This window comes from Carcharodon carcharias, chromosome 5 (assembly GCF_017639515.1).
Source record: "Carcharodon carcharias isolate sCarCar2 chromosome 5, sCarCar2.pri, whole genome shotgun sequence".
In the NCBI taxonomy this organism is placed as follows: Eukaryota; Metazoa; Chordata; class Chondrichthyes; order Lamniformes; family Lamnidae; genus Carcharodon; species Carcharodon carcharias.
Genome location: NC_054471.1, coordinates 168,171,292 through 168,315,470, shown reverse-complemented (window position 1 = coordinate 168,315,470; position 144,179 = coordinate 168,171,292). Strand labels below are relative to the sequence as shown.

The window sequence follows — 144,179 nt, the reverse complement described above, 5'->3', positions numbered from 1 at the left end:
ATTACATTGTGAGAGGATGCCAAGCCCGTGTGTCTGTTCATAACAAGGAAAATACCACATCCGCTTATGAGGCGGATGCAGCAACAATTGGGCAAGATGACCAAAGTGGGGGTCATCTCCCTGTCACTCGGCCAACGGAATGGTGTTCAGGGAGGGTCCGAGTTCCAAAGCCAAATGGGTTCATTCGCATCTGTGTCGGCCTGAGGTAACTCAACAAGGCAGTGGCGAGAGAATTCCACATGATTTCCTTGGTGGACAATAGCCTGACCAAGCTCTCCAAAAGCAAAATGTTTTCGAAGCTCGATGGTAGCAGCAGCTTCTGCAACCTCCACGAGATGAGAAGTCCAGATTGCTGACTACGTTTATCAGCGCATTTGGCAGATTCCATCTCAGCCGCTTTCCCTGTGGTATTACCTCAGCACCCGAGACTTTTCAACACACAATGTTGGCCATCTTAAAAGGCCTGGAGGGTGTATCTGCCATATGGATGATATTTTGGTCTATGGTACAACCATTGAGGAACATGACAGGAGGCTCACAGCTCTCTTAGAACACTTGCAGGAATCAAGGCTGCGCTGAACGAGAAATGCAAATTCTTTAAGACCTCTATTCGGTTCTTAGGACATATTGTGAGCAGCAGAGGCATCATTGCAGATCCACACAAAATGAAGGTAATCAGCGAGTTCCCAATCCATCATCTATTCCAGATCTCCGAGGATTCCTGGGCATGGTGAACCAGTTGGCAAAATTTCTGCCAACCTGGCACAGGACACAGAGCCCCTGTGGCACCTTCTCAAAAAGGGCCAGGTGTGGTGCTGGGTAATTCATATCAGTAATTACATTGATTTTTTTTCTGAAGAGACTACCAAAAATTGCTATTAGTGACCATAGTTTGCCATTGTGAGATTTAAACTCTTGATAATCTTTTAAATGAAAACCAAATCAACAAAATTGGGATAAATCAGGCACAGCCCCTAATTCAGGTCAGCTGTATAGTTTTTTTGCCATTGTGAGATTTGAACTCTTGATACTCTTTTGAGTAAACCTGTTTCCATCTGTTTCAGATGAAGTTACATTTTTTTTTTCATAGTTTGCCATTGTGAGATTTGAACTCTTGATCAGTATCAGCAGTAGCTCAATGTAACTCTTTCAAGTACAAACCCATTTCCATCTGTTTCAGATGTAGTTTCATAGTTTGCCATTGTGAGATTTGAACTCTTGATCTTGGGGTTCCAAACCCAGTACCATAACCACTTGGCTATTTAGGCCAAGCAAATGTTAGTGGTCCCTGCTGAGATTGTAACTCTTTTGAGTACAAGCATGTTTCCATATGTTCAGATGAAGTTACATTGTTTGCCATTGTGAGATTTGAACTTTTGATCTTGGGATTACAAACCCAGTACCATAACCACTTGGCTATTTAGGCCAAGCAATATTTTAGTCTCCGAAAAGACTATCAAAAATTGCTAATAGCAACTTTGTTGTAAGTCACCATAGCGGGATATTGGGAAAAGTTTTCAATAAGCAATAATCTCTTGATGAAGTTACATTGTTTCATAGTTTGCCATTGTGAGATTTGAACTCTTACTCTTGGGGTTACAAACCCAGTACCATAACCACTTGGCTATTTAGGCCAAGCTCTTTAGTGACCATAGTGGGGTATTGGGAAAAGTTTTCAATAAGCAATAATCACACCTCAGTTAAATCTCATTGGCTATTGGACCTTGATAATCTTCTTGTTGAATGGCAATTACCTTGTATAGCAATAACATTGTTAAGACAACTGCTTATTAAAACAGGTGATAGACATTGGTTCATCTATCAAAATAATAAAAATCAAAGAAAAATAAAAAATAAAAAAATCAAAATAAAAAATAAAAACAGCTGCAACACCCCAGGGTGCAAAGAACTGGGAGAGTCTGATACATGGGAGGGCAGGGCGGGGCAGGGCAGGGTAGCCCTGCCTCACCATCGAGGTGCAGGCATCACTGTGTCCAGTGAGTAAGAAGCTGGACCATCACTTTACTGTGAAGGTTACACACTGCACAGGGAAGAGGCCCTGGACTGAGATACTTGCCTTTATCACAAAACGAGCATTATTGACAAGGTGACATTCTTGGGAGTTTATTTAGAACAATGAACGTTATGTACAAGTGATCAACACCTGTGCCCATGTGGTGCAACTATGTCTCCTTAACGTTCCTAATCCTGCTGTTATGTCTTGATGCTCCCCCGACATCCAAAGTGGAGGCGGAGGCAGCCTGCTGACAGCTACGCCCTGTCTGTGATGACCTTGGCGGGTGTCTTCTGGGGGGCCGAGATCTGGAGGGCCCCGGCCTGCTTTGGGTATCCTGCTGTGGGCCAGCTGTGCGGGGGTCACAGGAAGAGGGGATTTGGATTGGCCGGACATTCCTGGAGTTACCTGGGTGGATGGCCCGGGATGTCGAGCTGCTGGTCCTCCTCCCTATGGTTGCTTGATGGCTCCTGGCTGACTCCTTGAGGAGACGTGGAAACTGGAGTGAGATTAAGCTGCCCCACACCCCTCTTGCACTGACACTGTTGGAGGCCAAAATGGCACCAGTGATGGATTTCAGCCCGCGCAGCAGTGCAGGACCAATGTCCTGGACCAAGGTCTCCATGACTGTGCGAACGTCTTAGACTGAAGGCGAATGGACTTCTCCGTCGTCCCCTGCAATCTGAGAAGTGCACCAGACATTGCTTCCTGATGTTCCTGTGGTTGTCTTCCTAACATCTGATTGAGGAACGAGTCCACAGGCTCATCACTTGACTTGGACTTGGTAGATTCCTTGCCTCCAGCAGTCCTCCAAGTGCTGGTGACCTCAGATGTCCCTGCCGCTGCCTGTTGTGGAACAGATTGTTTGCTGTGCTCACCAGGTTGTGATCCTGAGGCTGTTCTACATCAAGGTCCCACCGAGGTGTGTGTGTCACTGCGCTGGTGGAGGATGTGGGTGAGCCCCATGATGGGTCTACATGGTGCTGCCCTCAGGATCCTCATCCAAGGCGCTCTTGGCACTGGAGCCGGGGTCGAGGTTGCCTGAGGGCGACATGGAAGATGTGTCGAGGCGAGAAAGTAGAGATTATTAGCTGCATTACACATTCAACAGTAGGGTTGACAGAGGGATGATATTGTGCAGGATTCTCACGTGGATGGTTGTCACTGTCACCATCACTGCAGAAATGGTCCACATCCTCTCCAGCCAGATCCAAAGCACAATTCTCGGACTAAGTGAGGACCTTGATGTCCGGAACTACACCCCCAGTCTGGGACCTCTCCCTTTTAATGTGCGTTATCTTGTCCTGGATAAAGACAGATGGAGAGAGCATGAACAAGGTTCATGCCAGGCCAAATGAGAAAGATGCCAGGCATGTGTGTGTGTGCACTGAGTAGAGCCATGGGCAGATTGAGGAGGCATCTCCCAGAGGAGATGAGGCCAGATGGAGATGTGAGGGTGTGTTTGAGAGAGTGAGTGATGTCTCTTGAGCTGGCAGTGAGTGAGACGTCAGTGAATGTGTGTTGGGCTTGTGAGTGTGTGAGCTGAGATTGATGTGATGGTTGACTTACCCTGGCGGCACAGATGAGATCATTCATCCGTTTTCTGCACTGGATGGCAGACCTCTCATGTGCAGCATTGACACTGACCACCTCTGCCACCGCCTCCCAAGCCGGGGTGGTGAGACTGATGAGCTTCCTGTGGCTAGAGCTGGGTTGGAGGACATTGCTGAAGGTCTCCATGGCATCCAAAAGGTGTTCCAGCGATGCGTGACTGAATCGGTGCCGGGGGTGGGTGGGGGGTGGTTGCACTCGTTGCAGCTTTTGGGGCCATGTCTTCACTGGAGCAGTCCTGGGCTGCAAGCATTGAGAACTGTATGTGCAACTGTAGTATTAATATGGCACCCAGAGTGAGGAAGCAATGAGGTAACAGCATAACAGGCAAATCGGAGGCCACCCACCAGCAGGATGGTGTGTTTCCCATGACTACATGATTTATGAGTTGGGAAGGGAATGATATGGAGCGAGAACCCACCACTTCAGGAGGTGGGTAAAATGTCCACTTAGTGCAATTATGGGATGATTCCGTCCTAAGACTTGCCTACAGCGCTTTTAGCATATAGATTGTTGCAATGTGGATAGGCCCCATCAGAGCTCCTGATTGGCAAAACTTTGCACTCAACTCCTAATGCTGTCAAAGAAATTTAATCCCTGGGTTGGCAGTCAAGGATTACTGGAAGGTTTGGGACCAAGAACGGCCCTACAGACAGAGACAGGTTTTCACCTACAATAGGAGGTACCATACTAGAAACCTGGCCCAGTAGCACAAAGATGACAAGGTTTGGATCCAGGACCTTGAAAGAGGTGTCATTGTCTTGAGAGACTATATGCTTGATACATACCCCAGAAAGCATGATCAGGTCGAACAGGAGGAGTCTCCTCCTCATCCCTTGAGACGAACCTCCTACTGTACATTTAAGTGAATCAAATGGACACAGCCAAGTGCCAGAAATGCAGAATGCTATAATTTCAACCCTGAATCAACAAGGTCTGCCCAAAGCAACTGAACCCACCACTCCTCCAAATAATGGTGCTATACCTTGAAAATATGTATATAGTTGTGTTAACAAACAGTTCATGTTCAACCACATAAGCCTCCAGACCTCTTTTTGAGACACCAAACAACCATACAACACTAGGAACTGAACCTCTGTATACCTGCAGTCCAAAAAACAACCATTCACCACAAATCTCTTTTCTACCTTAGCCAATGTTGCTAACAAACAAATATGTAGTACTTTGGACATGGATTTTCAAAGGCATTTGACAATGTCAACTGCACTTCCCTCATCTACCCTCTCTGTTACCTCATCAAAATACTTACGTTTGTTATAACGTGACGATGATAGTCAAACATGATTTGCCCTGAAAAAAATCCATGCTGCCTCTCTATTTGTCCAAACTTGTCAAAGTGGATGTGAACTGTCTCCCAGATTATAATTTTTAAAAACTTCCCTAATGCCAATATTAAACTGACTGACCTGTAATTTCCAAGCTTATCCTAATCCCTTTTTTTGATCAAAGGTATAACATTTACAGTCTTCCTAGTCCTGTCTCCACCCCTGTATCCAAGGAGATTGGAAGATTGGGACAAGCACCTCTACAGTTTCTACCCTTACCCTTCAGCAACCTAGGATGCATCCTATTCAGACCTGCTGGCTTATCCACTTTGAGCACTACTGGCTTTTCTAGTTCCTCCTGCTTACTTTTATCTCATCCAGACAAGTTCTTCATTTCCCATAACTTTAGGAAATTCCTCTTACTTAGTAAACAGTCATTCAGTGCCTCAGCCATACCTTTTGCCTTGACCGATAGATTGTCATTCTGATCACTAATTGGCCTTACTGCTTTCCTGACAACCCTTTTCCTGTTTGAATGTCTACAGAAAACCTTTTGATTCCCTTTAATGTTAGCCATTCTATTCTTGTACTCCTTACCCTATTATTTTCTTATTAACTTTTCCTCTGTACTTTTTATATAAACCTCATTCTCCCTTGCATGACACCTGTCATCTACCTCTTTTTTTTTCTTCTGCTGCTCCCTACTTTCTAACTCTTCTGCAGTCTGGAGAGTTCTGGCTTTCATCATTTCCCCTTGTGGGAATGTACCTAGACTCTATCCAATCTATATCATCTTTAAAGATCATCCATTGCTCCATTGTATTTCTGCCCACCAGTCTTTGACTACAAGTTACCAAAGCCAAGTCCCTCCTCAATTCCTCGAGGTTAGCCCTCCTCCAGTTAAGTATTTGTATTTGAGATTGCTCATTGCTCTTCTCCATAGCAAATCTAAACCTTATGTTACTGTGAACACTATATCCTTCAGGTGTTCCCCATTGTGGCATTCTCCATTTAATCCATTTCATTTCCTAGGACTAGATCCAGCACTGCCTCCTTCCTCATTGACTGTAAACACATTGATGAAGAAATTTCTCCTGAACACACTTCAGAAATTCTTCTCCTCTCTGCCCTTAACACAATCAATATCTCATTCAATGTTGGAGTAGTTAAAGTCTCCCAATATCCCCATTCAATAGCTCTTGAACCTTAATAATTTCCCTGCAAATCTGATCCTCCATCTCCTTTCAACTGTTTGATGGCTGAAAGTATCCACCAAGTAGCCTAATAGCTCTGTTGTTTCTTAATTCCAATTAAATAGATTCTGTCTTTGATCCCTCATGGACGTTGTGCCTGGTGCTGGAATATTTTCCTTAATTAAAACCGCTAACTTCTTTTTCCCTTCTCTAACCTTTCCCGAATACCTTGTAGGCAGAAATAGCAAGCAGCAAATCCTCCACTTTTGTAAGCCAGGTCTCCGTTATTGTCAATACATCATATTCCTTTGTGGATATGTATGCCTGCAGATCACCAACCTTAATAAACATATTTGTGCATTTACACACCTGCATCCAGACCTAATTTAGATATTCATTCAGTGAATACTGAATAATACTTGCAAAGTATGCCACACATCTGCAGCTAAACCATTACTGCAAGAATTGTTCCCCACTTTGATTAATATGGATATGTGAATTTAAAGAACAGATGTAAACAAACTAGTTTCAGAATCCTGGGATTTAACAATGCCAGCAATTAGCATGTGGCAGAAACTTTGCACATTACCACATTGCCTGTAGCCAGTGATTTCTATATAAATTGGGACTGAAACAGTGACAATCACAACTCATCCCTTTATCTGACCTGAAATGATGAGTGTTGTTAATACAAACCCCAAGAAATACCCTGTACAGGTCTCCAAACAATCTCAAATAATGGCAATCAAGGACATTCATTATGAATTCATTTCCCAATCTCCCTTTGCCAATCTGATTAATCCAATCTACATGTAGATTAAAGTCACCTGTGATTATTGCAATACCTTTCTTACACATACCCATTTATTTCTTCCTGTATACTCTGTCCTACAGTATAAAGGGGCTATAAACTACTCCCACAAGTGACCTCTTTCCTTTCCTATTTCTTCTTTCTACCCAAACTGACTCTTGATCTTGCTCTTTCAAGCTAAGGTCATCTCTCACTAAAGTACTAATGCTGTCCTGTGTATTTGGGACAACTTCTTAGAGCAGTATTTTCTAGGACTAACCAGGGAGCAGGCTATTCTAGACTTGCTAATGTGCAATGAGACAGGATTAATCAATATCTCATAGGTGATCATAACATGGTAGAATTTTATGGTCAGTTTGAATGTGAGAAGTGTGGGTCCAAGACTAGTCTTTTAAACCTAAATAAAGGTAATTATAAGGGTATGAGGGCAGAGTTGGCTAAAGTGAGCTGGGAAACTAGGTTAAAAGGGAAGTCAGTAGAGATGCAGTTGTAGACTTTTAAAGAGATATTTAAGAACTCTCAGAAAAGATTTATCCCAGTGAGAAAGAAAGACTTTAAGAAGAATGCATCATCTGTGCCTGAAGAAGGAAATGAAGGATAGTAACAAATTGAAAGAAACACTGTACAAATCTGCAAAGATTAGTGGTAAGACCATAAAGCATAGGAGCAGAAGTAAGCCATTCAGCCCATTGAGTCTGCTCTGCCATTTAATGAGATCATGGCTGATCTGATAATCCTCAATTCCACTTTCTTGCTTTTTCTCCATAACTCTTGACTCCCTTACTGATTAAAAATCTGTCTATCTCATCCTTCAATATACTTAACGACCCAGCCTCTACAGCCCTCAGCGGTAAAGAATTCCACAGATTGACTACCCCCTGAAAGAAGAAATCCCCCTCATCTCTATCTTAAATGCGCGACCCCTTACTCTGAGATAATGCCCTCTGGTCCTAAACTCTCCCACAAGGGGAAACAACCTCTCAGCATCTACACTGTCAAGCCCTCAAAGAATCTTATATTTCAATAAGATCACCTCCCATTCTTCTAAATTCCTACGAGTACAGATTCAACCTACTCAACCTCTCCTCATAAGAAAATCCCTCCTTACCTGGGATCAACCTAGTGAACCTTCTCTGGGCTGCCTCCAATGCCAGTATATCTTTCCTTAGATAAGGGGACCAAAACTGTTCACAGGATTCTAGTTAGTGCCTTGTATAGTTTTAGCAAGACTTCCCTATTTTTATACTCCATTCCCTTAGAAATAAAGGCGAACATTCCATTTGCCTTCCCTATTACCTGCACAAGTTGTATGCTAGCTTTTTGTGATTCATGCACGATGACCCCCAAATCCCCGTGCTGCAACTTTCTGCAGTCTTTCTCAATTTAAATAATATTCAGCTCCTCTATTCTTCCTGCCAAAGTGCATAATCTCACATTTTCCCACATTATATTCCATCTGCCAAGTTTTTGCCCACTCACTTAACCTGTCTATATCCCTCTGTAGAGAGTTTGTGTCATCCTCACCAATTGCTTTCCCACCTATTTTTGTGTCATCCGCAAACTTGGCAATAATGCATTCACTTTCCTCATCCAAGTCATTAATATATATTGTAAATAATTGTGGCCCCAGCACTGATCCCTGTGGCACTCCACTAGTTACAGGTTGCCATCCTGAAAATGCCCTTTATCCCAACTCTGACTTCTATTAGTTAGCCAATCCTCTAACCATGCTAATATACAACCCCCAACACCATGAGCTAAGTAGCGTCATGTGTTATGCCTTATCAAAAGCCTTTTAGAAATCCAAATATATGACATAGACTGGTTCCCCTTTATCTATCCTGCTTGTTACCTCCTCAATGAATTTTAATAAAGTACATCCTTTGTAATAGACTCTAACATTTTCCCATTGACAGATGTTAAGCTAACTGGCCTATATTACCTGTTTTTGTCTCCCTCCCTTTTTGAATAAGGGTGTTACATCAGCAGTTTTCCAATCTTCTGGGACTTTTCCAGAATCTAAGGATTCTTGGAAGATTACTGCCAGTGCATCCACTATCTCTGTAGCTACTTCCCTTAATATCCTAGGATGCAGCCCATCAGGTGGAGGGGACTTATCGGCCTTTAGCCCCATTAGTTTCCCTAGTACTTTTCCTCTAGTGATAGTTATTGTATTTATTTCCTTTCCCCCTTTTACCCCCTCAATTATTTAGTATTTTTGGAATGCTATTAGTGTCTTCTACCGTAAAGATTGATGCAAAGTATTTATTCAACTCCTCTGCCAATTCCTGGTTCCCCATTATTATTTCCCCAGCCTCGTTCTCTAAGGGGCCTATGTTCACTTTGGCCTCTCTTCCTTTTTATATATTTAAAGAAGCTCTTACTTTCCATTTTTATATCACTTGCTAGTTTACCTTCAAAGTTTATTTTCCTCCTTTTTTTTGGTCATCTTTTGTTGGTTTTTAAAACTTTCCCAATCCTCTGGCTTACCACTGATCTTTGCCACATTGTATGTTTTTTCTTTCAATTTGATACAATCCTTAACTTCCTTGGTTAACCATGGTTGGTTTAATCACCTTCCTAGAATCCTCTTCCTCCCTGGGGTTTATCTTTGTTGTGAGTCATGAACTATTTTCTTAAATGTTTGCCATCGTTCATCAACCATCTTTTCTGCTAAACTCCTTTCCCAGTCCACTCCAGCCAACTCTGCCCTCATTCCTTTGTAATTACCCTTATTTAAGTTTAGCACAGTTGGTTCCGACCCAAGCTTTTCACTCTCAAAATGAATGCTAAATTTTACTAATTTATGGTCACTGTTTCCTAGGCTACCTTTTACTCTGAGATCATTTATTAAACCTGCCTCATTACAATTACCAGACCCAAACTAGCCTGATTCCTGGTTGAGTCCACAACATATTGTTCTAGGAAACTGCCCCAAATACACTTTATGAATTCTTGCTCATGGCTACCTCTGCCAATTTGATTTTTCCAATCTACATGAAGATTAAAGTCACATGATTAATGTACTGCCTTTTTTACATGCCCTCATTATCTCCTGATTTATTAGTAACAAGGTGGAAAAAGGGGAATCTGTAGATATGGTGTACTTGGCTTTCCAAAATGCATTTGATGAGGTGCCACATCGAAAGTTACTACACAAAATAAAATCTCATGGTGTAGGGGGTAGCATATTAGCATGGATATAGGATTGGTTAGGTAACAGGCGGAGAGTAGGGAAAAATGGGTCATTTTCAAGCTATCAAGCTGTAACCAACGGAGTGCTACTGGGATCAGTGCTGGGGCCTCAATTATTTACACTTAATATCAATGACCTGGATGAAGGGATCGCATATATGGTAGCTAAATTTGCCGACGTCACCAAGATAGATAGGAAAGTAAGTTATCAAGAGGAGGAAAAGAGTCTATAAAGAGATATAGATAAGTTAAGTGACTGGGAAAAAGTTTGGTTGATGGAATATAATGTGGGAAAATGTGAACTTGTCCTCTTTGTCAGGACGAATAGAAAAATAATTTACTATTTAAATGAAGAGAGATTGTAGAATTCTGCGGATGTCCTAGTACATGAATCGGAAAGTTAGTATGCAGGTACGATAAGTGATTCGGAAGGCAAATGGAATATTGATGCTTATTGTGAGGGGAATGGAATACAAAAGTAGGGAAGTTTTACTGTAGCTGTACATGGCCTTGGTGAGACCACCCCATCTGGAGTACTGTGTACAATTTTGGTCACCATATGTGAAAGATGATGTTATTGCTTCAGAAGCAGTTCAGAGAAGATTTACTCGACTCATTCCTTGGATGAAGAAAAGCTGAATAGACTGGCCCTATCTCCACTGGAGTTTAGAAGAATGAGATGTGATTTTAGTGAAACATATAGGCCAGAATTTTGACATTGGAGTGCGGGGGTGTGCCCAACATGCTGACGTGTAAAAGGACGCGTGATGACATCGGGCATTCATCCTGACGTCACCACGCATCATTTAGATCTTTCGCTCGGCGGGAGCATGTTGGAGGCGGCTGTGCACCCGCCGAACTGTCAAAGGCCTGTTAAGGACAATTAAAAAAAAATTCAGATAATCCAGCCTTAAGGTTGGTGGGCAGGCAAAGAGCCCAAGCGACCTTCGCGTTTTTCAGGAAACCTCACCCACGGGCGGGATGAGGTTTCCAGAAGGTTTTATTAAATAAATAAATAATTTTTGCCCAATTCATAAACATGTCCCAGCTCATGTGACACTCTCACAAGAGGGGACATGTGTAAATAATTTTTATGTTTCTTTATTCAAAAATTTCAATATGTACTTAATCTCCCTGAGGCAGCTCCATGCCTCAGGAAGATTTCTGAGCTCTTTCAGGCACGTGTGAAAGAGCGCAGGCTCCGACTGTCCCTCTTTCCCCCGCCAGCACAGGTAGTGCCTTAATTGGCCCACCCATGTAAAATGGCGGGTGGCAATTGGCTCCGTGCCCACCCACGCCCGCTCCTGACCGGCCTGCCCGACATGGGGAGAATCCTCCTCATAAGATCCTGAGGAGATTTGATAGGGTGGATACCGGGAGGATGTTTCGTCTTATGGGGGAAATTAGAACTCGGGGACATAGTTTAAGAATAAGAGGCCTCCCTTTAAGGACAGAGATGAGAAGATTTTTTTTCTCTGAGGGTTTTTGGTCTGTGGAATTTTCTTCCCCCGAAAGCAGTGGAGTCTGGGTCATGGAATTTGTTAAAGGTTAAGTTAGGTATATTTTTGATAGTCAAGGGAGTCAAGAGTCATGAGGGGCAGACTGGAAAGATAAGTTGAGACCACAACCGATTGGCCATGATCATATTGAATGTCGGAGTAGGCTCGAAGGGATGAATGGCCTACACCGGTTTCTATGTCGTATGTTAATTATCAGAGGTTCTTATTTTAAATAATAATTACAGGTGGAAATGATATCCCTTCATTAACTTTACATTTGTGGAATGTATTTTTCAAATGTTAATTTGCTGAGTGTCAGCAATAATCAAATTAAATATTTCAGTAGTTCCTTTATCACCTCTATTGGAAGGAAACTGAGGCAGAGAACCTGGCACACTTCAGGAGCTGATGAGACTTTAGTACCTAGCCATCATCTTTAAACAAAACAAAATCTGGAAGCAAGCAACTAAACTTTCCTTGTGTAACTTGAAGGGAATTACTGAGAACCAATTTGCTGAAATAGATGTTCTTTATTTTTCCTCCTGAAACAGGGCACCAAGACAGCCGAACACAGTTCAATCCAGTGGTTGCTCTCACCAAAAAGTAAAAACGGCGGTACTCAGACAAAAGTGAAACTACCAATGAAACTTGCCTAGCTAGTGTCTGATCTTTACATGTATTGCACAGATTGTCTTGTACTGTTTCCTTACATTTAACTTGTTGCTGCATCAATATAAACAAAAGGGCACCCTCTCTATTTTTCTTGCTTCTTCCTGGTGTTTAGATATGTTTCGTGTGGTTGAAGATTACAGGGAGCTGATTGAGTAATTGAACACGGTAATAGCGAGGTCAAATTGATTCAATTTTATTACTGTTTGCAGCCTAATATTTGCAAATTGTGCGCATCTTTCTAAATAAGACATAGATAACATTTAATACAAAATATGGATATTTTTATCAGTGCAAGTTATTTTTGGTTGCCACTCTAGGTTGGGGAGATGTTATTTACAATTTACAGTGTAACTACGTTTATGATAGGAAAATATATCTTTGTACAAATTAAGCACCTTGCATCACTGCTTTAAGCATTAAATTGTTTATTGCTAGTTTATTTTCATTTAATGTTCATACATGCTTATATTGTTTCTGTTCAATTCATTTCAGCACTCCTAAATTTCCTGATATGACCATAAATTTATACAGATAATATATTTCTACATTGAGATGCTTTCTACATTTTAACAGTTACTTTTCAGAGAAAGTAATTGAGGACTAGATTCTAATAGCATCTCTGTCAAGCACACTATGTATGCAATTTGATCAAATAGGATTGAAGAAGAATCTTAAGGAACACTCGAGAAGAACCAGCTAATAGCAGCTCTAAAGAGTGGCACATGGGCTTTTTATATCTACTTTAGAACAGAACTTAAAACAGTTAAACCACCAGTCAGGGCTTTACGTAATCATTTCTAGCTATCTTCAAGCTCTCAATGTAACAGAACATTCTGATAATTTTGTCATGTTCAGTGCAGATACATTTACTAAAATTCCATCTCTTTTGCATCGCATTCTTCAGACAGTAAAATAGATATACAATGTCATCAATGGACAAAAATTAATGCATTACCACTGAAACTTAGTGCTTTACTGTTTAAAACTGATCATTGATTTGCATTGGGGTTAACAGCATGAAGAAGTTCAGCTAAATAGCCACCAGGTGCTAAGATGCTAAAATTTTGGGTTGAATGTTGCAATATACAGATTCTACATAAGTTTTATATGCCAAGTGAACTATTTCCCATTAATCAACTGTTGATGATTGATCAGTTGGATTATATGTTACAATAAAATTGTTAATTCAGTGTGGATGCAATCACATATCAATAAACAGGTTGTATTTCATTACCGTTTACACTGAGTCAGTTTGGGGATAAAAATAATAATCCAATTTTGATAAAATCGAAGAGTAGATTATAAAACCCATTCAAACTATAATCTAATTCTAACAGATTGGATTAGTTGAATTGATAAATATGATTACTGCCTTATAATCATTCTTGGATAGTCATTGTTCCCTCCATAATATTTCAATTACAAAAGAGTTATCATTATATCAGTATCCTTTTTCCTAATTAGTTTAATTGGTTTAATCAAAAGAAGAGGTCTAATCAGTGATGTCCTAGAGATTTTTTTTTGCCATTTCTAGCACATCACAAAGTTTATCTACAACTCACAGAATTTATTTTAGATATAAGGGTGGAATTTAGGCAGGGACCTCCCAATCTCCTGACATAACTCTGGTGGCTCAATCTTGGAAAATAAGGAAAATATTGCCATTATAATCAACCATTTGAATTCACTTATTGGCCTGTAATATGAAAATATTCTAGTTCACATGTTTCCTTTCATTTTTTGATAATTATGTATTATTCTGAGAATTTTGTGGGTGAATCTAATTGTTAATCTATCAGAAAAGGGGATCCAGATATATTTTAAAATAATAGTGAAGTCCTGAAAGACTACCAGACATCTCAAAGCACTTGACAGCCAATTAAGTACTTTTTGAAGCAGAGTGATTGTTGTAATGAAGGAAACATGGCAGCCAATTTGCACTTAGCACACAGCCACAAACAACAATGTGATAAAGACCAGATAATCTGTTTTTGTGACATTGATTGAGGGATAAATATTGGTTAGTATACTGGAAATAACTCTCTTGCTGTTCTCCAAAATAATGCCATGGGATCTTTTACATTCACCTGAGCAGGTAGATCAGGTCTTGGTTTAATGTCTCACCTGAAAGATGGCACCTCCAATAGTGCAGTGCTCTTTCAGTACTGTACCAGAATGTCAGTCTTGATTTTTGTGCTCAAGCCCTGGAGGGGGGCGAATCTGGAACATTGTGATCCTGTTTTGTCACTGAGTGATTACAGATCTTGTTACTGCAACATCTTTCGCTGCAAATTATGTTATTACAGACTTTATTGCAGCTTCCTTATTCATCTTTTTCTCACATCCTGGAATTGTTGACCTGTTCTATTATTGATCTTTCATTAAGCTGTATTAGAAACATTTCTTTTTTTATATGATAAAAAACTTCATGCTCACCTTTGCAAAAGGCTTTAGTCTTTAGAGGAAGTCTCTAAGTCTTTAGGGAAGCTCAAATCTTATTAAGGATGAGATCTTGCTAAGAAATCAAATTTAATCATCATGATTTGAGCTTACAATAAGTAGATTTGACTATCTGGATCCCCCTTTTCTGATAGATTAACAATTAGATTCACCCACAAAATTCTCAGAATAATACATAATTATCAAAAAATGAAAGGAAACATGTGAACTAGAATATTTGCATATTACAGGCCAATAAGTGAATTCAAATGGTTGATCAATCCTAGATAAGAACAGGACATGCATGATAGTCAAGTGATTTGGCACATAATTACGATCAACATTTTAGATTTTATATGTCTAAGTCTTCTATCTCAGCTTGCTGTAGAATTAACTTAGTTGAAGTTCAGTTGTTGGTGGACATCCTTTAATTTGGTCCAAACTGCTGTTGAATTGGCAATGTCACCTAAAGGCCAAGGATTTATGCTGGTGCATTAGCGAGTGCTTTTCTGAGGTCAGAGTGAATGGGATAGAGCAGATGGAGTGCATTTGCATGAGATTACACCTGACCTACATATACTTGCTTATATGATATTTGGGATTTAAAACTCTGGTGTTTTACTTCCGTAGTTTGACAATCTTAAATCCGCTCTACTTGCCCCCACAATTTCTGAAATGTAATTTTCTAATTTATTAGTTATCCTCTGAGTGACTATGCACTGAATAGTGGATATCCTGTTGGACTACTGCATAATTAAGCTCTTCCAAATGTCTCATAATTACGTTTTTTCAGCAAATTAATACAGGCAAAATTCAGTATGAAGAACCTGTCGGGGCTGAAAAGCTAATTAAATCAGGGTGTCCGCTACAGTATGGATTGGCAACTTCTACCACCAAAAAAATCGGACAAATTGAATTGAATGTAACCTTGGGTGGAATCATCCCAGATTTGCACTAAGTGCACGGCCGCAATGGTGGCTTTTCACGCTGTATCGCCCCAAACCCGCCGCATTAATTATGCATCCCTGGGAAACATGCTGTTTCCATGGCGGGCAGTCTCTCATTCGCCCACCACGCCTTCACCTTGCCGCTTCAGCACGCCAGGTGCCATATTTAAAGTCCAGCTGCGAGAACACCTCTCAGTGCTTCCAGCCCACGACTGCTGCAAAGAAGACATGGCCCCGAAAGGCACAAAGACTGCAGCCTCCAGGATCAATGACTCGTCCCTCGAGCACCTTTTAGATGCAGTGGAGGCCCGCCATGAAGTCCTCTACACCCACTCTGGCCGCAGGATGGGAGCAACCTCACTAATCCGGCTTGGGAGGCAATGGCAGTAGTGGTCAGCGCCAATGCCCTTCAAAAGAGGATAGCCACCCAGTGCTGCAAGAGGACGAATGATCCCATGTTCCACCAGGGTAAGTCACTCTTCTCATGACTCTCAACTCACACACTCACAAACCCATCACACATCCACAGGGCCCTCACTCATTGCTGGCTCAAGGGACATCACCATTCACTCTCTCACACACCTTCATTGTCCTCATCCCATCCATGGGACCACTCAGCACTCACACATGCCAGGCATACTTATCATCTGGCCTGGCATGTGCCCTGCTTATACTTTCTCCATCTCTATCCATGCAGGACAAGCTGGCACACAACAAGAGGGAGAGGTTGCAGACCGGTGGAGGAATGCCTAAAATCAAGGTCCTCACGGACTTTAAAAACAGAGCCATCCAACTGGTCGTTGAGGACCTGGACTGTTCCTGTGCTGACGGTGAGGTTGGTGCTGCTCAACCAAATGAAGATTCAACAGTGCACATCCATTAGACAACCACGCTGCGAGTGATGTGTCCTCTTTCACAGGCCACTGCCATGCACTAATTATCACCCCTTGCTTTCACAGGCACATCTGCCAAACAGCCGATGGAGTCCATGACCCAGGGCCTCCAATCAAGCCCCGACGAAACCTCTGAAGAGGAATCTGGAGGCACCCGCCCTGAAGTCCCGTCACAGCGCTCACCCACACCCTTCACCAGCACAGAGACCCACACCTCGGTGGTACCTAGCTTTAGAGGAGCCCTGGGATTACAACCTGGTGAGCATGTTGCGCTATCTGATCCACAGCAGGTGGTGGCAGGGACTTCACAGGTGTCCGGCAGTTGGAGGACAGAAATTTGCTGAGTCTGAGTCAGATGATGAGCCTCTGGACTCGGTCATGTCACAGTTGCTGGAGTTGCAAAGGCAAACTCAGGAACATCAAGAAGGGATGTCCGCTACACTCTTCAGATTACAAGGCACAATGGAGGAGTTTGTCTGCCTTCAGGTTGAGGTGAAAGTGCCAGCATGCCAACACACCGAGGTCAACACTGATAGGATGGTGGCCACCATGGAGACTTTAGTCCAGGACTTTGCTCCTGCAGTGCTTTGTGGGCTCAACTCCATTATTGATGCCATAGTTGGCCTCCAACAGTGTGTATGCGAGAGGAGTGCAGAGCAGCTCGATCTCACTCCAGCTACCCCTTCCACTCACACAGTCAGCCAGGGGCCCTTGGGGACCCATAGGGAGGAGGATCAGTAGACACATGCTCCAGGGCCATCCATCCAGGTGACTCTGGGAGTGCCTGGCCTAACCAAATCCCCTCTTCCTGTGACCTCAGCAGCTCCAGCTCCATAGGCCACACAGCTGGACACCAAAAGCAGGCCGGGGCCCTCCCAGTCTTGGCCCTCCAGTGGATGGCCACCAAGGTCATCACAGACAGGGCGTCTCAGTCGGCAGGCTGCCTCCACCTCTGCTGTGGATGGCCAGGGAGCACCAAGACAGGGTTAGGAAGGTTAAGAAGATGTAGTTGTGCAGCCTAGGCACAGGTGTTGACCACGTGTACATACTGTTCACTATTGTCAATAAACTCCCAAGAATGTCTCCCTGCCTATGGCTCCTTGCTCTGATGAGCAGTGCTCGTGTCACTCAGATTACTAGTCCAGCGACAATACCACTATGCCATTCCCTCCCTCTTCCTAACCCACATTGCAAGGCTGCACTGTTAGCTTGAACCATGGGAGAGACTGGTCCAAACTAGGATGATGACATTGCAAGGGGCTGTGAGCACCTCCACCAGTGACTGCACCATGACCAGCTTTAGCAAGGAGATTGTACAATGTACCCAGTCGTCCAACTGTTCTGCAGTCCACTAAAATGCTCATTAGTTTGCAGTCTGTGCCTGAGGGATGAAAATCCCTGGAGCAATTGGTGGCACTTTGATGCCTCTGCGTTGCTTGAGTGGGCAGAGAAGCTAGGAGCCTGACTCCAATCATATCAATGTGGTCGCATCTGACCTGTCTCAGCTGCAGAGGAATAGTCACTTTATGCAAGGTGTCCGTAGTCGCTTCCCTCGCCAAACCCCTCCCCCACCACGCACGTGCTTGTGCGCTACCTTCAACCGCAGGGTAGCCCTTGCTTTGGAACTCTCTTCCTCAAAAAGCAGTGGAAGCAGAGTCTTGGAATATTTTTAAGGCAGAGCTAGATAGATTCTTAATTAACAATGAGATGAAAGGTTATCAGGGTAGGCAGGAATCTGGGGTTGAGGTTACATTCAGATCAGCCATGATCTTATTGAATAGTGGAGCAGGCTCGAAGGGCCGAGTGGCCTACTCCTGTTTGTAATTTGTATGTTCATATGGAATGGAGAGTGCATTTTTCTATCCTATGATCAGGTCCATTTAGTCTAGTTGTCGCCAGTCATCCAGGCTTTTTTATTGTTCCTCTACATTACCAGCAGCACCTTTTACATTTTTCAGAAACTTGGGGGAGAATTTTCCCCATGTCGGGCGGGCTGAGCGAGAGTGGGCGCAGACCTGATTGTCGCCTGCGATCGGGTCTGCGCTGCCATTTTACGCGGGCGGGACAATTAAGGCCCGCCCAGCATATTTCTCGACTCCCAAGGGTAGTGGGAGTGGATGAGCAGTGGCGGGAGTGCACTGACCACCGGGTCCAATGGCGACCTGGCGGCCTGTTTAAATGAAGCCCCTTTGCAATGCTGCTCACAATGGCTGGAAGAAGGGCTCATCAGAAGCCTTCTGTAAGTAGGCAAGTCCAGAGGGTAGGCCAGTAGTGCAGGCCAGGGCAGCGAGGTAGGGCAGTGAGGCAGTGTGCCCCTCAGTTTTCGGATGAGTGGCTAGCTGCCCTCCTGGAGGAGGTGGCAGCACGGTGGGAGGTCCTGAGTCTGAGGGATGGGAGGCAGAGGCCTCCCCACCTGACCAAATGTACGTGGGAGGAGGTGGCCGAGAGTGAGCGCTCCCATGATGTGATGTGATGCACATGGGTCCAGGGCCATAAAAGAATGAACGACTTCCTGCGCTCGGGAAGGGTGAGTATCATGTTGGCTGAGGTCATTTAGTGCCTTTCCCCCTCAAATGTCCTGTTCTTCCTTTCAGCATCACCGGAACAAGGCCGGGAGGAGGAGGCAGAGGGGCCACCTCCCACACCTGAGGGCCCAGAACATATCGACTCACCACCATCACGCCATCTCAGCCAGGCAGGCACCAGCACAGATACTAGCATCTCAGTGGGAATTAGATCTTTGGCTAGTGTCCCAGGGCACAGCGGTGAGGGCACTTCACACTCGCTGGAGGTGTGGGCAGTGACAGAGAGTGCCCAGGGCGCCGGCAGTCGGAGGACTGCTGAGGACCAGGAACATGCTTAGTCAGTGTCTGATGATGTGCCTCTGGAGTCGTCCCTGAGGCAGCAAGGTGTGCGGGAGGATCCGGAAGAGATACGTGAGGCAATGCATGGCATGGTGCCCGTGCTGGAGGAGTCCACACGGAGTATCAACGATTCAGTGAGCCTCATGGCCAAGTGCTATGCTTCTTCCATGGAGAGTGGTGACTCTCGTGGAAAGGCTCCTCCAGGAGACTAATCAGGGCCTCTTTAAATATAAGAAACCAGAAAACCTAACCAATAACTCACATCACAGTTTGTATATTACATTTCATTGAATTTTTAATAGCCAATTTTAAACAATGAGTTCATCAGCCAAACAGCAATTTATTTAATGTGTGAACTTGCATCATCTAGCCTAAAGATTAAGAAAGCTAGTCAATACGTTAGTTGACAGCAAATTGTTCGCTATGCAACTTATAAGAACTGGAGCCTATTCAGCACTTGAACCAGTTCTACCATTCAATTAGATTATAGCTAATCTGTATCTTAGTACCATCTACATGCCTTGGTCTGTAACGCTAGATACCCTCGCCTAACAAAAATCTATCAATCTTTGTTACAGATTTCCACTACTCCCTGTGTGAAGAAGTGCACCCTGGAAACACCCATGAACTGCCTAACTCTAGTTTTAAGTTATGCCCTCTTGTTCCAGACCTCCCCACCAGAGGAAAACTTTCTCTCTATCTTCCCTATCAGCTCCTTTTATCATAACATTTCAATTAGATCACCCCTTATTCTATAAAGGAATGTAAGCTTAGTTCTCATAATTTAGCCCTCGTATTGTTCTGGTGAAACTAAACTACACCCTCTCCAAGGCCAATATATCCTTCCTAAGGAATGATAGACCTGAACATGATATGCTGAGTGGGCTCTCAAGAGACCCCATGCAATCGTAACATAACTTTCACCCTTTGGTATTCCAACCCTCTTAAGATAAAGCCAACATTCCATTAGCCTTCTTAATGTTTTATAGTTGTCCAATATCTTTTAGTGATTTTTGTACTTTGTTCCCTAAATCCCTCTGCTCCTCTACAGTTCCTAACATCTCATCATTCAGAAAATACTCTGATACCCATATGCCCAAACCAACTCCTCCTTAAAGGAAGTCCATTGTTCCATTACAATTTTGCCTGTCAATCTTTGATTCCAAGTTATCTGGCCAGGTCACCCCATTGAAATTGGCCCTCCTTCAATTCATTACTTTTACTCTGCCTGGATTAGACACCTCCATCATTAGAAACTTTCACTTCCACTGATGGTGTGATGTTCTCTGGCTGGCACACTGTGGCATTTTGCAAGTTGGCTCAGAGACCGAGGGAGAAGGAGCACAAGTTCTTAGATGTGACACTGGGGCTCCTGGTGGAGGAAGTCCAGAGGAGGAGGGATGCCCTGTACATGACCCTTCTGTCCTTCTCTCCTGCTACATGTGGCCTCATGTTGTCCTCCTGATCCTCGCCCACCCCAACGGGGACCCCTAGCAAGCTGCCAATGACCAAGTGCTCCCCTTCTTCTGGTGTCCAGTAAGGTAGTGTCACGAAAGTATAAAAATTCTCATATTATTGTGATTTATTGTAAAAGTAGGTGAATAGTGGGGCTTGGATAGGTTCTGTGTGTGGGGGATTTAATTGAATTGGAGACAGCTGGCCTGGAGGCTTTGATTCATCAGAAGAAGCTAGGTTTGAAATGCTAAATATGTAAACATGGCTGAAGTCTTAGAATGTGAGGTGAGGTATACTTACATTTTTAGATAAATCAGGGCAGTTTGAATTTCAGAGATGGTAGGATGTTACACCTAGCCAGGAAGCTAGGCCAAGCAATGTGTTTATTTTTCCCAAAGGTTGCTGACAATATTGAAAAGATTTATATTATGAGAAAGGTAAAGTTTCAAAGACATATGGGAACAATGGAATTTACATTAAAAGAGGGAAACGTATAAAGGCGAATGAGGCTACGTGTCAGGGAAGGTATTGTAAGATCTAACAGAAGCCTCCTGTATTTGTGCATTAAGCTGCTGTCTACAGAAACTGAAGCTGAGAAAAGCCACTTTGAATTTTATTGCCCAGGGTATTGCGTTAACTTGCCTGGATCTGTTTAAAACCTATTTTTTTTTACTGTTGCTTTAATGGGGATGTAACTGGAAGCTAGATTAATTAGGGATTTTTAGGAGTTATTATAGTAATAATTTGTAGACCTATGTACGTGCTTGAAATTTTTTCTTTTGTTAATAAAAGTTTTAGCTTTCTAAAAAATCCCTTAAGTCTTGGCGGACTTGTTACTTCTGAATTCAGGGCACGCATCTCGAAATAAAATACTAATTGCAAAACTGTTGTGAAGATGTGATCAAGTTTCCCTCGTGGATTTGATCCACCTGGCACATATCATCTTCTGCGTCACAACAGTAGGGTTGCACAGCACTTAATCTTTCAAGGTGAGGTTCCCAGAGAATTTCCAGACTAAATGCTGGAAGGGTTGGTGAAGTCTTGACAATTGCCCCAGAAAGTCCCCCAAAGTGTTTCAGAAATCCTTTTCATAAGTCCAGCAACAAGTGAACATGAAGTGGTGAATAGCTCTTAAGGTAGCGCTTTAAATCTATGTTAATACTGATTTTACTCCGAAACAGCTGGTTGTGCTAAGAGACAGTGTTAGTTGAAATGCTTGCCACCAAAATGCCATGCAATTTGTTTAATGAGAGCTAGCAGGTATTTAAGTGTTAATCGGGCCATTAGTGAGTTTGGCTGCCATTCCTAGCACAGGTTTTAACTTCCTTACCAAAATGGTGTCTTCTGCTAAACACAGGCTAAACCAGATTTACAGCTTCAGAACTCATCAAAGCCATCTCAAAGATTCTTTATTGTCTTAAGAATCCAGGGGCGAAATTGCCCTTGATTTTTGTTCTCATGAAATGAAACTTTGCCTGCACAGAGGGATCAGTAGACTTCATTGCCTTTGTTATGGGCTGTGTAAGAATATAGATACGTTTTTACATTATTCTAATACAGAACAAAAAGAGACAAACTGGATTTGAAATGTGTGCTTGCAAATTCTATTTTTTTGAACACATGGCACTGATAACATTGGAGAGGATGAATTTCAGGGCCAAGGTCTTCCTTGTACACTAAAGATTGGAATCTATACATTATTAAATAGATGAATGGGTTGGCATTAGTATGGAGTTGAAAGTGTAATAAGGTTAAAAACAGGCTTTTGATTGCAACATGAAGAGTGTAAAAGGAGAAAGTTATTGCATTATAAACACACAATAGGCTCCTTTTACAAAGCAGCATTCCTCAAATTTATTTTGTTTGAAGGACCCTTCTTCAAATAGATTAGTAATGATGGACCCTTACCTAAATTACAATTCTGGAAGGGATGCAAGTGATGTTGGAAAAGAGTGCTTTACTAATGCTTTTGAGAAAACAGGTATTTGTGCACAGTTATCAGGGAGATGGATGTGCCTGCTTCTCAATGCAGAGTTTGTCTATCCTGGTTGTGATGTTTGACAATGACACTTGCAATCATTCTGCATTTCCAGCAAGACCCAGACTTCATTTTCATCACTGCCAAAAGCAGAAAATAAAGTTGCACAATTGTGCATTGTTGGGAAAGGAAAGATGTGACAAGCTGGAGGAGCTAAATGACTTATTCCTATGTTTCTAAAGATAGCAAATCAGACAGGTTCCTGAAACATAATTCTCAGCGAGCAGTTATAGAGCTGTTCCACCAGCTCCTCTGCTGTTTTTCCACTAGGCAAATGTTGAAAATGGATTCCGTATCCAATCACACATCAGTGTTTAGATTATATATATATATATATTTTATATTAGTTTATGTTCAACTGCTATTGCAATTACATCCAGAAACCCAAGTCAGTAGCAGAAGCATATCTGAAACTGTTGTTCAGCTAGCCTAAGCTTCCAAATTTCAGTTTTCTTCCTAAATGTCGCAATCTTGTCAATCACTTCAAGTATGATAGCATTGCCTCCCTTTTATCGATAAATCCGGCATATTTAACAGGTTAAATTGTCGAGTTTTATTATCCATAATTGGTCATTTAAATTTTTTTTTTAATATGGGATGTAGGCATTGCTGGCTAGGCCAGGTGGTGAGCTGCCTTCTTGAACCACTGCAGTCCATGTGGTGTAGATAGGAAAGGAGTTCCAGAATTTTGACCCAGCAACAGTGAAGGAATATATTTCCAAGTCAGGATGGTGAGTGACTTGGAGGGGAACTTCCTTGTGGTGGTGTTCCCATGTATCTGCTGCCTACGTCCTTCTAGATGGTAATGGTTGTGGGTTTGGAAGGTGCTGTCCAAGGAGCCTTGGTGAGTTTCTGCAGTGCATCTTGTAGATGGTACATATTCCTGTCATTGTGTCAGTGGTGGAGCGAGTGAATGTTTATGGAAGGGGCGCCAACCAAGGGGGCTGCTTTGTCCTGGATAGTGTCAAGGTTCTTGAGTGTTGTTGGAGCTGCAATTAAACAGGCAAGTGGAGAGTATTCCATCACACTCCTGACTTGTACCTTGTAGATGGTGGAGAGGCTTTGGGGAGTCAGGAGGTGAGTTACCCATCGCAGGATTCCTAGCCTCTGACCTGTTCTTGTAGCCACAGTATTCATTTGGCTAGTCCAGTTCAGTTTCTGATCAATGGTAACCCCCAGGATGCTGATAATGGGTGGTTCAGTGATGGTAATCCCATTGAATGTCATGGGATGATGGTTAGATTCTCTCTTGTTGGAGATGGTCATCGCCTGGTACTTGTGTGGCGTGAATGTTACTTGCCACATGTTAGCCCAAGTCTGGATATTGTCCAGGTCTTGCTGCACTTGGACATGGATTGTTTCAGCATCTGACGAGTCGTGAATGGTGCTGAACATTTTCAGCTAATGCAGGATTGTGCACAGAAAGTAGTCAGTAATTCCTGACAAAGGTCAAAATATTTTTTCTAGGATTCTCCCATGAGATAGCCAACACACTTCAGTATGAAATAATAGTTTTTCATATCCTGCACTGATTTTTGAACACAGCTTTGCACATAGATATGAATTCAAAGGTCTAGACTTTACAAAAATCGCCATGTCACAGCTACATTTAACATAGCATGTAATTCAGATCACATTCCTTTTGGAGCAAGAGCTTGATGCAACATTGACTGTGGTTTTACAGCTCTTCTTCTTGCAGCAACACTCCAACTGGCTGTCATAGCGACAGCAGCATCTGTGCAAACAGCAACCTAGTTCTCCCACTTAAATTATTCTGATTCCATGAAATTATCCAGCAACTTGAATATTACCTCACCTGTTATTCATGTTGGTAATGCTCATCAAAAAAGAAAATCTTGTAAAATTTACCCCAGCCAAACATGGTGAAGGTAAATTAGTGTTGGTGGTACAGCACAATTATATCTGTTGTCTCATTGAGCTGAATTGTGAGCTGCTCACATTCGTGAAGCTTTTCTGACAATTGGCATTTCATATCTCTTGCAAGTTCTTCAATTTGGCCGCGGCGTCATTAGAAAGTGGTACAACCTTTAACTTCTGTGCTGCAACTTCAGTGACCATCAATTTTCACATTTCTACAGCAGCTACAAGAATCAGCTCCTCTCCCATTGTATGGGGTTCTCGCTTTTAGGAGCCCAAAATGCTCATAAGGAGTTGGCTTTCAGGGCCCTTTCTGGAATTGTTGTTAGATTTGTCATTGAGTTTTCACATGACTCTATTCTTTCTTTCATTCAAAAAAGTCTTCTGATTTACCTATACATTCTGGATGCCTTGTAGTGGTGTTGCTTTAATCTTGCAGGTTTCACTGCTTCCTTGGGTAAAATTTGTAAGCACACGACAAATTGTAATCATCTATCACTGAGCTCCATAAATGCAAATTCTATATGATGCTCCTCATATTTCCTTTCTCGCTTGTCCCTTGTTACTGGACTCAATGCTGCCCATGGCTTCAGCTGAGGTACTTAACAATGACAATTTGAGGTCATTTCAAATATCTTTCTATTTTAAAGTAGTTTACTGTCACAGATTCAAAACTTACAAAGCTACTGCGTACTGCAAAGCCCTCGCCAAGGGACTCCAATGGAAAATTAAATATTCCTTCCTTTACAGATGACCAGTGCCAGCAGACTTTACTTCACAGTAGTCTCTAAAGTTTGGTTGTTTTATAATGAAGCAGCATTTCTCCTATCAGCTGTTGTAGCCATATCTTTTCGTAATTTCTTTTGCTACCACTTGTGTCAACAGGAAAGGGCATCAGGCCATTTTCGAGCTGGCCCCACATGATCAGAAAGTACTTCTCTGACTAATTCATTGATAAACCATGCATGAATCATGTGGTGATTGAACGAGGATAATGTTAGACATTAGCTGCACGTTCATGCACATTTGAAATATTTCCACGTGGCTGTGATAATGTCTGTCAGAAGAGACTTTCATGGAAGTGATGGGTAAGAACTGCAATAACAGTTTAACTCACAAGCTCGCTAGCATGATGCAAATGACTGCTTATTTGGCAGACTGGGGAGCCCCAGGGGTCTGTGAACCCCAGTTTGAAAACTAATATACTACAGAGCTTGCAAGGGCTAAGACATCAAAGGCTTGCACAACAGACTGTAGCTTGGGAAGAGCAAACACAGGAAGCAACGGTAAAATGTAACTGGATACAAAACCCCCCACCGCCATTTCCAGCAGTGTGTTCAATTTACTTGGGTGTTTTGTGGCCCTGAGGTGAGTTAAATCCAGCAAGAACTATATATACAATGAAAGAAAATGGCATCAAGAGATATTTAGTAGGAACTTTGGCTACCTTCAGGTTCAGGCAGTGAGTACAGCCTTGGATAAATAATAAAATAAAACGTGCTGGAAACACTCAGCTGGTCAGACAGCATCTATGGAAACAGAAATCTAATGTTTCAGGTCAATAACCTTTCATCGGAACAACATGCACCTAACACTTCAGTTAGAAAATCCCCAGGAAAGGAAAACACACGGAGATTCTGCTGCGGGTTTGCATCGCCCGAGTGGGCAAACTCTTACAGGGGTTGTTGAAGCTCGTAACCCTGGGTAAATGTGGGATCAGTGAGAGGAGGCGGGAAAAACTAAAGAGGAGCGAGGGGAAGAACATGGAGCGGACTGCCACTCTCACTAGCATCAACTGTGTGCATCAATTTACACATTCAACGCAAAATGTTGGGTGCAGATTGTCCTGGGGGTGAGAATAAGCTCTCTCTTTACTTGCACCAAATGGTGCTAGCAAACATTCTCCTTTCTGCTCCATGGGTTGGGCAGCCTCACCGATTGCAGGGCACAGCCAGTAAAGTACAGAGCTGCTTTTGTAATTCAGAGTTCTGGAGCACAAATGAGCTCTGTATGTTGTTGGTTACCCTCCTCAACACTCTTAAGACACACTATTAGGTTCTACTTGAAATATTTTTCGAAAAAGAACTTGCAGAGAGAACACCAAAATGGCAACTTTAATTTTAAAATTAACTAGTGCTCCACGATTTACGGATTTTGAGTAAAAACCTTATTCCCGGTAGCACAATCCTTAACCTTTTCAAGAGGGAACGGGACTAGTTCTTGACTGGGGCAGTGATTGCATCATCCAGAGGATAAATAGCTCTGCACAATGGTTTTCAATCTCCTCGGGAGGTCAGAGGAATTTTCCCCAGTTGGTCCTGATTTTTTTCCCTATCCAAGGAAATTACATGGCATTGGAGTGGGGAGCTCAGGCAGATTCTAGTCATAGAACTCCTACCACCATGAATTGATGGCAGGGTTGATGGACAAACTAGTCTTTTCCTGCCTGGTCATTGTATTATGCTCATAATTTGGGAATTATACAAACAATAGAGGGAGCACTTGTCAATGTTTCGGCCCCTTCTTCAGCCCAGGTTTTGAACCTGGGATCCAGTGCGTAGTCGGGAGATTTTCCGGCTCTGTGAACCCATCCTTTAAAGACCCTGCTGAGTTTTTCCAGCGGTTTCTGTTTTTATTTCAGGTTGCCAGCACCTACAGTATTTTGCTTTAACTTTAACAATGTTAAGAGTTTCAGTTGGGAGTTGGTGTGGGGGGTGGGCTTAAACAGGGGATGGGGTGGGGGAGCACAGGAGTGTGGAAGCTGCCTGATGCAGAGGCAGGCTGGGCAGAAGGCCTGCCTCTGTGCACTGTCACTCTGTTTAAAATAAAGGAAAAGATTAAACAAAAAGCAGCCCCCCTGTCCCCACACACTCCTCATACCCCATCCATACCAACCTATGCCCACATGGCCCCTCATACCCCCTATGCCAACCCATGCCCCTCTACCCACCCCCATGGCCCCTTATACCCACACTTACCCCCTCTATGCCAACTCACCGAGCATCCACGGCACTTCCTTGACAACTTTGACAGCTGGACTTTTTGATAGGTTCGCAGTTCCAATGTGTTCCTGCGTAAAAAGTGCATAATCATGTTTAAATTTAACAATGCCAAAGGGTGCCTTACCTCTCCCAAAGGTGTCTTGAGACCCTATTCTAAGGGCTATCCAAATGAATCCAAGTTCAGACCTCCTCCTACTCTGGTCTAATCTGCACAACACACCTGGCCTCCCAAAATCCCACTATAGTGGGGGCAGCTGGTGATTTAAGTGGCCAGCTGCCTTGGTGAATCGTGCATGTGTGAACCCTGGCTTGACTCCGGTCATGTGCCTGTGAAGGTGGGAAACACCAGTCTCAGGGGCAAGACTTATAATTTTTGGTTATTTCCAAGATTTTCGCAACAGAGAGCCTCTCCGTTGTGGTGAAAATCTGGGCCTTTGTTTTCAAGTAGGAAGTCACCACACTTTCTTTTACTTTGCGAGGCAAAGGTGAGGGGGCAGGCAGGATCTCACTGTATGACAAAGGCTTCCACCTGCAGTTCTAAATTCTTTCCTTGTTCCTGACTTGCTGAATCTTTCCATGATTTTTCTATTTTAGCTTCTTTTTCCTGCATTTTTTGTCAATTGTGCTTTGATACTGATAGGATCTAAAACAGCCTAAACACAGACAATACAGCATTGCATTTTCACTGTGATTATAGCTTGTATACAGATTGCAGTTATTGTTTCAGCATATTATTTCCATCACTGTAGTTCATTAAAGACTCCGACTGTTTGCCGCCTCTTATCCCAAGTTCTGTATGGAAGTTTTCATTTCATTGCTTTTGTTTCTTTAACCTCTGAACTGTCCCCAGACTTTTGTATTCGAGCTGATTCGCTTGAAATGGAGAAGCTTCTCACAGCTTCAGGATATTCCAAAGCACTTTACAGCAGTGGATTTACTTTTGCAGTGCAGTCAGGACAGGTGGCCAAACCATGGCTTACAAGGGAAATTACAGATAGTATTAGATCCAAGGAAAAGGCATACAAATTGGCCAGAAAAAAAACAACAGACCTGAGGATGGGGAGCAGTTTAGAATTCAGCAAAGGAGGACCAAGGGATTGATTAAGAAGAGGAAATAGTGTATATGAGTAAGCTTGCAGGGAACATAAAAACTGACTGTAGAAGTTTCTACAGGTATGTGAAGAGAAAAAGATTGGTGAAGGCAAATGTAGGTCCCTTACAGTCAGAAAAAGGGGAATTTATAATGGGGAACAAAGAAATGGCTGACCAACTAAATACATACTTCGGTTCTGTCTTCACAAAGGAGGACACTAATAACATACCAGAAATGTTGGGGAACACAGGGTTTATTGAGAGGGAGGAACTGAAAGAAATCAGTATTAGTAGGAAAATGGTGTTGGGGAAATTGATGGGATTGAAGGGCAATAAATCCCAGAGGCCTCATAATCTACATCCCAGAGCACTTAAGGATTTAAGGAAATAGTGGATGCACTGGTGGTCATCTTCCGAGATTCTGTAGACTCTGGAACAGTTCCTACAGATTGGAGGGTAGCTAATGTAACACCACTATTTAAAAAGGGAGGCAGAGAGAAAACAGAGAATTATAGACCAGTCTGCCTGATGTCGGTAGTGGGGAAAAATCTACAGTCCATTATAAAAGATTTAATAGCTGAGCATGTGGAGAACAGTGGCAGAATCGGACAGAGTCAGCGTGGATTTATGAAAGGGAAATCATGCATGACAAATCTACTGGAATTTTTCGAGGATGAAACTAGTAGAGTTGATGAGGGGGAGCCAGTGGATGTGGTTTATTTGGACCTTCAGAAGACTTTTGACAAAGTCCCACACAAGAAAATGGCGTGTAAAATTAAAGCACATGGGATTGGGGGTAGTGTATTGAGATGGATAGAAAACTGGTTGGTAGACAGGAAACAAAGAGTAGGAATAAACAGGTCTTTTTCCGAATGACAGGCAGTGACTAGTGGGGTACCGCAGGGATTGGTGCTGGGACCCTAGTTATTCACAATATATATTAATGACTTAGATGAGGGGATTAAGTGTAACATCTCCAAATTTGCAGATGACACAAAGCTGGGTGGGAGGGTGAGCTGTAAGGAGGATGCAGAGATGCTTTGAACAAGCTGAGTGGGCAAATGCATGACAGATGCAGTATAATGTGAATAAATGTGAGGTTATCCATTTTGGTAACAAAAACAAGAAGGCAGATTATTATCTGAATGGCTATAAATTGAGAGAGGGGAATGTGCAACGAGACCTGGGTGTCCTTGTACACCAATCGCTGAAGGTAAGCATGCAGTTGCAGCAGACGGTAAAGGCGGCAAATGGTATGTTGGCCTTCATAGCCAGAGGATTCAAGTACAGGATCAGGGATGTCTTGCTGCAATTGTACAGGGCCTTGGTGAGACCCCACCTGGAATATTGTGTGCAGTTTTGGTCTCCTTATCTGAGAAAGGATGTTCTTGCTATAGAGGGAGTGCAGTGAAGGTTTACCAGACTGATTCCTGGGATGGCGGGACTGATACATGAGGAGAGATTGAGTCGTTTAAGATTATATTTGCTGGAGTTCAGAAGAATGAGGGGGGATCTCATGGAAACCTATAAAATTCTAACAGGACTAGACAGGGTAGATGCAGGATGTTTCTGATGGTGGGAGAGTCCAGAACCAGGGGTCACAGTCTGAGGATATGGGGTAGACCATTTAGGACTGAGATGAGGAGAAATTTCTTCACCAAGAGAGTGGTGAGCCTGTGGAATTCGCTACCACAGAAAGTAGTTGCGACCAAAACATTGTATGTTTTCAAGGAGTTAGATATAGCTCTTGGGGCGAAAGGATCAAAGAATATGGGGAGAAAGCGGGAACAGGCTATTGAGTTGAATGATCAACCATGATCATAATGAATGGTGGAGCAGGCTCGAAAGGCCTAATGGCCTCCTCCTACTCCTAGTTTCTATGTCACTTTGCACACAGCAAAATTGCACTAGCAAATAACTGACCAGATAATAAAAATCAGAAAATGCTGGAAATACTCAGCAGATCTGGCAGCATCTGTGGAGAGGGAAACGGAGCTAACATTTCAGGTTGATGACCTTTCATCATTACTATCCTGTAGTGCCAGCCAAGTCCTGGAGTGATTTGAAATGTTTGACTCTGATACAAGAGTACAACCAACTGAACCAAGCTGGCACTAGTACTGCTACTTCTGTGACTAACTCTACCATGGATAAGGCCTGGCCAGTTTAGTCTTATAAACAAAATGTCAAGAATATTAATATTCTGAACAGAACCTGCACCTACTTCAACCCCATGCCAATCCTGAAGATGAGGTAATTTTACCAAAGCAGCAGACACCATTTCACAGAAACATTATAATAGTGAAGCTATACTTGCCCCCTCTGAGAAGGAGAGCCGAAAGCTGTAAGAGAAAAATAGGACATTTTTAAACTTTGGATTAATACTTATAAAATGTTCACACTTTGTAATAGCAATTGACTTCTCAGATTGACTAATGTTGGATGCTTCAGTGTTGGGGCCTTCACTGGCCCAGATGGGGACCTATCTTTGTTCCTAATAGACAGCATTCCCATGGCCATCAGAAAAATAACTAACTGATTTCCTAGGGTATTCAGGAACACCCATACCCCAACCCCAAACTACTGATGTAACTGGGGTGGGTAGAAAAAGCATCAGGCTACCAAGTTCAAGATTTCTGATCTGCTTAAAAATGGTCAGAAGCCCAGTGATTGGCCCTACATTCCATTACTTTACAGCTCTGCACAATTTTTGGGTTCTTGTTCTTATTCACTCTGAGTAATTCTCAGGGCTCTAACATCTAGAGGTCCCGACTTTAAAAATTACTTGTTTCTATAAACCCAATCGAAAAGATCACTTAACAACATTATTGAGACTACACTAGATACCTTCTATTGCTTTTGATTTTTTTTTAACCAAGTATGACCAGGAAGTCTAGGGATTCACTGAAATGGAATTCCATTGTTGTTCAGCTACAGTTAAATAGAAGAGCCAAATATGAACAAGACCCCATTCTAGATCTGACAGGGGCATTGTTTCTATATAGTGGAACCTTCTCTGGAACAATCTGGTCAAATTCAAAATGCAATAAATGTATATCACGATATTCCATTCTGGCAGCACAAAAGAATGATGGGTACTTGCATTCTTTTATTTAAAAAATGAGATACCAATTATATATATTCTTTTAAATGCAGGAGTACATTTAGTTATTTACACACAAGATACTTAGCAATACACAAGAGTGAAGATAACAAGGTCTTCAAACATTCATATGAGATTATTCAAATATTCTGCATTAGCATTCTAGGATTTATCTACAGGCTATCTTCTTTCAACATTAACTGGGTTCACAGAAGCATTTTAAGGCATTAAAAACTGACCCCTTTAGATTACATACATAGATTACAAAACCGGAAATAGAGACTGGGTTTAAGTCATGTGGTAACATTTCAGAAAGGAGAAAAAATAAAGCTGACATTATTTATACATTCCTTATAGTTAATATAAAAAGACATTAAGACATACACAAAAAACACATTGTTTGCAACATTTCTGCATAAAAACACAGGCTACAAAGAAACCATTAAACGTTCTCAAGACAAGCATTACTATTCTGCTTTAATGATTATAAAGAACTGAAAGACAGGGAAATGGACAATGGGCATCTCAACACAATGCAAGATATTATGTTTAAAAAAAGTATTCAGGCTAAATGATGTGGTTTGTCACAGACAATATTTGTAGTTACTCGAGATATTTAAGTAAAACAATATTTATATCAGATTGCAAACAAAAAATATTTTCCATGCCAAATCAATATTGTTTATTAAATATATGTGTACAGAAAATATGCTTCATATGTATAAGGACAAAAAAAACCCCACTGATACCAGGATCTTATTTTTGGAGTAAATAGCATGGATAAGTGCTTGAAGAAGAAAGGAATAGGAGATGTTGCTGATAGGATTAGATGAAGTGGATCAGTTGGGCTGAATGGCCTGCTTCTGGGGTGCAAATTCTAGGTAAAGTCAAAAAGAGGCATGTGATTTCCTAGACCATGTCTCTTTCAAAATAGGACCTTCCAGGAGTCAATCTACAAAGCTTTTTGAGATCATCTATAGGTTCCCGCTTTGGGCGAGATATTTCTCGAATTATCAAAGTTTTAATAATTATAAAGTCAGGAAAACATACCAAATGATTCACTCCATCTATCCTGATATGTGGTGACTTAATATTATCTCTATAGTAATATTTTCTTCCATTCAGGCAACAGATAAAGGTGTTGTTTTCACTAATGCTGAATCAAGGTGAATGAAAACCATCACACTTTGATGTCCAAGACTGAATAACAGGATGGGACCTGGAACATTTCTTAAACCCCCCTTTCCTCCATGTCCACCCCTGCAGCACTGGATTTTCAGGTTGACATTATTTTGACACCAGCGGTAATTTAAACATTTCATTGTGATTCCCAGGTGTACCAAACATTCTGAAGACATTTCTTTTACCATATATTTGGGCTTTCAGATTACGTTTTGTTTTTTTTCTCTTGAAAAACCGTATTTTTTCCAATTGAAAGAAACAAACAAATCCCAACAATCCTGCTGTCAAAACCCAGACGGCCACTGGTGCTTACCTTTCCTCTTCAGCTGTTTGTTTTGCTGAATTTTGTGACCCTGAGGTTTAGAAAAGGGTGTTCTTAGCATTTTTTTTTCCCCTGACTGGCAAATAAACTGACTAAGATCTGTTAAGTATCAACTTGAGATAGATAAAATTTAATGGGAATGTGAATGTAACTTTTACTTGGCACCAAAGCTCTAGGGCATGCAGCTATGTAGTCCATGGGGATTGGGAGGTCGTTTTGGGGTGGGGGGAAAGAGGCAGTGGTACGGTGGTTAAAGGGTGAAATTGAACAAACATTGTGCTTTTTTTGGGCATAAAATCGAGATTGGAAGGATGAATTTTGAGTCATGATCTTGTGTGTGCGATTCTCTTCCTTGGAAGCGTGCCAGCTGTCAAATTGGAGATCAATAATTTCTATTTGTGCAGGGCGATCACCTGAAACAGGCGCTAGTTACCTTTCATATGCAAATGGTTCCCAATGTCAGAGGTAGGACCCTGCCACAAATGTTACCAGATGCGTGGGATTTATGCCGCTTGTCATCTGTCCAGCTGGTCCGGGTCTTCAATGGACTAACTAGCCGCACTTAAAAGGCTGCAGTGCAACCCCTGATTCCACAAAAATACCAAGGATTGCTGACAGCTTGGGATCCACCCATCTTCACTAAGCTATCTCCCCAGTACCTACCAGCTAACTGGCTCAGCAATGATTGAAATACCCAAGGCCTTGACCAGTCACTGCACTGGGATGACCAATTGGTTTCCATAGCATTCCAGTTTCTATAAATGTGCTCGCCATCCATTTCACATTGAAAACTGGCACAAGTTGAATTTCTCCAAAGTTTGCAATCTTCAACTCCATAATAATCTGCTCCTTGAATAAATTACTTTTTGGCTTCTCCAATTAAGTGCTGCATCATTTTGCAGCAATATTGTATTACATTGTATAGTGTTAACCTTGATTCTTGCACAAAGACACTACATAAAGAATCATTTATTCCCTGAAAACAATGGAGGTGGTAGTACCATAAGTACCTTCTGGCCAATGCAATTATAGCAAAAGTAAAGTGCTTTGTCTAAGAGTTAGCATAATATTGGTTTCTGTGATTCTATCTTAGTAGAGGGAGAGATAAAACACGATTCACGTGTCTTGATTTAGTTTTATTACAATAGCAGTAAGGTATCCATGGAAGGGAATCAAGCCACTCAATTTAAATACAACATCTTGTGGAATTGGTTTGAATTATGATCATTTAGCAGCTTCCTATTCAGATTTAATGGACACTGAGTTAAATCTGTATTTCTTGGCTTGACTGGTTCAGGTCAGGAAATTTGTGTAGAGCCTTTAAGAGAGCAGTCAGATTAGGTAGTTTCTGTGGATGGCGAATACAGAAAATGAATGCCACGTAAAAATACATAATTTAGCACAACAGTGATGACCATATTCTGCTTAGACAGCAAGACAATTAAGTTTAATGACCACTGACAAATCTATGTTGTGTCACTGTAATTGTTGACGGTCTTTTACTATTTAGCACCTAAAGGCTAAGCTGTGGTCTAGTGTAGCATCACTGCACCATGGAATAGAACCAGTAAGCTGAAACAAAGTGAAAATCCATCCAATCCCTGATAATGCAATAAATTGATCTGACTGTGAAAGTAAAGGCAATCTTTGTGACATACAGATTAAAGACTCACTTGTGGGGGAAATCAATGACTTTGAACCCCACCACCAAAAAAATTTGAGTAAGGAGGGTAAAAATATCTAACAGTAATGTTTTTTTACAATGCTACTGCTAATTGTCAATAGCTATTTGAGTAAGAAATCATTTTTACATACCATTATTGTTTTGACAAGAGGTGAAAACAGGCTTTTAAAAGCCTGCAACATCTCATTAATGATATTGGACTGCTTTAAAAATAATGGAGGTGCAAGGACAACACAGTTATAGAGATCCACCTCCCATAATCCATCAAAACCAGAAGTAATTGAAGAATTTCCAATATCTATTCTGTTTCATGTTTCAACTCTACTTTGCTACTCTGCCTCACCTCCTTCATTCTTTGTGCTGCTTGTGCGCTCTGCTTAATTTGCATTTCCACAGAAATGAACCGCCTGTGTTCACCTTCCCATCCTCCTATATAGCAGATAAAATCATCGCATCTAACTTAAATGAGAAAAAGGCACAGAAGTGACATGTTCCAGGAGCCCATTGCACTTTGGCCATTTACTTAATAAAAACAAAGGACTTCAACTTTTTTCTTGTTGGTTACTGTGGCTGATAACACTACATAAATTACTTTGGGCCATTAGAATAAAATGTATTGTAATTAAGGTACAGATAGGGCACACATAGATGCTAAAATGTAATGCAAGTACTGAGAGAAGTTGATAGCAAAACATCCAGACTGACAATAACACCAAGCTCAATGACATGACTTGATTTTGCTCTTCAATGTGATTTTTTTTGTGACCCTGCTTTCTCCATTTCTCATTATCCGTACTTTTGTATCAGAAGATTGGTTCATCTACAACTAACTTTGAACCATTGGGCATCTTGTCTTGTTCACTCCCCTTCCCTTTAGTTTGTGTTTTTAATTAATGGTCACTCCCCCTCTCAAGCCCAAGGCCAAGAGGCAATTACAAAGACAGGGTCAGGAGAGATCCAGGTTGAGAATCATCGGATTAAACTATTGAGGAAATGAGAGAAAGTGAGAGTAAATATGGAGCAAATAAGTAATCAAAGCCACAGATGCTTTCCTTATGCTGGAGTACATCCCCAACAGAAAGAGCATCACCTGAGACAACATGGTCATAGAAACATCATCATTGTAGCAGTGCCAATATCCTGCTCAAGAGGAGGGTTCATTAGGTTCCTCCAATGGTAAAAGCCCAGTTCCAGTGAGAGTCACTTGCACGGTCAGATATTTTAGTCTGGTTGTGGGCAGACATACCTCTCAGCTTGCTCCTTTAAGCCAGAAGCCTGCATTCTGTTTTGGCCATTTCTGGTTTGAATGAAATTTAACCTGGGAGAAGGTACAGGTAAAAATGATCAAGTTGTGAATGGAATAGTGGCTTCTAAGCAAGAGGGCATGTGCAGTATAAATGGGGGAAAATAGCATTAACAAGTACTGGAACAGTTAATGGACCCTAATATAAAAGCTACAAGACAGAACCTAATCATCGTTACAAATAAAAGATTAATTAAGTCTGATCACAGCAAACCAGAATTGATGAGTTTTCAAAATCTGATCCATTGCGACCCGCCATGTCTTTCCAATTAATGTAGGAACAGAACATGAAAAAGACTCGACTGAGGGAAGTTGCCACAATGAGCAATATCCCAACTTGCTTTCACTTTAAAAGGGTAACTGCAGTTCTTTTTTTTTCCAAGGGATCCTTTAACAAAATTTTGATCAAGTCATAAAAACTAACACAAGAGTGAAAAATCAGGTCTGTTGTGCTTATCTTCATAGACAACAATCCCAAACCACAATAGTCTTTAAAAACTGATTACTGGAACCAATTTCAGTAAACAACAATTCTGACATTGAGCATGTGGCAAGATTTGCACAGGTTTTACACGTTCACAGTCCTATCGCCAGGAATTAGCCTCCAAGTCTGCAGCCAAATAACAGAAATATTGGACTGACATTCCTGGCAGGCTTTGGGACTGTATTGGAACTCTAAACCTGCGCACGGCATCAAGGCTCCTACCAGTGCAACCTTCTGGGAGGTGGCCTCCTAAGTGGCCATCTCTGCATTTGCCGTCCTATTAAGGCCAGCAGCCGGGTTCCCGAGGAGGAAGGGCCAATCAGAGGCCCAGCAGCACAGAATGGTTGGCAACCCCAATGGGAGACGTGGGCACTGCCGAGGCAGAAAGGCAATTGCGAGAGCACTTCAACAAATTTGAGAATGAAAAGGTGGACACAGTTTATAGGGCTATCAAAGTGGAGGGGAAACCCCTCTACAGGATTGGTTTTGGTCGCATCTGCACCCTTTCATCCTGGTGGCTTGTTCATCAGGGCATGGAGCTCCTGGCTCTGCTGGTGCCCTAGCTTGCTGCCTCCAAGGAACTGCGAGGCTCCAAACTCAGGAATGGGTCACCCCATCAGCACCTTTGGAAAATGGCCCCTAAGTGAGCCTTAATTGGCTAGTTGCTTCCAAGCAACGGGCTGTTGGCATCATTTCCAACTCACTCCTGGGAAATATCCCTGGAGGTGGGAAACCAACATGGTCTTTCCCTATTTTCCCATAACACAGGGCTGGGAAAATTCAGCTTAGTTTTGCAGATATCTATTAAAAGACATTGCACCTTTATACATTTAGAAACAACAATAAACACACAAAAACATGGAGATACTATACTCTAGATACAGATAAAAGGCATCTGTAAATCACATCACCGAGCAATTATGAAACCTTTAAATGCCCCACATAAAATCAACAAAAAAGTCTTATGAAAGCTTTCATATGGTAAACTTGACTATTGGTCCTTTAGAGTCAAGTATGTGTTATTTTTGCATTAAAACCTCCTTTTTTTTTATAAATAAATGGTCTATCATAAGATGATTTATTACAACCTTCCAATTTGACAGAGGGCCTAAAACGTTAGTGTGCCTTTTCTCTTTAAAAAATCTGAATTATCTGCTGTGCATTTTCAGTTTATTACAACATCGCATCTTTTCCTTCTTCATATAACCTTATTCCACTTATAATATATTGTGTATTTAAGTGCACAGCTGAACATTGTCAAGGATATTGCTAATTTTGGAACCATTTAAAGTAGTACTTTTCTCAGCTTACCACCTGTGCTCCAGAGCTTTTGTGCAGAGTACCTTATTCCTGTTCATTTTCTCTGAATAAACTGTCTCCTGGGCATTCAGATTTCTCCTCTTCTCAACTTTTTTTTTAAATTTGCTGTACTCTCAGGCTCTGGAGTGTGATGTAGCTATGCAAATCAGGAAAGCAAATTTTGGCACAGGGATTTACGGGGGGTTAAAATAAGACAGTTTAAAATGATAGGTTACGTAGGAAAGAATGTTCATTAGATATCGCGGTTCTGTTTCCAAGCATCAGGCCTATGTGGGTAAAGGATCATCATCTCCTTTGTTACATTTGCACTTGCAGCAGAGGACAAATGGTGTGGCAAGCAGGAGGAAAGGTGATGCTACTAACAGCAAAAGGCCAAAGCCAGCAAATATTCCAACTACCTAAATGGGGAAGAAGATAAAACATGATTACTATGACATGATAAATGGAAAAAAAAACTAGAATATTCACTTTCAAGGAAGTGATTACCTAAAAATGATGGGTCAATAATAATCTTAAAATATTGATGAGTGGGGACAAAAAAAAACATTTCTTTGTAGTCTGGATGATGTACAAATGTGCCAATTATAACATGAACAAAAAGGGAGAGACAGATGCTAATGACCATACACCAAGTAGCACAATAGATAAACACTATTGGGAACATTATGGGCAAATATATGGGGGATTACGTGTATGCTTTTACAATTTTGCTACAATGATTAGCTGGATATCTTCCTTTACATAACTGGGAATTTTCATATCTGCATAGTTTTGCTTTTAGTAGTCAACATAGATCATTTCCACATTACCACTTCAGAATGATTTGCTTAACTTCTGAATTAAGTGGATAATATTTTCACACAGGAACAAAGGTGACCTGCTGTTCAACTGACCTCAAATCCATTACCTCCTGAAACTGTACCAGAAAGCCAGTCAAATTTTCTCCTGCCAAACTCGTTTTTCAGTTCTTTGTACAATTCTAACAGCCAGGGTTACTGCCATTTTCATCAAAGTTATACATTTCAGCAGTAAAATAAATTCTGCACAGAATGAATAAATAATTTAGTGTAATTACATTCTAACTGCAAAATATCCAGTTTTTTAAGGAAATGCAGCTTTTGTAAAGTAATTGATTTTAGTGCTTCACTGTATTCTTTTGACCAAAATTTGCTTTACTTGATAAAAAGAGTAAAATCAGATTCCAAATGTACCGAAAAACATATTTGGAGATACCTATAACTCTTTGGCATTCACTGCAAGATTGCTTTTTTCAAGCCTGATTAACACAACAGCAACAACATTCAGTAGGAAGTACAAAGGTGGAGCATAACAGAGGTATTCCAAGGATCCCTATTTGTATTCACTTAGCAATAAAGCACAGTCATTTAACTCAACAGCATCAGATATACCTGGTGCTGTCCTCATTGCTTGCTGCTTTATATAGTCCTGAATTTACAGGTTTATCATTTGACTGATTATAGAGACTTTGAGACCGCCAAGTGACACATTCCTTCAGAATCAGCCAAATTGTACAATGGAAGACTTTAATATGCACGAACTTAATTCAACAGTTTTAATGCCCAATAACATCCAAGGTTAAGGAAAGTGTGGAGGAAGATGAATTTTCGTTATATAGAATTCGTCTCTATGACATTCTCTCCCCCTTCTCAATGAATGTGCAAAACTGATTTTAAGAAATAAGCTTCTTATCTCACTTTATAGGAAGTATTCATGGTTTCTGACTACGAAATCACCTCTGGTCTCCCTCCTCTAACTGTTGTCCAGTATGATGAGTACTAGCATGTGACTATATTTAGTCCTACAAAAGCAATATTTTTGGTACTGTATTCCAATCAGAAGATAGAGAAATTGAGAAAGAAATAGTACCAGTCAGTCAATCACAACTATGTACTCAGCTGATTGTTTTTTCTCATTCAACGTGCAGGATGAGAAATTATGCATATTATGCCTATATCAGCATCCCTGTAACCAGTTGGTAACTCTACAGCTCCTTCGAGATAAGAGAGGGCTGAAATGATAAATTTTCAGGGAAAGGGAAACTAAGAATAAAATGATGAATATCTCTATCCGATAAGAGTCATTTTCCTACATTACCTGGATTTTAATTTCTTTGGGAAGGAGAGGGGACAGGAGGACAGTCATTTATGGTGAAATTGTTGCCCAGTATGCCTACTCTTCATGGAGCATTTCCAGTAGTTCATGAGAATGGTACTGGCAGAGAAAACAATAATAAGTTTATAAGCTTCACTGTTGGTGAAATAGTTGTCTCCATTTTGAACTTGAGACATCTTTGTGAACTAAAAGTGTCAATCATTTATTGAAATTGTGCACAGGTGTTACAAGGGAGTCAGATATTGAAATCGATCTGGAGTCAACAGGATGTTTTCATGTAGTTAAAAGCCGCTCCCACCGATCATCGATCAGGGATGACACGATCACTGACTCCACACGAGATGATAAGGAAAGCTATTTCATTGAAAATTTACTGTACCGTGATGGAAACACAACTTTTGCTACTCACCTGGGTTCTGTGCCAAATGACAGAGGCCCGAGTATGACCAAGTTTGTTTCGGCAAGGTCCTTTATCATAGTGAATTAATAGAAAATCGTCCTGTTTTAAAAAGGTACAATTTCAAGAGATCAACATGGCAATCTAGGCAAAATCCATTTATCTTTCTCCTAAATCTTATCTAAAAAAAAAACAGCTTTTCATTCTTCAAATTAATTCTTCAAACATTAAATTTAAATGGCAAATATCACCCCGTCCGACAAGTCAAAGGGAAAGTTTAATCTCCGTGGGTAAATACAACAGTTGGCTTTTATTTACAAAAGCAAATCCCACATGACAACTTTCTCTCCTGATGTTGAATCCTGTTTACTGGTTCTTTTTTTCCCTCATGGAAAATTTGCTAAAACATAACAAATACTCACCAGGGATAATAGAGGGGAAAAAGGCCCTCCAAGAGACAACTGTAGACTGTCAAAAATATAAAGGCAGCATCTCAATGCTGCAAAGAGGATTTGCTGTGAAAGGATCATTGTGCTGCACATCAACCTAGCACATCCCAGTCTATTAAATAATAATCCAGTAGCCCGCAAGGCCTTGTGTGAGTGCCTGTTAAATGTGACTGGATTAACGCAGGGTCCCCTTGACTGCTCAGTGGGTAAACGTACTAGTGATGTGGACTTAAGCCTCACAACCAAGAAACCCTGTTGTTCAGTTCCTGGTTTGCAATGAAATTCACCAATCTTTGTCAAGATAAACAGTAGGTTCACAAGTGCATCCCCACTGCACCATGCTGAACCCCGCTCTAACCCCTCAGAGCTAGGGAAAGGAGAAAACTGGGCACAGCTCTCACTCTTGACAGCAGGCCATCTGCTGGGAGATGTGGTGCATACAGACATTAGGATAGAGTTCCAGCTGCAGTATTAGTATAATGGGAGTGAAATCAGCTGAACCAGTGCAAAACTTGAGGGAATTTCAAAGGTGAGCAATGCTCCGAACCACTTACACTTACAAAACTGATCAGACACCAAGGTTGAAACTGTGCGATTCCACCAAGTGCCTAGTTCTTCAAATTGTGCTTATTTTGTTAGACACATAGGCACTAGGTTGGTAAATTTTAAAAGTTTCTGATATCAAAAAATATTTAATTTAATAAAAAAATGACTTGTGTGCACCAATAAAACTATTAAATGGTTCAGTGTGGTTTTTAAAAAAAAAATCATTTTCAGTGATTTTAAATGAGATTATTTACAGTGGAGTACTAGACATTCTTACTAAAATGCTTACTTTTGATAAGCCCATTTTCAGCTACATTAATAAAACTTTAGCCAATTAACAGTCTTACATGTATTAAGAAATATTGTTCAATGGAAAGAAACGAAAACTAAACAATACATTCTACTTTGCTGCCAGATTGTGCTGGGATATTGAAAAATGCTACTTTTGTGATTATGCAAATTAATTTTATTGGAAACTTGAACTGTAAATTATCCAGCACAATTTTGAGGAAAATTCCCATTTTCCCAAATTGTGCCCAAAAGGCAACCCTTCCCATCATGTTCAGCCTCAGGGCACGGCAGCTATCTGCACACTTTAACTGCGTAATATTGACTGCACTGCTAGAATCGGTAATTCATCTAAATGTGTTCTTCTGACGAGTTCAACAACAATGACACAGAAGCTCTACTGAAATAAACAAAAGATAAACAGATATTAAAGCCAGACTTTTGCCCAAGGGTACTGATTTAACATGGATGAGATTGGCTGTTAGCGCCTTCTATTATGCTGTGGTGTTCATGAAAATTACACTTTGATGCTCTGCAAAAATAAAAAATGACAAGTGCTGGAAAGGCAATATGTGCAAAAGGGACTGAAACATCCATATTTACAGTAGCTCAACAAACAAAGAACACTGCCATATTCTAACTGTAGGAGATTTTGGTGGGGGAAGGTGAAGAAAGACACAGGAGATCCTTAGAATTCAGATGGAACAGCTATGAAGATTTGGCAGATTTCTCAAACACATGATAGATCTTAGAACAGGGAAAGATGTACAATCAAGTGAAAGGCCAGCCTAAGCCAGTTCTTAAAGCACAGTGAGCACTATAGTGCCTCAACAAGAGTTGTGCATGAATGATTTGCCATTGTTTGAAAAGTACAAAAGCATCATTTATCAGATCTTTAACCCTATCAGTTCTTGCACTTATGACCTGATTTTACAGTGTATTTTATTGTGTCATACAATGTCTGGATAATGAAATAGAACAGAATTCACCAAAGTCACAAGGCCCAACATCAATTAGCTAAACTCAACTATGGAACAACTTGCAGTTATATTGTGCCTTTAAATTAGTAAAACATCCCAAGGCACTTCACAGGACAAAACTGAAAAAATATGACAACTATATGAAAACCAGTTGCTTTCAAAAAAATCAACAGAAGTTTTGATCCAAATGAAGATCTGACTGCTGCAATCTAGTCATGTGGTGCAATCAAAGTAGAATTAAAATAGATGATACAGTTGAATTTTCTAATATCTATGACCTTAATTATTAATGGATTTTATTTCGGCTTAAAGTTAAATCCTTTCTGGGTTTTGCTAGTTTACAAAGTCAGAGATCTGAGGAACTACTTTGTCATAATTCCAGCTTATTTTTCCAAATTTATATTTCCAAATTGCACACCTCAAAAACCATTAACAGGCCCCAATCCCAGTCTGATCTCAGCAACACACTTATAAAGCAGCACAGTTAGGATAAATGTTCCATTCTCCTAAAAGCTAGATAGAACACAGGAAATAACATTTGAACATTTGAATGCCAAGATGCTGCACATTAAAATAATCATAAAAATTGCATTTCACAAATTAGAATATTATCATGAGTGATACACACTGTCCTGATAATACCATTAAGATATCTACAGCTGGATATGAATTCACTGGCCAGGATTTTCCAGCCTTGCTGTGGCGGGACCCATCGTGGGGGATGTGGCTGGCCAGCCAAAAGTCCACGGAGCTTCAGTGGGACTGGAAGATCCCAATGGCAGGCGGGGCCGGAAAATCCTAGCAATTATCTTCCTTTGGCGGATGACACCGTGTGGCTAATAAACAAATTTAGAAGCTGACTTCAGAATATTCTTTGTACAATGACCTTATGGCCTGGAACTCAAACTATTTATAATGATTGCATGCGGGTTTTAAATAGCAGCACAGATATCTGCCAGCCCCGACGAAGAATGTGCATGCCCATGACTCCTCTTATGTGAATGAACCAACATTTGCATTCCACAAATTAACAATTTGTGTAACTCCCAGCAAGGGTCTTTTAAATCAATGACTAGGTAGCTGAGCAAAATTATATTGGGCAGACCAAATCCTAAACTCAAACCTTTCAACAATCAAAGTAGCACATGTGGAATCATGGGCAAGATTAATCTCCATCATGATGTAGTGAATTTTGAACTCTGTGCAACACATTTGTGCTGGACAGAGATCTTTGAAACACATGGCATTGTGAATTTATTTTGGTGCATTCATATGGTCTGTGTCTGTGTAAAATCAGCGCTCTTAGCACAGATTATAACTCTGCAAATTTTATTTTTATATTTTTAGATGTCTAACTTTGTAGTGGACCAAAGAACAATACTAAATACAGAAAGGTTGTTGCCCAGAAAGATAAGGAAGGTTCCTTGGCTCCTTTAGCTCACTCTGCATGTAAACCCAAATTTTCTCATCAAGCATCTAACAGTCTGTTAAGTGATTCCAAAGTGTTACCTTACTTTGCCAATTGTTATATGATTTGGTGACTACTGGTGGTACCCAACTATATTTCAGAGAACCAAAACGACTATCATAGGTTCCAATGACAGTTTCTATTTGCAGATTTTATATAAAGGAAATGCTGTGCATAATGAGTTAAGACTGTTGGACAACTCCACATACCGTTAGCCAGCTCTGTGGCCATAACTTATTTTTAATTTTTAAAATGGACATGGATACACCACATATGGATATTGATGTGAGGTTGCAAATACAATTATTCGGAACGTACTTCGAGAACTATTTTTCAGGAAACCATAGACAGACACAGAAACAGCAATAAATTCAGAAGCCAATTCGAAAAGTGCAATTTTGGGAGGAAAATACACATTTAGATGTGTGAGCAGCAGGAAAACATCGATCATGTGCGACCTTACAGTCTGCACTTCTGCCTCTACCTGTGGTTCAAACTTAGGCTAATATCAATTTGAAATGTATAGTTTGGAAAAATTTTATTGGCAAATGGAAAGAATGCATTTATAAAGTGCTTTATATGAGCTCAGGACATCCTAAAAGGTTAGCTTTCAGCCAATTTTGACAAATCCAAATCTGCTGCCATAAGTAAGGCACAGCAGTCCACCTTTTAACAACGCCAAGTTCGGCCACTCCAGCATTGATGTATGGAGATTTTGTAACATAATGGTAAATAATCAGCCAGCTGATCAGCTCCAAGGTCTGTCAATGCATTGAGGATTGGGAGAGTTTTAGAAACCTAAATAGGGTGGCCAAAACCTTGATTAAAAAAAAAGGAGAAAAGTGTAAACTAGGAACATAAATATGAATTATAAGAGCTTTTACAAGTATATATCAAACTGACCTCTTGGAGGCAGAGATAGGAAAAATTAGAATGGGGAGTGGGGAAATAGAGACACTAAACAAATATTGGTAAACACAAATTATATAGCAGAAATAGAGGGCAGCCAAGGGGCTAATAAGAGTGAGGAACTTAGTGTAATTAATATCAGTGATAAAATTTTTGAGAAACCTACAGGATTAAAAACCAACAAAACCTTAGGGCCTAATGGCCCACATCCTAGGATTCTAAAAGAGTAGCTGCAGAGAAAACGGATGCATGATTTTCCAAAATTCCAGATTCTTGAATGGTCTGAGCAGACTGAAAGTTAGCAAATGAAACACTGCTATTCAAGAAAGGGAGAGGAACAACAGGGAACTTCAGGCCAATAAGACTGACATCAGTCATTGAGAAAATGCTGGAATCTATTATTAAGGAAGTCTTAACAGTGCATTTAGAAGATCATTATATGATTAGACAAAGTCAACATGGTTTTACACAAAAGGGAGATCCCAAATAATAAATTTATTAGAAGTTTTTTTTGAGGATGTAACGAATAGGGTGAATAAATGGGAGCCACTAGCTGCAGTACACTGGGATTTCCAAAAAGCATTTGATAAGGTGCCACATAGAAGGTCAATACTCAAGACAAGGGTTTAGTGAGTTGAAAGCAATAAATTAGCACGAATGGAGGGCTGGTTAATAGACAGGAAGCAGAGAGTAAGGATAAATGGGGCATTTTCAAGTTGGCAGTCTGTAACTAGTGGAGTGCTGCAAGGACTATTGCTAGTGCATCAGACACTTACAATCTACATTAATTAGAGGCCAAGAGTAATGTATCAAGTTTGCTGAACGTACACAGTTGGGTTGGAACATAAGCAGTGAGGAGGACACAAAGAGGCTGCAAAGAGATATAGATAGGTTGTTAGTGGGCAACAAGGCGACAGCTGGAGTATTCATTTGGCAAAAAGATGAGAAAAGTAGATTTTTTTTCTTAAAGCAGGTAAAAAACTAAATGTTGATGTTGAAAGAGACTTGGGTGCTAACGAAGTTAGCATGCAGATACAACAAGCAATTAGATAGGCAAATAGCATGTGGCCTTTATTACAAGGGGACTGGAGTACAAGAATAAGGGAAGTCTTGCTACAATTATATCAGGCTTTGGTGAGATCACACCTAGTCTAGAGTATTGTGCACAGTTTTAGTCTTTATATCTAAAGAAGAATTTACTGGCCCTGGTGTTTTATGATCGGAACAAGCAAGTGCAGGAATAGTCCATTCAGCCCTTCTAGCCTAATCTGCCATTCAATAAGATCATGGCTGATCCGACTGTGGCCTTAATTCCACTTTCCTGCCTAACCTAACCTTTGACTCCCTTGCAGATTGAAAATCCGCCTAACTCAGCCTTGAATATATCCAATGACCCAGCCTGCATTGCTTTCTAGGGAAGAGAATTCCAAAGACTAATGACCCTCTGGGAGAAGAAATTCTTCCTTGTCTCAGTCATAAATGGGAGACCCTTATTTTTAAGCAGTGCTCCATAGTTCTAGATTCCCCGCCAGGGGGAAAAATCCTCTCAGCATCTACACTGTCCAGCCCCTTCAGAATCTCATGTTTCAATAAGATTACCTCTCATTCTTCTAAACTCCAATGAGTACAGGCCCAACCTGCTCAACCTTTCCTTATAAGATAACCCCTTCATCTCAGTAATCAGGCTAGTGATCCTTCCCTGAACTGCTTCCAATACAAGAATATCCCTCAAGTAAGGAGACCAAAACTGGTAAATTAGATTGGACCCTGGATCAAGACGAAAGTACTTGCGCAAAGTAGGCCTATACTCTCTGAAGAATGAGAGCTGATCTCATTAAAACATGTAAAATTCTGAAAGGGTTTTACAGGGTATATACTGAGGAGATGTTTCCTCTGGCTGGGGAATACAGAACATGGGGGCACAGTCTCAGGATAAAGGGCAGATCATTTAGGGCGGAGATGAGTAGAACATTCCTTCACCCAAAGAGTTGTGAATCTTTGGAATTCTCTACCTGAGGTTTGTGGATGCACCATCATTGAGTATATTTAAGGCTCAGATGGACAAATTTTTGATCCCTCAGGGAAGCAAGGGATGTGGGGGAGGGGAGGGATGTGTGGGGGGAAGTGGAGCTGAGGCAGAAGATTAACCATGATTGTATTCAATGGCCGAGCAGGCTTGAGAAATCATATGGTCTACTCCTGCTCCTATTTATGCTGCAAACTGGCTTAAGCTTCAAGCAATTCACCACAGAATGCACCTGGGCAAAGGTCTAAGTTTTCTACAGCCTGGCAGATAAGGCGAGAATGGTTGGGAAGCTGAAATACGAAGTGCAAAGGCTGGAAATACAAAACAGGTCTGTTCAAGAAAGGAGAAATTAACATTTTGGGTGTACCAAAAATGAAAACCAAAAGTATTTAAATACAAAAGAAAGAAATACAAGGAGGGCTGAAGCAACAGATACTCATTCACTCTTCCTGGGGGGTGGGGGTGTTAATGAGTAGGAGTTTCAGCAGACTGCCAAATAGAAAACTACAAACTAGTGGAAAGGATCATCTCAGTGAGGTGATGAAACTGCGTTTGAAAAACCAAAGAATGTGTAAAGTTAAGAGGCTGAAGGGATGTGGGAATGGCCCACACAGATAGAAAAAAGCAAGAAGGTTGGGAAGTGTGAAAGAGAAGTAGCTACAAGTGTAGGAGACATTAAATCACAAAATTCTGGCAAAACACAAGGGGTAGAATCAACCCTGATTTGCACTAAATGCAGTAGCAGGCAGGAAAAAGGGTGTTTTACCTGCTGGCCACAATGGGAGCTTTTCAAGCCGTATCATCACAATCTCGCCTCCTTAATTACGTATTCCCGGGAAACACATCGTTTTGATGGTGGGCGGGCTCTCATTCACCTGCCACGCCATCACCTCGCCAGGCGCCATATTTAAAGTGCAGCCGCGCGCAGACCTCTCAGTGCCTCAACACCAGGACTGCTGCACGGAAGACATGGCCCTGAAAGGGAAGAAAACTGCAGTCCTCTAGTTTAATGATGCGTCCTTTGAGCGCCTTTTCGACGCAGAGGAGGCCCACCATGATGTCCTCTACCCCTGCTCTGGGCAAAGATCAACAAGCAAGGTCACTAATCCAGCATGGGAGGCGTTAGCAGTGGTGGTCAGCGCCAATGCCCTGCAAAGAGGACAGGCACCCAGTGCTGCTACAGGATGAATGGTCTCATCCCTTGTGCCATGGTAACTCTCTCTTCTCATCACTCTCAGCTCTCACACTCATAAACCCATCACACATTTACAGAGATCTCACACCTGAAGGGGCAACACCACTAACTCTCTCACACATCTTCACATCTCCATCAGGCTCATATCCTCTGGAGCTCGTGTCCTCATCCCGTCCATGGATCTGCTCACCAAACATTCCATGCTGTGCCATGTGTCCTGCTCACATTCTCTCCATATGTTTTTATGCAGAAAAATTTGGTTCACAACAACAGGGAAATGTCCCAGAACAGGGTGGAATGGCCCACATTAGGCCCTCACCCACCTTGAAGAGCGTGCCATCGTGCTGACTGGTGAGGAGGTGGATCGTGCTTGCAGCGACGGTGAGATCGGTGGCGAACACCCACATGAGAATACTGCTCATCATCCCACTCTCAACGCAAATGTGAGTGCTCTTTCTCCTGCTTTTGACTCTGCTGCCATGCACTAATTATCGCTCCTGTGGCTCAAAGGGATCTCTGCCAAGCAACCGACACCCTCAGCCAGCCAGTCCCTCAACTCCATCCATGTCCTCACCTCCAGCCAAGAGGAGGCCTCCTCCATTGAAGAGGTAGAATTAAGCATCCTGGAAGACTTGTCACAGCACTTACCCAAGCCCTCCACAAGCACAGAGACACACGCCTCAGTGGGACCTAATTCTAGAGCAGGCATGGGTTCACAATCTGGTGGTCACCGCATGGTCTGAAAATATATTCACTTTCATTGAATAATGTGTAATGGTGTCTTTCAGCTTCAGTGACAGGCTTCGCGAATCATCCCACTGCTTCCACCCCATTCCCGCCACCCCCCACAAGCAGTTCATCTGCACGCAGCAGGCCCACGAGTGATTCTGGTTGGGAGAAGTGTGTGTGGGGCAGGGCCTTTTGAACTCTTGTGCAAGCACTCTCCTAAACACACAGCTCATTCCCGTATCACACTTACCTCAATGTCCTCAGCATTTTCAATGCTGTCTGCTGAGGTTCACTTTCAGTTGCCCATCTGAGCTGACCTGCATCTCCGCCTGCCCACTGATCACATTCCCATGCAGCACCTGATCCTGCCCACCACGACTCTCATTTCACTTTTGATTTCTCAAGCATGCTGCATCTAACATTTTTCTTCAGCTACCCCATCCTTTCCCCTTCCCCAGTCACCCATGTCCTTTCCCCCATCACTGTTGACACCCTGGCATCATCTTCCACCTCCCCACCATGATCTACCACAACCTTTTTATTTCGAGGCTGTCTAAGTGAACATGCACGTTCCGTTCCTTCCTGAAAATCCCACCCCCATCCACATTAACCTCCCCGACCTCCTCCTCCCACTCCCAGGTTATGTATCTGCCTCCAAGGCCCCAAGAATCACACTTACCGTCCCTTTACTGTTGCATCCTCACCCTTCTATCCTACTGCCTCACGCTGCCCTCAGTCATTCTCACCACCCCCTCCTACCACCCCCACTTCACTCTGCAAGAGACAGTCATGGATTCAACTGAGCCCTTCCTTGCACATTCACCTGGACACCCACCCCCCACCCCAGGACTCCCCCTCCTTCCCCACCCCGGCTCTCCTTCCCCTCTCTGGGCTCCTTTCCTTACACCTTCCTCCCCAGTTGCTGCCTTTTTCCCCCATTACTCCCTCCCTCCTCCCAACCTCAGCCCCTCTGACACCTTTGGTCCCCCCCCACCGCTCACCCCCACACGCCCTCCCCCCGACAAGCCTTCCTCTCCTAGTCAAACCTAGATCTTCCTCTCCCACCCACTCTGGTGCATCTTCCTCTCCCAAAGACAGCTGGACCTCCTCTCCACCCGCTCGATGATCATCCATTGTGAGCAGACCCTCAATGTTGAATTTCCACCTTCCATGAGCTGCTTCATGGTGCAGCTATGTCCATCAGAATCCACCCAGCATGCGACGGACGTTCCTCCAGGGTCCTGTTGCTGTAGGGCTCCAGCATCTTCTGCTCCTTGGATGTCTGCAATGTGAGCAAGGCCCCGGCAGTAACTCCCAATTTCTGCATGTCACATTTGTCAAGGCGTGTTTTGCACTGGCATGTTTTCCCACCGACATGCTCGAATGATCCAGCGTATGGGTATGATTCTGGCGAGCTGAGCTTACAATGCTATGCGGATGTATTACAATGAGGTCCTGTTATCAGGAAACGTGGCCCTCCACTGACTGACCGAGCAGACAATCGCAAACTGGTTTCACAACAAATTTTGTCCTTCTGGCCACATTGTCTGCTCACGCCCACCAAACACGCCCGATGCCAGTGGCCGTGAAAAATTTCCCTCAAGGTCAAGAAAAAGAAACAGGCCAGTATCACAGATACAGATCCTCAGCTAGCATTTATCTTATGGATGGTAACTCATGGGTTCAAGTCTACATCCTACCAAGTTGTAACCCAGTGTATTCTGAGTGGGATGAATCAACTCTATCCAGATCAGATCAGTAAAGTGAGTAATCTGAATTCACACTACAACAAGTTAGTGTCCCAAAGTCGACATTAGCAGAATCCACAATACAAATGAAGACATCATGACCTATCAGACCTATGCTGGAAATACAAACATTACAGCTGATCTCTATTTCTGCCATGTCAGTGGTTGCACATTTAGTTATCTGTACCATGAAAGCACTGCACAGGAAATCATGGATTTACATCCTAGCGTCATTGATGATCATTACTAAAATTGTTCTCATCACTGAAGTCAGCATTGGTTACATCGTCAGGCACCATATGCTCAGGTGATGTGGATGAATGAGAAAAATCAGCAAGCCTATTTTTGTCAGATCTCCCCGGCAAGTCTTTTGGCCTGCTGACTACATGGTTAGAGGCTACAGTCAAGTCAAGGTAGGGCCAGGACATTTAGATCATTATGAGAGGGAGCGAATTCAAATTAAACTAAAAGTGTAATTTAAATTTTGTTTCTTCCAAAAGGTAACTATTCCCTGACAAGTCAATGTAGATCTGGAACCTTGGTACTCCAATGTAGGAACAAAGACCTGTACACTGAAAACAGTTACAAATTCTCAAAGTAACCAGCAATCTTTACAAGATGCATTATTGCACTCAGTCAGGAATACAAAATAAAAACAATGGTGGGAATTTCAAAAAAGCCAGAATGGACAGGGGAGACGTAGGATGAACGAGCGTTAAATTCCTAAAAATGGAAAATGTGCCTACTTTCATTTGGGTGGGGTGGAGTGGAGTGTCAGGTGAGAAACAACTTGCTCCTGAGAGGTACTGATCAGGATTATGATATTTAAATAAGGCTGCAAGGCCTCAGGTTTTAGCAGCCATTTGGATTTATTGGCTACGGGCCAGGTTTCCAGGGCTCAGGAAACTTGGCAGCTGAAGGAAAGGGAGAACTTTCAAATTCAGCAGCGAGTGCTTTTCCAGCATTTCCTATGGGCCAAGAGTGGACTCCCCCAATACTCCAGATTACCTGCCTTTCCCCGTGCAACTGACTGACAACCCTCAACCCACAAGCTGAACTTCAGCTCCCTTGCAATCTCTTCCCTCAAGCCTCTACCCCACTCTCGCCACCCCTCACCCATGTCCCAGGATTTCTCCCTTGATCCCTCTTCTCTGGTCCAAGGCTGCAACCTTCCACAGTCGATCTTTCCACATCAGCTGCTCGATCTGGCCAATTGCTGGGTACAAAAAAAATTCAAGTGAGAGCCTACGCTTAAAATTCTGCTAGACTTCCGCATTTCCCAGCTGCTTAAAGTCACCCCTTTACCTTCATACTTCCCTGTAAATATCAGGTCCAAAATATCATTCTAAGAAATCAAGATAATCAGCAACTATCTTTAACGTAACCTATACCAACAACCACACTTACTCTATCCGGAATCAATTCTGCAACAAAAGTCCTTACTACAGATTACATCATTCCATTGATTAGTTACTACTTACTTCTTCTCTCACAGCTGAATTTCCAGATAAGTTGATAAAAAGGTAGTATTGCACGATAGGCCCAAGGTTAAATCAGTGCAGCACTTTATCACAGAAAACACAGCTGTCAAATTTTACATGGAGCTAGTATTAACTACTCTGAATATTCAGCAAAGCCTTTGTATTTAACATTAAGGCGCTATGTAAATGTAAGTTAATGTAGTAAACTGTCCAAGGCGTTTCACAAGGGGGCTATCAAGTAAAATGTGACACTGAGTCTCATAAAGCAGATAACAGGCGATCAAAAGCTTGTACAAAGAATTAGGTTTTAAGGAGTATCTTAAGAGGATGGCAGACATATTTAGGGAGGGAAATCCAGAGCTTACGGTTGTGGCAGCCGAAGACACGGTCACCAGTAGTGGCATAATTACAAGCTGGGGATGTACAAGAGGCCACATTTGGAGGAGTGCAGAAATCTTAGGGGAGTTGCAGGGTGGGAAGAGACTGCAGAGAGAGAGAGGGAGGGATATGGCCATGGAACAATTCGAAAATAAGAATGAGAATTTTACAATTGAAGTGATGCCAGACAAGGTATCAATGCTGGTCAACAGGCGTAGAGGTAATGAGTGAATGATATTTTGTTCGAGTTAGGTTAGGGGCTGCAGAGATTCAGATGAGCTTAAGTTTATGAAAGTTGCAAGGTGGGAGAGTACTTGTTTAGAGAGAACAAATATATGGATGAGGGTTTTAGCACAGATTAGCTGAAGCAGTGTCAAGGACAGGCTCTGTTTTGATGGAGGATGAAGGCTATCTTGTTTGTGGAGAGGATAAGGGTGAGGTTGCTAGCCCAAATCAGGGTCAAACAGGATGCCAAGGTTGCAAGTGGTCTGTTTCATCCTCAAACAGTGGCCAATGAAATGGAGAGAGTTGGCACCGGACTGGGGAATAGAATTTGTGGTGGAGCTTTGGTCTTCCAAACACTTAATTGGAAGAAACTTCTGCTCATCCAATTCAGGACGCCCGACAATTAACCTGACAAATCAGGGGCAGTAGAGGGATTGAAAGATGTGATAGTGTTGTGGTGGCTAGGTGTCCTCAGTGTACAGGCCGTACCATGCTCAAGTAATTCCCTTCCTAAAATGCCCAGCTTCTCCACTACCCTTTCCTCCTCAAAACAACCTCTAAAGCAAGCTTTTGGTCACTTACCTAAATATCTCTTTCTTTGACTTAGCAACTATTTTCCCTTTTTGATTATGCCTCTGAAGCACATTGGGATGTTTTCCTAGTTGTGAACTATTTAAATGTATATTATTGTTGCCTGAGTTATTGTTGCAGCAATAGATTATTGCATTCTAAACTTACTACCAGTCACATAGAATGCATATAATTCTGAGGATTTCATTTAGAAAACAACGTCACATGTGTAAATATGCCCTGATGTGCCAAAATGTGAACACCCATATATTTCCTTTTTAAAAAAAAACAAACTGTCATTCACTTACATCAAGTGATTCCAGGCAGTACCAACAAAAGGCATGCTTGCAATTTTTACACATCATTTGTGCACATCCTTCATCTCTTTCGATATAGACTTTGCACTTTGGGCAGCGTTTGATTGGAACGTCATCCTCTTCATCATTTTCAAAGAATGAGCTAGATGAAAAAAAAATCAAATTCAAAAAATATATCTGGTTCAGGTATCTCAAGAAACAGAGCAGAAAAGGAATCTATCACACACCAGCAACAGGTTTTATTTGGACCCAATAGTCACCTATGCAAAAACTACAGCCCGTAAAACATTGTGTATTTAATTTTGAAGATATCTTGCATGTCTGGATAACTAAAACCTAATAAAATTGTTCAAAGAATTGATGCATATTTCTCACTATTTCTGACTCAGGCAGGTGCCTCAGATGCCTGAAAAATAAGTGATTTTAAAATTGGAAAGGAGTGGCATTTCACCCATTCAATTTTAACTGTTCACCTGCCCAGTTTCCTCTGGGTGGGGAGTTAAAATTCCTACCACCATTCTTCGCATATGACGTTGAACTGTCTACCTGCACAGGTGGACATAAAAGATCTCATTACAATTGAAGTGTTCTACCAGTTCCCTGAACAACATTTTCCCTCAACCAATACCACCCATAAATGGTTTACCTGATCATTTATTCAACTGCTGTCAGTGGGACATTTATGTGCGTAATTTCATAGTTATGTTTGCCTACACAATGGTGAGTACGTATCAAAAGTAATTCATTGCCTGAGGATGTGATACGGCATTGAATATATGCAAGTCTTCCTGTTTTTTCTTTTTAGCAATACTCAAGTTCTGTACTACCAAACAATTATTTGTTTCTTTACTTAAGAAAGGCTGTCAGTGGGCCAGCCCTCACTTCAGTACAAGCTGCTGGAGGTGCAATTGCTCTAGTTAATTCTTGAAGTTTGAACGTACTGGAACATTTAATATTCGCTACCAGTAACACAAGTGTGAAATGTGGAATGTATAATGTTGCTGTTTTATATTGTCATAATCCCAGCTGATGTTACTACTGGACAAGTCAGATCAGGGTGGAACCCAGCTTGATGGTCCTAACTTTTGTTTTTTTGTTTAAGAATGTGAAGAGTGGCTACTGAACAGAGTCACAGGAGTCAGCTGATGAACTTTTAACAAAATATTAAAAAATTTAATAAACAAGAAAAAAATGAATATTACAATGCTCCTTCGCCCACAACTCTACCTTTACAGATATATACAGATTTGTAAGGATAACACAAGTTACAAAAGCTATCTTATATTCTGATGTTCAAAGTAAGTACATATTAGATGTTCACAGTAAGTACACAATAGGTGACCTGTGCTCAGACACACCGCTCTCTGAAACCAAGTGACCCCAAACAGATGCTATGGATCTCTCAAGTCCCCCCAGACACTTGTCACATCATGCGCCAACCGGTCTCACTGCACTCTGTCTTTCACCCACAGTGCTGTTAGGGAAGGAGTTTCAGGATTTTGACCCAGTGACAATGAAGGGACAGTGATATAGTTCCAAGACAGGATGGTGTGTGGCTTGGAGGGGAACTTGCAGATGGTGGTGCTTCCATGCATCTGCTGCCCTTGTCTTTCTAGGTGGTAGAGGTCATGGGTCTGAAGGTACTACTGAAGGAGCCTTGGTGAGTTGCTGCAGTGCATCTTGTACATGGTACACACTTTTGCCATTGTGCGTCAGTGGTGGAGGGAGTGAATGCTTAAGATGATGGATGCAGTGCCGATCAGGTGCCTGCTTTGTCCTGGACGGTGTCAAGCTTCTTGAGCATTGTTGGAGCAACACTCATCCAGGCAAGTGCAGAACACTGCACTTGTAGATAGTGGACAGGCTTTCAGGAGGCAGGAGATGAGTTCCAAGCTGGAGGACTCCTAGCTTCTGACCTGCTCTTGTAGCCACAATATTTATATGGCTAGTCTAGTTCAGTTTCTGGTCAATGGTAACCCCCAGGATGTTGATAATGGGGGATTAAGCAATGGTAATGACATGGAAAGTCAAGGACAGATGGTTAGATTTTATCTTGTTGGAGATGGCACTTGTGTTGCGTGTATATAACCTGCCATTTATCAGCCCAAGGTGAGCGCATGGGGCCTTTACTGTTTTAGCAGTGACTGATTCCCTGTTCACGGCATTATCTCTCTGCCATATGATGCCCGGCCTAGTGCCAATTGGGTGTGTAGCCCCCCCCCCCCCCCCCGCAACTTTACTCTTCCAATCAGCCTCCTTCCTGCCAGACAGCCACTAATTGGCCATCCAACAGTTGATCAGACAAACAGAGATGGTGGGGTGGAGCCAAAGCAAGCTTCTATTCCGCATCCCTCACCCCACCGAGAAATGTAAAAGCCAGCCCTATGTTTACGCTGAAATACAATTCAATTATTTAATTATCCATTTCAGCACGCACTGAGAAGGGGGCAAATGAGGGGTTCTAAGAGGAAGTTCAGTAAATGGGATTATAAATGTCTCGGCAACAATCTTTGTTTTCCATTCTCCACATCCTACTTCTTTTAAAAATTTATTTTCAAAAGTTTTTTTTCAACTTTCTCAGTTATTCACTGGATACAATTGAATTTTTGCCCTTGTGACATTGTACCCTAAAAGGAGTCAGTGTGAGACTGCATAATGGTTTATGGCAAGTTATTCAATCGCATGGGGCATTACAGCCAAGCCCAATATTCACACATTAACTTCCCAATACAGAGAACGAGAAAGCAATCAGGATTAGGAATTTTGTTTTTTTGTACTTGTCTAGCCTGGGAGAGGGGACTAAAATTAATTACAACATTCCCAAGAGATTGACTCAGCGTCAACCAGGAATTAAACCTACCATTGGCTGGCCTCAGTCCCTCTAAGTTTGCAAGTATAATTCATTGACATCTTTAAGGGGGAGCTTGATGCATACGTGAAGTGAATGGAGGGATAAATGGACAGGGTGGAAATTTTGAATGGAAGGTGGCCCAAATAGAGGATAAACATTGGCACAGAGCAGTGGACCAAAGGGTCTCTTACTGTACAGTGGGTTCTATAGTTGACTTTATTGGTGTAGAATTATTGAAAGGAAATCACACCAGCAACAATCCTTTCATTCTCGAGTTGATTTGTTCTAGTGTTGGACAGATGCTGAATTACAAAAAAGGCTTTAAGACCAACTTTTAAAAGATTATATTCCTGCTGATTCACTAGAGGCCAAGCCATGGGTAATTTCAGCTTCCATACAAAAAGGAACATAAAAGGTCTGAAATCTCATATCTCCAAGAATACAAATGAAAGAGGATGGCAACATGTCTAACAAATAAAATGGAAAAAATGTTGCAGAATGAAAATGGGAGAGTACCATAGAGATAAGTCACTCCCTCATACCTGTAATATTATCATGAAATATTGTGCGCTGAATGGATGACATTTAAATACAGACCTTCCTGTACAACTGCTTAAAATGATTATTTTTTCCTCAGCCAAAATATATACCTGTTGGTCTTTTTCCAGTACCATTTATGAAACAATAGGATGAAGCTGAATTTACTGTACCAACTAAACTGGAATCGAATTAAACAGACGTTGTGCCAACTTTTTTCCATCAACATTAATCATGAAAAATAGCACACTTGACATTGTTGTACTTACATTATTAATTTAAAACTAGCTTTGAGTTCTGAATTCACAAAGTGGGGTCAGGTCTTTTATCCCAGCATTGATGGCTAATTACAGAGTTCTGCACATGAACATTTGCTGGCTTGTCATGGAGTTATCGATTAACTTAATTTATGGTACAGACAAAATGTGAGCCCCAGGCATCTTTTAATACTCAAAACATTAGACTTGAACATCTCCCAAGTCTTTTCTTTCTAAATGGGGATCTCTACCAAAATTACATTTTCAGATGGTCTCACCTAATTTCATTGAGCACGCAAATTTTGCTTTATACAGGTATTGAAGAAAACAGTAAAATCATCTTGATCTAGTTATAATCAAAGGCAAATGATTATATTTTCATTCTAAAAAGCAGGGGGATGTCAACGAGTATTTTTTGCAGAACACCTCCGTCAGTCTGCAAGTATGATGCCGAGCTTTCAGTTGCTGGTCCATTTTAATTTTCTACCACACTGCCCTTTTTGTCTTCAGCCTCTCACAGGCTTAATGCAAGATTGAGAACAGCACCTCATCTTCCAACTAGGCAAGTTACAGCTTTCTGGAGTCAACATTAAATTCAACAATTTTAGATCATAACGCCTGCCTTTATATTGTTTCATTGTTCTTTGCTAATTTGTTTTTTTCTCTCATTTCTTTTGCTCCACTTTCAGAAGACAGCGGTTCAAAAATCCTGTCACTCACATCTCTTCCGGACAAAACTTGTTTCTTTACTAGCATCCTTTCCATTGCCTTTGGCCTTGCATCATGAACTCTTATTTTTAGTCTCTCCTGCTCGCTACCTTATCACAGGCTTTTCTTTTTGCTCTTTTCTCCACCTTCCCCTGCCCTTTACATATCTAATTTTTCCCAGTTCTGATGACAGGCACTGACCAGAAACATTAACTCCTTCCACAGCTCCACGGATGCTGCCAGACCTGCTGACCTTTCAGTTTTTATTTCAGATGTTGGCTAACTGTTCCACTGCACCTAGCAAATGTGTATCCGGCTGCAAGACCATCACTTGATGGCTGTCCTGTTTGCAGCTACTCTTATAAAGTTCAGAGTGGCACCCGGAATGCTGCACCGTGATCTGGGAATAAAAAACAGGAGAGTGGCAGCACCCTCAGAGTACTGTCACAGGCATAAGAAGGGCAAAAGTAGTATCTGCTACCATTATGCAAAAAGAGTACCTTGTCTCACCAGGAAGGAATGAGGTAATGGGCAGGTTTTCTTGGCAAGCCTGTCCTGGATGCCAGTTTGCTTTGCAAAGAGAGCAAAACTCCAAGTTACAAGCTGCACACTGTACCAGCTGGGGCTTCTGTAACTCCACCTCCTTCATTTGGCAGACGGACTGACAAGCGGAGGATGGGCACCAGGTTCGGCATGGATCCAAAAGCACTTCTGAAAATAAAAATAGCTATGTAACCAAATTTGTAAGCATAAGGTAAATATTCTAATAGACACCTCAACATGCGGCTTCTGTTAAGCTGATGCACACACCTATGAATAGTACAGCAGTCTTGTATTAAATCCCTTAAATGTAACAGCTTCAATCTAAACAAATAAGCAAAAATAATTCTACTTACTGCTGGCAAAATGAAAAGAATGCTTATTTGTGGTTTGTAAAGCTTTTGTGTGTACTAAATAACTAGCACGTCTCTTGTGACATTACTCATGGGGAGCACAAAGTTACACAGCGGCAAGGAGATGAAAGTGGTGTCAGAATTATACTGATCTGGACTTTGCAGTCAATGAAGAAGCAATAGTGCTCACCTCTAATGTCGAAAAAAAAGCTGCCACAAAGGTCTAGTGGCCTCTGTGGCACAGGTATCACTTTCTCCGACATTAATTTCATTCCGGCGTCCAGTCAAGGGGATCTCCAGATATTTAGCAACAGTGGTGTCATCAAGCGGTGTTAGCAGTCACATTGAAGCATTCACACAGGCAGCAAATCAGAAATTAATAACACCACTGTCCTTCACTTTTAAAATATTTTTACAGAAGGCAAAACAAAGAGCGGGGTGTGTGTGGGGGGGGGGGGGGGGGGGGTGTGGTGGTGGTGGTGGTGGCGGGCACACACATAAGAATAAGGTAGAAGCTGAAATATCAAACTTTAAAAAATATATATTTTAAAAATGTAAAATTTATCATAATGGAGAAATGTAACATTGTACGAATATAAAATTAGTTTTCATTTAGGGCTAGAGAGGTCGTTTAGCAATAATTACAAACTTACACATGATTAAAAACTCATTTACACCTCATTCTATAGGGTGCAATTTTTCAAGGATTTTTAAAAAAAATAAATAGCGAGCCCAATAGCATAAAAGTGGGACTTCTAGTCAGTTCAATGATTTCTTATTGATTGCAATCACTGGGGACTTCAATAGTAGAGAAGTGTAGAATTATTGACAACACCTTCTAGATTTTCATGTTTAACTACGCATGTGCAGACTCGAGAAATCCCTGTCAGTTTCAGAGGAGTAATGAATACAAGTGCTGACAATTTCTTTGTTATTGCTACTGCAAAATCCAGGCCACAGAATTTTACAGCGTAGAAAACAGGCTATTTGGTCCAAATGGCCGATGCCAGTGTTTACACTCTAAGGGGAGATGGTGACGTAGTAGCACTGTTGCTGGACTAGTAATCCAGAGGCCCAGGCTAATGCTCTGGGTAAACTGGTTCAAATCCCACCATGACAGCTGGTGGAATTTGAAATCAGTTAATAAGTCTGGGATATAAAGCTGGACTCCGTGATGGTGACGATGAAACTATCACCAATTGTCGTAAAAACCCATCTGGTTCACTAATATTCTTTAGGGAAGGAAATCTGCCATCCTTACCTGCTCTGGCCTACACGTGACTCCAGGCCCACAGCAATGTGGTTGACTCTTAATTGCTCTATGAAATGACCTAGCAAGATACTTAGTTCAAGGGCAATTCGGGGTGGGCAACAAATGCTGGCCTTGCTGGCGACACCCACATCCCATGAAAGAGAGTTTAAAAAAAAAGCCTCGTCTCATCTTACTTCATCTCACCATCAACATATTCTTCTATTCTTTTCTCCCCCATGTACTTATGTAGCTTCCCCTAAAATGCATCTATTCACCACAATTATGTCAAGTGTAATTAATGAGTTCCACAGTTTCAGCACCCTCTGAGTGAAGACATTTTCTTTGAATTATTTGGATTAATTGTTATTATTATATATTTATGGCCTCTAGTTTTGGGCTCCCCAGCAAGTGGAAAGATCTCATCTATACATGCCATATTAAACGCCTTCATAATTTTAACTCTATTATGTCACTCCTCAGAGATGGTCTTCTAAATTGCCCCACTCTGCACAAATCTCAGTTCAAGGACCCAGGTGGGAGGCCAGGATTCACTTTGTGTTCAAACAATAAATATTAGATCAAATAAACAGTCCATTGGTCTCTCCGCTTTAGTCCGACCTAATAAGCTCCATGATTTTACTTTCCCCTAGAAGGATTCCCAACTTAAGTGCAGCTAATTAATACCACGCATAATATCACCTTTTCTTTGCCCGAAGGACTCCTCCTGACTGCTAATTGACCATCAATCTTTCTCTTTCCCTCGATTAATTTCAACCACAGTAGTTATTCTCTTTGTTGCACTTAGCCTGCTCAATCTAACAGGGAGATTAACTCACTTTTGAGTAGTGAGAGAATATTAGCAGTATAAAACATAAATGGGCAAGAGGAGCTCTGGTTTCATGAGCTTAGCAGTTCTTCAATCTGTTTCTTAAATTTGTTCTAAGACCATGGCTTCCTGCTGAATTCAGAAATTTATTGTTGGTTTTTGAACACTTCAACTGTGTGCATTCATTACTCTAATTAGAAAGTTCCTCTGGAAAAGGGATATTTGATAGGACATAGGGCAGAATTTTATGGGCCCATGTCGGCAGGTATGCAGGCTTGGGGCGGGGGTCATGCAAAATTTCCTGTATGTCCTTCCATCTCCTGCTCGCCTCAAGCAGTTTGCAGTTTTATGGGCGAGGCCTAGGTTGGCCTGCCCGTGCCCCAAATGAGCCCTTAAGTAGGCGATTGATGACCATTTAAGGGCTTTTTCCCACCTGGACTCAATTTTGACGCTGGTGGGAGGAGTTCAGGGGGCGGGGGTGTGGGGAAGCCCAGCAAGTCACCCTGCTTGGGTTGGAGGGGGTGATCCCTCAATGGCCTCCTTTCCACATCATGCACAAATTCTCCCCAACACAAGGTCTGCCACCTGCAGGTGATCCATCCTCCCATTGCCTTTCCATTAAGATCCCTACTCCTCTCTCCCCTTCTCCCCGGGCCTCAACTGTGAGACCACCCACACTCATCTGGTCCTGGACTCCGGAGCTTTGACTCTGAGGGCTACTTGTAATCCCAAGCCCTGGCTACTATTGCTGCTGCTAGGACTACAGAGTTGGTAGCCATTCAGATTGGCTGGCAGCTCTCTGAGCTTCCTCCAAAGTGAGGAAGTCCAGCCAATTAAACACTTCTGGCTTTTATTTTTACTCATTCACAGGATGTGGGCTTCACTGGCTAGGGCAGCATGTGTTGCCCATCCCTAGTTGGTGAGCTGCCTTCTTGAACCGCTGCAGTCCATGTGGTGTAGGTACACCCACAGTGCTGTTGGGAAAGGGGTTCCAAGGAATTTGACCCAGTGACAGTGAAGGAACAGCGGTATCTTTCCAAGTCAGGATGGTGAGTGCCTTGGAGGAGAACTTCCAGGTGATGGTGTTCCCATCTATCTGCTGCCCTTGTGCTTCTAGATAGTAGCGGTCATGGGTTTTGAAGCTGCTAAGGAACCTTGGTGAGTTCCTACAGGGCAGCTGGTATTGGCAGAGATGCGTTCCCCTCTGACTCTTCGAGTGGCAGAGCAGGAAACATACCGTATGAAAAATCCTGCCCAAAATATACAAAAAGAAATTTCAAATTAACAAACCACAGCAGTGCATTAAAAAGTTTCATTGGAGGTCTACTTAGCTTTTCATTCAGAAACTTGACAATAAAAACCAGAAAAAACTTAGTTATCTTCTGATGATTAACTTAGATGCAGCCAAGAACAATGCAACAGAAAGAAAACCAGGATAGACAATTGTATTGACAACTGACCTATCAACATATAGTTTACATTAAAAAGGAAAATCATTTAACTTACACAAGTAATTTAAATAAGATCTTAATGAGTAATTAAAATTAATTTGTAACAAAATTCACTTGCCTTTTTCAAACTGTAATCTTTTATATCTCTGCATAAGCTCTGCTGCAACAACACATTCGATCTATTGGAAAGATGAACAGTTAAAAATGCATAAAAAACATATTTCAAGCTACATTATCACTAAAAAGAATAGTGCTTGAATGAGCATGTTTTTCAAAATATTACATCCAGGGAATGTTTATGTAAAGTACATTTAAAATGATAAAGCCCACTGGATTATAATCATCCAATCCAAATATTATTTCTCATTGTGCAGAGAGAAAGAAAACAAGCCACAGATGCTGAATGCACAGGCATTTGCAGACAAGAGACTGAAGAGAGATATAAAAAATCTGCATTCATATTGCTTTATCACAACACATAGAAAACAACATACCTCATTTTCCTGTAGATGACCTCTCTTTGGACACGCGGCATCAGGACAACTAATTGAAGATTCCAGGCCCTCTTTAATTAGAAGCTCCACGTATTGTTTCAGACACTGTTGGCAAACCAGAGCAAAGTAATAACTCTTCTGCCCTATGAGTTATCCATTTTTTCCTCAAGTGCAGGTGCAACTTCGCTGCACTGAAAAATGTCTAAAAAGGTTGAAATTTCCATGATTTAAAAACATTGTGCCCATCGTCAGGTCAGGGTTTATCAGATAAAACTATCAGTGCTCTTCCCCAAGTATCTCAGTCTCAACTAGTTTGATGCCAGTGTTACGGTTTTTCAAAGGGCACAAGAGCTATCGTGTACGTCTTTCAAGTGAAATTGCCAATTAGTAACTTTGTGCTGTGGGACTCATAATTACAACCAATGGAAACTGCCCATTAGGTCCTTCCTAACAACAAAATTAGGAAGATTTTATCCAAATGGTCTAGGCTAGATTTTAAAAAAAAGACTTGAAAGTCTTGTCTCTCACAACCAATACACTACAGCCAATGTAATCGCTGTTAAAGTATAGCCATGTAGGAAACGTGCCAGCCAATTTGTTCACAGCAGAATCTCACAACCAACATATAATGACCAGATAATTTATTTTGAGTTATGTTGGTTGAGGGATAAATATTATCCAGGGAACCAGGGAGAAACACTCTGCTCTTCTTAGAAGTAACGTTGAAAGATCTTTTACATCCACATTGGAGGGCTAATGGTTTAATGTCACATCTGGAAGATGGCAATTTTGAAAGTGCAGTATTGCATTGAAGTGCCATCTTGGAACTCAGACTCAAGTCTCAGGTGTGAGACTCAAACCAACAATCTTCTGAGTTAGAGGTGAGACTGCTACCAACTGAGCAATAACAACAGCGGCAATTGTGAAACATCAAACTGATCACACCATCTGACACTCCTTAAAAGTATTTAAAGTAAAGTATCCTCCCATATTCTAAGTAAGAAGGTGACATAAGCAAAGACCGGAGAACATTCATCAGCAATAATTAAACTGGAGCTTCTGGACTGGTAGTCAATGGCAAATTCCATCAACTCACATGGTTTCAATTTTCTATCTGTGATAGTTTATGTTGATGTCACTGGGTGTTAACTCCAGTTTAGGAGACCATCACCAATAATATGAACATTGAGTTGTACAATGCAGGGCTGCCTCTAGGCAAGTTCCTGCTATTGGAGGCCACCCTGTAATATGAAGAGGGTATGTGTACAGAACTTCTGTTATTATAGATATCATAATATTGTTATAGTTGCCTATTGGATTTCAGTCCATAGAGTGCTGAATTTAGTTTTGTCACAGCTACATTTAAACTAGGAGCACTGGTTTGGCTTAAGGGATTCGATAAAGAAGTAAGCAAAGAGTAAAGGAGAATAAACCATTTGCACCAATGAACCTCATCTCTCTAATGCACAAAGTCACCAACTATATTTTGAACATACCTAATCCCCTGGAATTTGAATGTTACATGACAGATTATTCCAGATCCTCATGAGTCTATAGAGTGAAGATTTTGTTTGTAATATTGGTTTTACATTCACTTTTTACCGATTTAAGTTTATGTTGGCTTCACTTGGCTTGAAACAATATCCTGGGTCCACTTTCTGTGCACATATTGTAGACTAATTGTGATGTCACGCTTCTCAATGTCATCCCATTGAGATAAGCGAGTTCTGCATTGTCTGTCTGGCAATTTCACACAGGACATTGCATGGAAGGGAGTCAAGAAATGTGTGTTTATAAATCATAAAATTTTAAAGGGATTACAAGAGCAGGAAGATCTGTAAGATTACATATGAAATCTCTGAGGGTGCCAAGGCAAGTAGAATATATATCGCTGAAAAAAAGACATGTTGTCAAAGCTTGTTGTCTTGCATTCATCAGGAAAGTTTGTAAGGATACCAACAGTAGAGGGGACAACAATTTATACTGCATGAGTGTGCTGCAACTGTCCCGGTGAGTGCAAGACAGAAAAACTTTGACAGCGTATCTCTTTTTTTTTCCCCAATAGTACTCAAGTTCTGTACAACCAAATGACTATTAGGTTGTTTACATTTGTATTATTTTCCTCCCATTGCCTTCTTCAGTCTAGAGAAGAAACTCCAGATTTGAATCCCTCCAATCAGATTTCTGCCCCACCACAGTATCAAAACACCTCTTATCAAAGTCACAAATGACACCCTAAGTGAGTGCAGCAAAGGTAAACTTCCCTTCTTCATCCGTTTCAACCTATCTGCAGCCTCTGTTATGGTTACCAACACCACCCCCTCCAATGCTCCTCCACTGTTGTTCAGCTGAGTGGGGCTGCAACATGTGGTTCTATTCTTATCTATCTTATAATAGCCAGAGAATCATTTACAGTGGCTTCTCTTCCTACTCACACACAGTCACCTCTGTTGCCCCCCCAAGAATCTATCCTTGGTGCACTTGTATTTCTCATCTACATGCTACCCTTGGAACATCATCCGAAAGCATGGTATAAGTTTTCACATGTACGCTGACGACACCCAAGTCTACCTCACCATTACCCCTCTCAATTCCTCCACTGTTGGTAAATTATCAGACTGTTTATCTGACATCCAGTACTGGATGAGCAGAAATTTCATCCAACCATTATTTTCAGTCCTCATTCCAAACTTTGTTACCTAACTACCAACTCTATCCATCTCCCTAGCAACAGTCTGAGATTAAGCCAGTCTCTTTGCAACCTTAATGTCACAATTGATCGGGAGATGAACTTCTGAATTCCACATTTGTGTCATCTCCAAGTCTGCTTTTTTCCACCTCCAAAACACTGCTGAACTTTACCTGTCTCAATTCATCTGCTGCTGAAACCATCATCCATGCCTTCATTACCTCTAGACTTGAATGGTCTGATGCACACCTGACTGGTCTCCCATATTCTCCCCTCAGTAAACTGGAGGTCATCCTAAAGTCTGCTGCCCATTATCTTAACCTGCAGCAAATCTCAGTCCCCTATCACCTGTGATTGCTGACCTTCATTGGCTCCCAGTCAAACAATGATTTGATTTAAAAATTCTCATCCTTGATTTCAAATAACTCCATGGCCTTGCCCTACCTATCTCTAATCTCCCCCAAACACACAGGCCTCGAGATATCTGTGCTCCTCTAATTCTGGCCTCTTGTGCATTCTTAATCATAATTGCTCCAGCATTGGTGGCTGTGCCTTCAGTTGCTGGGCATCACGCTCTGGAATTCCCTCCCCACACCTCTCCACCTTCTACCGTGCTTTCCTGCTTTAGGGCACTGCTTAAAATGTACCTCTTTGACCAAACTTTTAGTCATTTGACTGGATATCTCCTTACGTGACTCGGTGTTATATGTGTTTTATAACGTTCCTGGAACTCTTCGATGTGTTAAAGGTACAATATAAATATAAGTTGTTGTTGTAGACAGCTTCCTTAACCATTTTTTCCCCTTTATATTTGAATTTTCTTTGCACCCTCACCAATGTGTGTATGTTCTGCGTGTTCCTATGATCTACAACTTGTAATTCCTGAAGAATACTGAAATTCCATAAAACTGTGATGAGCTGCACAGAGACCTCAATACAGAATTTAGAGACTCAATATCACTCAAGGTCCATAATCAGTAGGCAGATGTTCTTTTGCTGAACTAGACAGATCCAGGACAGCAGCACTGGCACAATTGCTCTTATTTATGTCAGTGGCCAGGTGCAGAGGGTTCACAAAAACTTGCTGAGAGCTCGCATTTTTCGACTCTGTCCAACTAAACCAATACTATAGGAGCAAGACTCCTTGCAATGCTACTTTACTGGATCAGAAAGATCTTTAATGAAGTTAATCAGGATGGCATTTTTCAATTTTGGGTAGACGGGGTAAAGGTGTGGCAAATTTGTTTCAATTTGGGATACGATTCCTCACTTGAGCTTGTAAATTTTGGTTCGGTTGCTTAACCAACAACACCCATCCTGAATTCTTCTAGATTCCTTAAAACAATATGTTGAAAGATTCTACACTCCATTAATGTCACAGCAAGTCTACTAGTTCAAAGCTACATCATTTTAATTATACGTAGATATTAAATTAAAATTGTGCAAAAATGCTACCCGTTATTAATACTGAAATTACTTACTTTGAACTATTAAATAATTCAACTTATTCCAAACATAAACAACTGAGCTTCTAGTTGAATGCCTTCCAAAAAATGACATTATACCAAACTTACAGTGATTCTACTTACTGCTATTATTTTTAAGTAAACATGTCATTGAGCTTTCCAGTTGTAGGCTAATATCTCTATTGTGTGTCTCTTATAAATTAATGGAGTGTTTTTTAAAAAATAGACTGAAAACCATTACTGGAAGTATTTCACCACTAGAGCAGATGACATTAAGCTAGCACAGCATCAACATACATAATAATCATAGAGATTTGTTAAAATCTTCATGTTGAAGTGACAGCTAGATCTGGGTTTTCAGAGAGTCAGGAAGATTTTTAAAAATTGCAAGGGGGACCTAGATGCCAAGTGCCACCCTCTTTTCCAACAGATCCAATTTCTGATGGTGGGGGGGGGGGGGGGAGGTGGTGTGTGTTTGTGTGTGTGTGCGCGTGCGGTGGTGTCGGAGCAGGGCATCCCGAACACAGCACAGTCAATTTGGCTGGCCCAAGGCCTTAATTTGCAATGTTGGAAATCATAAATTTAGCAGTAGACATAGACACTCTTGAAAGCCAGATGAGCTCTGTTTAAGTGTCATGATCTGACGTTATTTTAAATCCCGTCACTCATGGAAGAAAATAATCTGAAGCTGTCAGGGAGAGTCAAAAACACTCTGCTGTACTGTTTTGATTGACAGGCCATCTGGTGTAGGTTAGGAAAAAATGACCATCTGTTCATCAGATTTCAATTGAAGTCTTTGAGATAGTTCCAAAGGGCTATTATGGATGCATGGTAGAGTTTAAAAAGCTTCAATTATCTCAGCAGGGGTTCCTGAGTTCATAGTTTAATTGACAGTTTAAAGAGGCTATGAAAGATTTAGTGTCTGTGCTGTGGGGTCACAATAAAAGCTGGGTGTAATCGGGGCCCTTTAAACTGAGATAAGTTTGCTGAGTTGGGAAACTTTCCGACTCTAGCCACGACCCTCTGTAGCAAAAATCTGGCCCTAAAATCAGTAGTGGTAGATGTGGCAACGTCTAATGTCAATGGAACTGTTCTATAATTTTCCACACACCATTCAGAAGGCCAACCAATGGTTCCAGTGTAAATTCTTTCTTATTCATTCACGCGATGTGGGTGTTGCTGGCTAGGCCAGCATTTATTGCCCATCCATAATTGCCCTCAAGAATGCGGTGATGAGCTGACTTCTTGAACCGTTGCAGTCCACACGGTGTAGGTACACACCCACAGTGCTGTTGATGAGGGAGTTCCAGGATTTTGACCCAGTGATAGTGAAGAAAGGGTGATGTATTCCCAAGTCTAGATGGTGAGCGGCTTGGAGGTGGACTTCCAGGTGGTGGTGTTCCCATGTGTCTGCTGCCCTTCTAGATGGGAGCGGTTGTTGGTTTGGAAGGTGCTGTCTAAGGAATTTTGGGGAGTTCCTGCAATGCGCCTTGTATTTGGTATATATTGCTACCACTGTGCGCCGGTGGTTGAGGGTGTGAACGTTTGTGGTGAGTTGCCAATCAAGCGGGCTGTTTTGACCTGGGATGGTGTTCAGCTTCTTGAGTGTTGTTGGATGTGTACTCATCTAGGCAAATGGAGACTATTCCATCACACTCCTGACTTGTACCTTGTAGATGGTGGACAGGCTTTGGGGAATCAGGAGGTGGATTACTCGCTGCAGGATTCCTAGCCTCTGACCTACTCTTGTAGCCACAGTATTTATATGGCTATCCCAGTTCAGTTTCTGGTCAATGTTGACCCCCAGGATGTTGGTAGTGGGGGATTCAGTGATGGTGATGCCACTGAATGTCAAGGAATGATGGCGAGAATCTCTCTTGTTGGAGATGGTCATTACCTGTTATTTCTGTGGTGCAAATGTTACTGGCCACTTGTCAGCCCAAGCCTGGATGTTGTCCAGGTCTTGCTGCATTTGGACATGGACTGCTTTAGTATCTGAGGAGTCACAAATGGTGATGAACATTGTGCAATCATTGGTGAACATCCCCACTTCTGACCTTATAATGGAAGGAAGGTCATTGATAAAGCAGCAGAAGATGGTTGGGCCGAGGACACTACCCTGAAGACCTTATGCAGTGATGTCCTGGAGCTGAGATGACTGACCTCCAACAACTATAACCATCTTCCTTTGTCATAGGTATGACTCCAACCATTGGAAAGTTTCCCCCCCCCCTCCCCCGATTCCCATTGACTCCAGTTTTGCTAGGGCTCCTTGATGCCACACTCGGTCAAGGGCAGTCACTCTTACCTCTTAAGAGTCATTCATATTACACTATAATCACAGGGTGCAGCATTTTAAATTTAAGAAAGCAGCAGAATTTTTCAAAAGTGAACCACACAATGATCAGATATAGACAGTCATTTTAAAATTATATCCAGTTACTAAAATCACTTGACATAGGAAGACTGTGTTCTAGAACTTCACCTGGCTGGTTTTGAAAGAAAAATTCTTACATAGAGGAGCTATGTCTACATTGTGAATGAGGCAATATATATTGGTGCAGTACTGATTGCAAAAATTTGAACAATTCATTTCAAAAATAAAACTGCCCTGGCAATTCTCAAGGGGATGGGCAATAAATGCTGGCCTAGCCAGCAATGCCCACATCCCATGAAAGAGTAGAAAAAAAATATTGGTTCCATCAGATCACGTAAGGTCCAAGATGACAATAATGCATTTATATTAGCGAGATGAAAGCAATTCTCTGAATGCAAGACAAAGAGACAGGCAAGTATCTCTTTGAAAGGAACCCGAAACAAAGAAAAAACTACACAGTACAATTGGAATGGAACATTTAAACTTTAAAATGTTTGGGTCCAAAGTAATTTCCATATTTCATGATTCTTATCGGACAGGAAGTTTTATAGATTCTACAGATACCAGGGTTGAAGGTTATAGTTTGCTGCAGCATTCCAAATCAAACTCGCCTGATTTGACATTATACACACGACAATTTCAATACCAAATCAAAATATATGGCGGCATCACAAGCTACGCAAAACTGTTTAAAGGTCCTGCAACAAGTTGCACAGCAAATAAAAATCATACCAACCAGAGTACAGAATATGCATTGGCACTGTGACAGTGTTGTCATTTGCTCCAAAGGGTATTCCCCAAGGCACAGTTTACAAGACACAAGGGGATCCAGTGCCAGGTCCCAAGTAGGCCTATATCTTGCTGTTGTCATTCTAAGCTGAATCTGGAAGACAGAAAACAATGAATTATCTGTAACTTTTAACAATTTAATTGTTTGGTAGTAGAAATCTATTGTCAATGTTGAAAGAAAAGCACAACAACAACAAGACCAAAGTTAAATGATGTGATACTGACAGCCTGATGGTTATCCGTCAACCCGACAGTCTTTGTTTCCTTTGAATGCCTTTGCAGTGCAATTTGCATAATGTACTGTGGCAGATGCTATATTTATTATTTGGTACTTTGCATGCCAGACCTATCAGCCACTGAAAGCATGACCTTTCTTACTTTGAGCTAAATGTTCCCATTTTCCAAAAGAAATTGGTTATTTCAACTAATTTGCTAATGTGCTACAATTTCACAGTGTTGTTAAGCAAGCAACATCCCTGTATGGAAGTTTATCATAGGATCTTACTCCACAGAAGGAGATTACTTAGCACATTATGCCTGTGCTGGTTCTTTGAAAGAGTTATCCCTTTAGTTCCACACGTCAGCTTTTTCCCCGGTAGCCCTACAATTCTTTTCTTTTAAAGCATTTATCCAATTCTCCTTTGAATGTGCTTCCACCATCTTCCTTTGTCATAAGTATGACTCCAACCAGTGGAGAGTTTTCACCGATTCCCACTGACTCCAGTTTTGCTTGGGCTCCTTGATGCCACACTTGGTCAAGTGCGGCCTTGATGTCAAGGGCAGTCAGTCTCACCTCACCTCAGGAATTCAGCTCTTTTGTCCATGTTTGAACCAAGGCTGTAATGAGGTCAGGAGCTGACTGGCCCTGGCGGAACCCAAACTGGGCATCAGTGAGCAGGTTAATGCTAAACACATGCCACTTGATTGCACTGTTGGCAATACCTTCCATTAATTTACTGATACTTGTGAGTAGACTGATGGGCTGATAATTGTCTGAGTTGGATTTGTCCTGCTTTTTGTACACAGGGCATACCTGGGCAATTTTCCACATTGCTGGGTAGATGCCACTGTTGTAACTGTACTGGAGCAGCTCGGCCAGGGGTGCAGCAAGCTCTGGGGCACGTCTATAGTACTATTGCTGGAATACTGGCAGAGCCCATATCCTTTGCACTATCCAGTGTCTTAAGCTGTTTCTTGATATCACATGGAGTGAATTGAATTGGCTGACGACTGGCATCTGTGATGCTGGGGACCTCTGGAGGAGGCAGAGATGGATCACCCACTCGGCACTTCTGGCTGAAGATTGTAGCAAATGCTTCAGCCTTATCTTTTGCACTGATATGTTGGGCTCCCCATCATTGAGAATCGGGATATTTGTGGAGCCTCCTCCTCCAGTGAGTTGTTTTATTGTCCACCATCATTCATGACTGGACGTGGTAGGACTGCAGAACTTAGATCTGAGTTGTTGGTTGTGGGATCGGTTCTCTGTCTATCACTTGCTGCTTCTGCTGTTTGGCACACAAGCAGTCCTGTGTTATAGCTTCACCAGGTTGACACCTCATTTATAGGTATGCCTGATGCTGTTCCTGGCCTGCCCTCCTGCACTCTTCATTGAACTAGGGTTGCTCTCCTGGCTTGATGGTAATGGTAGACTGGGGGAGATGCTGGGCCATGAAGTTACAGATTGCGTTCAAGTACAATTCTGCTGCTGATGACCCACAGCACTTCATGGGTGCCCAGTCTTGAGTTGCTAGATCTGTTCAAAATCTATCCCATTTAGCACGCTGGTAGTGCCACAATGTGAGGGTGGGACTTTGTCTCCATAACAACTGTGCGGTGGGGATTTGGGTGGGATTTGAGGGATTTTGAAAAGGTAACTCAGGAAAAAATATTTCCATTGATTCCTGTTCAGACCCTAAAGGAATAAATAAAAGATCTTCATAGAAAAGTAAATGGCCAGGTTATGAGAATTAATTTAATTCAAAAGGTAGTTGAGTTGCCAGGATACAGAATGCATTTCCAGAAATAGTGGTGGGAGGGAGCAAATCGATAATAGTTTTTAAAAAGGGAAGTGGATAAATGCCTAATTTAAAAAAAAAAGTTCTCAAAAGTACTGGGGAAAGGGCAAGGGGCCCTGACAAAATGGCTAACTCTTTCAGAGCTGGCACAGGTGCAACAGACCCAATGGCCTTTGTCTGTGCTGGTGCAATGGAAGTGAATTTCTTCAGGACTTCACTGTACCACTACAAATGTTGTTTGTACCTATGGAGGTTGTTTCCATCAAATCCTCGCTGAAGTATGACAGCAGAATGGGAACTCCCAGTGTATGACTTTGAGACAAAATAAGTGCCTATGGAATTGGGAGTATAACAAGAAAATGAAAATGCATCAATGCTGTTTAAAGGAAAAATACAACAAACTGCACTGTACCGGACCTACCAGTCCTCAGTACTACATTCAACTGCAAAAACATCCTGGCCTTGTGCAAAGAATTTTAAAATAATATTTGTATTTTTATTTAATGTACTTAACACTTTTTGTATATGTAAATTGATTATTCAAAGTCAAAAATTCATATTGGTAAGCAAAATTATAGGTCCATAAAATCATTACAGCACGGAAGGATTCAGCCTGTCGTGACTGTCAGCTCTCTGCAAGAGCAACTAACCTAGCCCCATTCTCCTGCCTTTTCTCCACAGCCTTGCACATTTTCTCTCTTCAGGTAATGATCCAATTCTCTTTTGAAAGCCATGCTTGGATCTGCCCCTGCCACACTCTCATACAGAGCATTCCAGATCTAGAGCATGCACTGCATAAAAGTGATTTTCCTCATGTCACTTCTGGTTCTTTGGCCATTCACCTTAGTGTTCTCTATTCTCGACCCTTCTGCTAATGGAAATAGTTTCTCTCTATCTACTCTGTCTAGGCATCTCATGATTTTAAGCACCTCTATCAAATCTCTCAATCTTCTCTTCTCTGAGAACACCCCCAGGTTCGCCAAACTATCCATGTAACTGATGTCTCTCTTCCTAGAGCCATTCTTGTAAATCTTTTCTGCACCTTCGCCAATACCTTCACATCTTTCCTAAATTGTGGTGCCCAGAATTGCACACAATACAATACTTGAGTTGAGATTGAACCTGTGTTTTATAAAGATTCACCATAACTTCCTTGCTTTGTACTCCATGCCTCTATTTATAAAGCCAAAATTCCTGTATGCTTTATGAGCTGCTTTCTCAACTTGCCATGCTGTCTTCAACAATTTGTGCACATATACCCCCAGATCTCTCTGCACCTTCTTAGGATTCTATCCTTATTTCATATTGCTTTTCTTCATTTTTCCTTCCAAAAATGTTTTCCCTTCACAATTTCTGCATTAATTTTCATCCGACACATACTCACCAACCTGTCTCCGTCCTCTTGAAGTTTATCACCATCAACGTTACACTTCACAATAATTCCAAGTTTTGTTCATTTTGCAAATTTTGGAAATTGTGCCCTGCATACCCAAGTCTAGGGTCATTAATAGTGATTAAAAAAGCAGTGGTCCTAATATCAACCCCTAGGGAGTCCCACTATATACCTTCCTCCAGTCCAAAAAAATAACTGTTCACCGCTACTCTGTTTCTTATCATTCAACCAATTTTGTATCCATGCTGTCACTGTCCCTTTTATTCCATGCTTTTCAACTTTGCTGACAAGCCTGTTATGTGGCACTTTATCACATCTACTGCTTACCCTCATCAATCCTCTCCATTACCTCATCAAAAAACTCCAGCAAGTTAGCTAAACGTCATTTGTCCTGCACAAATTTCTGCGGGCTTTCCTTAGTTAATGCACTTTGTCCAAGTGACTGTTAATTTAGGCAGATTATTATTCCTAAAAGCTTTCCCACCACAGAGGTTAAACTGACTGCTCTGTAGTTGCTGGGTTTATCCTTGTACCTTCTCTTGAAAAAAGGGGTAACATTTGCAAATAAAAATGCATTAGCAATCCTTTTAAATCTTCTGAGCACCAGCTACAATTGTCTGTTGTATCTTTTATTCACAGTATCACTTCAGAGTAGTTGTTGAATGCCTTTCCCTTGGCCATTTTAATGTCCAGCAAATCATTATACGAATCAGTTTTACTCATATATAAATTCTTTACCATTAATTCGAATTTAGCTGCAGTAATCTACTTACTGATGGGCCAAATTCCAAACAAGCTGGCGAACAAAGAAGTCATTGGTGGCTGATCTTAAACGTATCATGAAACTGACCTGAAATTGACAAGTAGAAAGTTGTAAAAAGCAGTTTTGGAGACTTTCTTTGGCACACTGCAACGATCACATTGTGAATTATCTAAGTCAAAACGTTCTGGAGCGTCTCTGTTTCTCCAAAGTCTAAGCTTCTATTTCTCTGATATACAGTTGCTTTATTAATAGAATCACAAATAAGGTTTGCCAAATATTTTTGTGCAGGATGCTTTAAAATAGTGCTACTACAATTAATTTATTTAAACATTAAAGGCCATGGTATACAGCTATCTAACAGTTCAATATTTTCAAGCACTAAATTCCTACTCTGTTACTAATTTAAATTTGGTAATTTAAGTTACCAAATAATTTTATTCTTTCAGTACAAAAACTCAGATATCTTAGAATCATACAGCAGATAGGGAGACCATTTAGACCAACAAACCTGTCAAATCTTTGAACGAGCTATCTAATTAGTTTAATTCCCCTGCCCTTCCACCATACTGCCATAAGCTTTTCCTTTCAAGTGTTTATCAAATTCCATTTTGAAAGTTGTTACTGAATTTGCACACCACCCTTTCAGGCGCTACATTCTAGATCATTAAAAAAAAATTCTCACCTCATCTCAGGTTTAAGGTTATTGGCAAAGGAACCAATGTCCTCTGGTTACCAACCCTTCTGTCGCTGGTAATAATTTCTCCTTATTTACTTTTTCAAAACCTTCATGTCTTTGAAAACCACTATTAAATCTCCCCTGAACCTTCTCATTTATCTTACAGCAAACTTCAGTTTTTCCCTAAATGAAGTTACAGTAACTGAAGCTCCTCGTCACTGGTCTCGTAAATCTCCTCCATACCTTTCCCAAGTCCTTGAGTTCCTTGATAAAAAGAGTGGTGCTCAAATTTGGGTACAGTACTCCATCCAGATGAGGCCTCAGCAGTGAACTCAAAAACATTTCATAACTGTACATAAGCGACGTGTACTTGGCAAGCTGCACTTCACTCTGAACTTTGAGGCTTTTTTGCCTACCTTGCTTCAAGCAGCACTCGCAGTCATCAGTGCCAGGCTTCACAGGTCTTTTACTTTTAAGGGGGCTCACAGACAGGTCTCTACCTACCAGACCAACCGTAAGGCAAGGACTGCTTTTCAATGGCTGCAGGGCTGTGGCTTGCTTGGGGAATGAAGGAGAAGTGGCCTCAGGTAAGGGAAGTGGCTGTAGGGTGAGGGCTGTACTGCGGAAGGGGGGTATCCCAGGATGTGCATGGGGGCACATGTTGATCTGTGCAAGTGGCCTCAAGAGGTTGAGGGCTGAGGAGGCAATCTCCAGAGGAGATGGGGCCAGATGCAGATGAGATGGTGTGCGCGAGAGAGAGAGAGAGAGAGAGTGGTGATGTCCCTTGAACTGGCAGTGAGTGAATTAATTATGTAATGGCCTTATGAGTGGGTCAGATTAGAATGATGAGATGGGAGCCTTACCCTGGCGGCATGGATGAGATCATTCATCCTCTTTCTGCACTGGATGGCCAACCTCTTCCGTGCAGCATTAGCACTGACCACTTCCCAAGCCAGAATGGGGGTAAAGGAAATAGTGACGGGTTCCTATGGTGTTCACAGGTCATCCAAGAGATGCGTTACAGATTCGGGGGGGGGCGGGGGCTGCAATCTTCTTGCTTTTTAGGGCCATGGCTTCTGTGCAGCATTCCCAGGCTGGAAGCACTGAGAGGTGTGTGCGTGGTGCCCAGTATGAAGAAGAGGCAAGGTGGTAGTGTGGTGGGTGAATCAGAGCCTGGCATCAAAATAGCGTGTTTCCCGGGAATGCATGATTAATGAGGTGGGATTAGGACTATACGGTGTGGAAGGCCACCATTGTGGCTGGTGGATAAAACTTTCTTTTTCCCGTCCGCTACCACACTTAGTGCAAATCTGGAATGATAACGACCTTACTTTTCAGTTGACGTTTCGAGTCCTCATGACCCTTCAACAGGGTCATGAGGACTCGAAACGTCAACTCTTTTCTTCTCCGCCGACGCTGCCAGACCTGCTGAGTTTTTCCAGGTAATTCTGTTTTTGTCTTGGATTTCCAGCATCCGCAGTTTTTTGTTTTTATTACTTTTCGGTGTCTGTTTATAAAGCCCAAGGATTCCACAAGTTTTTTTTTAAATAAAGCTTTCTCAGCTTGTTCTCCCACCTGCATGTACATACAACAGGTCTCGCTGTTCCTACATTCCTTTAAATTTGTACCAATAAGTTTAAATTGCTTCTTTACGTCCTTTTGTACCAACTGCATCACTTTGCACTTCACATTAAACTGCATCTGCCATATGACTGCCTATTTCACCAGCTTATGGCCTCCTGCAGGCAGAAGTAACTGATTTAATCAGGAGTAGACAAAATTCATAGAACTTCATGCTTTATTGATACATACGTACAAATATACGAATTAGGAGCAGTAGTAGGCCAGTTAGCCCATCGAGCCTGCTCCGCCATTCAATAAGATCATGGCTGATCTGATTGTAACCTCCACTCCATATACTTGCCTACCCACCAATAACCTTTCACCACCTTGTTTATTAAGAATCTATCTAGTTCTGCCTCAAAAACATTCAAAGGCTCTGCTTCCGCTACCTTTTGAGGAAGAGTGTTCCAAAGGCTCACAACCCTCAGAAAAAAATTCTCATCTCTGTCTTAAATGAGCAACCCCTTATTTTAAACTGTGACCCCTAGTTCTAGATTCTCCCACAAGAGGAAACACCCTTTCTACAACCACTCTGTCAAGACACCTCAGGGACTCCAGTGGATACAAGCCTAATCTGTCCAACCATTCATCATAAGACAACAAGCCTATTCCTGGAATTAGTCCAGTAAACCTTCTCTGAACTGCTTCTAACGTATTTGCATCCTTCCTTAAATAAGGAGACCAATACTGCATACAGTACTGCAGATGTGGGTCACACCAATGCCCTGTACAATTGAATCATAATCTCCATACTTTTGTAACCAATTCTCCTCACAACGAACTATAATGTTTTATTAGCCTTCCTAATTACTTGCTGTACCTGCATACTAGCCTTTAGAGAAATAAAATGAAGAATGAAATAAAGGTCAACTGTATAACCATTATCTTATTAAATAAAAGCTTATATTCTTGGATTATAAATGAGCCAAATATCAAACATGAACATAATAAATAGGCTTACTAGAGTAGGTTAAAATACAATTTCTATTATTTGGAAATCCAAGATTCAGATTTAATCTTTTTCTCAGTCCAAATTTCCTCCCATCTCTCTCAAAGATATGCACCTTGTCAATATTAGGCGTATCTCTGCCAAGTTCAGTCATGGGCCTGAAACTAACCTACAAAGAGATACTTAAGTCCATTGGGAGTTGGCAACAATCAGAAACCAAGGGCCCAATTTTAACTTTGTTTAAGTGGATGGGTTTTGGGGAAGTAAAAATTTCACCTTAAGGATCTCTAGGACATGGAGCTGAATTTTCACTGCCAAGGCAATAACTCACGTTGAAAAATTGCCCGACTTGGCAGACCTGCCTCAGTTTAAAGCACCCAGTCACAAACAATTTTCACTCTGAGGGGGCAGGTGTGGTTATGGAGTCAGGCCAGCTGACCCCAGAAACAGATCCTAGGTGGCCATGTGGGCAGGCAAGTGTGGAGTCAGGCTGGTTGGAAGGTCCTCCTCCATTCTCTAGAACTTCATCTCAGTTGTAATAAAAGCAATTAGGTCCTCTAGCCCTCACCTCAATCCATCCACTCCCCATGGCCATTCATATACTTCATGCCACATCAATGTTAACTTATGCTCCTCAGCAACTCCACATAGCCATCTTACTCTCCATACCAACTCATGCCCCCTTCAAAGATTACCCAAGGCCTCTCATACTCTCTATACTGACTCGATGCCCCTTCCATGCTCATTTACTAAGAATGCATTATGTAAATGACCAATGCCATATAATAACGATGGCAAGTTTGGAATTCCGGGGGACAAAAAAAAACACCCATTCAGAAATGCTCTTTGAAAGATAAACTGCTGTTTCTACAACCCTATAAAAAGTCTCAAGACAGACCATTAAAGTTATCACCAAAAGAGGCTTCAAACACTTCACACCTTTTAATCTTCTCCAAATAAACAGAGACATTGGCAAAAGTGATCACAAAGAACTTCTTGTAACTACTTGAAGATGTCAACCAAAGTCAACAATCTGTTCTGTTGAAGGGTCATTCGGACTCAAAACGTTAACTGTGCTCCGCTCCGCAGATGCTGCCAGACCTGCTGAGTTTTTCCAGATATTTTTGTTTTTGTTTTCAACAATTCACTCCACTTGTCAAAATGGATTCCCTAATGAGCTAATGCTACGCTTGGCTGAGAGTCGAGGCCAATAAGGCATAATGAGTGCTGCAACTAGCAGGAGTGGGCCTCGGTGCAGCAAAATAAAGTAATTGAGATGATGGCTATAAATTTTGACCATTGCTACAGATAGCAGTTAACAAGCAATGCAACTGATAGCAATCTTGGTTCAATTAGACAAATATTTGTCCCATACAAATACATTTGTTTGTAAAACCTGTTAATAGATAAGCTTCAATTACGAGCGATTTGACAAAACTGTTTGCTCTAATCTGAAAATATTCCATTATGACAAAAGAAATTTCCATTCAGGTGACAAATGGGTTCTCATCCAGTTTTGTCCAATAGGATTTCAACATTTGCCAAATTTGTGGCAATCAGGTCATCAAATTTGCCACATGACAAAATATATGCAACATTAATAAAACAAATGTGCAATCGTTTAAAAACAGCTTTTAGGCTTTGAACTGTCAGCAATCAAGACCGATACATTCACTGCCAGAGCCAGGAGAAGAGTTTCAAAAGGGTTACGCAAATCAACTGTTCTGCAAAGCAAATCTGTTGTATAAACTCTCAAAGGGCGGTGGCAATCTGTTAACCGAAGTGTCCTGTTTCTAACCGTGTGCTCTAATTTGTTTCAAAAAATCAAATTTCTTTAAGAGTAAACTATCTCTATTTTATCAGAATTGATAAACGAAAAGACTCAAGGAGTGAAAAGAATCAACAAATCTCTACATATTGGCTTCTGCATTTTGACCTTTGCCTTCTAATGCTCTGTTGGCTGCCATTTCCAAACAGCATATGGACATTCAAATAGATCTTTGGCTCAGTCAACCTCCTGTAATTTTTCTTTTTATGCTAATAGTGATCCTATTCCTTTCAACTGCATGTTTCAACAGATCAATTAAGATGGAAGCTGAACACATTTGCACGTTGCTGCAACACTCCAGCTTGTCAGACTTGCATAATTTAACCCTCAACTGGCAGCCATGAAGCGCTGTCCATTGCTTATGAATCTCAACTATTTTGTGAAAACCAATCACCAGATAAACAAAATCAAGTTATTCAATTAGCATCCCCGTGTCACCACGTTCCCCGTGAAAATTTCAAGAGCAATCGGACTGCTGACCTTTTGAAGGCCAGCCTGCTTTCAGAGTGCTTCACAGAGCCGTCCCACAGATCTAAATGTACCAGAGTAAACAGGAACAGGGGAGATAACAAACAGCGATGATTTTTCATCTTTCATTGTGCAAAAATGGTCCTTCAGCAGCCAGGTCTCTAGAAATCTGACAACTGAACTAAGTTCTGATAAATGCAGTCATGGTCTGATTGATATATGACTCCTGTCTAACAGCAACATGGTTGATTCTTCCTTGCTCAATTTAGGGACAGACATCAGATAGTGGTCTAGGAATGAACTCCCATATTTGTGCCCACTGCTGTAACTAACAATTCAGTATTGTCTGGCTCTAAAAATGAACAGCATCAATTTGCCATACCTATGGCTGATTCGCTACATGTGGCAAGCAGGGAGTGCACTGGACAACACTGTTTTTAGTCTGATACTCAGAATAGTCCCTGCAAAAATACTCTTGTCTAAGTGTACGAATGAATGAACGACAGCTTTATTTGGTTTTTGGAAGATACATTTTTAATTTCCTTTCTCTTCCCTCATCAAACTTCAAACGATACATATGGAGAGTACTTCTATTTATTTCATTCTAGACAGTAGCCCCATAAGGAATAAGAGAAAGAATGAGTGTCTTGTTCTGTCCCTTGTAACTTATCCAGTAAGCCAAAAATACAGTAGCAGTTAGGGTTTCTGTTTGACCCCGAGGATTGCTACATTATAAGATACTGGGTGTATAAACCTAACTCATAAATGAGAGAAGAAGAACAGAAGTAGAAGAAGAATCTTAACATGGGGAGCGGTTGGAAAGCAATGTCAAACAACAGTTCAGTGGGAAGAAACCCAATAAGATATTCATAGGATGAGGTGCAAAGGAAAGCCAGAAAGCAATCTCAAAAGAAGGGAAGGACATGAAGCAAAAAAATTTCAAAGTGAAGGCGGGGGGTGCGAAGGTGTTAGGAGGTAAGCAATCTCAACAAGGAGGGAGGTTGTCAGCAACTATACTGGTTGTATCTAATTGCAACCTAAATAGGTTGGATCAGATTTCTGATTGATCCCTTTGGAGGGCAACCAATGTTTGTCTGCAAAGTGTAATTTGATCCAGTCTGATGGCCAGTAATTCAGGGGCTGGATTTAACCAAGATCAATGGGACCTGATATTAGGCTCGATTCTGGGTCTGGACCCTGGAAGTGGCTCTTATCTTCCTGGTTGCAACCAAATTAAGCAGTCCAATTAGGGATGGTGGGATGACCAGGAAACCTGCAGGTACAGTGATGTCTTGCTGGCAGCCCAGGAGAGGTTGGTGCAGCCGATGTAGATAGGAGAATACGAGGGCATCTCAGGATGGCGGGGCCCAGATAAGATTGTAAAATATACACATGCTGACAGCTATCAGGTTACCATTGTGGAGGGAAGGGTTTAAGGTGGCCTTGTCAGCCTTCTGGCCTGCCACTGGGAGGCTGCCTCCAGGCGGCAGCTGGGCTTTGGTCACAGCTAGGAGCCCACCCACCATCAGGATGATCCTGGGAGGTGCCACCAATATGCTAAATGGACATTTAATTGAACCTAATAAACTACCCACCACTGCTGGGTGGGTAGCAGGTGCCAGTCAGATTCAGCAAACTTATATAGAGGCAGAATCTTGTCAGGGAGGCTCCCTGACGTGAGATTCTCTCATTTCTCACCTGGTCCCACCTCCAAACCAGTCTCCACGCGATGGTGAAAATTCAGGTCTCTGTGAGGTGTAATTTTATCCAATGTTAGGCAGGGAATGCAGCTGTGATTTTATCCAAGGCTTAGGAAGGTGCAATTTCTGTGAGAGCAGAGGTGTATTGGAAGGCACAAAGTGGAGCTACAGTTAGCTTCAAAAACATTCTGGGTTATCTAGTATTCTACAATTGTAATTGCAGTTGTCCTTTGCTGGTAAAATAAAATACTTTTAAACCGTAATTATAGGGTTGGTTACAAATTTGGAGCAACATGATTTTTCTCCTTCTGGAAGTGATAAAAATTGCTTTACCTTAGCTGGAACCTGCAACCTGCATGTCTGAAGCTGCCTGAAACGTGTGAAGCCAGGATGCTAAAGTTACTATTTTTGTGCTCACCTCTTGGAGTTGCTTGCTGCTTGAATCTTAGTACCTTTGGCTTTGCTTTATAGTTATCCTCAATAGTCACCAGAAGTGTTGTAGATTACTGATTTAATCGGTAACCAATAGCTAAGCAATTAAAGCAGCAATCCGCAAAACTACAAATTACTAGCAACATTAACTACACAACAAAACACAGCCAAAGGTACAAAGTTCCATGCGGCTTCAGAGACAAGCAATCATTCTGAACCATACTGGTTCAGTAGATTGAGGTGCTGTTCAAAAACTGTACTTTAAAAGGTTATGTTTTAAAGTATCTAATTTAAAGTGAAACAGAACTTTCTGAAAAGGGAAATAATGAGGCCATACTAAATACCTCCACTTGGAGGCAGCCTATGTGATCTGATGGCCATGGGAGAGAAACTCGAATAGAAACCTGCTGAAATCAAATGACAGTTTTCACAGCTTAATACAGTAACTCACAGGAAAATGACAGCTGCTTTTTAAGACAGAGAAAGAAAGACAAGGCAGATACTGCTGTGTAGAAGCAGGGTTGTTTTGTGTTTACAACAACCAAGCAGGGTGCTTGGGAGAGTTTGTTTTCAGTTTGAAAGGAAAGGACAGAACAGATGAGACTTTGAGATGAAAGGAACAAGTCGCCACCAAGGTAGGCCTTGTGGAGCGAATTTTGAAGGGCACTAAGTTTTGACATAGTATTGCAGGGAGAAGTGTGGATACTGGAGGACTGGTAGATATGGAGGGGCTGATCCAATAATCCTACATATCTGCCAGAAGTGTGGTGCATAAAGAAAGGGGTTCCAAGACATATATGGGTTACATCAGTTTGTTAATGTGAAAGTACCTTTTCTTTAGTTTTCTGTATTAGTTGCTTTTTAAAGTGACATTTGGTCTATGTTGATTTCAGTTTTGTTCATTACCTAAGAGTCTTAAAATGTGAAATCTTGTCCTTTGGTTATGTTGAGTTCAAAGACCGCAGGGATTTCTCAGTAAGAATCCTTATTGAACTGATGTAAAATAGCAGTGCAGAGAGTTCCTTGAGGACACTATAGCAAGCCAGGTAGGACATTTAGTACTGTTATATTTCAAAACCCAAACATCCCCCTTTTCCTCATAAACAGAAGACACATTTGCATGCACGATCATGTGTAACTGTCAGTTACCCAAGTTACCCACTGTTCTCATGCATTAACAACTGTTTGTTCTATTACACAGTCTTTGCACCTGCATTGCATACAGTGTCTTTAAACCATACAGGTCTCTTTATGGTAAGCATGTGCATTGTCATTGGTTGTTTATCTGAATGATGGTCCTTGTTCAGAGAGGTGTCATTCTCGTGGCACTTGTTGCCATGGTAATGGTTGTTGCCCCATTGCTGTTGCTGGGGACCCGTAGACTTCTGGCATTGATGGCAATTCTGTACTCAGTACACATGGTGAGATCCTTTCTCCGGATGAATTAATGGCCTCAGTGTAAAGGCATCCCTAGGTAGCAGTGGCCACAATATGATTAAATTTTACATCCAGTATGAAAGGGAGAAGAGTGGGTCTAAGACTAGTATTTTAAACTTAAATAACGGCAACTGTGAGGGCATGAAAGCTGAGCTAGTGGAAGTTAACCAGGATACTAGGCTAAGGGATAAACAATAGGGAAGCAATGATAGACATTTTAGGATAAGTATATTCCTACTGTAAAGGAGGACCCACCATCCATGGTTAACTAAAGAAGTCAGGGAAAGCATCAAACATAAAGTAAAAGCACATAACTGCGCAAAGATGAGTGGCAAGTCAGATGATTGGTCAGAATATAAAGAATGATAGAGAATGACTAAAATGTTAATAAGGAGTAAGAAATCAGAGTATGACAGGAAGTTAGCTAGAAATGTAAAAACAGACAGCAAGAGTTTCTACAGGTATTTAAACTGGAAAAAAGTAAAGTGAATGTTGGTCCTCTGGAGAGTGAGAACAGGGAGTAATAGTAGATAATAAGAAATTCACAGTTGAAATGAACAAGTATTTTGCTTCTCTCTTCATTAGAGGATATAAAAAAACATTCCAGTAATAGCTATAAATCAGGAGGTGGAGGGGAAAGAGGAGCTTGGTGAAATTACAAACATTAGGCAAGTGGTACTGAGCAAACTGATGGAGCCGTGGGCCGACAAGTCTCTGGGTCCTGACGGACTTCATCCTAGGCCCTTGAAAGAGGTGGCTAATGAGGTAGTACTTACGTTGGTGTTAATTTTCCAAAATTCCCTAGATTCTGGAAAGGTTCCATCAAGCTGGAAAGTAACAAATATAACCCCTCTATTCGAGAAGGGAGGCAGAAAACAGGAACCAAAGGCCACTTAGCTTGATGTCATGGGGAAGGTATTAGAGTCGATCATTAAAGAGGTTATAGCTGGGCACTTAAAAAAACACAAGGTAATTGGGCAGAGGCAGCATGGTTTTGTGATAGGGAAATCATGTTTAACCAATTTATTAGAGTTCTTTGAAGGAGTAACTTGTGCTCTGGATAAAGGGGAGCCTGTAAATGTACTGGTACTTGGATTTCCAGAAGGCATTTGATAAGTTTCCACATCAAAGGTTATTGTGGAAAATAAAAGCTCATGGTGTAGGAGGTAATATATTAGCATGGATAGAAGATCGGCTGCCTGGCAGAAAATAGTGCACATAAATGGGTCTTTGTCTGATTGGCAGGATGTGACTGGTGGGGTCTTGTAGGGGTCCATCTGGGGCCTCAAATTTTTACAATTTACATTAATGACTTAGAAGAGGGGAGCAAAAGCATGGTAGCTAAATTTGCAGATGATAATAATAGGTAGGAAAGTATGTTGTGAAGAAGACATAAGGTGTTTGCAGACAGATATATATAAATTGAGTGAGTGGGCAAAAAATCTGAGATAATAGAGTATAAGGTGGGAAAATGTGAAGCTGTTCACCTTGGCAAGAAGAATAAAAAAAGTAGAGTATTACTTAAACAGAGAACAGCTGCAGAATTCAGAGATGCAGAGGGATCTAGGTATCCTCGTGCATGAGTCACAAAAAAGGTAGTATGCAGGTACAGCAAGTAATCAAGAAGGCTAATGGAATGCTATCCTTTATTACAAGAGGAATCGAACATAAAAGTAAGTATGTTATGCTTCAATTATATAGGGCGTTGGTGAGACCGCACCTTGAATACTATGTGCAGTTTTGGTCTCCTTATTTAAAGGAAGATGTAAAATGTGTTGGAGGCAGTTCAGAGGAGGTTTACTAGATTGATACCTGGAATGAGCAGGTTGTGTTGAGGATAGGTTGGTCCTGTTTCCACTGGAGTTTAGAAGAGCGAGGGCGGCTTGATCGAAGTATATAAGATCTTGGAGGGTTTGACAAGTGGACGTGGGAAGGACATGTCCTTGTGGGCGAGTCCAGAATTAGGATGGAGATTAGGAGAAAAATTTTCTCTGAGGGTGGTGTGGCTTTAGAACACTCTGCCTCAAAGCAGTAGCAGGGGTCACAATATTTTTAAGGCAGAGGTAGACAGATTCCCTTGCCTAACAAGAATCTAAGGTTTATCAGGGGTAAATGGGAATGTAGAACTTGAACCACAAACAAATCAGTCATGATCTTATTGGATGGCGGAGCAGACTTGAGGGGATGAAAGGCCTACTTCTACTCCTATTTCGTATGTTCTCCCTGACCAGCCGGCTGTGGTGAAGGAACAGCTCTGTTAGCTGTTCGCACATGCCTGCTGTTGTGCCGGTATATTTGGGCGTTCACTTCCGCTGCATACGATTGCGGTGACAATTTTGCTACACATGTTCCAAGTTTCCACGTGGGCTGACTCCTGTTGAGAGGGTTGAAGGTTTGTACCCTGACTGGCTCTCCAAAGCTTAGCTCTGGCAGTCTTGTCAAAATGAAATTTGGCTGCCATTTCACCTTGATTTTTTCATTCACACCTGCTACTACTTCTGGCTTCAGTAGCTTTTTTGCTATTGGAAGTGTCGTTTGTGTGCGGTGTGGCATGAGTCTTTGGACTGGATGACTTTCCATGCCTTCAGTTTGTGTTTCTCCACTCTAGAATTGATAGTATAGATCTGTGCTAGATTTGCTCAATTTCTTGAATCCTGAGGCAATTTTCACTGCCACCTCAGCCTTTGAATTCTATTAGGGATACTGCAGAGATGATGTGTCGTGTTGAACTTCCCAATCCTTTATGAAACGGCTGAATTCTTCACTCAAACTGAGGACCATTGTCACTCATCACAATGTCTGGAATGCTGTAACAACTGGTGTGCTTTCAGGCAATCCGCTACTTCTTCTGTCATCGAAGTCAGCTGGTCTAACTCCCAGTAGTCAGAATAGTATTCTACAGTGACAAGATAATCAGTTCCTGCTATTGTGAAGCGGTCTACTCCCAGCTTCATCTATGGTCAGTTTGGGATGTTAAGCATCATCAACGGCTCCCTAGCTTGTTTAGTTTGGTATTCAATACAAGCACTGCACTGGCCAACATGGTCTTTAATTTCATTGCTCATGTTTGGCCAATAGAGCACTTCTTTTGCCTTTCTCATCCTTTATTCAATTCCTTGATGACTTGCATGGATGCACTTCAGCATCTCTCCTCTCATCTGCTTAGGCTTGATGGCTATTTCCTTTGTATAAGATGCCATTTTGGATTGTCAATTCATCTTGGCATGCCCAATATGCTTGTCAGCACAGCTGTGTCCTTTATGCTATCAGGCTATCCTTTCATCACTACTTCTTGTAGCATTCAGAGAGTTGCATCTTGTTAGGTAGATCACTTGATTTGAGCTAGGCACTTGTCTGTCAGATTCAATGTCTCTGCTGGATTGATGACTTCCAGATCATGTCGAGCTGCTGCTTCACTTTGACTCTTTGCTGGCACATTCAGGATCACCAGCCCAAGCTTTAGACTTGCTTCAACTGAGATGAGTGGTCGTTGCATCACATCTGTGATCTGGAGCTCTACATCTTCTGGGTCTTGCCACTACACTGGGCTATCAGACTAATTTATCCTCTCGGTATGAGTGTCGTGCTATCACATAGCCTCAACCTCACTTTTGAGTGCTGCCATTTTGGATTGCCATGTTGAGCCACTTTGCACAGATCCGTAAAGGTTATGTTGTATGATGCACCATGTCTATCTGACACTTCCTGTTCACTTGATATTCTCCTTCTGTGTTATTATTCTAACAGTTGCAAACATTTTCTTACCTATAGACCTGACAGAACCAAAGTGTTGTATCATGAAGTTAAATGAGCTTGTGGCACAGATTGAAATTGGCAGGTATGAGGTGGTGGGCATCATAGAGACATGGCTGCAGGGGGATCAGGACTGGGAACTAAATATCCAAGGATATACATCCTATCGAAAAGATAGGCAGGTTGGCAGAAGGGGTGGGGTTGCTTTGTTAGTAAGAAATGAAATTAAATTGATAGCAAGAAACTGTGTGGGTGGAGTTGATGAACAATAAAGGTATAAAAAAAAACCATAATGGGAGTTATGTACAGGCCTCCGAACAGTAGTCAGGATGTGGGGCACAAGATACACCAGGAAATAGAAAAGGCATGTAAGAAAGGCAAGGTTACAGTGATCATGGGGGATTTCAATATGCAGGTAGACTGGGAAAATCAGGTTGGTAGTGGTTCCCAAGAAAAGGAATTTGTGGAATGTCTACGAGATGGCTTTTTGGAGCAGCTTGCGGTGCAGCCCACTAGGGAACAGGCAATTCTAGATTTAGTGATGTGTAAAGAGGCAGATTTGATTAGGGAGCTTAAGGTGAAGGAACCCTTAGGAGGAAGTGACTATAATATGATAGAATTTACCCTGCAATTTGAGAGGTAAAAGGTGGAATCAGATGTAATGATATTACAGTTGAATAAAGGTAACTATAGAGGCATGAGGGAGGAGCTGGCCAGAATTAACTGGGTGATGAGCCTAGCAGGAAAGACAGTGGAACAGCAATGGCAGGTGTTTCTGGGAGTAATTTGGGAGACACAGCAAAAATTCATCCCTAGGAAGAAGCATCATACTAAAGGGAGGACAAGGCAACCATGGCTGACAGGGGAAGTCAGGAACAACATAAAAGCTGAAGAGAGAACACACAATGCGGCGAAGAGCAGTGGGAAGCCAGGGGATTGGGAAGCCTACAAAGACCAACAGAGGACAACTAAAAAAGAAATAAGGAGGGAGAAGATTAAATATGAGGGTAAACTAGCCAGTAATATAAAAGAATATTGCAAGAGATTTTTTAAAAAATATTTAAAGGGTAAGAGAGAGGCAAAAGTGGACATTGGGCCACTGGAAAATGACGCTGGAGAAGTAATAATGGGGAACAAAGAAATGGCGGAGGAACTGAATAGGTACTTTACGTCAGTCTTCACGGAGGAAGACACGAGTAACATCCCCCAAAATTCAAGAGAGTCGGGGGGCAGAGGTGATTATGGTGGCCATTACCAAGGAGAAGGTGCTACGAAAACTGAAAGGTCTTAAGGTGGATAAATCACCTGGACCAGATGGATTACACCCCAGAGTTTTGAAGAAGATAGCTAAAGAGACAATGGAGGTGTTAGTGGTGATCTTTCAGGAATCACTGGAGTTAGGGAGGGTCCCAGAGGACTGGAAAATCGCTAGTGTGACCCCCCCCACCGTTTAAGAAGGGAGTGAGGCAAAAGACGGGAAATTACAGGCCGATCAGCCTGATCTCGGTCGTTGGTAAGATTTTAGAGTTCATTATTAAGGATGAGATTTCAGAATACTTGGAAGTGCATGATAAAATAGGGCAAAGTCAGCATGGTTTCATCAAGGGGAAGTCATGCCTGACAAATCTGTTAGAATTCTTTGAGGAGGTAACGAGTAGGTTAGACAAAGGAGAGCCAATGGATGTTATCTAATTGGACTTCCAGAAGACCTTTGACAAGGTGCCGCACAAGAGGCTGCTCAGTAAGATAAGAGCCCATGGTGTTAGAGGCAAGGTACTAGCATGGATAGAAGATTGGCTACCTGGCAGGAGGCAGAGAGTGGGGATAAGGGGGTCCTTCTCAGGATGGCGGCCAGTGACTAGTGGAGTTCCGCAGAGGTCAGTGTTGGGACCACAACTTTTCACTTTATACATTAATGATCTAGATGAAGGAACTGAGGGCATTCTGGCTAAGTTTGCAGATGATACAAAGATAGGTGGAGGGACAGGTAGTATTGAGGAGGCGGGGAGGCTGCAGAAGGATTTAGACAGGTTATGCACTTTGGTAGGAAGAATAGAGGCATAGACTATTTTCTAAATGGGGAGAGAATTCAGAAATCTGGAGTGCAAAGGGACTTGGGAGTCCTAGTCCAGGAATCTCAAGGTTAACTTGCAGGTTGAGTCGGTGGTTAGGAAGGCAAATGCAATGTTGGCATTTATTTTGAGAGGACTAGAATATAAAAGCAGGGATGTGCTGCTGAGGCCTTATAAGGCTCTGGTCAGACCACATTTAGAATATTGTGAGCAATTTTGGGCCCCGGATCTCAGGAAGGATGTGCTGGCCCTGGAGAGGGTCCAGAGGAGGTTCAAGAGAATGATCCCAGGAATGAAAGAAAGGCTTAACATATGATGAACGTTTGAGGACTCTAGGTCTATACTCGATGGAGTTTAGAAGGATGAGGGGGGATCTGATTGAAACTTACAGAATACTGAAAGGCCTGGATAGAGTGGACGTGGGGAAGATGTTCATTAGTAGGAGAGACTAGGACCCGAAGGCACAGCCTCAGAGTAAAGGGAAGACCTTTTAGAACAGAGATGAGGAGAAAGTTCTTTAGCCAGAGAGTGGTGAATCTATGGAATTCATTGCCACAGAAGACTGTGGAGGCCAGGTCACTGAATTTATTTAAGACCGGGATAGATAGGTTCTTGATTGGTAAAGGGATCAACGGTTACGGGGAGAAGGCAGGAGAATGGGGTTGAGAAACTTAGCAGCCATGATTGAATGGCGGAGCAGATTCGATGGGCTGAATAGCCTAATTTCTCCTCCTATGTCTTATGGTCTTATGTATTGTTCACGAGACTCTTTTGCTGATGTTGCTCCAGAGGCCGTCTGTGTAAGCTTGTTTTGTTGTTTTCTCGCCAAACATGTGTGTGAAAAGATTCTGCTTCTTGCAGTTAAAACACTGCTTTCCCTACGCTGGACAATCCCTCTCCCTTTGTATGATGTTCTCCGCAGTATTTGCATCCTGTCCTTTGTCTGTGATTGCTCTGCTCTTTCGGCCTGGACTGTCTCTCAACATAATGTATCTGCTCTTCTGTTATACATTTGATCTGACTGATGTTTTACAAGCTCTGCATTTCTACACGTCTATCACTTTCCTGAGCATAAGTTTGTCCTTTTTCAATTGACTTTCTCTGACTGAGGGGTCTTGTATGCCTAAGCAAATTCTATTTTTAATCAGTTCACCTTTTAGTTGTCAAAAGTCACATGATTCTGCAGGCTGTGTTACTGCAGTCACATACTGTTCCATGGGTTCTTTTTCCCCTTGAGCTCTAGTGTTAAATACATAGCATCCATAAGTTATGTTTGCTTGGGGTACAAAACTTTCATTCAAGGCTTTCAAAATCTCTACCATCTGTTTTGTTTGTCAGATTTAGGGCGGTATACAATTTGTAGCAGCCCCTCCCAAGCACTGTTAGCAGTCTGTCTAATCTTATTGGTTCTGGCTTATTACTTAAATCTGTTGCCTGTTCATAGTTTTGCCATTGCATGTGGAAAAAACTGCCAGTTCCGCCACATATTGCCTTTCATTTGGACAGAGACTATGAGTGGAAAGTTTGCTGCCATGTTCACTCACCCAATATTTTACTTGCAGCCTTGGATATGGGTTTGCTTTTCCTTGTCCTTTTTAGGCAGCTTTTAGCAGATTTGAACATTTCTATGTGCCCTTTTAAGCTGTGGCTTCTGTGCAGCGTTTCAAAACTCTACTTTACCTTCACTTACCGACACCATGTCTTGTGTCAAAGACTGCAGTGCTTTCTCAGTGTCTTTTTCAGTGACAGTCTTTATTGAATTGATGTAAAATGGCAAAGTACAGAGGGGGGAGTGCCTCGTGGCAGAGGTCATATGGCTACAGCAGGCCGGATAAGACATTTAGTACTGTTCCATTTCAAAACCTGAACAGGTTTTTTTGGTAGGTCACTGGAAAATTCATCTCTATTAAAATGTTAGCTGTCTCTGCTGAGATCATAACAATGTTAAAAAGAAAAATCAAGAGGTATAATAGTTATCCAGGAATCTTGACTGGCAGGTGAGCAAACACTTACAGTGGGGATTGTAAGAGTGGAAATTTAGGGTCAGGATGTACTGCAATGAGGAGGGAATGTGCGTGCAATGCTGATTGGCAGGGGGCTGGGCAGGGAGAGATCAGCAGGTTTTGTCTGTAAGCATTCTAAACAGGAATGGAAACACACACTCAGTGGGTGTTGTGGTGGGGTGGGGGAGAAGGCAAGGTGCCAATTTATTTAATTGTTCTGTTAAGTACTGTCAGCTGGGAGAGCTGCGGAGGTGGGGCTGTCAACTGTTGTGTATCTATCTGCTTAATTGTGCTAGTCTATGTCCTCTTCTGGGGTAGCATGGATGGCAAAGATCTTGTGCTTATTTCTCTAGTTACACTTGTTAACATTCTCAGCCATGGGAAGTGAGGGTGGGGACACATTTGCATTGTATGTTCTCTCAACTTCTGCTCGTGTGCTCTGATCAGCTGATCTTTCAGGATAGGGCTTGGACTCATTACTCTTGAGTTTCTTTCATGGATCTTTCAAAGCTGGGGATAGTGATATTTAAGAGGCAGGTCACCAATGATCGACAAGCAAGCATCCAAAAACCACAGGCCTGATAAAAGAGAGTTTGAAGTGTTGAACAAGGCAATATCAGCATCATGAAATAAATAATTAAAACTCTAAATAATTCTCAACAAGACAACACACAAGTTGTTGCTGAGCCGCTGATGTATGACGTAGATTGTGGAGTCAAATCACCATGGCACAACGCAACTATTTTTATATCTGTTAATGTCAAGTGACAGGATTTTTAACATAAAAGCCTGGCACAGCACTACGTATATGCTTAACAGGTACTACATCCAAATGTTGATATTTTAAAATGGATTCAGATGTGATGCTGCAGCCCACTCAAAAATTTTAATATGTAATGGACTAAACACATACATTACAATAACTAGCAAATGAAAGGTTTTTTTAAACTATCAAATGATAGCAATTTACAAATTGTGCCAAGTTTTATTAATGGGAACAACGTAATGGTTTAGGGGTTAATGAAATAAAGGCTTCCAATGCAAAGAAAGTCAATTACTGATGAGATTTAATGAAGCTTCAACAGTTTTTTTTAAAAGCTCTCTTCAATTTACTTTAAGTACCAAGTAAGTTTGGTTCAACTTAAAATAAAACTAAGTCCAGTAACAAACTCTTACAGTGCCGTGGTCAACTTTCTCACATGGTGACATTAGTATAAATGCACATCATACAATTTCAGGCAAATTTAGATGTCTCTAAACGACAGCTAGTAAATCTAAGAAATCCATCTTCTTGCTACCTTCTCCTCCCCCACCCCTCAAATTATTTATCACTGCTCCTACTTCTCCACTCATGCACACCTTTTTGTACCTGAGAGAATGAGATAAAGATCTGCTTCAAGACTTATGCCAACGCAACTCTACAGTCAATTACTGGGAATTGCCTGGAGTTCAGAAAGCTCACCATCCAAGCAATCTTAAGTGCAGTTTCAAGTCCCATTGTCCAGTTCAGCATTCAGGATGGGAAAGGGAAAGGACACAGGGTGGACTATAACTTGGAGGTGACTCAATACAAAATTCAAAGCATAGCTCCCTTCCTTTTGGGGTTTATAGGCAAAATGACTGAACTTTGCTTTAAGATACGCTATTCAGGAACAGTCTGTGGAGGTTCACAAAAGTAATTTTCTTAAATATTAATGCCAAAATAAATGAGAACCTTATAAATGTGCAAGTTCTGTGGAAAATACAAATAAAATGGAAATTATAAACACATCTGCAATTTAAGATACATAAGAAATGAAAAACATACAAATTTGTTATCAGCAAACCGCTAAATAAAAATGCATTCCAAAATTTTCCAATACAGTTTAGTAACATTTTATCCCAATCTTCAGGGGAAGAGGGCAGAAAATTGAAAGGCATTTAAAAAAAAATGAAAGGACAAAATTATGAATTAGTCATAACCCAACAAAATCTGCAGAATAATGCTGGATGTCATTTCACAGCCCTGATATTACTGCATTATTAACCGTATTGTGCTTATTTCCCATTATACCATAGTAGAATGTTAGATACAGTAAGTATTAAACTGGCTATTCCCACTGCAAACAATTCTTATCTTGATCTCTATTAAGAATTTCACACATGGAAATGTAAGTTAATGGTGGGATGTATTATATTTGTCCCAGAAGCTAGATTGCAAAATATCTCCAATTCTCCTAACCTCTCTCCATCAAAGGCACTAATTGAAGAAATTCAAACAGGGTTTTATGGAAAGGTTCAGCATAAACCTGGGAGGCGACTTAGTGGCCGGGGGAAAGAAGGAAAACAGCAAACAGCTAAATATACAGTGTCTAACTGTAGACACTGTACATAAATCTATGAGCTCCTCACACTTCTTGTTAGAGATGAGGGTGGAAGGGTAGAGGAAGGTGGTTTAAAGTTTATAGATAAAAGAAACCTGGTGTTATTTTGGCCATCCAAGATGACCCTAAAGTAGCAGGCTGTTGTTGCAGATGAACATATAACCTAAGTGAACTTGATCTGGTCAGATCAGGTAATGGATGGCTAACACAACTGTATGCCAGATATGCTGAAGTTCACGTCCCTTTAACTTAATGGAGTGGGCATGGAGGCCATCATGGAAGGAAACAACTAGAATGCAAAATATTGAAGCTTTTGATGGCAAAGATGGAAATGATAGATCGATTGAAAGATATGTACTCAGAACCAAAGCTAGGAACCACAATTCAGAAATATTGTTTATAAGTGACTTGTGATGGGGGAGGAAGAGCTATTCCCAGCGTTGAATGCACAAGGATATGGTGGCAGAAAGCCTGGTCAGAGACCACAACCGTTGGGTATAAAAGAGAGACAGAGAGAGACACCATGGGAGATGGGAAAGTTGAAGAGGCAGCTGTGAATACAAGTAGAAAAGTTTAGAATTCCCTCCTTAAACTTCTCTGTCTCTATACTCCTGCTTAAGACACTCCTTAACATCTAACTCTGACAAAGCTTTTGGACATTATCCCAAATATTGTCCTTATGTGGATTGTTGTCAAGTTTTGTGTTATAACCATTTGCAAGCACCTTGTTGAAGGAGCTATATAAATTCAAGCTGTTGTAATTGATTCAGAGGCTATTAAATAGCATGACAGGTTACCATGAATGTCTAGACAGCAGTAGATGGAGGCATGAGAGAAATCATTGGGAGTGGGGGAGGTGGTATATAATTTTACAGGGTAGCTGCTGAGTTTCCTATAACCCAGGTAACCTGGGTTACGCCTTACCTTAAAAATGGAATGACTGTTAAAATGAAGACAAGCAGCCTAATTCTAGTAGTTAAATGACCAAGACAACTGCAAGCTGCACAATCCTCATCCCGCCTCTGTTAAAACTGGAAATGGGCAGATTTGGTTCTTGTTTCAGATTTCTTGCAATTTAACCTCTGACACGGCCCCAACCCAGCCATTTTTGGAATTAAGAATCAACCCAAGATTTCAGGGAGAAACTACTGGCAAAGGCAAATAACAAATGGAGAGGTTCCAGTAAGGGGAAGGTGTTGCCATTCGCATGCCATTTTTCAGCTAAAGCTAGGACATCAACATGATCAGTACATCAACAGATGGTAGAGATCTTGTTTCTATATGGGCAGACATCCTGGAGGTAATGTGAGGAGGGGAAAACCAAATTGAAGGAGGAGTTGTGTCGTGCCATGATAGGAACCCTTTTGATCCTCTAGTTGGCTGCTGGATTTTGCCCACTGCAGAACCCATATCATGACAGGCTCTACAAACCATTCCAGAAACAGAGGGCTGGATTTGATGCAGCCTGTTGTGGCAGGAATCATGGCAACTGACCCACTGAGTCATGGAGCCATGAGTCACTGACTCCTGGCAGCCACAAAGCCTCGGCCAATTCAGTAGGAGGGTGGGAGGGGCTAACACGGGAATCCCAGCTGCTAGTGGCAGGATGTAAATTAGACTCATTAATGAGCCAAGTGATACCCATTACTCCTAAGCCCACCGCAATTTAGTGGAGTCACATGGAAGCTGCACAGCTTTCCCATATCCCTGGAAGGTTGCTCAATAAGCCTTGTAGTCAGGCGCTGAGTGCCTGATCAAGGGATCCAGTGTCAGGCAGGGGGTGGCCTTTAAAAACCACCCTGTTGCCCTTGCCTCTGACCCACTTGTCCCCTCTCCTGTGAACATCACCCCATGATGCACATCCCACCTTCACTCATCTTTGGTCTGGGATCTGACAACCATTGGTAGGTGCATTGCTGCCAGCTGCCACCTCTTCTGCTGGCAGCATGAGGAGCTGTGCATAGCTCTCAGTGGGTGGGGCTTTCGGCACCGGGGACCTCTATCACAGAGGCTCGACACTGGCCACTTAAGTCTTTAAAAGGCACTTGATTCCATCAGGCTTCTCCCATGGAACTGATGGGGATTCCCCGCCAGTTCTCTGACTTGTAGATGCGATCCCTGTTGGCTCCTCAAACCAGAAAGAATCCTGGCCAAAGACTCCAAGAAGAATTGTTTCCCAGCATCAACTGAAATCTTCATGAAGCAGGCACTAGGCCGCTTATTTGAATAAACAAAATGGACTAATGCTTACTTCAGGCATGGATAAAGGACATCTTTTGCTTGTTTTTGTCTAATATGGAGGCTTGCACATTTTCTGCCTTCAATTTTGAGCAATTAGGTGCTATCCAGGCTTCTGAGAAATGGGTTCTACAGAAGAGTTCTTAAGCTCAAGATTTGAGTTTGATTGTGATTTTTTTCCAAACACCTTGACATAATGATTGGAATAAAATGGCGTTTTACTTATCAGGCCCGCCCCACACCACACTCAATTATCTTTAAATGTCCCTTTAGAAGTAGGGTGCCAAATTATGCATAACATTGTGAACGAGTTACACCAGTAAAACAAATCCATTTTGAATAATGAAATGGACTCAAGTTCCACTTCAGAAGTTGACTGGCTTGGCACAGAATGGCCTCACATTTACTGGATAGGCTCAGTGAATTGCCCAAGCATTTTTCTAAAATTTATCTTCCTTTACCAATAAATGCCTATCCGTCTTTTGCACATTTCAAGGTTTTTATAAATTTTATCCAGGTTAAGTTAGCTGAATTTAAACTCTACTTTTTTGGTTTTAGGAGCTCCATTTAATCTATCGCAACACTATTCAGATTTGTGACGGACAAAACATATTAATGAGCGAAATCAGCAGTTTCAAACGTGACTGCTTATTACTTCATATTATCCACCTATGTTACAGATTAAATTAATTGATAGTGGCTTTGAGAAATAGGTAGCAGATGACTTAATGCATAGTATCCTAAACGGATTTAAAACAGATATCCAAAATGGTGCCTGAATAATGAACAAATTGATTGCAGGGCAAAGCACTGTAGCAACTAACTGTGATCAACTGTATCCAACAAGCAACTAATCTGATGTTGTAATTGCAACATTATGCAACAATGTCCAAAAAAAGAGTATAATAGAACTTGTATGGCAACACAGAAAACTAAAACCAATGGGCTTCCGACAGTGTTTTTATACAGGAAGTTCAGCATCAGTGTGATGCCATTTCCTGTCTAATTCTATTCTAAGCCTGTAGAATGTAACTCTGGCACCAAGGCTAAAAATGTTTCTGAAGCAAAGCAAGATTCCTTCCTTCTGGTGTTTCTTTACTCTTCACTGCAGTGGCAGGTCTGGCCCTCCAGACTGAGATGCACTCACACATTGGCAGTAGTAGCGGTGTGAAAGATAGCCACTTTGCACTGTGCTATAGTTATAGAACAAGTTCACCTCAGAAAATTGGGTTGCACAAATAGGTAGTTCTGCTGCAATCAGACATGGGAGGTGCACAGGACAGGCTATATTTTCCATGCAGCATATTACAATTGTAATTGTGCTACAGCTTAGTGTACTAACTGGCACCAATGTTCCCTCTAAGCTGGACACATGCACAACAATGCAGCAACCCACAAACTACCATCCAGGCTGCTCAAAATTTGTATACTTTAAGATACTGCTCATGTGTGGCCGTGCAAAAAAATTAAATGTACCAAGCACTGAAGTGAAAGGGGACACACAACAAAAAAAATGGAGAAAGAACTTAACTGGCATTTGATCTTTGCGCCTATTTGTTCCCACCTCCTTCCTTTGCTACTATTAGCAAGGGAAGAGGTTACTTATAATGCTCCTGTATAGAGAAATACAGAATCAATACAACAGCTGAAGACTCCCCCTTTTTTCAACATAAGGGCAGAAGGCATTCCCATGACTGCTTGTATGGATCCATGCTCTACAGTTATTATTATTGCACAATTCAAAGGTTGCCAATTTTGTGCTAAATCATCTGGGCTGCAAAGAGATTAAGGCTTATGGAGGCATCAGGAGCAGGGAGTTTATCTGATTTCCATAAACTATTAATCAGGAATTTCAGTTGCCTAACAGTATTACAGTATTCTGCTTATGTAAACAAGTGAAAATTAAAATGTTTCCACCCGTTGGCTTTTGATTTTCCTTGCTATGAAAATAAATGGATTATAAAAAAATCATAATGTCTTACTGTGCTGAAGGCAGAACCTAATTATATGCAAACAGATAGTTGTATCTTTAACAAGTTTTATTGTACTTTTAGCCCTATCCTAAATAGCAGTGAATGAGTAACAGTTTAAAATAACAGTGAAATAGATGCTCTTTTGAAGAGGTCTGTGATCATTCAGATTTTAATTTAAAAAAATTATCTACGTCTAATTTTCAGGAAACAGAACTAGCCAATATCAGCCAGTGCACCAAGCTCCAAAGCCTTTCAATACATTCTTCAATGGTTCCTCTCATTCCTGGAATGGTTCATTGGGCACCAATGACCTTAACACTGGAACCTTCCATTAGCCAACAGATGCCATTCCTTCTAAAGCCAAACATCTGGTCAAGTTACCTTGATGAGGGCTGAGAGGGTGGATGGCAGGAGGAGGGGGACAGACAACAAACATACATAGATGACCACCTTGCACATAAACCTGTAGGCAGATATAAAGTTCATCCTTCCAAATCAATTTTTTCTCCAAAATGTAAATTTTCTTCAGCTTTTTGTGGCAAAGTTAGCAAGTACTGGTTAACTGTCAAGGGGAAAGATGGCCATGTTCTCATCCAATTGCCAGGGGAAATAAAAGTGGTATTCACAGGTACACTGGACATTACTTCCAACAGCCACTGAATTTTCAATCCTTCTCAATGTTTTACAGTTAACCCATCCCAATTTAACCCACTCGTTTCCTGAAACTGCTGACTCCTGCACGTCCCACATTTATTAACATCCCTCTATCACACAACCTTAGTGACATAGCCTCAGGATTCTACAGTCTATTCAGCCATGAAGCACATGAAGAAAGAGAGGAGCAGAATATAGTTCCCTCCATAAACTAATTTTTATCAGTTACAACGATGAGAACTTTGCACTTTGCTGCCAGCACTGATTTACAATAGATATTTCATCAGGTGGCCTAATAGTATTGATCTCTGAAAAGAAAGTATACAATTGTGACATTATATCATCATATAATTGGTTCCCATGCAAAACATTTCAGATGTTGACAAGTTCTGTGGACATTTCTAATATTCGTTTTCTTCCAATTATCATTTTAATTTCAATCAAATCTTGGCTCACTACTGAAGATGAGCAGTATGGGATTTGGCTTCCAGCACTCCAATGTCATTGTATATCATTTTAGAATATTGAGTTCTGGAATATATTGAAATAAGTTTACACTTAACTTTATTTAATGCATACATTTTACAAGGGAGAAGTTTTTGGGAGCATTCCATAAAACATTTCTTTAATTACCATGATCAGACAGTTTTTTTTTGAAAACTATATTTTGACTTGGGAATATCTAATACATACAAATCTGAACAACAGAAAACTGGCTGGAAGGCAGCAGCTCTAATTTCATTTCTAAGCTTGCCTCTCGTTATATTGAACTGATTTTCCTTACCATACTCCAATTAAGACGGGGATGTGCACAGACTTATTAAATTGCCGTTGGGAAATATGTAAAAAACAGACTTTGCTGTCAGTCAATTATCAAGAAAGGATGACAAGGAGCATGATGTCTATACAACAGAGACTACTTACCAAAAATAATTTGTTGGCTTTAAAGCACTTTCTGAAGCGAATATGGATTTATTTAGCTAATAAATAAATGCATATTACTTTCCTTTGTATGCTTTAATTTCTGTTTATCAGTCCAGAATCTCAAGTCTTGCATGCTTTCAGATTAAAGCAGGTTAAATAATTGCAATCCCTCTTCAATTAGGATTTATCTTCCCCAACCATCCTCAGTTTTTTTTTAAACCAGCTGTTCAGCTAAGGGCTAAATTTCAGGCAGCAGCTCTGCACAAACCAACTTCGAATTTAATACAAGAGTCAGATCTAAAATTACCTAACCCTTAAAGAGTCCCAAGAACTGTAAACATAATTTCATCTTTGATCCACAGTAACCAGAAGCTATTTGTAGAATGTTCAATTATAAGCATACAATAGAAGTGAAATAAACAACTTTACAACAGTTTTATGCAATGCAATCATTTGTAGAAAACAAAACATATTGCCTGCAACAAAATGAAAAGTTAAGATCTAGATTTTTCATTCCGAAAACTGGGAGTAGTGTCCATACAGATTCTGACAATTCTTATTAGAATTGAACAGTTCTATAGATGCCAAGCGATCTAAAATGTTTACATTTTGAAACCTGCAAAAGGACAAAAGCAATGCAGAAGATTTAAACAAGTCACTATACTGTCATACTCTAAACTGGCTAAGGATCTGAAGTGGTTTACATTGAATGAAGAGAGCTGCTGTTCACAGTCAAAGTAAAAAAAAAACTTTCAAGAGAAGCATTACCTCTTATTCCACTACTGAATAACTTCCTTCCAATATATGGCAGAGGTGCACAACACGAGGCCCATACGCTGATCCATTTCACACAGCCTTTGATGCACTGTTTAATTATTCAAAGGAACTGTTCCACCACTGCTGCATGAGAAATATGTACATAAGAAAACATCTTAGGGACAAAAGGGCCATTTAGCCCATCAAACCCATTCTTTTCAGTAACCTCATGTACTATCTCCACTATTTTAGACAGTAACTCACTTATTCAACTTCCTTCAGGAATGTACAGTTGTTACAACATTTCACCTGAATATAATCAAGCGAAATACCAGTATATCAAGCTATCAATCTTCATTTTTTAGCCCTGGCCATTGCATATCTATTGCCAGTCAGTGCCAACAGTACAGGCTTCATTGCATTCCAACAATATACCATCATTGTAATATCTGATTACCTGTCTGTACGTTAATCCTGTACATAACCCAACACTTATCCAAATTTTTATAAAGGAATGAATCAACATAGTATTAATTGTGATTTCGGGCAATTTGCTCCACAGGTCCATTAGTCCATCTGAGAAAAGTTGAACCATTGGTATGCTGCAAAGATTTCCTCTGAAGGAAGAATTTATTCTCTTTTGCCACACAATTGCAAAATGTATTCAACTGTTCTACAAATTATATATTGAATGCTTCTACACCAATCAGATGTTCAAAAGTAGCTCAAAAATATGAATGATAATTGTGGGTAATTAACAAATATCAGCTTCATATTTTAGGATCTGGAATAGTGGGAAGCTTTCAGTTGGGTTGAAATATAGTTGTTACATAGAAATTACAACATGAAAGCAAGCCATTCAGCCCAGTCAGTCCAAGGTGGTGTTTATCCTCCATACAAGTAATCTTAATCCCATGTGCCAGTCCTGTTTCCATATCCCTTTTTTTCTTTTCTTTCAACCATTTATTTAACCTTTTAAATGATAACATGATCTATAGCTCAACAGTATTAGTGTATTCCACAGTCTCTCAACACTGTTTCTTCTGTTCTTTGCCCTAAATCTCTTCCATGCCATCTCATACCAATGCCCTCTTAAATACTAGAAGCACTTTGTTTCTCTACTCTGCCTCATCCTTTCATTATTTTAAACGCTTATATCAAATCACCCCATAATCTTCTCATTTACAAAGAAAGCGACTGTACAACTTTCTTTGTAACCGCATTTCATTACGCCAAGCAGAATTCCACTGAATTTCCACTCTACACTGTATATTCCTTCAGCACCCTTCCTTCAACACAGAGCCCAAAACTGGACAAATATCCAACAGTTGGGTTTATATAGATCCGCCTTTCCATCTCAGCTTTTATATTACTTACCTCTTGCCATAAAAATTCTCAAATTTCTAAAGTAAATTTATTCTTCTTTGATGGATACTTCATCCTTTTGTTTTGTTCTCCTCTTACCCACCATCAGCATTCAACAACAACTTGTTTCCATTTGTAATGTTATTTTGTAATGTAGCATTTGTAACGTGGTAAGATGTCCTAAGGCACTTCACAGGAGCAGTGTCAAACAAAATTTAACACCGAGTCACATAAGGGGGTGACCAAATGTTTGGTCAAAGAGATAGGTGCTCCTTAAAATCTTAAAGACTGAGGAAGAGGTCAAGAAGCAAAGAGATTTACGGAGGGGATATCAGAGTTTAGGGCCTAGGCAGCTGAAGGCACAGCTGGCCATGGTGAAGCAATTAAAATTAGGCATAGATAAGAGACCAGAATTGGAGGAGGGTAGCATCTCGAAGGCTTGTAAGGCTCAAGGAGGATAGAGAGATAATAAGGGGCAAGGTCACAGAGGGATTTTTAAAGATGAAGTATTGCTGGATCAGGAGTTAAGGTAAGTCAGCAAGCAGAAAGGTGATGGGTGAACAGGACTTGGTGCAAGGTAGGGTCTGGGCAAAGTTTCTGATGACCTTCAGTTTATGTAGACTGAGGGGCAATCTATACTTAGATCACGTCTAAGGTACTCAAGCCAACCACTGAAAGATTCAAGAGTGGACTAAGGAAACTTGCAAATAATATCCTCACATTTCCGGGTTTTCATCCTCAGCCCTGCCTCATCGACTACGGACAGCGTGACTGAATAGGAATTCTCCATAATTGGTCGGTGAGGATCCATATCTCACCATTCCTGCAATGTGTGCTGTTACATACAATTTTTTCTGGGGTTATCCATCAGTCCCATTTTTGCCAACAATCCCATATTAAAATCAACCCCAATCTAACTTTTACAGTTACACAATAATGTTCTGGCCCCTTTTTAAAATTTGTGCACTCATTAAGGGGAGGAATGCTAGTGTTGCGGAATGACACTGTTGCTAGTTCACATATCCAGTGTAAGAATTAACCACTCCTAAGTGATGCACATAGGAACTGCTGGATAAAAAAAGGCCAAGGGCCATCTAGCTCACCTTCCATCATCCTGGTAGTTAAATGATACAACCGTAAAAATTGTTGACTAATCATAGCAATAAATGCCCATCCACTAGTCTACAGCAAACTCAGACATGATGCGAGGAAAAATTCAATGACAAAGCGCTTTGGGAACCAGAGATCCAAAGTCACCTGTATCTCCTGAGCATGCTACCTTTGTCACATGTCATGTTTCATTACACATATGCTGTATGCCAAAAAGAAATCTATCTAATTTGCATTTGAATGTTGGGCTTTGGTACTGGACTTTTTGATCGTTGTCATGAGCAAAGTTTGCCAGTGTCCCTTGACACCTAGCAGCCATCCCTTATTTCTGTTTCGAGGTCTGGAGAGATCAGGGAGCTTGGACTGTGCAGGATGGAAGCATCAAGGCAGCTGCCCAGGAATCTTGCACACACCTGCATAAAGAGCTTTTTTATGATGGCACACCAGCTGCAGATTGATGGAGTGGAAGGCCCTGTGGTTGACAAGTGCTCCTGGTTGTTCCAGGGTGCCCAGGCTGCCACATGCCCAGTCGATGATATCCTGGCACCTGTAGAACGCCAGCCAGAGCTGAAAAGCTAAGACCCTGCTCGTTCTGACTGGTGTCATTGCAGGCGAAGTTCACGTAATTGGTGGACCTGGTAAACAACCCATCCGTCACCTATCTTATGTATTTGTGGCTGGCCAACTAAGAGATCCTGAATATGTCTATAACAGAGCCATGGAAGGATCCAGAGACAATATTTCTGAGGGTGGTGGTGACTTTGACAGCCACTAATGAGTGGCCAGCAGGCAGCATGTCTTCAAAGAAGCTACAGATATCTAACAGCACCCGAAATGATAACCTGAGCCTCCTGAGCCACTGGTGTTCAAACATTTGAAGGAAGCTCCACACCTTCCAACCTCAGTCTCACAACCTCAGACAGCCCGCTTCTACCTCCTCCCCAAAATCCACAAACAGGACTGCCCGGTAGGCCGATCGGGTCAGCCTGTTCCTGCCCCACGGAGCTCATTTCTTCCTATCTTGGCTCTGTTCTCTCTCCCCTTGTCTAGTCTCTTCCCACCTATATCCGCGATTCCTCTGATGCCCTACATCAGATCAACAATTTCCAGTTCTCTGGCCCCAACCACCTCCTCTTCACCATGGACGTCCAATCCCTCTACACCTCCATTCACCTCCCCAGGATGGTCTGATGGCTCTCCGCTTCTTCCTTGAAGAGAAGCTCGAACAATCCCCATCCACCAAAACTCTCCTCCGTCTGGCTGAACTTGTTCTCTCACTGAAGAATTTCTCCTTATACTCCTCTGACTTCCTCCAAATAAAAGGTGTGGCTATGTGTACCCACATGGGCCCCAATTATGCCTGTGTCTTTATCGGGTATGTGGGAACATTCCTTGTTCCAGTCCTACTCAGGCCCCCTCCCACAACTCTTTCTCCGGTTAATCGATGATTGTTTCGGTGCCACTTCATGCTCTTGTCTGGATCTGGAAAAATTTATTAATTTTGCTTCCAATTTCCACCCCTCCATTACTTTCACATGGTTCATCACTAACACTTTCCTTCCCTTCCTTGACCTCTCTGTCTCAATTTCTGGCGATAGACTCTCCACCAATATTCATTACAAGCCTACCGACTCCCACATCTACCTCAACTACAGCTCATCATTCCCTGCTGCCTGTAAGGACTCCATCCCATTCTCTTAGTTAACTTTGCCTCTATCGCATTTGTTCTGATGATGCCACTTTCCAAAACAGTTCTTTTGACATGTCTTCCTTCTTCCTTAACTGAGGTTTCCCTCAGTGGTTGACAGGGCCCTCAACCATGTCTGAAACATCTCCCGCGCCTCTGCCCTCACCTTCCTCTCCCTCCCAGAAACCTGATAGGGTCCCCCTTGTCCTCATTTTCATCCCACCAGCCTCCGCATTCAAAGGATCATCCGCCGCCTTTTCCGTCAACTCCAGTATGAGGCCACCACCAAATACACCTTCCCTTCGCCTCCCCCGTGTCGGCATTCCGTAGGGACCGTTCCCTCCGGGACAGCCTGGTCCACTCCTCCATCATCCCCAACACCTCAACCCCCTCCCACAGCACCTTCCCATGCAATTGCAGAAGGTGCAACACCTGCCCCTTTACTTCCCCCCCTCCTCACCGTCCAAGGACCCAAACACTCCTTTCAAGCTGCACTTCCCTCAATTTAGTCTACTGCATTCGCTGCTCCCAATGCGGTTTCCTCTACATTGGAGACACCAAACGTAGACTGGGTGACTGCTTTGCGGGACACCTTCAGTCTGTCCGCAAGCATGGCCCAGACCTTCCTGTTACTTGCCATTTCAACACACCACCCAGCTCTTATGCCCGTCCTTGGCCTGCTGCAACGTTCCAGTGAAGCTCAACGCAAACTGGAGGAACAGCACCTCATCTTCTGATTAGGCACTTTACAGCCTCCCAGACTGAATATTGAGTTCAACAACTTCAGATCATGCACTCTCTCCTCCATCCCCATCCCCTTTCCGATCCCTTTTTCAAATATTTATATTTTGATTTTTATATATTTTTTCCCCACTTATTTTTTATTATTTTAAAAATTTATTTCCATTTTTATTCTTTTAATCCCCACCTTTTAGCCTATTTTGATCTCTTTTCCCACACTGTCCCATCCCCCCACCCTACCCCCACTAGGGCCATCTGTCACTTGCTCATCCTGCTTTCTACTCAATGTCACCATTAGCACCTCCTTTAGCCAGTATCACCACCATCAACACCCCTTCGACCTTTTGTTTATGACATCTTTTGCAATCTCTCCTTTGCCTCCACCTATCACTGGCCTTCTATCCAGATTCACCTGTCCCACCCCCCCTTGAACAGTATATATTTCGCCATTTTTACTTCTCTTTAGTTCTGAAGAAGATTAATACGGGCTCGAAACGTTAACTCTGTCTTTCTCTCCACAGATGCTGTCAGACCTGCTGAGTTTTTCCAGCACTTTTTGTTTTTGTCTCTGCCTGCAGAAACTGTTTGGTGGGTTATGCTTCCTGCAAGTTGCACTTTTCGGCTTGTTTCTTCTGCAGACACAAGTCTAAACTAAAGCAGCATAAGTTGCATCCATCCTGATGTGACTGCAAAAATCTCCACATGTAGAAAGTAACCTCTAGCAAAAGCATAACGCACAAACTCTTGCACGAGCAAGAAAGGAGCTGTGAGCACTGAGCATTCATTGGCATATATCTGACATAGATTTTGCCTCCTCAACTGCTGCCATGTCCTCACCCGGCTTTCAGTGGTGAGTTTCAGGAAGCCTGGGAAGCCCTTGGGCCACTGTTACTGCTATGACATTTAACAGTGCGCAGGAGCCTGGAATATATCATGCAGACCTTCTTTCAGTTTAAATATTGTGAGGCAATGGTGTAGTGGTATTGTCACTGGACTGGTAATCCAGAGACCCAGGGTAATGCTCTGGAGACCTAGGTTCAAATCCTGCCATGGCAGATGGTAGAATTTGAATTCAATTAAACTCTGAAATGAAGTTTGCTAATGTCCTTAAGGGAAAGAAATTTACCGTCCTTAGCTGGCCTGGCCTACACATGACTCCAGACCCACAGCAATGTTCTCTTAAATGCGCTCTAAAATGGCCTAGCAAGCCACTCAGTTGTATCAAACCGCTACAAAGTCACAAAAAAGGAACGAAACCCGACAGACCACCAAGCATCGACCTAGGCACAGGCACCAGAAAGGACAATGGCAAACTCAGCCCTGTCGACCCTGCACAATCATCTGGGGGCTAGTGCTGTGTCACAGACTAGTCAAGCAGCAGCCTAACAGTCATCTTCACGGGAAGCATATCTTGGAGATAACGTCCCAGACACCACCATCACTATCCCAGAAGAGGTGGCGGCACAGTGGCAATGAGTTAGGAGGGAATTGCCCTCCAGGTCTCATGGCATCAGGTCAAACACGGGCAAAGAAACCTCCTGCTGATTACGACTTACTGCCCTCCCTCAGCTGATGAGTCAGTGCTCCTCCACGTTGAATATCACTTGGAGGAAGCACTGAGGATGGCAAGGAAGACTTCAATGGCCATCACCAATAGTGGTTTGGTAGCACCACTACTGACCGAGCTGGCCAATTCCTAAAGGACATAGCTGCTAAACTGGGTCTGCAAGTGGTGAGTGAACCAACAAGAGGGAAAAATGTACTGACCTCATCCTCACCAACTTGCCTGTTGTAAATGCATCTGTCCATGTCAGTATCGGTAGGAGTGACCACCGCACAGTCATTGTGGAGACAAAGTCCTGCCTTCACACTGAGGATACTTCCCATTGTGTTGTGTGGCACTACCACAGTGCGAAATGGGATAGACTTCCAACAGATATAGCAACTCAAACATAATCTGTAACCTCATAGCTCGGCATATCCCCCACTCTACCATTATCATCAAGCCAGGGGAACAACCCTGGTTCAATGAAGAGTGTAGGAGGGCGTGCCAGGAGCAGCACCAGGCATACCTAAAAATGAGATGTCAACCTGATGAAGCTATAACAAAAGACTACTTGCGTGCCAAGAAGCAAGCAACAGATAGAGGTAAGCGATCCCACAACCAACGGATCAGATCTAAGCTCTGCAATACTGCCACATCCAGTCATGAATGGTGAGGGACAATTAAACAACTCACTGGAGGAGGCAGCTCCACAAATAGCAATGATGGGGGATTCCAACACATCAATGCATAAGCTATGGCTGAAGCATTTGCTTCAATCTTCAACCAGAAGTGCCCAGTGGATGATTGATCTCGGCCTCCTCCAGAGGTCCCCAAAAGATGCCAGTCTTCAACCAATTCAATTCACTCCACGTGGTATCAAGAAACGGCAAAGACCATGGGCCCTGACAATGTTCCAGCAATAGTACTGAAGACTTGTGCTCCAGAACTTGTCAGGCCCCTAGCCAAGCTGTTCCAGTACAACTACAACACCAGCATCTACCCAACTATGTGGAAAATTGCCCAGGTATGTCCCATCCACAAAAAGCAGGACAAATCCAACCCTGCCAATTACCACCCCACCAGTTTGCTCTCCATCATCAGTAAAGTAATGGAAGGGGTCATTAACAGAGCTATCAAGTGGCGCTTGCTTAACAAAAGCCTGCTCACTGACACCCAGTTTGTGTTCCACCAGTTCCTGACCTCATTACAGGCTTGGTTCAAACATGGTGAGGTGAGACTGCATTTGACCGGGTGTGGCATCAAGAAGCCCTAGCAGAACTAGATTCAATGAGGATTAGTGGGAAAACTCTCCACTGGTTGGAGTCATATCTATGACAAAGGAAGATGGTTATGCTTGTTGGAGGTCAATCATCTCAGCTCCAGGACATCACTGCATAAGTTCTTTAGGGTAGTGTCCAAGGCCCAAGCACCTTCAGCTGCTTCATCAATGACCTTCCTTCCATCATAAGGTCAGAGGTGGGGATGTTCGCTGATGATTGCACTATGTTCAGCACCATTCACAACTCCTCAGATACTGAAGCAGTCCATGTCTCAATGCAGCAAGACCTGGACAATATCTAGGCTTGGGCTGACAAGTGGCAAGTAACATTCACACAAGTGTCAAGCAATAACCATCTCCAACAAGAGAGAATCTAATCATCGCCCTTTACCGTTCAATGGCATTACCATCACTGAATCCCCCACTATCAACACCCGGGGGATTACCATTGGCCAGAAACTGATTTGGACAAACCACATAAATACTGTGGCTACAAGAGCAGGTCAGAGGCTAGGAACCCTGCGACGGGTAACTCACCCCCTGCCTCCCCAAAGCCTGTCCACCATTTACAAGGCACAAGTCAAGAGTATGATGGAATACTCCCCACTTGCCTGGATGAGTGCAGCTCCCACAATACTCAAGAAGCTTGACACCATCCAGGACAAAGCATCCCACTTTGATTGGCATCACATCCACAAACATTCATTCCCTCTACCACTGGCGCACAGTAGCAGCAGCATGTACCATCTACAAGATGCACTACAGGAATTCACCAAGGCTCCTTAGACAGTATCTTTCAACCTCATGACCACTACCATCTAGAAGGGCAAGGGCAGCAGATAGATGGGAACACCACCACCTGGAAGTTCCCCTCCAAGTCATTCACCATCCTGACTTGAAAATATATTGCCGGTCCTTCACTGTCACTGGGTCAAAATCCTGGATTTCCGCTCCTGAATGGACTGCGGGCGCGTACCTACAGCGCTTGGACTGCGGGCGCGTACCTACAGCGCTTGGACTGCGGGCGCGTACCTACAGCGCTTGGACTGCGGGCGCGTACCTACAGCGCTTGGACTGCGGGCGCGTACCTACAGCGCTTGGACTGCGGGCGCGTACCTACAGCGCTTGGACTGCGGGCGCGTACCTACAGCGCTTGGACTGCGGGCGCGTACCTACAGCGCTTGGACTGCGGGCGCGTACCTACAGCGCTTGGACTGCGGGCGCGTACCTACAGCGCTTGGACTGCGGGCGCGTACCTACAGCGCTTGGACTGCGGGCGCGTACCTACAGCGCTTGGACTGCGGGCGCGTACCTACAGCGCTTGGACTGCGGGCGCGTACCTACAGCGCTTGGACTGCGGCAGTTTAAGGCGGCAGCTCAGCACCACCTTCTCAAGGGCAACTCAGGATATGCAATAAATGCTGGCTCAGCCAGTGAAGCCCACATCCTGCGAATGAATAGAAAAAAAGCACTGCCACGCAAAAAAACTTGAATACTACCGCAGGTTGAAAAAAAAACTGCACATAATATCCAGGTGTGATCTTACCAAGTCCCTGTATAACTGCAGTAAGACATCCTTGCTCCTGTACTCAAGTCCTCTCGCAACGAAGGCCAATATACCATTTGCCTTCTTAGCTACTTGCTGTACCTGCATACTTGTTTTCAGTGATTGGTGTACAAGGACACCCAGGTCCCTTTGTACATCAACATTTCCCAATTTATCACCATTTAAATAATACTCTGCCGTTCTGTTTTTCCTACCAAAGTGGATAACTTCGCACTTATCCATTGTATACTGCATCTGCCATGTATTTGCCCACTCACTCAACTTGTCTAAATAGCCTTGAAGCCTCTTAACATCCTCCTCACCGCTCACTCCTACCAAGTTTTCTGTCATCATCAAACTTGGGAATATTACATTTGGTTGCCTCATTCAAATCATTGATATATATTGTGAATAGCTTGGGCCCAAGCACTGATCCTTGCAGTACCCCACAAGTCACCACCTGCCACTCTGAAAATTCATACTCTGTTTCCTTTCTGCTGACCAATTCTCAATCCTTGCTAATATATTACTCCCAATCCCATGTGCTTTAATTTTGCACACTAACCTCTTGTGGGACTTTATCAAAAGCTTTCTGAAAATCCAATTACACCATATCCACTGGCTCTCCCTTATCTATTCTGCTAGTTATGTCCTCAAAAAGCTAAAATAGGTTTGTCAAGCATGATTTCCCCTTCATAAATTCATGTTGACTTTGTCTAAACCCGTTGATATTTTCCTAAGTGTCCTGTTGTCACATCCTTTAAAGAGACCCTAGCATTTTCCCTACTACTGATGTTAGACTAACCGAGTTGTAATTTGCTGTTTTCTCCCTTGCTCCTTTTTTAAATAGTGGGGTTACATTGCCACCCTCCAATCTGCTGGAACTTTTCCAGAATCTACAGAATTTTGGAAGATGACAACAAACAGATCCACTATTTCCATGGCTATCTCCTTTAGTCCCCTGGGATTTATCAGCTTTCAGTCCCATTAATTTCTTCAGCACTTTTTTTTAGTAACATTAATTCCCTTCAATTCCTCCTTCTCAGTGGACCCTTGGTTCCCTAGCATTTCTGGGAAGTTGTGTGTCTTCCTCCATGAAGGCAGAACTAAAGTAGTTGTTTAATTGTGTGTCAAGGTGAAACAGCCTCTCTCAACTTACTCATTTTAAAAGTGAGAACATGTCTAATTTACATAATTGCATCTCTTAATCGAATCCCTCTGCCCATATCAAGGCAAAGTCAGATGACAATTGTTATTCGACCAGAATTAATTCTTACTGGCAAACAGGTGATTTGCTCTTGCCCATTCAATTTCCATGAGTTTTTGCATGGCAAGTTGCTGCAAAAGGGAGGGGGGAATGGTATGGTGCTTCTACGGGGCATTTGGGACCTGTGTGAAAAAGGCAAGCAACTGTTCATCTTCTTAACCAATCACCTGAAGAATTTTTAATGAACAGTACAGTGCATGAAGGAGGAAGTGCAAGTTAGAATTGAGTTCAATGTTAAATTAGGTATAGAAGCAAAATAAAGGAAAGATTGAATCAAGACAGAAAGACAAATAAACAAAGAAAAGATGATTTTTGAAAAATCCACATTAATAATTAAAGACAGAACGAATGAGACTGCACATCTATAAAGAAATTTAATTTTCAATGACAGGGAGGTTTTTTCCAGTAATTAAGACATTATATCATTAAAAAGGGTACTGGCACTGAAATGGACAAGCACTAAATTTTTGTGGGAAGTTTAGTCCCTATCTACAATGTTAATACAGGGACTTCACACACTTCAACACATTTGAATGGGGAGCCAGGCCATGAGATGGTAATTTCTCATAGATAACAGGAGGAGCGCAGCATCACAGTCAGCAACTTCAGGGTTTTCAAGTGTAACTGCACATCTATACTGATTTGAAGTTGCTTTTCATTTTGTGTATAAATGACAGTCATCACCATTAGCCTCTCCATTACTTTTACAGTAAATTCTAGCCCATGACACCATGCAGTGGGGAAAAAAGATGAAAATTTTGGCTTGGAGCCCGACCATCTGGAATTGATACTTTCAGTCAAGGACATCTTCAGATAACACTGATTTGGGTCTTCAGAGGACTCCTTCGCAGGATATAAATGATATTATCCTTTTTGAGGGCCCATTCAGTGCTTCACATCTCTGCATCAAACATTGGCCTTGATCACAGTCTGCAATTATCAAATGTCTGCTAGATGCAGAACAACAGTAGTTTTTTTCAAATGAGAGAGATTACCCATTTTACAGAACAGATAAGTCAGTGCAGCCAGTAATATATACACTAGATTTTGTAAACTAAACAGTGAGCATTCCAGCTCCTTTCTTTCAGGATAAAAATAATCCAGTCTCACATTAATAAGAAATCATTTAGCTGTTTGAGCACCTAAGACTAAGGTAGACAACAATCTGGTTTTAAATTGGCGTATTTTTAAAAATGCAATTTTGAGCATTAATTTTTATGTAATTGGAGCATCTTTGGTACCAGCACCATTTGGATTGTGCTGCAATTCGTAAGGATAATGAAACTGTTATCTCTCAGAAACCTACAGTATTTGCAATTGGCAGACACTGGTTTGAATTTTTCAGGCCCTCTGCTACATATATCATCTCTAGTAGTTTCTTAGAAAAATGTCTTGGAGAGTAGCTGTAATAGTTGCCTAATTCTGCTTTTGGACTTGCAGAAAGTGCCAGTCCCAAAACCCTTGCCAAGGAGCAAAATTTGCTAACAGGCCTCAGTTCAAGTCTATGCCTGGCTTTATTTCTCTCCCCTCTAAATTCAGAAGCTCTGCAGCATTGACTGAAATCTTCCTCTCAGTCTTTAGGCAGAGTTTTCCTAATTCGGTACTTTACAAAAATTCTCAACAGTGCCCAAATACATGACATTAAAGTATCCTCTCAATCTCAATCTCACTTCTGCTATTTCAGTAAAAAAAATTACTTCTGCGAACATGCAAGCAGCAATTTAAATACCAAATATTTTGCGGTAAACTGTTCTTCCTCAGCACAGAAAATTATACAACATCTTACTCCTCCCCCCACATTGCCCATAAGTGGCACATTTGAGATCAGACAACTGAACTAAAATAATTCTTTGGGGAGTCAGTGACAGTGAAACACAGCATTTCAAGACACTCAAGAACTTTAAGGGGTATGAGATTGGCTACTAACTTTTTGGTGTTTCAATAGGCAGCATGCTATTTTCTGAACTTTGTCTAGTTTACTTGGCCTGAGCAAGTGTGAGGAAAGTGAATAATCATAGGCAAAATAAAGTTCTGAAACGTTCCTTTTAAAATAATGAAAAAAAAAACTTTAGGGTGTATCAATCCGAATTTACAATCAGTAGCATTTAATTCTGACAGGCTGCATTCCCCAAGTAACATTACTCTCTTAGTCAAGGCAACAGAAGGTCCATAGCTTTCTGGAGAAGTTTGATCTATGTGGGATAAAATGCACTTTCTGAACAAGATTGCACCCAGAGGGTGAACAGATTGGAAACAAAACATTACTGCAGATGGCAAATGGATTCAAAATGTGACAAAGGGTTGAGGTGCTCAATTTTCTCACTACATGTACCCCATCTGACCTAATGTTGCTGGGGTATGGTACATGGGTGGTAGCAGTTCTTTGGTACCTTATTTAAAAGCACATGCCTATTCAGTGAATGCTTTCAGGCTGTTTGACTGTGGGGCCACAGTCAAACCCAAGATGCAAGGTATTTCCTGTATCCATTTATACCTGCTCTGGACTTATCTTCTGTTAGGCCATTATCACTCCCTGTTCCTTTGCACCATCATCCCTTTTGTCAGTTCATCACTCCTGCCCTCCATGCCATCACAGACATTCCCTTTGGATATTTTCCTTCCTCCATATTTGCTTAAAAGCTGTTCATCACTAACATCATCTGGATGTGATTTTTTAAAAATTCTTCTCATGGGCTGTGAGCATCACTGGCAAGGCCAACACTTGGTGCCCATCCCTAACTGCCCTCGAGAAGATGGAAGTGAGTCATCTTCTTGAACCGCTGAAGTCCATTTTGTGTAGGTACAACTACAGTGCTGTTAGGAAGGGAGTTCCAGGATTTTGACCTGGCGACAATGAAGGAATTGCAATACAGTTCCAAGTCAAAATGTTGTCATTTGGAGGGGAAATTGCAGGTGACAGTGTTCCCATGTGTATGCAACGCACATCCATCTAGGTGGCAGAGGTTGTAGGTTTGGAAGGTGCTACTGAATGACCCTTAGGGAGTTGCTGCAGAGAATCCTGTAGATGGTACACACAGCTGCCACTGTGTGTTGGGTGATGGAGGAAGCAAATATTTAAGGTGGTGGATGGGGGTGGGGGTGTCCATCATGCGACTTGCTTTGTCCTGGATTGTATTGATCTTCTTCAATGTTGGAGCTGCACTAACCCAGACAAGTGGAGAGTTCCATCAATATTGAATTGTGGCTTGTAGATAACAGACAGGCTTTGGGGAGACAGGAGGTGAGTTACTTGCTGCATAATTCCTAGCCTCTGAACTACAATTGTAGCCACAGTATTTATATGGCTAGCCAGTAAAGTTTCTGGTCAATGGTAACTCCCCAGGATGTTGATGGTGGAGAATTCAAATATGGGAATGCTGTTGAGTGTCAGGGGAGATGGTTAGATTCTCTCCCATTTGAGATGGTCATTGCCTATCACTTGCATAGTGCAAATGTTACTTGCCACTTGTGTAGTCTAGGTCTTGTTGCATATGGACATGGACTGCTTCAATATCTGAGGACCCCTTGATCACAATCATCAGCGAACATCCCCACTTCTAACCTTATGATGGGGGGAGGAAGGTTGTTGATGAAGCAGTGAAAGAATTTGGGCTTAAGACATTACCCTGGGGAACTCCTGCACTGATGTCCTGGGCTGAGATATCTGGCCTCCAACAACCACAACCATCTTCCTAAGGGCTAGGTATGACTCCAGCCAGTGGAAAGTGTAGGTGTTCTCAACAGGCGTCATGGCCTTTAAAGGATCCTTGAGAAAGTTTCAAGGGTGTGCTAAAAATAACCAACAGAAACTCTTGGTTCATCTGTCATCTCAATCTGCTGTCCTGCTGGTCAATAAACTTTATATAACTCCCACGTCTGTATTAGATGTGGCCAATCTTGTTCATCAGTTTCTTTGGTGCTTTGGCTTTGCATCACCCAAATAATCAATGCGCCATTTACAGATGGGACCAGCTTGGGGGCTTGTGCCTCAAACATTGCCAGTCAAGGCGACATGGTGCACAGAGGAGGTATACAATGTCCACAGGGGATACATTGAGGGTATCAACAACAGCATCAAAAAGATAGCAGATTTCCTTAATTCAACATGCACTTGCCAAAGACACCAACAAGTCTTGACAGAATTATCACTCAGTATCAGCAACAAGTTTCACAATGATAAATAAAACAAAAATATATATTTTATTGCATACCTAATTTTTATATCGAAAAATTGCCTGCATTTTGTTGTGTTACTGGGAATTGGTGGAATTTTTATAACACAGGAGAGGGCCCTCGGAATCAAAAAGGTTGAGAACCCCGATCAGGAAGCCATAATTTCAAATCTTTATTAATTTAACCTATGCGCATTAAACATTGTCTTTCCAATATGTTGAAAGGCTTTACCTTTGGTTCTGTTCAACATCTCTTATACATTAATAATGCTTCCATCCCAATGGGAATTTGTGAATTTTGTTTTATTCTTGGCAGCAATCCAGACACAGGATTATCCTAACATTCATAGTTTCTAAGAAAACTAGGATAATAGACCTCAAAATTCTAGGAAAATAAAGAAAAGTGGGTGTATTGTGCAATGAGATAGGATTCATTAATGATGTCATATTGAAGGCATGCCCAGGTAGCCGCAATCATGGCTGAAGTTTACATTCAGTTTGAGGGAGAGAAAGGTGGGTAAGAGAAATAAGGACAATTATGAAGGCATCAGAGCAGAGCTAGCCAAAGTGAGCTAGCAAATTAAGTTAAGAAATAGGTCGATACAGAAGAAGTGACAGACATTTAAGGGAATATTTCAGAATACACAGAATAGATACATTTCAACAAGAAAGAAAAATTCCAAGGGAAGGACCCAACTAAAACATTTAAAAATATTGTCAAATTTAAAGAAAAAGCATATAATTGCACAAGGATTGGTGGCAGATCAGAAGATTGCATAGAATATAAATAACAGTAATGAATGACTAAAAGATTAAAAAGGAGAGAAAAAATTAGAGGACGAGAGAAAGCTAGCTAGAAATATAAAGGCAGATAGTAAGAGTTTCCATAGATATTTAAACAAGAAAAGAATTAACAAAGTGGGCACTGCTCTATAGAAAGTGAGTCTGGGGAATTTTTAATAATATTAATAGGGGAGGGGGATTGGCATAGTGGTATTGTTGCTCGACTAGTAATCCAGAGACCCAGGGTAATGCTCTGGGGACCCGGGTTCGAATTTCACCATAGTAGATGGTGGGATTTGAATTCAATAGAAATCAGGAATTAAAAGTCTAATGATGACCACAAAATCATTGCCGATTGTTGTGAAAACCCATCTGGTTCATGAATGTCCTTCAGGGAAGGAAATCTGCTGTCCTTACCTGGTCTGGCCTACATGTGACTCCAGACCCACAGTAATGTGGTTGACTCTTAAATGCCCTCTGAACAAGGGCAATTAGGGATGGGCAATAAATGCTGGCTTAGCCAGCAACGCCCACATCCTATGAATGAATAAAAAAAATGAGATGGCAAGTGAATTGAACAGGTATTTTGTATTAGTCTTCACTATAAAGGATACAGTTAAGATGCCAGAAGCAGCTGTAAATCAGAAATGGAATGGAGGGCAGAACTCAGGTAAATTACAATCACCAGAGAAGTGGTACTGAATAAATTGTTGGAGCTGCAGGCTGATAAGTGCCTGGGTTCTGATGGACTTCATCCTCAGGTCTTAGTGGCTAGTGAGATAGTTTATGCCATTTTTAATGTTTAATTTTTTGAAACTTCCTAGATTTGGGGAAGGTCCTATTAGATTGGACAATAGTAAATGTAACTCCATTATTCAAAAAGAGAGGGAGATAGAAAGCAGGAAACTGGTTAGCAGGCCAGTTAGCTTAACATCTGTAACTAGGAAAATATTAGAAGCTATTATTAAAGACATTGTAGCAGGGCGCCTAGAAAAATTCAAGGCAATCAGGCAGGGCTAACATAGTTTTGTTGAGAGGGAAATCATGTTTAACCAACTTATTGGAGTTCTTTGAAGAAGTAACATGTGCTGTGGATAAAGGGGAACTGGGGAATGTACTGTACTTAGAATTCCAGATGGCCTTTGATAAAGTACCACATCAAAGGTTACTGTGGAAAATAAAAACTCATGGTGTAGGAGGTAATATATTGGCATGGATACAAGATTAGCTAGCTAACAGGAAACCAAGTAGGCATATATGGGTCATTTTCTGGTTGGCCAGATGTAACAAATGATGTGCCACAGGGATCAGTGCTGGGCCCTCAAATTTATACAATTTATATAAATGATTTGGGATGAAGGGGCAGAAGGGGAAAAAGAAAATTTAAATATTTAATCTTAACATCTCAAAATAAAAATAATTTTGTACCAGTACTATCTTAATTATTGGTTTCCATCAAAATCGTGAAAAGATTGTGGGGGCGGGGTGAAATATAGCTCAAGGATATCACAGGGTATGTAGGCACTGTAACAGAGTAAGGCTTAAGTCTGCAAGCATCTCAGTGGAAGCACCAGACACTATTTCAGCAGATTTGAGGCCTTGTGCACAGGAATATAACATGAAAATATGTGGTTTCAACAAAATGGTGTGCCCTTTAACTAATACTTCTCAATGGATTTGTGGTAATTCAATTTTGACTTTGTACATGTATAATTCATTAAAGCAACGCACATGTTTACTTGCATGGGGATCTTTAACATGTTGAACTTCATTACCATAGTAATGTGAGCCTAACTAGGTCACATTAATTTATGGTTCAATACATAAGTGAACAGGCTCCCTGACAGTAACCACATGGTGGAATGGAGGATAAAGGAAGAAAATAATGGCAACTTTGCAGAAAGGCATGGCGATAATCATGGTAGGTTTTAATTTACATATAGACTGGAAAAGTCAGATGGGCAAAGGTAGCCTAGATGAGGAGTTCATAGAATGTTTCCAGAATAGTTTCTTAGCACAGCAAGTTCTGGAGTCAACCAAAGAGCAGGCTATACTAGACCTGGTATTGTGCAACAAGATGGGATTAATTAATGATCTCATTGTGAAAGTGCACCTAGGTAGCAGCGATCATAATATGATTGAATTTTACATTCAGTTTGAGGGAGAGAGGAGTGGGTCCAAGACTATGTTTTAAACTTAAATAAGGGCAATTATGAGGGCATGAAATCAGTGCTGGCTAAAGTGAATTCGCAAATAGTTTAAGGGATAGGTCAATAGAGACGCAGTGTCAAACATTTAAGGGGATATTTCAGAATACAAAGAATAGATACATTCCAACGAGTAAGAAAAAGTCCAAGAGACAGACATGCAAAATACCTGTTCAATTCATCAACCACATTATGTGTGGCTAACTAGAAAGGTTAAAGATAGTATCAAACTTAAAGAAAAAGTATATAATTATACAAGGATAGGCAGAAAGCCAGAAGATTTGACAGAATATAAAGAACAGCAAGGGACGACTAAAAGATTAACAACGGAGGGTGGGGAGAAAATTAGAGTACGAGAGAAAGCTGGCCAGAAATATAAAACTGATAGTAAGATTTTCTATGAATATTTTAAAAAGAAACAAGTTAAAGTAAGCGTTGATTCCATAGAAAGTGAGTCTGGAGAACTGATAATGGAAAACAAAGAAATGGCAGATGAATTGAACAGGTATTTTGCATAAGTCTTCATTATAGAGGACACAAGTAACATCGCAAAAGCAACTGTAAACCAGAAGTGGGAGAAAGGAAGGAACTCAGGAAAATTACAATCACTAGAGAAGTGGTATTGAATAAATTGTTGGAGCTGTGGGCTGACAAGCACTTGGGTGCTGATGAACTTCATTCTTGGGTCTTTAAAAAAGTGGCTAGTGAGATAGTTGATTGGTTTTCATTTTCTGAAACTCCCTAGATTCAGGGAAGGTCCTATTAGATTGGAAGATAACAAATGTAACTCCATTATTCAAAAAGAGAGGAAGACAGAAAGCAGGAAACTACAGGCCAGTTAACTTAACATCTGTCATAGGGAAAATGTTAGAAGCTATTATTCAAGAAGCTATAGCAGGGCACTTGGATAAAGGTTATCAGGCAGAGCCAACATGGTTTTGTGAAAAGGAAATCATGTTTAACCAACTTACTGGAGTTCTTTGAAAAAGTAGCATGTGCTGTGTATAAGGGGGAACCGGTGGATATACTGTACTTAGGTTTCCAGAAGGCATTTTATTAAGTGCCACATCAAAGGTTATTGTGGAAAATAAAAGCTCATGGTATGGGGGTAACATAGTGGCATGGATAGAAGATTGGCTGGCTAACAGAAAGCAGGGATTTGGCATAAATGGGTCTTTTTCAGGTTGGCAAGATGTAATGAATGGCGTGCCACAGGGATCAGTGCTGGGACCTCAACTGGTTAAAATTTATAAGTGACTTAGACCAAGGGATGGATAGGATGGTTGCCAAATTTGCTGATCACACAAAGATAGGTAGTTGTGAAAAGGACATAAGGAGGCTACAAAAAGATTATAGGTAGGTTAAATGAGTGGGCAAAGATCTGGCAAATGGAGTATAATGTGGGGAAATGTGAAATTGTTCATTTTGGCAGGAAAAATAAAAGAGAAACGTATCTCAACAATGACAAGATTGCAGAGCTCTGATTACAGAGGGATATGGGTGTCTCAGTGCATGATTTTCAAAAGGCTAGTTTGCAGGTACAGCAAGTAATTAGGAAAGCTACCAGAATGTTACCATTTATTGCAAGGGGAATTGAATGCAAAAGTAGGGAGGCTAAGCTTCAGTTACACAGAGCATTAGTGAGACAACATCTGGAGTACCGTGTGCAGTATTGGTCACCTTATTGAAAGTATGGACATAAATGCATTGGAATAAGTTCAGAGAAGGTTTGCCAGACTAATACCTAGAATGGAAGGGTTGCCTTATGAGGAAAGGTTGGACAGGCAAGGAGTTAAAAAGAGTAAGAGTTGGCTTGATTGAAACATATAAAGATCCTGAGGGGTCTTGGCAGGGTGGATGTGGAGAGAATGTCTCCTCTTGTGCAAGAATCTAGAACAAGGGGTCACTGTTTAAAAATAAGGGATCGCCCATTTAAAATGGGGTTGAGGCAAAACTTTTCTCTGAGGGTCGTGAATCTTTGGAACTCTCTTCCAGAAAAGGTGGTGGAAGCAGAGTCTTTGAATATTTTTAAGGCAGAGATGGATAGATTTTTGGTAAGCAAGGGGGTGATAAATTATCGGGGGTAGACGGGATGCAGTTTTGAGGTTACTATCAGGTCAGCCATGATCTTATTAAATGGCGCAGCAGACTCAAGGGGCTGAATGGCCCACTCCTGCTCCCTGTTCATATGTCTGTATTAAGGAGAGAACATCTCAGTATCAGTAGGTGTAGACACTGATGTTAAGTATCACAGGTCATTGCATAAGAGTCTGAAACTCAAAAGCCCCACTCACTTAATTTTGGTGCTGGGACAACAGTTACTTCTCATTTTCCCTAATTAAAAGTTCAAATTTCCCCTCTTGTCACAGAGAGAGTTAAAAAAAACTTTGAATGAAAATGAGTGAGAAAACTGGCCAAAGAAAGGTTAAGACACAAACAGGTGAACAAAAACACAGCAAACAAGACAACAAAGAAGATGACCCAACTCAGCACCGAATTAGCTCAAACAGCAGAATAACCTTGAAATGTGCCTTTAGAAATTTGCAATGCCTTTGCATTCCTTTTCAATGAAAGTTGTTTTATACTGCCACTGACCGCAATGGGCCCTTTAAGTTTAAAGTTCAGGGGGTTGCTATCGTGTCACTGGGAAAGTTTCAGGATTACTTGTATTTGTGGAACATTACTGTGTAAGAATAATTTTTAAACTGTGCAATTTCCAATAATTAACTCTAAGACATGCTGATCTGAAGATAGTCATAAATTATGACTTGCAAGTACCAAGTAATCTGCTTTGGATTTTGTCAAAATAATTAGTCATCTTGGTCGACCCCCTCACACCTCCTCCTCACACATACCATTATGCTTATTAGATACTTTACAGAAATTCAAACAGTGCCAAAGCACGAACACATTAATGTTTGACAAGCAACACATTTTAGGTTCATGGGCTGGAATTTTCCTTCTGCATAATGCAAAGAGAAAAAAAATTCCACTGAACACCCAAATTACCCCTCCACCAGGTCCTTTTTACAGGACATATCTCAGTGCACATAATTTGTAATTGCCATCTCAGTGAAAAAGAAAAATAATTCAAAAATGAAAGAGAAAGGGAAGAAAAACAAAAAGACAAACAAATGCTAGAGAGAATGTTAGATATCATTTTGGTGTCTTTCAGAATTTTGTATGGATATAGCACCCACAGAGATCCTGCTTCATCTTTCTGTAGGCCAGGCTGTTGACAATGTGAAAGATAGCAAACCGTTCTACATTACTGCCAACAGTTCACCTCCAGGTGCACACATCTGGCTCAATCAATGCACTTCTGATTAGAAACTTACTTGCCTCTGCTTATCCTACTGCTGCTGGTGTTTTGACCTTGGTCCCTGACATGGCTGTGTCATAATATAAAATTGTATTATAATGCAAATACGAGATATTGGGCTGCCTCAGCACCTGTCCCAGCACATGCTTGAATTTTATTTAAAACTGAAGAACATGACACTACTCAATCTCCTGTGGTGTCATTCACAGAGAATTGGAAAGCATACCGTTTAATAATAATTTTGGGTGTTATAAAATTTAGGTGACAAAGAAAATATTACATGAGGTAAGAAGAAAGGCTTTTGTTTATATAAAGCCTTTCAAAACCTCAGTGTTCCAAAGTACACTGCAGCCAATGGAGTACTTAGAAGTGTAGTCACTGCTGTAATGTAGGAGATGCAGGAGCCAATTAACCCTTTGGTCACATGTCCTACAAATAGCAATAAGGTAATGATCAGATAGTCTGTTTTAGTGAGGTTGATTGAAGGATAATATTGGCTAGGATCCTCTCCTGTTCTTCAAATAGCACCAAAGGATCCGTTACATCCACCTGAGAGAGCAGACAGGGTTTTGTCTCAACATCTGATAATACAAGGAAATGTTACAAAATATGAGCTTTATACTCAATTTTTAACATATTATGGAGAGGAAAACCACACTTGGCACAGGAGTGGGTCACGCAACCTCCCCAGTCTTCTCCGTCATTTAGTTAGATCATGGTTGAAGTGTAGATCAATGCTATCTACCTACTTTTGCTCAATAGCCCTTTACACTCTTACCCAAGAAAAATTTGCTCGATTACTCTGCACTCCTGTACACTCTTTGCAGCAAGTCAATTTGGAACGCACAAACTCCTGAAATATTTTTATTTATTAATTCATGGAATGTGGATGGTGCTGGCAAGGAAAGCATTTATTGCTCATCCTTAATTGCCCTTGAGAAGGTGGTGGTGAGCCCCCTTCATTTGTTGCTGCAGTTTGTTTGTTGAAGGTACTCCCACAATGCTGTTAAGTAGAGAATTCCACGATTTTGACTCAGCCACAAAGGAGGAATTGGCTGAAGACTGGCACCTGTGATGCTGGGGATCTCCTGAGGAGGCCAAGATGGATCATTCACCCGGCACTTCTGGCTGAAGATTGTTGCAACTGCTTTAGCCTCATCATTTGCACTGATGTGCTGGGCTCCTCTATCATTGAGGATGGGGATATTTGTGGAGCCTCCTCCTCCACAGAGTTGTTTAATTGTCCACCACCATTCACAACTGGATGTGGCAGGGCTGCAGAGCTTAGTTCTGATCCGTTGGTTGTGGGATCGCTTAGCTCTGTCTCTTACTAGCTGCTTATGCTGTTTGGCATGCAAGTAGTCCTGTCTTGTAGCTTCACCAGCCTGGGATACAGCCCTAAGGGACCCCTGCATCAATAGAGCTGAGAGGTTGGGCTACGAAGAGCAAAGTTTAAAAAAAATGACATCCAACAAGCTTCAGTTTGAAATGGCAACAGCAGTTAATGTAAACTGGAGAGGATGATACTTAAATGATCCATTTGATTGCCACTCCTGAGACACCAATTATAACGTAAAGAGGCTTTACAATCTAGTTTGCATTCTTGTTATATTAGGGTTTTCAGGCAACATTTACATTCAAAGCAGTATAAACGCTGCAAGAAAGTGCTGCTGCAAAACCACCAAAGTATCACCTGCAGCAGTCTGTGTCCACATGCAGCAAAAGCTGGACAACATTCAGGCTTGGGCTGTCAAGGGGCAATTAATATTCATACCACACAAGTGCCAAGCATCTCCAACAAAAGAGAATCTAACCATCTCCTCTTGACATTCAGTGGCATTACCATCATTGAATCTCCCACGACCAACATCCTGGTGGGTACCAGTGACCAGAAACTGAACTGGACCAGCCATATAAATATTGTGGCTACAAGAGCAGGTCAGAGGCTAGGAATCCTGTGGCAAGGAACTCATCTCCTGACTCCCCAAAGCCTGTCCACCAAAACACAAGTCAGGGTTGCAAAGGAATACTCTCCACTTGCCTGGATAAGTCCAGCTCCAACAATACTCAAGAAGCTCGACACCTTCCAGGACAAAGCAACCGGCTTGAGTGGCACCCCATCCACCAACTTAAACATTCACTCCTTCCATCATCAACACACAGTAGCAGCAGTGTGTACCATCTACAAGATGCACTGCAGCAACTCACCAATGCTCATTCGACAGCACATTCCAAACCCACAACCTCTACCACCTAGAAGGACAAGGGAAGCAGATGCATGGAAACACAACCATCTGCAAGTTCCCCTCCAAGCACACGCCATCCTGACTTGGAACTATATCACCATTCCTTCACTGCTGTTGGGTCAAAATCCTGGAACTCCCTTCCTAACAGCACTGTGGATGTACCTACATTACATGGGCTGCAGAAGGCAGCTCACCACCACCTTCTCAAGGGCAATTATGGATGGGCAATAAATGCAGGACTAGCCAGTGATGCCAACATCCCATGAAAGAATAAATACAAAAAACACCCGAGTGTTGATCCCACTGTGTCCAACTCAGTCTAACTGCAGACCACCATGTTGTATCAACAACATGACACAATTGAAAGAGCTCACTGGAGTTTCCCTTTGCACCTTTCTACCAGCACAATTCTGAGTCTTACAATTACTCTATATTGCAACAGTAGCTAAATATAATGTTTCCATGATCAAATTATCATAGCTGCACAGGGTGCCCCTAAGATTCAGTGCACCACTGTAAATGATGCATGGCATGCTTGTTAGTCAATGCACAGTGGTGCTCTGAACTTCCAAGTCGATCAGAGCATGAGTCTATAAACCTTGTCTGGCATGATTGAGGGGACATTAGTCAGTGCCCTTAACTAGCAATTACTAACAAGAGCATTAACATATACAGGATAACTTACCTGTTATCTCACTGTAAGAAATGAAACCTGTCAGAAACCCTCCCACTCATTCTCTGTTTTCAAATTAAATTCAAAATTCTCATCTTCCAAATCCAACCTCACCCCCCACCATCCCCCCAGTATCTCACCAGCACCCACAACGCCCCCCCCCCCCGCCCCCCGATTATCTCACCACCCCCTAAACTAGTCTTTGCAGTCTTGTATCCCATCCCATTTGGTCCTCTGATTCTGAAGTCGTCTGCAATCACCAAATCAATGGCAGAGCCTTCAGCAACCTTGGGCCTACTCTCGAACTCCCAAACGAATCCCGCCCCCCACCCCCCGAATTTCCACATCTCTCACCGCTTTAATAACCTTCTCAAAATCTATATTTTTGACCACTCACTCTAACCTCCCCTTCCTCCCACCCCAATTAATTCTTGTATAAATCCATTTAAAATGCATTTTTTTTTTACACTGAAACTCCATAAAAATAAGTTGTTCCTGTCTGGCTTACACTTGAACAATAAGGGTTTGAATAAGGTACATGAAGACAATCTGCCTGTTGAACAATAATGTAGCATGATACCATCCCTTCAGAATATTAGGGGGATTTATTTTTCAAAAAGTGGGGCTTGCATTGCAACAAATGTGAATAAATTTAAATATTAAAATTCACACTAAAGGGTTATTTGCAGCCTATTGAATGTTCAATATTAATTATTTCTCCTTGAAGCAAATTTTGCATAATACCTACAAAGTATATTCCTAAACGTACATTTATTCTATGAAAGTACATTTGTTAGTGTTAAAAGCATATCCGATAGACACCGACAAACTCAAAAATATGCACACCATGACCCACAAACCATACAATTACTTAGCAGCCTACACAAAAAACCAAGCGGCATAAATCACGTTATTTTCCATGAATTGCTACTGGTATAAGCGGAAACATGAAACAAATCAGAAAGGCATTAATTAGCAGTGCTATTTTCTACAATGCTTGGGATCGCGGAGACGAATTCTACCAAGTATATCATCTAAAGGCTCGTTTTTAACAAGGATTTAACCACCTGGCACCTCGATCGTTACATATGCAACTTAAAAGCTAAAAACAGAATCAATTTTATAACGTATAGTTATTTCCGTAAATAAGTACTCGGTGCATTTTTTGGTTAAACGGAAATGTGTATCTTAAGGGAAACATTTGAAGTATTCTGGTTACCACTGATGCACGTCACCTCATCATTTGGCAGACGTTACAATTGAGATACAGTTGCCAATGTTAGGCGACAAAGAACTGGAAAAAAATCCTAAAATCTTGTGAAGCATTTCTTTTATGCTTAATTCGCCCTACGTTCCTCTAACTGCAATCTTAACTAAGTAGTGATACTGTGGAAGGAACTATGGAAGGGCGGCTTCGAATAGCTGGACGAGATCCCAGTGAGGGGGATACAATGCAGACATACGTTAGAGTCCCCATGGTTAAAAAAAAATTATGCCACATTCCTGACCACTTGGGCGAGAAAGTTGCTAATTGCATCAAGAGCAACGAGAGCGGATCGGAACCGTGAATTACTTCGGATTCCCGTCCTAACTCAGCACCCTACATGCACACACGCGTTTAAAAAAAACGCAAGACCCACCTTTGTCTGTTTGGTTAGGTTCAGTTGCAAAACCTGTCGACACAGCTGTCCCAGAAAGCGTTGTTTCCCCACCTCCCCCCTTCCTTCCTTCTTCTCTTTGCTTTCCCGTCTCCTCCGCCCAAACTCGAATCTGTTTTTTTTATATATATATATGTTGTTGTTTGGTCAGCTTCCCTTTTGTCTAGGAAGGTGGCACCGGCTGCATCCGGCGGTACAGCCGATTGCACTCCATGGGCGGCCGGCTGCGTCACTGCCAGCACCGCCAGCCACCCCACCCTCTGGGCTGCGCTTGCTGCAGCTCCGACCAATGAGACCCCATCGAACAGAGAGAGAGAGAGATAGAGCGAGGGAGGGCGGGAGAACGCGCTGACAGAGAGCGGGGACAATAGGAAGAGAACACTGGGTGAACCGTTGCTAGGTGGCGGCCAGAACGTGGTGCGGGCCGTTCCTAAGCGGCGGTGTCACGAGCCCGGTGCTGAATGGTTGATTAGCAGCTGTCACCGCGCTGCGGCTCTTGTATCCTATCCTCCCCGCGTTACGAGGTGACAGCGGTTCGAGCGTGGCTTAGTGTCATTGTCTCTATTTTGCTATTGCAGCTTTGAATGGAGGTGGCGGCGGGGACCCTCCATCCTTCGTGAGAATGATCCGGGCTTTGGCACTGACACCGGTCCCGAAGAGGTAAGTACGCGGGAATTAATGCAGTTTTAACTCTAAAGCATAGAGGGCACAAACATCACCATGGTTGGGCAACGCCAAAGAGGCTCTGTTTTGCACGGGGTAAGACTAGATTTTATTTTATTCATTCACAGGATGTGAGCGTCACTGGCCAGGCCAGCACTTATTGCCCTAATTGCCCTTGAGAAGCTATTGGTGAGCAGATTCGCTGCAGTGCATGGTGTAGATACAACAATGTTTTTAGGGAGCCAGTTCCAGGAGTTTGATCCAGTGACAGTTAAGGAACTTCCAAGTCAGGATGCTGAGTGACTTCAGGAGATCATGCAAGGCAGTGGTATTCCCATGCATCTGCTGTCCTTATTCTTCTAGCTGGTAGAGGTCATGGGTTTGAAAGGTGTTGACAGACCGTTGGCAAGTTGCTGCAGTGCATCTTGTACATGGTATGCACTGCTGCCAGTGTACACTGATGGTGCAGAGAATGTATCTTTCAAGTGGTGAATGGGGTGCCAATCAAGTGGGCCACTTTGTCTTGGATGCATGGTGTCAAACTTCTCAAATGTTGTTGGAGCTGCACTCATCCAGGCAAGTGTAGAGGATTCCATCACACTCCTGTCTTGTAGATGGGGGACAGGTTTTGAGGAGACTGGATATGAGCTACTCACTGTAGAATTCTCAGCCCCTTATAGCCATAGTATTTATATAGCTGGTCCTGTTAAGTTTTTGGTCAATGTGATGGTGGGGATTCAGCCCTGGTAATGCCATCAAGGGTAGATGGTTAGATACTCTTGTTGGAGATGGCCATTTCCTGACACTTGTGTGGCATGAATGCTACTTGCCACTTATCACCCCAAGCCTGTATGTTGTCTAGGTGTTGCTGAATGAAGGCACAAGCTGCTTCAGTATTTGAGGAATTGTGAATAGTACTGCAATTATTTGCAAACACCCCTATTTCTGACCTTATGCTACAGGGAAGATCACTATGAAGCAGCTTAAGATGGTTAGGCCTAGGAGACTACCCCGAGGAATGCCTGCAGCAATATACTGGGCTGAGTTGATTGGTACTTTGTGTTAGATACGACTCCAACCAATGGAAAGTTTAACCAATTCCACTGACTTCAAATTTGCTAGGGTTCCTTGATGCCAAACTCGGTCAAATACTGCCGTGATATCAAGGGCAGTCACTCTCCCCTGACTTCTGGAATTTAGAGGTGCAAAGGGCACAGTGCTATCTTGAGAGAGGCCAGAGGAATGTTTGTGGTATTGGAGCTGTCTGATGGACAACGATGGCTCTTGGATCGGGTCGACTTGGAAAAATATCGAGGGCCAAAATTTCCTGTCTGCTTGCACCCAGTCATGTGCAGTCTGGATCCAAATTAAATATGTGGCCTTAATAAAGTGCAGAATCTTGTTTGCAAGTACAATATGCCCAAAATTCTTAATCCCTTCAACTATAGTTCTCATTTAGAAGACCAATGCAGGCATGATGGGCCAAATAGCTTCCTTCTGCACTGTAACAATTCTGTGATTTTGTGATAATAATTACGTGGAATGTACAGTGCAAAAACAAGTCATTTTTTTATTCATTCATGGGATGTGGGTGTCGATGGCTAGGCCCATTTATTGCCCATCCCTAATTGGCCTTGAGAAAGTGGTGAGCAGCCTTCTTGAACTACTGCAGTCCATGTGGCGTAGGTACACCCACAGTGCTGTTATGGAGGGAGTTCCAAGATTTTGACCTAGCGACAGTGAAGGAATGGTCATATATTCCCGAGTCAGGATGGTGAGGGTTTTCCAGGGAATTTCCACATTATGGTGTTCCCATGTTTCTACTGCTCTTGTCCTCCTAGATGGTAGTGGTCTTGGATTTGGAAGGTCCTGCCTAAGGAGGCTTCATGAGTTCCCACAGTGCATCTTGTGGATGATACTCTCTGCTGCCACTGTGCATCGGTGGTGGAGGAAGTGAATGTTTGTGGATGGGGTGCCAATCAAGTGGGCTGCTTTGTCCTGGATGGTGTCAAGCTTCTTGAGTGTTATTGGAGCTGCAGTCATTCAGGAAAATGGAAGGTATTCCATCACATTCCTGCCTTGTGCCTCGTAGATGGTGGACAGGCTTTGGAGAGTCAGGAGGTGAGCTACTCGTCACAGGATTACTAGCCTCTGACCTGCTCTTGTAGCCACAGTATTTACATGGCTAGCCTAGTTCAGTTTCTAGTCAATGTTAACCCCCCAGAGTTTTGACAGTGGAGGGCTCAGTGAAGGTAATGTCATTGAATGTCAAGGGTTGGCAGTTATATTCTCTCTTGTTGGAGATGGTCATTGCCTGGTACTTGTGTGGTGCAAATGTTACTTGCCACTGGTCAGTCCATGCCTGGATATTGTTCAGGTCTTGTTGAATTTGGACATGGACTACTTTGGTGTCTGAGGAGTCATGAATGGTACTGAACATTGTGGAATCATCAGCAAACATCCCCACTTCTGACCTTATGATGGAAGGAAGGTCATTGATGAAGCAGCTGAAGATGGTTGGGCTGAGGACACTACACTGAGGAACTCCTGCTGTGATGCCCTGGAACTGAGATGATTGACCTCCAATGACCACAGCCATCTTCCTTTGTGCTAGATATGACTCCAACCAGTGGTGAGTTTGCCCCCTGATTCCCATTGACACCAGTTTTGGCCCAACTCACCCATGCCAGTGTGTATGCTCCATGTGAGCACTTCACCCTACTTCAACTAAACCTGTCCTATCAACATATCCTTCTCCTTTCCCCCTCATGTATTTATCTAGCTTCCATTTTAATGCATTCATGCTATTCCTCTCAACTGCTTTAGGTAGGAAGTTTGACATTCTAACCACTCCCTGTGTAAAGAAGTTTCCCCTATTTTTTATTGGATTTATTAATTGCTGTCCTATATTTATGACCACCTTAGTTTTGGACTCCCCCACAAGTGGAAATATTTTTTCTATGTCTACACGATTGATCCGATTTTAATCTTAAATATGTCTGTAAGGTCACACCTCAACCTTCACTTTTCTAAAGGTCCCACCCCCAAATAACACTTGTACACTTGCTCAGAGGGTCTCTTCAAAGTATGGTCATATTTTTAGGTGGTGTAGGGAACCAAGTAATTTTTCTGGTGCTTTATCGAAATTTTTTAACATAAAAAATATCAGTGCTCGCTAAGATCTACATTGTACTTTTTTTCTTTGAACGCATTTTGAACCACATAAGTATAATTCACATTGAAAGTTGCATAATTTCCCTGAGTGCAGTTTCTTAATAATGCTGTGCCTAAAGTGAACCATAGAGGATTGTTGAAGATTCCACAGCGTGAAACAAGGTGAAGAAAACATTAAAATAAAACTGCAGATGCTGGAAATTGGAAACAAAGGCAAAACATTTTGGAAGCACTCAGCTGGAGGGTGAATTTCTGTGATAATTCTCCTAACTGACTATCATAACTTTATTGATGCAATTTTTCTGGGAGCTCCATAGCTCACCTTATGAAAATACAATGGACAAATTCTGCTTAATATTAACTAAATGGAAGGACAAGTATTCTCTTATCTGAAAAGACATTTAACCTCAAAAATTGAATGCAAAGTAGGCTCTGCATATTTTTCCACTTTATTCAGGCTTTTACAGCACTTGTACAAAATATTCTAGGAAAATGTCATTATTTACATAAAATAGAATTGTTAACATGCACATCAATTCCACTGCACTGAAACTTGGATAAGCGCATAAAAATTCAAAAATTCCAAATACTATTAATGAAATATCCTAATAATACCATATTTATACCACACATCCTTTTGAAATTAGAATCATTCTGCTAAATCAGCTTAGTGTGTGCTTGTGAAGAAGATTATTTGGATTGAAGGTATTCTTATCAGTGGTGAAATAGATAATTGGTTACAATGTTTCAGTATAAGGCCAAGTAGGCACGATGTATACCTGCGGAGATGGATACAGAAAATAAATGCAATGAAATCTGATTCAGAAATAAGAGAAAGAGCTGGCCAAGGGAGAAGTAAAACATTTTTAACAAAAAGCTGTGAAAAAGAGGTAAACTAACAAGGGGCAAAAAGGACCAGGACAGGGAAACAAAAAAAACAGCAGCAGATAAGACAAACAAATGAGTGAGAAGCAAAGACCAAAAGAAAATGTTTTATTCATGTGTACCATGTACTAAAGTAACATGATGAGAAAAACATAAAGCAAGATGTTGCAATAGGGTGTAATTGGCTCTGAGCTAAAGTAAAAGTGGTAGTGGAAGGACAAAGACCGGAGTACTGAAAATCAGAAAAAAATTGGGGAGCAATACATAGTGTTCAACAGAAAACAGTGGTAGGTGAATATAAAAGAAAATAATAGGAGAGATAAAAGATGCTATCTTTTTTCTGTTAATCATCTTTTTGACTTTATTTTGCTTAGTAACTTGTTAGGTAAGTAACAAATGAAATGTCCACTCTTTTCACTGTATCTCTGCATACTGCTAAGATTAGAAACAAACCACTATTCCCTCTGTTTGGAGTAAGTACACATGCTTGCTGTAAGTGCTGCCGGCTTCCAACTCATTGACTGACACAATGGAGGAACTAGAATTCTGAACAAATTGGTACTGTGAGGCTGTATCAAGATAGTCCCAAAAGTGCCTTTAGCAAAAAGGGAAACCATTGCTGGAATAGTGACATGTGGTATAAATAAGTGATGATAAACTTCTAATAAGTAAGCTTTTCTGCTGAAACAAATGGATCAATTTAATACTAAAGTGATTATTCACTGGGAATTAACAGAACGGACTGTATATACTATGAAGTGCCTTGCATCATATATTAATACAATTCAAACATTCACTATGTAAAAAAATAAAAACACATTTTTATAATGTAGAAGTGATAGTTCTCTCTATTAAATATGATGGCCATATTGAAAATAAATACAACTACTGTATTATTGTGAAATCTAGTCTTTGATATTTTGCTTTAAAAATAGATTTTAAGATTTTTCATTTTATTTAATATATGAACCATTAATACAGCTTGTTTGAAACGTAATAAAAGCATAAACCATTTAAAGTTTAGTCAATCTCCCAAACCCATTGTCCATATTGCAATTGACTATTCTTTTCAGATGTGGTATTGCGTGATATCAGGGTGGACAAAGCACTTCAAATCTTTTTTTCAAAACTCTCAGTCCAAGAGGTTTTCAATACATTATAATCAAGACAATAACAATCTATTAAGCATTTCAGAAAAGATTGCAAAACATGGAGAAAAATAATTATATCTTTTGCAATCATGTTTTGTTCCATTGTTGTAAGTTCTACACTTCACTACAAACTGGTGCAGTGATTTTTACATGTGCAAGAAATACATCCCATATTGCTATGTATAACTATGGTGTAGTTGAAAGGATGTAGCATTGAGTGCCATATTCTTTTAGACAATTAAAATAGTCCAAAATTCTGCAATATTATACAAAACAATGTATAGCATGGACACTGTCTATCATCTGTACAAGCAGGAATGTAGAACAGCAATCAGTTACCAATCCAAATGCATATCCGCTTTGCTCCATGTATATTTACCCCCACGTTTAAAAAACATTTTCTCGTCAAACCCACTAAATTTAATAGCATTCTCAACGCCTACATCCAAGATAGATCTGGATGGATCTTTTCTGCCTTTGGTGCAATCAAGGAAGCGCATCTGAAAAATATTAAGGGAACAGAGAGGGAAGATAAAAATAGAGAATTATAAAATTCTTACTTAAACTATATAGTACATATCATTTGTGAGATCTGATGTTGCTTCACCTCTGAGTCGAATCAACTGTTTATTCCAATGCTGTTGATGATTTGAACTTTCAACTTCGATGAGAATGTAAAATAGGTGACATTGGATCAGCCTCCCTTTTATACATTGACTTCAATGCAAAGAACAATCAGACAGGTCATATAACAGGCAGCATTTTTGACAGTGCCTGTTTTACCTTGCTGCTGAAGTAAGTTTCAGTGAATATGCATACCAGTGTTTTATTTTTCCAACAAGTACAAACTGTAACTTGTTACTTTTCAGAATGTACTTAAAAGCAAAGTCAGATTTTAAGATACTCCAATTTGATATTGTGCGTGTGTGCCCACATTATTTTCCTGATCCTCAGTGAATTCATTGTATTCTGAGAATTTGGACAAATTTCAAATTTAATCCTATGTTTGGGGAGTTTGCAGTAAACTCAAGTCAAAGTCAGTCAAGCTTTGAACAAGGAGACTCTTGTACATTCCTACAATATTCATTCTTTTATTTTCAATATCTGGAAACTGGACATAAGAAACAATTGAGGTTCATTGTGATGTCACAAGCACAGGATCATAACAGTGTTATTTCATTTCAGTGTGACAACAAAATAGTATCCAAAGATGCCTGGAACTACACCTCTTGCATATATAGGTCTTTCCTATAAATAAATATCAGTTTAACAGTTTCTATCATCAATTTCAATTTTTAAACATATGACTTTAGAAGACACCTTACAAGTTTCTCTGCAGTTTTGACCTTCAGATTATCTCTGCCATGTCAAAAGGTTTGGTATGTTTCCAATGAAAACAGAATTTGGAATATTTGTGAATATTCATTTGTATTTGATTTGTCATGTGTATAATGATGGATATAGTTTTGGAAGCTATTCACCTGTCATTCTCCCTTCAATAATATCCTCTCATTTCATAGATGTAGAAAACATAATAAGCATACTGCAGCACATGACTGAATAGTGTACTCCATTAAAAATAGATGGTAGCATAGCACTGTTGTATGTGGAATTGACAATTGTCCTCACGGTCCCTCTGAGTGCAATTCTATAAAATATAATTACTTAGAATCATACGTCATAGAAAGAGGTAATTTGGTTCACAATGTCTGCGCTGGTCCTTGGAAAGAGCTACCCCGTTAGTCCCATCTCTCTGCTCTTTCTACATAGCCTTCAAATTTGAAATATATATCCAATTCCCTTCTGAAGGTTACTTTGAATTTGCTTCCAGTACCTCTTTACATGAATTGTTCTAGACTATAGCTGGTGTGAACATCTTTATGTTGTATTAAAGTATCAGATTATAGTGACAATCTTTTAAATATAGAAATGATTGTACAGCAGCCTATTTTATATGTACTTTTATTATACAGGCAGTAACAATGGGAACTTGACAGGACAGTATTTTATTCTATCAGGTGTAATAACAGTACTCACATATTCATCAAGGATGAGGTAGGAATCTCGCATCTGTGGAGAGAGCACAAACATGAAGTAGCACCATAACTATATTATTTGTTCAACAGAAATGCCAAACTTTTAAAATAAATTCCAGAGGAATGTGTACAAAATTCAAAACAACACTAATGAAAACAACACATAGACATAAAACTGAAGCAGTACTAAGGAAAATGTCCAAGTATAATATTAGCAGTAGGGTTTATCCTCAGTGTGGACATGCTGATACCTGCAAAGACCAACAGGAGTCAACAACAGAAAAAGTGACAAGGACTTAAAGCAATTCTTAGATTTAGCTTGGGTATGCCTATAGCAACAGCACTTATTGTAATCTAGGTATATGGATGTACTATGGAAATGTCCCAGTTATGAGATGAATCTTTGTCACTCTAGGCAGGACTCATTGGAGGGGATTGCCTTTGTTCCTTTTTGACCTTGAGATGAGTTTTCAATCACACACCTATCTAAAGGGGATACAGAAGAAACATATTTACCTAAAGAGTGGTGAGAATGTGGAACTTGCCATCACAGAGAGTGACAAGACATTGTTGAAGTGATTATTATAGATGCATTTTAGAGGAAGCTAGACAAGCATATGAGGGAGAAGGGAATATAGGTTATGATGATAAATTTAGATGAAGAAAGATGGGAGGAGGCTCACGGGGAGCATAAACGCTGGCATGTTCTGGCTGGGCCAAATAGTCTGTTAGTGTGCTTTATAGCTTATGTCACTACGACAATCAATTTTTACCTTTGTAGCGGTCTGCTGAAACCCTCAACCATGCCTTTGTTACGTCCAGACTTGTCTATTTCAATGTACTCCTGACTAGCCTCCCCCATTCTATCCTTGTTAAACTTGAGGTCATCGAAAACTCTGTCGCTCATGTTCTAACTTGTACCAAATATAGTTCCCCTATCATGTTTGTGCTCGCTGACCTCCTGGTTAAACGACGCCTTGATTTTAAAATTCTCACCCTTGTTTTCCAATCCCTTCATGGCTTGGTCCCTTCCTATCCCTATAATCTTCTCTAGCCCTACAATGCTCTGAGATATATGCTCACCTTTAATTCCAGTTTCTTGAGCATGCCTGATTTTAATCAATCTACCATTGGTGGCTGTGCCTTCAGCTACTGGGGTACTAAGCTCTGGAATATTCTCCCTAAACATCTCTGCCTCTCTACTTTTTTTTCCTCCTTTAAGACACTCCTTAAAACCTACTTCTTTGACTATGCTTTTGGTCACCTGCTCAAATATCTCCCTGTGTGGCTCTGTGTCATATTTTGTTTTATTTTGCCTCTATGAAGCATCATAGATAACTTTTTTTTCATTTGAAATCACAAATGTATGCAATCATCTATTCAAACTTAGAGGTGTATTTTTATTGACATTATTATGATGGACTTGGTACCAGATGTGACCACAGCTGTCACATATAGCATCAGATCCATTGCTCATTGCCAGTGGTGAAGAACAAAGCTAAATCTGTGACAGCAGGTATACTGAAATGAATCAGTTTTCACAGAAGGTGGAAGCTGATGGCTGGTGATCATAAATATAAAGAAAGGCCCAAGAAGCTTCTCTCATCTAATGTCGCTACTCAAGTGATACTCCAAGTTCTGTTTCTATTCCTACGCATCTTACCTTCTCATTAGACTCAGGCACAAGGCACTTGATCTCTTTATGCCTTTCCAAAAATCTCTGAAAGTCTTTGTTGCTGATAACAAAAGTTTCTGCATGTCTCAGAGCTTCTTCTCCAGCATTCTCCCCTTCAATCAACAAGCACTGGAATACCTGCATTGAGTAAAATAAATTCAATATTCAATATACAAAACTCATTATCACAAACATACCTACTCATGTGATGTACCCATTATGTGTTCTCCAGTTACCTGAGAGATTATACATTGTATTTTATCTGTAATTGCTATGCCAGCTGTTCATGTGGCCTATCTAAATAAAACTACCTGATTATTGCCAGTTTGCCAATTAGTGCTAAGTTATGAGCAGTGTTCTTCTGTGCATTTGAACCCAATGGGATTAAAGCTGCAAAAAAAATTCCATAACACTTTCCGCCCAACAGCCACAGAGAAAGGAGAAATTTGTTTGATCATTTTCAGCAGGATTTGATTGCAGGTTACAGACACATAAGGAGAACCTGGTGAGCTATCAGTTACAAAGTTGTCACCACTGTCCAACATTATCATTCAGGGAACACTGACGCTAGGAAATACTTTTCATTCAGGCTGCCCACCCATCTGATGTTTCCATGATCACCACAGCTGACTGTAGAACTTTCTGATGTAGCCCACCCCCTGCCATTTCAATTCAAAATCTATGGGCAGGATTTTTAATTCGGTGGGCGCCTGCGATTGGTGGGCCTGGGAAAGGCTGAGGAATGGAACCTGAGTGCGATTTGCCCCCGACCGCGATTAATTAGCTAGCCAGCGTGAAAGGCGTGCTGAAAGGCTCAGTGCTGCTGGGGTGGGGGCGGGAGGAGAGTGAACGCAGAAGTCAATGCGGGGGCGGGGGAGTGCTCATAGAAAGCTTCCTGAAGGCAGAGAGCTACCTCAGGGAGCTGAAGAATTTAAATGCCAAAGGTAAAGATTGTTAAAACTGGGAAAAAAAATGCCCACGCATCAGAATCAGTCACCGGAACATATACCAGATGAAAATTCTGTGCAAACATTTTTATTTTTCTAAATTAATATCGGAACCCTCATCCCGCCCTTGGATGAGGTTTCCTCAAAATGGCAAAAGCCACCTGGCTGATTTGCCCACCCGCCAACCTTTTCTTTGGACGGGCAGTGAAAAATCATGGTTGATTAATACATTAATGGCCTTAATAGGCCTCTTAACTGTCGGCGGGCGCGTTGCTGACTCACATGCGCGCCCACCGACCAAAATATCGCCTGAGTGTGCGACGACGTTGAGACGCTCAACTAATGTTATCACGCGCTATTTCACACTTGAGCATGTCGGGCGTGTGCCCACATGCCGAGCAAAAAGTTCTGCCCAAATACGGATAGATTTACATCTAAAGACAATATGATATTCCAAATGAAACTTTGCTCCCCCAGCCCCTTTGGTGGGCTCCTCTATTTGAAAATCATATACATCTTCTCACTATTAGGTCAGAATTTTATGGCCCTGTCGTGGTGGGGATGGGGCCGTAAAATGCAGTGAGCCATTCTAAACTCCATTGACTTCAGCGGGATCGTAAAATCCCACTGGCATAAAATTCCATCCCTAGAAGGGGAAAATGCCAAAACTGGGCCTTTGTAATGATCATCACTAAACAAGCAGAGCACAACTCAAATTGAGCCATTGAGACTCAAAGCATTAGGCTCTCATACAGCTATCAAAATTCATACCCACAACAAAGGCAAATCCAGTGAATCCAGAAATAAAAAGCACTCCACCATTCTCTAAAGTTAAACTAAACATATTCCCCACATTAACGGCATATTAATTTGGTTTGAAAATTCCTTCTAGGCTTCAGCTGACTCATGAAGGATGCTTAAGGCCAGATGCAAACAAAACCGATAGTCATTTTTAATGGGTCTTCCCAACTGCCACGTTTCTTCCTGGGACCAATAAATACACTGTTATGATGGCAACAGTGAGATCTTCAGCTGGTGTAACTTCCACTGGATCTTTCAGGTTCAGCAAGGTGGATTTCCATGGAGGCTGAGGAATATTCTCAGACATGCACTCAAATCAGTTTTTCCATGATGAACAGAAGCAGAGACAGTCCCTGTTAGCTCAGGATTTTGGGGCCACCCAAAATAGCAATTCTCCCCACCACAGTTACACTAGAATTCTGCCCCAGCCCTCCATGTTCTCAAACTTAATAGCTTGTAACTTAAATCAAGAAATGTGAATTAATTGAATTACCTTCCACCTTACTGGATTCACCATCATGACTTGTTCATTCATATCCTCTTCAAGATTGAATCTGTTGATGACAGAGTTGATTTTAAAAGCCACTTTGTAATCTTTGCACCATGTTCTGACCTTGAGGAGGTTCTCAATGTGATTTTTGTTCCCTTGTCCACGGCCTATCAGACGATTGGTGTCCTCTTCAAAACTGTCACATGAAACAGCCAAAATGTCCAGATCCTCACCTGTAACATCAATGTTTGATTATTAAGCATTGAGCTACAGCAACATAGTTTGAAAAGCTGAATAATAAGTTGACAATTCTGCTTCATACATTAAAGCTTAGAGGAAAACTGCCTGGCATCATATTACAAAAAGGCAGTTCTGGGCTGTACAAATTCTGCTCTGGAACCAAGCTGGTTGAAAATGTCACTTCTCTCAGACAAGGTGACTCATCTATGCTTGAGACACCTCTCCACCTACCCCAGTAAAACCTGAACCCACTTAGTGGGGATTCACTGAGAGATTGTCCAATGTCTGTGCTACGATACATCTGACCAAACGAATGACATCAGAGCATTTGGTCTGACATTAATTAACTTTTTTTTAATAGGGGTAATGTGTAAATGTACTATAGTGAACCTAGAAATTCATTCTCATATCTACCTTAGTTTACAAGATTTCCAAGTGTTGAACAAAAGGGTTCAGAAAAGGTATTCTGCCCTTAGATATGTTGGCACTCCCTTAACAAACATTCCACCCAATCAAGTTTATCTAATGTTGAAGCTGGCACCTTGCTGAGTTTTGGTTCTACAGGTGCTCAGCTGCCCTTGTTGACTCATCTTAGAAACTAGACATAGTGTTGAGACCAGTTTCTTGCTCTGTGTAGCTTAATTCCACACCAAACTTTATAATGATGAAATGTGTCATTAGGCAAGTACTTCATCCTTACATACAGGCAGTGTTCGGATTTACGACACAATTGGTTCCTAAAAACCACGTCTTAAGCTGCAACATCGTAACTCAGAACCGATTTCCCCATAAGAACGGTGTTATAAATGGGGGATTGTTCCTGAACAGAGGCACGATACCCTACTTTCAACATAAAAAAACAGTATTTTGTACTCAATGAATTATAGACGAATAATATAGCAACATTAATGTATTTATGTTGTAAATGGCAATCAAATTGACCTTAAAAACACATAATAAGCTAAAAAAAATACATATAGAAATATAGTACAGTACTGTAGTAATGGCGTCAGGACTGCAACTGAACGTCTTGAGTCAGGGAGATGGGCGGCAGAACGCCGATGTGCACGTTTGAACATGTTCGCTGGCGTCGCGTCCTAAAGTCAAAACCGGCGTGGGAAAATCAAGAGGGTGTCAATTTATAAACGTCGTAAGTGCCATTGGAACACCCAACATCGTAAAGTCAAGGACTGCCTGCATATTTGCTTAACGCTAACTCCTTTCAACAGTACTTAGTTAGAATGTAAACCGTAATCTGAATGGAATGTATGTAGAAATGTACCCCCTTTCCCAGACCTGAATATAGGCAGACAACAATTTACCGTAGTTTTTGAACCACTTCTCGGTGATCCGACTCCCATTACTCACAACGCTGACACTGGGCAGTTTCAGCTCCTGTTTACAATACTGTACCAGTTTGCCTAGAAACTCCCCACGATTGTGCAGAAAAGGTTCTCCGCCCGAAAAGTTAATTTTTTCCATGCCTGGGTAAGACAAAATAAAGTTTTGAATCAAATCTTTGAGATGTCAACACTTAAGGCAACACTATCGATATAATCCTGCTAACCTTTGCTCACAGCACAGTTAGAAAAAGAGAATCCAGACTCCAGAACATTAATAAATTAAATAAAGTACACGGACAACAAAGTTATTTCAGCCAATCTGCCTTTGGAAATGTGGTAAGGTTTATTAACATTGTTAACCGGTGTACCCAACCACCAGGTACTTTACAGAAACACTCCTAAATTTGAGAGTCATTTTTGTTAGCCTCCCAGTTCAGTACGAAACAAATAATGGAAATCTATAGTTGCTTTTCATCAATGTGCGGGAACACCAATTAGTCCACTTCCAAGTTAAATACCCCAGTGCTACATGCTTGAGAATAAACCTGGCTGATAGGGGTGATGGATGGTCAGTTTATGCTCTCCCTGACCAGAGTGCTGAGACAAGTATTGTAACTCATTTCCTGAACCAAGGCTGATACTCGGTGGTCTGTTTGGAGCACGAAATATTTTGAACATGTCTTTCTGTACTCAACTTCTATTTCTCATAGACCTAATACCATTGCCCAACGATGCGATCAACTGCTTTCTGCAGCCCACTGTCCAATCTCCTTCCCACTGTACATCATACACATCAGTCTTGTGTGATGGCATTTTGTATTTTTGCCCATTGCCGTATCTGCTACACACTTCCGTGTCAGTGCGCGAATTAAAAGGTCCCACAAAAACGTTTATTTTAAAGTAAACAACTGTCACTTATATTCGATAATGTTTAGATAATATATACTAGACCCCATTAGCGATCATAACTTTGCACTGTAAAGGTATAATACGTTTCACGGGCTATTTATTCCTTATATTAGGGCAGCATTAATTATCTCTCCATTAATTTTGCACGTGCAATACTATGTACATTATTATTCTGAATGAAGAGAAACGACCGCATTACAATCCTGGCAGCAGATTCCGCTGCTGCAGTTGCTTACCTGCTGCCTTTAGCAGTTTCAGCCCCCTTTTGGCTTCTTCCAGGGGCAACACGAAAGATGTCTTGGCGGTGTGGAAACAGAAGCCGCACTTGTAGTTGCATTGGCGGGTGAAATGGTAATTGACACTGGTGGGAGTTGTGGTCCGCTCCCTGCTCTTCTCCTCCCTCCTCTTAACTCTTTCCCGCCTCCTCTCACTGATCCTAAATTTACCCAAGGCTATGAGCTTTATCAACCCCCGTGATATTTCGCTCACCCAGTCGATGCAAGCTTGCAGCAGAAATTTAATGCAAATAACCACCACGTACATGTTTTTGCCTGCCGAGTGGTGCTGATTTCTTAATGTATTTCTCACGAGTGATTCTCTCGGACTGCTGAAGTTTGGGTCTGGCTAGGTGCATATATCTACACTCTGATGTATGACTGGCATCCACTTACTGTTTATTGTGGTTCAGGCAAAGTTTCATTTAAAAGGAACAGAAACTGAAAGTGAAAGTAGCAATAGATTACATCAGCTGCCCTAACATCCTCAACTCATGCAGCTAGGATTGCAACCTGGTTGCAGTTTTTTTATTGCCACAATGTGTAAAGAACAATGATTTCCCTGACATGCGAGAGAGAGTTGAAGACACTGGCTGGAATTTTGAGGATGTGGCAGAATTTCCGCCACCAGGACCGAAATCAAGGGACAACCCCGCATTGGCAGGCAACGGGACCTGGGGCCACATTTTGCTGGTGGCAGCTCTTAAGGATGGCAGCCTGGCCCCAATAGATGCTGGCCTGATCAGACAGCTGGCAGCGCTACTGCTAGTGGTGGTCATTGCTGGGGCTGCACCTGAAGGATGAGGATACATTGGGCAGAATTTTCTGTTTGACGTTCCTGGGGGGAGGGCGGGCTCCACAGGTCAATGCGTAAAATGATGCCATCACGATATTTTGCTGGGCGGGCGCACGATGAAGTTCGATGCGCGGCCACCATTAATTAACGGGCTAGTTAAGGCCCTTAATTCATTAATTGACGGCGATTTTCAGGCGAATGTGCGATCTTCGGCTCGGTGCACGGGCGCAACAGGCAGGCGGGTAAGAGACTTTTTAAAAGCCTCATCCATGGGCGGGATAAGAGGGCTCAGTGGGGTTGTGAACCTGGTCTGTGAAGTATTTATTGGAGCAAGTTTTTTAAACTTGCCTGTATGATCGGTAGCAGTTCAGAACGAATTCCAGCAGTTTTCTGTGTACTTTGAACCTTCAGGTCAGCACTCTGCAGTCAGTAATCTTTATCGGGCCTGCAGCTTTCTGGAGGTCTCCCCTTAGCCTTGGTATGGGTTCTGACATGCCCACTGGAGGCAGCTCCTCTGAGGAGGAAGGGAGGGCGAGAATAAGGAGGAGGCCAGGAGTGGAATTCAGCCTCCAGGGCAGCCACCTTTGGAAGGCCAGGTGCAGGCACAAGGAGTGCAGGGCCAAGAGGTAGTCCAAGGTGGAAGGGGCTGCAGAAGACGCCACTATCCTGCTGCCAGGGTGTACAGGCAGTGAAGCAGCTACCTCAATATGTCTGGGGTGCAGTGCCGAAGGAGGCTCCGTCTCTCAAGGGAGACAGTCAACTACATCTGTCAGATGATTGGCCCTGAGATCTCTCCTAACTGTGTGGGCGGACACCCCATGCCAGTGGCTCTGAAGGTCACAGTTGCCCTCAACTTCTATGCTTCTGGCTCTTTCCAGGGCTCGGTGGGTGATCTTTGTGGTGTCTCCTAATCAGCTGTCCACACTTATGTCAACAGGTCCCAGATGCTCTGTTCAGGCATGCATTGACCTTCATCCACTTCCACTGGGACCAGGCAAGCCAGACACAGTGAGCCAGAGGCTTTGAGATGATTGCTGGCTTCCACCGTTTCCAGGGTGCTATAGGCATGTGGCATCAAGGCACCAGCAGGTGAGCCCAGTGCCTTTGTCAACAGGAAGTGCTTCGACTCCACTACAGATAGTGTGTGATCACAGAATGCAGTTTCTACAAGTCTGTGCAAGGTACCCAGGCAGCTCCCACGAAGCCTACATCCTCATACATTCCCAGGTGCTAGGGCTTTTCAGTGCTTTGGCTCGGCTGGATGGATGGCTGCTGGGTGACAAGGGCTATCCCCTCAGAAGGTGGCTCATGACGCCTCTTCGCTATCCAAGAACAGAAGCTGAGCAGCGGTACAATAGGAGCCACCTACAAGGGTTGTGGTGGAGAAACCAACAGTCTTCTCAAGATGCACTTTCGATGCCTGGACCGCTCAGGGGGTGCACTCCAGTACCCCCCAGATCGCATCTCTGTGATAGTGGTTGCATGCTGCGCTCTGCACAATCTTGCACTGGAAAGGGGGGATGCAGTGGATGATGAAGACGGATGTGGCTGCACACAATGAGTCCAGCACTGATTCTGAGGATAAGGAAGCATAGGGGAATGCTGAGGGGGTAGGCGCTGACCCGGGACTACACAAAGGAGGCCGGGACACCTGGAAGACTTTAATCCAATGAACCTTCAGTTAGCTCAAAACAAATAGATCAGCAGGACCAGCCTTGCCTGGCGCATCCATACTCGGCACCTAAGTGCTAAATCTGTCGGGTCATCAGCAGGAACTAAGGGCTTTTGACATAAACTTGAATGTCCAGACAAACACTCATGACATTTATCTTAAACATACACATGCAGAACAAAGGAGCCACCCTCAACCATGGGAACACATCCGGTTTTTATTTTAACTATCAGAATTTCTCACAAATCCAAAACAAAACATTAAGCAAACAGAAAAAAATTATAAGTGCCTAATCTGGAGCCAACACAAAAGCACCAGTGAGAAACCCGTGGTGTGCCTAAGGTGACTTATGCTTACGTTTATGGGTGCTACGTCTTGGTTCCGCCCATCACTCACAGTGACATCTGAGACAACCTGATAACTTTGCTGTCCCGTTGGCCTCGATGACCTTGGCGGTTGTCCTCTGGCTGGTGGGGCCTGTGCTGGGCCCAGTTGTGCAGCTGGCATCTCCTCAGTCGTCGCAGCCTCACTCGATGAAGCGGTCACTGGGAGAAGGACGGATCAGCTGATGCCCTCATCCGGAGTGCCCTGAGAGGAGCCCGCAGATAAGCCAGGCAGCTGCTGCGCCAACATGAAGTCGCCTCAGACCTCCCTGCTCACCGTGGATGGATGGGCAACGAGCTGGGAAGTTTGAAGCCCACACCATCTCCCACATTGGCACTGACCAGCCGTGGCCATTGGTGCTGTGAGGGCTTGCAGATCCAAGCGTAACCCCAGCAGG

The 144,179-nt window shown here is 41.7% G+C and overlaps 2 protein-coding genes and 1 non-coding gene across 7 annotated transcripts; all 3 read right to left on the bottom strand.

The window, feature by feature from the left end:
• Positions 1-1,441: 1,441 nt before the first annotated feature.
• Positions 1,442-1,576, bottom strand: LOC121278508. The gene has a single exon (XR_005943172.1). It is a non-coding gene; the product is annotated as a U4 spliceosomal RNA (small nuclear RNA).
• A 30,404-nt stretch (positions 1,577-31,980) lies between these two features.
• Positions 31,981-126,634, bottom strand: LOC121278024 (probable E3 ubiquitin-protein ligase RNF144A-A). 4 transcript variants are annotated; one of them, XM_041188034.1, is made up of 9 exons: positions 126,324-126,634; positions 100,752-100,883; positions 70,664-70,810; positions 63,396-63,500; positions 63,020-63,080; positions 58,980-59,190; positions 54,118-54,268; positions 40,830-40,919; positions 31,981-38,685 (listed from the first exon to the last, which is right to left on the bottom strand). In XM_041188034.1, exons 3-9 carry the CDS (start codon positions 70,796-70,798, stop codon positions 38,554-38,556), a joined length of 885 nt encoding a protein of 294 aa, XP_041043968.1. In that variant the 5' UTR covers positions 70,799-70,810; positions 100,752-100,883; positions 126,324-126,634; the 3' UTR covers positions 31,981-38,553. The 4 variants fall into 4 exon arrangements, with proteins under 4 accessions (XP_041043968.1, XP_041043970.1, XP_041043966.1 ...); XM_041188036.1 differs by having other exon boundaries at positions 100,752-100,880; XM_041188032.1 differs by lacking the exon at positions 100,752-100,883 and adding an exon at positions 74,901-74,977.
• A 3,977-nt stretch (positions 126,635-130,611) lies between these two features.
• rsad2 (radical S-adenosyl methionine domain containing 2) lies at positions 130,612-141,323 on the bottom strand. Of its 2 annotated transcripts, none has more exons than XM_041188607.1 (6): positions 140,892-141,323; positions 139,726-139,887; positions 138,167-138,396; positions 135,914-136,063; positions 134,252-134,284; positions 130,612-132,714 (listed from the first exon to the last, which is right to left on the bottom strand). In XM_041188607.1, the coding sequence occupies exons 1-6, from the start codon at positions 141,196-141,198 to the stop codon at positions 132,550-132,552; spliced, it is 1,047 nt and encodes a 348-aa protein (XP_041044541.1). In that variant the 5' UTR covers positions 141,199-141,323; the 3' UTR covers positions 130,612-132,549. The 2 variants fall into 2 exon arrangements, with proteins under 2 accessions (XP_041044541.1, XP_041044542.1); XM_041188608.1 differs by having other exon boundaries at positions 141,197-141,307.
• Between the last annotated feature and the right edge of the window lie 2,856 nt (positions 141,324-144,179).

What these genes read in the sequence shown, in the direction of transcription:
- LOC121278024 (XM_041188034.1), bottom strand. Translation starts at nt 70,798, where the DNA reads ATGACAACAGCAAGATATAGGCCTACTTGGGACCTGGCACTGGATCCC. An exon ending in AAGATTACAGTTTGAAAAAG is followed by an intron (nt 59,191 to 63,019) that starts GCAAGTGAATTT and finishes TTTTATTTTCAG; the next exon opens with AAGTGCTTTTGGATCCATGC. An exon ending in ACTGCCTGGAATCACTTGAT is followed by an intron (nt 40,920 to 54,117) that starts GTAAGTGAATGA and finishes TTTTTAAAACAG; the next exon opens with GACGATTTTCTATTAATTCA.
- rsad2 (XM_041188607.1), bottom strand. Translation starts at nt 141,198, where the DNA reads ATGTACGTGGTGGTTATTTGCATTAAATTTCTGCTGCAAGCTTGCATC. An exon ending in GAAACTGCTAAAGGCAGCAG is followed by an intron (nt 139,888 to 140,891) that starts GTAAGCAACTGC and finishes TGTCTTACCCAG; the next exon opens with GCATGGAAAAAATTAACTTT. An exon ending in GAAGTGGTTCAAAAACTACG is followed by an intron (nt 138,397 to 139,725) that starts GTAAATTGTTGT and finishes TTGATGTTACAG; the next exon opens with GTGAGGATCTGGACATTTTG.